Here is a 144179-nt window from a genome sequence, read left to right as displayed (position 1 = left end):
TGCGGGTAAATACAGTGTTAATGGGACACTAAAATACATTCGTTTGCATCAGAGCTGAGTGTGGGCATTTTGCTTTTGTTTTCTTTCAAATCAGATACCTTCTTGAAAAACAGGTTATTAAAAGGGAGAAAGACGATAAAAGAAAGAGCACTCTGGACTCTAAAGAAAACGGAGTGGTCAAACCATTTCACAAAGCTCCAAGGCGAGGCTGGCTAGTATTAATGACAAACGACAAGGAAATCTCAAGCAAGAGCATGCCTGGCCCCTTCCCTTCCCTTGGGCCTTTAAGGAGCCATCCACACGTAGGCCAGGGGCCAGCACCCAGCGCAATGTGCACACACTGTTCTGGAGGCAGCACAAGTGGTTTTAAGATACTGCCAGCGGCTCTGCAAATCCATTAGGGAGATGATTGGTCCCTCCTTCGATTTGAAGTTCCAGATGAACGGGCCTGAAAATTGAATGAGCTCGGGGACTGCTCAGAGACCCATGGTGAAATGAAAACAAGCCAGAACCAAAACAAACCTGTAGCTCAGTTGCTGCAGGAGCTTTTCAGCTTGTATTGTTTTCAGGCTTAAAGTAAATCTGAAATGGTCAGACCATATGGGAAAATCAAAGCTGGGGGTATAGCTAACATGTTAAAAAATATTTCTAAGGGTCAAAATGTCATACAATGAACAGCCATTACATAGGCATATTTTTTCCCACCCAAGTCATAAATCCTTTGCTTTTCTTTGCCTAGATACTCCTCGTTTTTCAAAGCAACAAGGCTGGTCAAAGAAAATAACTAAATGGAAAGCAGGGTGGAGGTAGTCTTTGTAAGGAATTAACGTATCCTTTTCAATTGCTTGAGAATCCCAGAAATGTTTTCTTCCCTATAAACAAAAATGGAGGCATCCGATTAAATTGGCTCCCTGCTATTGCTTTGGGATGCGTCTCTCCACCGCTGGATTTCCTGTGAGGCTGACCAAGCCGACGCTTCCGGCCTCTCACGTGCACTAGCCCAACCTCAGGTCCTGGGAGGAGGGGCCTTGTAAGGAGTACAAAGGATCATTTGTTTCATAAAATTTGAAAAAAATATGATATACTTTGACAGCGATCAGTGAAGACCACCTTCTCCGCTCCAGATTTTCCTTTGATATACTTCCTCTCGTGCTGTGTGGTGGTGGAGGGACTGCATGCATTTTTGGGATCTGGCTAAGGGATTTATGAGATCACTTGTGTAGCCTGCAGTCTCTTCAGCATATACCTAGGTTATCGCTAGTTATTCTAATGTATATGTAGCTTACAGGAACACGCCTTTGCTCACTATATGCTCATCCAGAATCTTCACCCAAAGGTGCAGAATCATGATCTTGTAGGGGAGAAAATTTGCCACCCCAAGACATGTTACTTTGGCATATTTACTCTTTTGAATTAAAGTTGCTTGAGAAGTAGCCTATACAAAAAGGATACTGTAGGCTTCCTCTCTGTCTCCCTCAAAGCAGGAAACACATCTCTCATGAGAAAGGAATCCTCCCTGCATAGGAGGTAGAGAGACATCCTTATCGCCAGAGACAGAGAATTCAGGGCCCAGAGGCTGGGTAAACAAACTCTACTTAGTTTCTTCACTAATTACGCCCAGGGCTAAGTTTCTTTGTCTTGTCAGTTCTTCACAGATTTATTGTTTGTTTGTCTAAAAAGTATAAAAGGTCCCATAGCTATGCAACCTCTGTTTGTACAAATTAAATTTTTTTTTCTTTCCTGTTAATGTGTCTCATGTCAATGGAATTATTAGACCGGCCAAAAGAACCTAGAGGGTTATAGAAAAATATTTTTCTCCCCAGCAATATAAACCAGCTCCAGAAGTATGTTGGTAGGAAAAGGGATGGAACAAAGCTTGAAATGTAAGGAGCCAGAAACTCGTCTGTGGAAAATTCTCCCAATGTCAGACACGTAAAATTATAAGTGGAAGGTTCAGCTCATACTGATACCTATTGCAAGCAGATAGTCTTACTAGTCAGCAACACTGCATAATGACATAAAATAGAATTAATCAGAATTCCTGTGTGTATAGGACACAAGTCTATAGCAATAGGACAAGTTGGTGAAGTTGCCTATTTTATGCATTCAAGTAGAGCAGATGGCGCCTTCGAGTATCTAGTATACCCTGCCTTGCTGAAGTGTGGCAGCTCCAAACCAACTGGCAGGTAAAATAGCCTTCAATAAAGTGAAGCAATCAACTATGACAAAGACTTACTCTGCTAGTGTCTGCATTTGGAAAATATTTCAAAATTATTATATGAAGAGGTGATAAAAATGTAGGAAAAAATTATTATAGAGATTTGTCATATAGTTGATTCATACATATTATATTAATTTTCTGGATTTTGTAATGTTTTCATTTTTAGTCCGCTGTTTAAAAAGTTATAACTGGTGATTTCTCTCATTCTAAATAAATAGCACTTTTATACCTAATCTTGTATTTTCAATTTGGTGTTATTTTCTTAAAGAGGGACCTTTCAAATTGTACAAACGTCAGGCTGCCCCAAACTCGAATCTGCCTCTATGTCTGTGTGGGAGAAAATTTTACATTATGGCATAACCATAAAGATTAAGGATGGAGGGGAATTGTGGTCCCTGAACATATACTTTTCCACTTGGTTAGGTTAGGAAATTGGGTTCTCTTCTGAACTCTGCCATTTATTGGCTGAGTGGTCAGACCAAGATCTCTGAGAGAGAGAGAAAAGGCATATAAAAGCTATTTATTGGAGATCTAGTAGTAAAATGCCAGGATCATACCAGCATTTTTTATATACATTATCTCATTTAAGCCTCATAACTGATTTTGGAGATTGGAGGAAGCAAGATGAATAGATAAAGAACCTACATCAAGTGACTTTAAGGACTATGACTTTTTCTATGACTTACAGATTTAAGATTCTAAGATTTTTTCAGCTGTAAAATGAGGATAATTATGTTTTATTTATCTGCTTCCCAGGATTTTGTCAGCTATCAAATGAGGGAGCCTGTGAGAAAGCGTTTTAAATCTTACTCTATAAATACAAAATAACACTTTTGGTCTATAGCTCTGTATGCAGCCATGTGATTTGGGGGAATTAAATTATTGAACCGTAACAGCTCTGAGATCTTGCAGCACATGGAGCTACTTAAATATATTTCATAGAGAGTGACATTGCAGTTTTTTTGTGCTCATGGGAGTGAATTGTTTCCTGCTTGGACCTCCAATCTTTATGTCCCTTCTTACCATAGAAGTTCTTTTTTTTTTCCCCTACCTGCACTATAAGCACTTTACCATAGAAGTTCTTGACTCCATCCAGAGCAGAGCACAGGGGTGTGGAAGGATAACCACAATGGTAAGAGCTTAGAGCTGCATTTGGAGAAGGAAATGACCCTAAATATACAATATATTGGAGAAAGTCAGCATCCACCAAAGGAAATTAATACAGATTTGGTCATTTCCATGAACCTTATGCTTTTGTGGAGTCTCATAATAATATGTTAAAAGTATCGCAGGCTCAAATAACAAGGTTCCTGGCAAGACTTGAAAGAAGATAAATCAAAACTAAACCAAAACAGAGTATATTCTTTTTGCCAGACTGGGTAAGGAAGATTAATTTTTTGTTGAGAAGGAACTTTTGGTTAATATCAGGATGAAATTGGAGAATTATTTAGAGAAAGTTGTTTATGTTAATGTTCAAGTTAACTGTATATTAATATGTAATAGATTTTTCATTTCAACTATGTGATTAATAATTCTCAAATTATTTTTTCTTTAAATTACATGAATTAAAAATGATTATAGATTTTTCAGAGCTAGGTACTTGAACTAGGCACGTTATACATAATTATTATAGTCAGGATCTGGTTTCTGGTAAGGTGAAAGTGGGTTACAAGAACTGCTTTAACAAGGCTTATTGCTGAATGTGCTGCATGTAAGGCCAGACTGAGATGTAGTACTTGATAGGCAGGTTAAGTAACTTGGTGCTTTTTCGGATGGAAATTTTAAAAATATATTTTAAAAACTTCTGTAAAGTGGAGGTGGGGAGATGTATTTTTCTAAGACGTTAGAAGTTATAGCAGACAGAATCACATCCACTCAATATTTTCCCAAATATTTGTCAAATGTTTTCCTGTTTTAGCTAGTTCTCATCTTTCTGTGTTTCTTTTATAACTTTCTAACTTATAGACATTATAGAATTATAGAGTCCCAAGACAACTTCTTTGAAGACATGAACCAGGTTTAAAATTTAGTGAACTATATTCCTCATGCTTCATAAGTAGACCTATCTCTGGCTTAATTTGGCTTTAGAACCTCAGCTCACTTTACTGACACCTAACTCACTAAGTTTACGTATGAATGGGGGGAAATATTCAAAAGATAAAGTAGTACAGTAAGGGTTTTTTTCAATTTTGACTTCATTTTACCTACTTCATTGGGAAAGGGACCAATTTACATTGTGTGACTGTACCCTAATGATGCTTTATTATTCACCAGAAATCTGTGTCCCAGCAACTGCCCATTAATCCAGCTCTAGATAAAAGTAACTTATTTTTCTTTCTTGGTAGGATCTCCTCTCCTAAATTATGTTTTGTTTGGTTCTTATTTTTAATCTCTGTTTACATTTTGCTGTTTTATTGCATGTGCTCTGCTGTAAGTCATATTAAATCTTTTGTGGAAAGTGATAAGGCATAAAACAAATAATATGGGCTGTTTCAATCTGTCTTGCCTGGTTCCCTTTGCTTTTATCTTTGCCATCTCCTCAACGTTAGCAGAATTCTGATGAGACGGTGGCCTGACATATCCCCACTGCCCTGAAATCCACTCCCAACTCTAATCCAACCAGCAGCTGTTTTTCCATAGACATGCTGGGGCTAGAGGGTGTCAGGGGTGGGCAAACTTTTTGACTCGAGGGCCACAATGGGTTCTTAAACTGGACCGGAGGGCGGAACAAAAGCATGGATGGAGTGTTTGTGTGAACTAATATAAATTCAAAGTAAACATCATTACATAAAAGGGTACGGTCTTTTTTTTTTTTTTTTTTTTTTTTAGTTTTATTCATTTCAAAGGGGGCCGGCCACCTGCGGGCCGTAGTTTGCCCACAGCTGGGTGAAGACTCGGACCCTGCCCCGGGCTGGGGGTTTAGGATGACTCTCAATGCTCAGACTGGCAGTTAATCTGGGCTCAGAATCTGAACTCTTGTTCCTAAAGAGAGATTGTACCTCCGGGATCTGTGCATCCCCAAGAGGAAAAAAGCCTTGTCATTCCTTGCAGGTTGTTCCAAGAGGACCTGCTCACTGTGAAGGCTTCCGAGGGTCACTGTGATCTTCCTCCCCCCTCCCCCCCCCCCCGCCCTTATTTAAACTGCTTTAGCATCCTGTATGTATTCTCTTTCTTTTTTAAATTAAATCTTTATTGTTTAAAGTATTACATATGGCCCCCCTTTCCCCCCATTGACCCCTTCTAGCCCACCCCAGGACTTCACCACTCTATTATCTGTGTCCATGGATTATGCATATAGGCATACAAGTTCTTTTGTTGATCTCTTCCCACCCACCCATCTTCCCCTAACTTCTCTCTGAGATTCGACAGTCTTTTACATGCTCTATGTCTCTGGATGTGATCCTCCTTTGATCTAAGAGAGCATCCATCAAAATTTTTCCTGCTGTTTGCAGAAGAGACTGAAGTGTTCCCAGTTTTCACATCATGTCTGTGAACAGCAGTACTTCCTACCACTTGTAGGCTTCTGTCACTCCCTGGTATGCTTTTAGTTTGGTATGGGAATAAACTCATTAGTATGCAAAAAGAATAATTATAATCTAAGGGGACCCAATAGTCACCTTGAAATCGAACAAGAAGAGAGTGAGAGAGGGAGGGAGGGAAAAAGAGAATTACAGAGAAAGAGAGGAAGAGGGAAAGAGTGAGAGAGGATAGAAAAGCTTCTAGTGTAGTAATAAAACTGTTATGGAGACAGTTGACTATTAAAGTAACCACCACAAAACATTTTTAAAAGAGAGTCAAAGAAGTTCTATTATAGATTTACAAAGACTTCCTGAAACTTAAAATCTTATACTTTATAAATTTAAAAACGGAGTAAATGAATTAAGGAGACATTAGTAGCCTGGAGGGTCAAGTGGAAGACACATTTCAAAACGCAGAGAGAATGAAATCATAAGGAAAAAGAGAAGAAACTTGGAGGGTAGCAGCAGGTGTTCTAAGATGTGGAGAGTAGGGATATTCCAAAAAGAAGAAAAAAGATTAGCTAGAAGGAAACAATAATCAAAATAACAATAGGGAAAAATAGCATTGGGTTGAATTTAAGACTCGTATAATCTGATCAAAAGTACCAAGCAGGACTGATTTCTGTATTTGAAGCTTGGAGGTGAGGGGGAGAGAGGGAAAGCTGGCTGGTGGTACCGGCTTTTCATTCCACTCCTAGCAATCCCCCTTTGGGAAGTATGTAGCGCTTTTGTGAGTGAGGATAACACCATGATGGTCACTCCTTAAACTTCTCATGTGATATGTCAGCCCTTGTTTTACTGGCTTTCATACCAACTATTATTATCTAATGGATGAAACATCTTGCATAAGAGAGTCGTTCTTGTTATGTGAATTATTTTGAGCTGCTCTGCACTCTGGTGGATTTGGATACACAAAATTGGCCTGGGAACTAGGTTCAGGGTTGGAAAATGAGGAAAGTGAATTTCTGTGCAATTTAGGGGCAATTTGGCAAGTCAGAAATAATCTTGAAAGAAGGGATAAAATTGCATGTAGCTGGGATTTACTGTGATGTAAAGTATCTGGTGAAAACTCTCAAGAGAAATTGATCTAAAGACAATAATAAAGACGCCTAAGGTCCCATGCTGTTTGAAATTGTGTTTCCGTGCCATAAACTCTTCATGTTCTGTTCTGCCCCTCCCTCATATTATGTTAAATCTGCTATGAATATCGTTGTATGTATTTGAGGCAGAAAAGAGGTTTAACCACACGAAAATAGGTGTTTAGAAGATAATTGTAGAGGCCGAAGGAAGAGGTCTGGGTTGGGTTTCCTGAAACATCTTTAGGAAGAATGCATCACTGTCCCACTAGGTGAGCCATTGTCTTGAGGCCTTCATTGCAGCTTTCCTTGAAAGCAAGAAGCCTCCTTTCATCAAACCCAAGGAACTGAAGATAACCCTGGGATGCTGATGTAGGGAGATTTTATATTGTTATGACCTTTCTTAACAGCAGCCACAGCCAAGAGTGGCAGGAATATAGAAGTAACTCTATTAGGCCTTTGGAATCTTATGAAAGGTGTTTGATTAGCAGAACCTAATTTGTTTCCAGATGATAGCACCTGGAAGATACTTGGTGTGAAAGTCAAGAGTGGCAATCCAGTATAGCACTGACTTTTCACACAGCCAGTGAAAAGGGGCAGAGAGATAACTAGTATCCATGGTCCATTAGATAGCGTATGGGCATGGAGGATAATTCTTAAAGAATCATGGGGAAGCAGGATCTGGGGAACACAGTATGATCATGATGCCTCAGTTTAGGTTACAATTGTCTTTGGGTGACTTAGATAGTCTTAAGGTGGCTTAATATGACCTCGGGCTAGGATGGTAAGTCTTGGAATGACTAAACCACCTCCTATATCCCAACTAATGGCAAACATTAAGAATGTACAATGACCTGCTGTTCCTTGGGCCTTAGAATCTTCAATAAGCTCTTTAGAAATTCAATTTACCAATTGACCAGAGGTGACATAGAGAGAGAAATGGACCTATTTGCTACCCTGCTTGTCAGTACTTTTGAAATAAACTTGCCACAATACCACAGAGCTATTGTTGTTTAAAACTTGACCAAAATCTTGTGGGCTGCACACAGAGCTACAGGCCACAAATGTTATTTCCTATGATTAAGAGGCAGTAGCTATCTATGTATTGCTATAGTTAGAAAACAGCAAGCAGACAATGAAAGACAATAGGAAGGGAGGCTGTGTGTATACTTCCCATGTTTCATAGTGGTTAGGCAGTGTCTAGTCCAATAGGCAAATTGTCCATAAAAATGAATAGAATCATTAGCCCATTGATGTAACCTAAACTTAGCAATTCTGTCTAATTATTATATTGTTCCATATTGCTGATGGTCTTAAGAAACTTATTTTCACCTTATGAAAAAAAAAAAGCATGAAGAAAGCTACTATGAGTCTCCTGATGATGTGCTAAACATTTCCCATGTAGTATTACGTATGTGTATATGTATGGTATGGGTCGAATTGTTTTCCCCCCAAATTCATATGACTTATCTCCAGTAGCTGAGAATGTGACTTTATTTAGAAATAGGGTCATTGCAGATGTAATTACTTAAGATGAGGCATCAGGGTGGGTGTTAATCTAATATGACTGATGTCCTTATTAAAAGGGGAAATGTGGACACAGATGTACACACAGGAAAGCACATCACGTGATGATGAAGGCAGAGAGTGGGGTGGTTCTTATACAAGTCAAGGATGCTCCAAGATTACTAGTAAGTCACCAGAAGCTAGAGGGGAGGCATGGAACGGACAGTCCTTCACAGCCCCAACCTGCTGACTTCTTGATTTGGACTTCCAGCTTCCAGGACTCTGTGGTAATAAATATCTGTGGTTTATGCCACCTAGTTTGTGGTACTTTGTTAACACAGCCTTAGCAAACAAATACAACTATAAACATTTTTTAAAAGCACATAAAGAATATGGTCAATTAAAAATTCAGAAAAATGATCCTGATTTTATGTATACTATGCATATCACCTTTCCAGAGGATGAAAACGTTGGCTACACATTTACATGTGACTGAAGCAGCTGTAAGAAAACTCTACACTATTATACATCCATGAAGAATTAAAACATAGGTTTGGCCTCTTGGAAGTTATCTGAAAAATTCTGATTACAGATGGAATGTTTGGAAGCAATCTTTACCAAAAGAATTTGAGTCAGTAAAGGAATATGAATCAGAAATAGGTGGTTAGTGTCTTTTCAAAAATTAGGTCATTTCTGACCTATAAAATGTCCCATGTGGTGTTATCATAAAAAAGAGTTGACTTTAGGGGAGTAGCTAGAATGAAAATTACCTGGACTTTTGACAGATTTTCATGGGAAACTGGGCCTGCTTCCAAGTAGATATCAAACGCAGGCTGGTAAATAGATCAGCTGGTGGATGTCGTCCCATCGGTGGTGTCTGCCAGAGATGATAAAAAGAGGCCACACCCCTAATTCCGCGCCCAGGGAACAGTGCAGCCATGTCTCTTTCCATCCATAACCAAATCTCCCAGGCAGCACTGAGAGTATGTTGTAGCAAATCTAGGGGACTTGATCCCCAATACAGGGGAAGCATTTCTTATTAATCTAACAATTTTGCTGACAAGTTAATTTTTTTTCCTTCTGAAGTCCCCACATTTCTGAGTACTTTCTGTGTATACTTTTTTCTACCAGTGTGAATGCGTTCTAAGAAACAGCCCATTTCAGAGATGAGAAGCTATTTCAACTTTTCTTATTGCATAGGAAAATCATGACTATATTTTTACCCTCTTGGGAGACTTTACAAAAATGACCACTTCAGTGCAGTCAATAAAGACTTCGAAGTAGGCTAGTATTTATATACAGGACAATCAGGATTATTTTGCTATACGTCCAAGAAAGAAATAAAAACTTCTTGTTGTTAACTTGAACTAGGATGTTAAAAACAATCTTTTGAAAAGTTAAGCGTTTGTATAAAAATAGCGCATGGTAGCTATCATTTATGAAATGTTTACCATGGGCCAACCCGGAATTAATACCTTACTCACTTATCATTCATGCAAGATTTTTGCAAGGACCAAGTTCTGTATGTGAAAAACGTTGGGCACTTGAAAGTTACTGAGCTGGATGGAGCTCAAATGCATGGTAGAGTCCCTTGTGCACGGAATCACATACCACAGGCTGTGTCCACATATTTGAATGTTATTAAGAAAGCCCCAATGGCTTTTATCTATTACAATTGAGTAATGATAGCAAACAATGACAATTGGAATGTTCTGCTTCTTTGGGATGTCAACGAGTGTAATGTAGTTATTACTGACATTGAGGAAGGTGGGGTCCTCAGCTCCATGATACCATAATTATGACTTAATCATCCTGCAGGCATATTTATCTAGATGTGTTGGTTCAAAACCTCAGGAGCTTCCTGTGTGAAATCTGAAACTGGTCCCTGTGCACAGAGGACAAGGAAAGGCCAAAGAAGGAGGCAGACAGCTCCAGATTGGGAGGTGGCAGTTATAATAAGCAAGGGGACTTAGTGTGAGGCTTGTCTTGGTTAGCTGCAAGACTGTAGATCTTTGCACTCACCCTCCAGAATCCTAAAAGTGTAGACACCTTTATGAGGTTCAGTCATGTTTACCATCCAGGTGGCCTTAAGTCCACATAATTATTTTGAGACTCATCCAAGTTGTTGCCTGTATCAGTCAGTAGTCTATTCCTTTGCTATTGCTGAGCAGTATTTCACTGTATGGGTGAACTACAATCTCTCTACCCATAGACCTGCTGATGGGTATTTGGCTTCTTTCTACTTTGGGGCTATTACAAATAATGCTGCTGTAAACATCCATATACCCGTATTTTTATGTACATATGCTTTTCTTTCTTTTGGGTAAATACCTAGGATTGGACTGGCTGGATTAGATAGTAGGTGTGTGTTTAAGAAACTGTCAGTTTTTCAGAGCAGTGGTACCCATTTGTTTCTATCCCAGTGAGCAGCATATGAGAGTTCCAGTTGCTCCATGTCCCCCAAATACTTGGTATGGCCAGTCCTTTTAACTTTAGACATTCTAGAAGGTGTGTAGTAGTATCACATTATGGTTTAATTTCCCTAATTATGGGTGATGTAGAGTTACTGCCATTAGTAAATCTTTAGCAAAGTGTTTAAATCATTTACTTTTTTAATTGTTTTTTTTTTTTCTTATCATGCTCTAATAGTTCTTTATGTATTTGGATAAGAGTCCTTTATCAGAGATGAGATTTTCAAATATTTTCTCCCAGCCTGTGGTTTGGTTTCTATTGTCCCTTTAACAGATTGTTTTTGGAGAGCAGAATTTCTTCATTTTGCTATAGTTCAATTTATTTTTTATTTATGGATTGTGCATATGATATATTATTTAAGAAATCTTGGCCTAACACAAGGCACAGAGATTTTCTCATGTTTCGTTTTAGAAATTTTATAGTTTTAAATTTTACATTTATATCCATGATTCATTTCTGAATTAATATTTATATTTGGGAAAAAGTATAGATTGAAGTTCATTTTACATATATGAATAGCTTTTTATGAAAAAGGCTATCCACTGAATTATGTTTAAAGCTTTATGGAAAATCAATTGACTATATGTGTATTGGTCTATTTCTATTCTGTTTCATGGATTAATTTTTTAAAATCTTGGAGCTGATACTGTGTCTTGATTACTGTAGATTTATGACAAATTTTGAAGTAAGGTGGAAGGACTTCCTTCTTCTTTTGTAATGTTACTTTGGAAATCTTAGCTCCTTTGCATTTCCCAATGAATTTTAGAATCATTTGTCAACTTCTAAAAAAAATGCTGCTGGGATTTTTATCGCAACTGATTTGAATCTATACATCCATTTTGGAAAAATTCCACCTTCACAGAATTGTCTTCTAATCCATGAACATATATCTTCATTTAGTTAGACAGCCTTTAATTTCTCTTTTCAGTGTTAGGTCTTGCACGTATTTAACAGATTTATCTGAAAGTAGTTCATATTTTTATGCTACTATAAATTATATTTTTAATTTTAATTCCCAATGGTTGCTAATATATAGACATGCTGTTGATTTTTAGACACTGAACTGTTATCCTGAAACTTGGAAAGCCCACTTATTAGTCTTAGTTGCTACATAGATTTTCTGCATAAATAGATCATCAGGACCTCTGTGAGTGACTAGATATGTGTATGGGTGGTAAGATAAAGAGGGGTCTTTAGGATGGCCATCATGTGTCTGATTTGGATATCATTAATAAAATAAAAATATGTAATAATAATATGTTTTACAAGAATAAATATGATAAGTTTAATGTTGGATATAGTGAATACTAGGTCCTCATGAATATTCAAATGGAAATGTTTAGCAGGCAATCATATCCATGCTTAGGGGAGCTATCAGGAATGAAACTATCAGGAATGAAATACATTTGGGAGTCACATTATAGATGGTGTTCTGTTTTATAGGAATATATAATGTGAAAGAAAAAGAAGAATGTCAATGATAGAATTATGGGCAGCATCATGTGTAATTTAGGATGCAAAGACTTGAAACTTTTCATGGGCTGAGATCAGAAAGAAGAAGTTAGTTTAAAGAAAGACTCTTTAATTTCCTTTTCTTTGTGCTTTGTTCAGAATTACGAATATCTGCTTAGATCTATGAGAAAGTATGTTGATTCCTACAGGGGGGCATACCTCTGTCTTCAGGGTTCATTAAAATGAATTTGTTTCTCAGCCTGACATTGCATTTCTGAAATTGCAAATCTGATTGTGAGTCCACCTATATGTCATCATTTTTAAAAAACCTCTGTATTAAAATAAGTTTTTTTATAGCTATAGAAATAATACACATGCATTGTAGAAAATTATAACACATATAATATAGTAAAATTAAAAAACAAACATCACATTCCTACTCTCTCGAGGGTCACAACCATTAATACCTTAGTACATAGTAATATTGTGCATCCTGTTTTATAAGCTTCTTTTCTTAATCAATGATCCTCATCTTTCCTATTTGGTAAATTTTTATATCACCTAATACCCAGATCATATGCAAATTTCCACAATTGCCTAGAAAATGTCCTTTACAGTTGGTTTGTCTAAGTCAAGACCACAATTTGCATTTGATTTTTATGTCTTTTAGGTTATTTTATTTGGCACACTTAATTTTTTAATGATCTTACTTATCCTAGAGACTGTTATATATCAAAATCTTAAAGACTTAGTTTCTAAAAAGTAGCCACTATTGTTCATTGACAAATACTGTCATAACAAAACACAGAAATTAAATACTTGTCTGTTAACTAGTGCTACTTGGTACATTGTGAAATCAGGTATTCTATATAATAAAAGCTTAATATGCTAAGTGTCCGGTCATCTGGTTGTTCATTCAACCAATCAAAGCATAATATGCTAATGATATGCTAAGGATGCTCAACCATTCGCTATGATGTGCACTGACCACCAGGGGGCAGACAGTCAACAGGTCGACCAGTTGCTATGACGTGCACTGATCACCAGGGGGTTGATGCTGCGACCGGCAGGTTAGCTTGCTGCTGGGGTCTGGCCAGTTGGGACTGGGACTGAGCAAGACAGGCTGGACACACCCTGGAGTCCTCTTGCAATCCCTCCCCGGCTGGCCAACCTCCCGTGTCCCTCCTTGGCCCTGATCATGCATCGGTGGGGTCCTTTGGCCTGGCCTGCACCCTCTTGCAAGCCGGGACCCCTCAGGGGATGTTGGAGAGCTGGTTTCGGCCAAATCCTGCAGGCCAGGCCGAGGGACCCCATTGGTGCATGAATTTGTGCACTGGGCCTCTAGTATTTATATAAGATGCAGACAACAAGAGCAATGTGTGTGGTGGAAGAGTTAGTACTGTTTTTTGTGGGCTCACTGGGCTTGGGTTGGCAAGACCTGGACTCTCATTTCACCTCTCTGAGTGATTCCAGCACAGCCTCCTCTATTCTGCCAGCAGTGGCCTTTGGGGGGTTCCAACTCCACAGTTCTTGGTTCTTGTAACATCACCTATTTCTATCATCCCAGACTTAAGGATGATAGTTGTTTCCTCTTCCTGATAAGTTTTGAACATGTCTACAAATTCTCTGACATTCCTACCACTAAGAGTTGGAACCTATGTCCCTTTCCTTTCTAGACCAAACTTCCTGACTAATCAACAGAAAGAATATGGCAGAAGTGAGACTAAGTGATGCTGGGTAGATCATAAAGGGAGGTGCGTCTTCTAACTTTTTCTCTTGGATTACTTGCATTTGAAGCCTAACTCACCAGGTAAGAATTCTGAGACTGCTGTATTGTGAGGAACGGAGGCCACATGGAGAAGTTCTGTGTGGGTGTGTTGACCCCTAATAAGGTCCCAGCCAACAGCTAGCATCGACTATCACTCATGTGAGCACGTAGACTTTCAAGGTGACTCCAGCTTCCACCACCGACATATCTGCATGAGAATACCCAAGTGAGAGCCACCTAACCAAGCCCACCCAAGTCTCAGGATTGGGAAAGATAACAATAAAAATAATATTGTTGTTGTGAGCCATAAAAGTTTGAGGTACTTTGTTATGTAAAAGTAGAGAAATGGAACACTCAGTGATTCATTTTTGAGTGACCCCATCACCCCTACTTTTCTCTCTTAGCTCGTTTAACACCTGTGTAACCAATTCCCTCAATTAAGTTTCCTCTCTGAAAAACCCAGCAATGTTCCTGATTTCCTGACTAGAACCTCATGGATAACCCTCCCAGGAAGGGCACGCACAAAACAGCCAAGCAAAAGTGAAAAATTTAAAAAGGAATCCAGATCCCATGTTGATCTCTTTAGTTACATGATTTGTGATGTTTATTATGAACTGGTTTGGTAAAACCAACATTATAAAATGTTTCTGTTCTCTCAGAAGCTACTATACATGTCACCTTTCCAGAATGTGTGGGAAATGGTGCTACATGTGAATAAGCACAAGACAAGGATCTCAGTATTTGTTATTTAACGTTCTTATAATATAAATGCGAGTCCTTAGTGATAGTCCTTTTTCCTTCACTACAACAAACTGTCTTTTGTTTTTTGCTTCCCCACTTAAAGGGGGGATGGTTTACAACAACCCCCCGCCTCCCCCCAGCTGGGTAGCTCAGTTGGTTAGAGCCCAGTACAGAAACATCAAGGTTACGGGTCGGATTCCCAGTTGGGCACAAACAAGAATCAACCAATGAATGCCTGAATAAGTGGAACAACAAATCAATGTTTCTCTCTTTCTCTTCCTTCCTCTAAAATCAACAAACAAAAGAAAGCTTGGTAAAAACACGCCCCTAATTTTATTTTTGTTTAATGTCTTTTCCTTAGGAAAGTTATAATCAGTGAAATATGAGGAAATACAGTGAAAACGATCCTAGAACAGAGTGATTCTTGCTACTTACAAGTTGGCTTTGCTTGTGATCTGCAACGTATGTGTTAAGACGCTTGCTGCTCCCCGAAGCAGCTGTGCATTGTAGGGCACTTACGAGGTACAGATCGGCAGTTACAGAATAGTCCCGGGATGTAAAATACAGCAGAGGGAAAATAGTCAATAATGTTGTAATAACCAAGTATGGTGCCAGGTGGGTCCTGGAAATATCAGGGGGATCACTTTGTGAAGTATATGAGTGTCTAACCCAGCGGTTCTCAACCTGTGGGTCGCGACCACCGGAAAACACATATAGCATATCAGATATTTACAATACGATCCATAACAGTAGCAAAATTACAGTTATGAAGTAGCAACGAAAATAATGTTATGGTTGGGGGTCACCACAACATGAGGAACTGTATTGAAGGGTCGCAGCATTAGGAAGGTTGAGAACCCACAGGAAACACTAAGCTGAACTCCTAAAACCAACACAAAATAATATTGAAAGTAAATTGTAATTGAAAAAACAAACAAACAAAACTTGGGGCTTGGATTTACGTAGATGGAGATGGTAATTGTAAAGTGAATGACATGGGAATATTTCTCTCAGGGTGTCAGGCTCGGCTCTGCTGGGTTCCTCCGAGGGTGATGTTTTACAGCTTTGGAGGGCCTGTTTGAATGAAGATATTCTTTGGCCTTTACCTTTCCCTGGCCTCTATCAGACTCCACTTTCTTTTTTTAAAAACTTTATTTTATTGTTTAAAGTATTGCAAATAGTAGTACATATGTCTCCTTTTTTCCCCATTGACCTTCCCCTGGCCTCCCCTACGCTGCCCCCACTCCCCACCTTAGATCCTCCCCCCACCCCCACCCCAGTGTCTTGTGTCCATTGGTTATGCTTATATGCACACATACAAGTCCTTTCGTTGATCTCTTACCTCCCCACCCCAACCCTCCTCAGCCTTCCCGCTGTAGTTTGACAGTCTGTTCGATGCTTCTCTGCCTCTGTATGTATTTTTGTTCATCAGTTTATAATGTTCTTTATATTCCACAAATGAGTGAGATCATGTGGTATTTTTCTTTCACTGACTGGCCTCCACTTTCATTCTTGTTTCAAATAAAAGCACGAATAAAAGCTTTGCATTGACATTTGAGAGGGGAGGGAGATAAATGCCGAGGTAAATTTGTAAACACAGATGCTGTGGAACCCAACAGGTGCTGAATAGGAGAGAAAATAATGGAGAAGCAGGTGACCAGCATTTAGCGGGAGAAACTAATAGGAAAGAGGATCCATAACAATACGTATAGCCTCAGGTGGCTGTATGGTCAACAATGTCCAGAGCTCAGCAATGAACAATTGAACTTAAAGCTTTACCCAAGAGGGTGAATGTGATCTCTTAGGCATTATGGAGACTTGGTAGCATGGAACAGAGAAACGGACCGATGTCACCACTGGAAGCCAATCTTGGGGTGATGTCCCTAACTATCCATCCATGCCACCAATGAAACTCAATTTTATCTCTCCGTTTCTTTCTAGTTCTGACATTTCATGAGCATCACCCATGGGTCATCCTCACCATTGGGCTTGTAAATTATGGGTTTATGCAATCTTTGTTTTCAGGTTTTTTAGTTACACATGTCCCAGCAATGGAAGAACAACTCTAGTTGTTGGGAGATGATGGTTTATGAAACCAGCTACATAAGCTATGAAACATTTGTCATTGTGCAGTATTTATTTCTGGTTTCATAAAAATCACGACATTTTGACATCTACTCCATGGAAGATCTACCAATATCAAGTGAATTTTCCAGCTCCCTTCTCAATAATTTCCTTTTTTTCCTACATGATGCTTCCAAACAGTGTTTGAGAGCTTTTTGGGTGAAAACTTTTTAATGCACAGAGATTATGGGGAGCACAGGTCATAGAATAAGGAAGCATTAAGGATAAGGAGCCGTTTGCGTTTTTTGGAGATGCAGAAATGTGAGAAAAAGGAGCATCAGTGAGCTGGCCGTTCAGTTCTGATACCAGGGTGTCTATAACCCAGAATGCCGGATTCAGCCAGATTTGCATTTGTATCCCCACGCTGCGTTAATGATTTTGAGTAAGGTATTTAGTGTCTCTGAAACTCAGTTTTTTCATATGTAAAATGGGAAAACATCACACACTTCATCCATTTTAAGGATGAAAAGAAGTAACATAGGGAGCATTTTTTGGCACAAAAAATAAATATTATTTTTATCATTATTACAGGAGATATTGAAGGTTCAGTTCCAAACCACCACAATAAAGTGAGTATCTCAATAAAGTGAATCATAATCTTCTTGCTGGTAGAGGGTCTTACCTTCAATTGTAAAACAATGTGACATCTGTGAAGTACAATAAAGTGAGGTGTGACAAAATAAGACATGCCTGTATTTACTCTTTAGGAAGCATTCAATTTAGGAAGTATACCAATACAGGCTAAAGTGAATTTCTCACCCCAAATTTCACTTTCTAACTATCTAAGTTCTTATCTAAAATTAGACTTCATAATTTAAAATTACAAATTTTGATTTCTGAAAAATTAAGAAAAATGTAATTTAGAAATAAGATGAATATGCAAGAATATTCAAAGCAGCAGTCTAAATTCTCTACATAGGCTATGAAATTGGAATATGCTTTATATCTTTCCAGTATGAAAGGCAACCTCTCAGTTTCATGTTGCTCTTATGATAACACTAGAGGCCTAGTGCAGGATGGTGCACAGATTCATGCACCAGTGGGGTCCCTTGGCTTGGCTTGCGCCCTCTCGCAATCCAGGACTCCTCAGGGGATGTCGGATTGCCAGTTTCGGCCCAATCCCCGCAGGCCAGGCCGAGGGACCCCACTGGTGCACGAATCCATGCACTGGGCCTCTAGTATGCATATAAGATCTTTGGTTAATTTTTCCCACCCTCCCCTTCCCCCTACCCCCTTCCCGCTGAGATTCATCAGTCTGTTCCATGGTTCCATGCCCCCTGGTAGTCAGTGTGCGTCATAGCTACCGGTCAAATGGTCGAACGGTCAGACGGTTGCTTAGGCTTTTATATATATGGATTTGTAAAATAGCAAAAACATTTTTTACAGAATCATTTTTATTTAAAGAACTAATCCTATTTATTGGACAGTAAGTGACCACCACTGGCTTTTTATTTGCCCTCTTCTTTGTTTTATTTGTAAACTAAGTAGACAGTCATTAGAAATGGTAAAAACATGCTTTGGACAAATCATACTTTTGGATATGCATGCTCTGAACTGTAGCTGTAAAAATATTTATCCTTTTTATAAGGAAAGGGATGGGAAACCATGCAGCATCTTCAGAATATTAAGAATTCTTGAGAAGGAATACTTGGGTAGCTTTTCTAACCTACAGCCTACTTTGGGAAAAAGTAATGATAATAGAGACATATTTATTATATGATATTTTTAAGTACTTACAGGAGTTCAATAAACCTGTATTTATAGGTATTCTGAAACCATGTTTTTGAATGAATGGACTACTGTCCAGTTTTCCTTCTACTGAGGATGAAACTCAGAAAAGGAGTAAGTTGTTCTTCTTTAAATGTGCAAGCAAAATCTTGATTTCTGTTTGACTTTATTGGATAAAGTATTTTCTTCAACATTCTTAGGAATTATAATAGCAGCAGTTATTACTTTTTTCATGGAATCTCTCTCTCTAATTTTTATGTCTGAGCCTAAGTAGCACTTCTACTTACCTCCATATCCCTCTATACTTCATTCACCTCTATTATAGCTTGTCAAACTATACTGCGAGTATTTGAGGGCAGGAGCTTAATGAGTTTTGAATCTCTGCTGCTTAACAGGACATGTGCTCAATCAAATAGGCTGAATGAACAGTTGGAAAATGAATGAGATGTGTCTTGTGGAAGGAATAAAGGTGATATGTATGCCCACAGATGGAATATGGGTAGCAGCCACAACATCAGGCCTCCTGTTTAATGAAACTTACTGGGAATGGAGGTATCTGAAAATTTTAGAGTGGCCTCAGTTAGGATTCAGTCCCTACTGAGTCTATTTTCCAAATCCCCCTAAGGCTAGTGCGGGCTGGAAAGAAAGGGAACAGAAATTAGTTTAGTTGTTCTTAGGATGGGAAGTATGCCCCTAAGAGCATTCTGGAAATTGTGAGAGGGTGTTTTTTGGTTGTTAAACTTTTGGGTAGGGGTCTCTATTATCATCTAATGAAGCTGGATCCAGGGATTCTAGATGCCTTGCCATGTATAGGAGCCTCCTGCACAACAAATGTAGATGTAGTCTGTGCACATTGCATATTCTCTTATCCTTGAGATGAGCGCTATCTGACATATGAATACAAGTTACTTTTTATACAGTTTTACTTTATTTTCACAAAACCATACAGGTTTCAAGTGTATATCTGATAAGGGGTTAATTTCCAAAATATATAAAGAACTTATACAACTTAACACCAGGAAGACAAACAACCCAATTAAAAAATGGTCAAAGGGCTCTAACTGGCTTGGCTCAGTGGATAGAGCGTCAGCCTGAGGACTGAAGGGTCCCAGGTTCGATTCCGGTCAAGGGCATGTACCTTGGTTGCAAGCACATCCCCAGTAGGGGGTGCGCAGGAGACAGCTGATCGATGTTTCTCTCTCATCGATATTTCTAACTCTCTATCCCTCTGCCTTCCTCTCTGTAAAAACTTAATAAAATATATTTTTAAAAAAATGGACAAAGGACCTGAATAGACACTTCTCCAAAGAGGGTGTACAGATGGCCAATAGGAAAAACTGCTCAATGTCACTAAACATCAGCGAGATGCAAATTAAAACCACAATGAGATATACAATTTTAATATAGTTCATTTTCCAGGAAATTCAACTGATGTGTAAATAGAGAGGAGTCTAGTATTTTTTTCTTTGGAGTCCAGTATTTTTTTTGGTTTAGAAATCTATCAAAAGTTATTTCAGACAATCATGTCACTATGTTGATCACAGTTGACTTGTTACAGCCTTGTCATTTTGCAGGTGTGCCTGTGATACCCATTGATGGATGGTTCTATGTCTTGCTTCCAGTAGCAAACCACTACAGTACTTCTACTCTGTCAAGTTCAAGGCTTACATCATGAACTGTATAGTTTCTTATGAATTAGTATTCTTTTATTTTTTTTCTTCATGCTAGGGTTAGGCTGCTATATTTAGGTTTTTTTTATGTGAAGGTTTGTTACATAGTTCCACAAGCCCTTTTCTGAATCTCTTAGTTCGAAGTGTTTTCAGTCTTGTTCAGATTTTAAGAAAGCCAATGGTGTATATATAACTAATAAAATATAACAATCTCAGTGGAATACAGAAGCACCCAGTAACCAAACACATTGATCTTGTTTCAGCAAATACTCATAATAGGTGCGATAAATAGAATAAATCACTTCCATCAGTTCAGATCAGGGGATGTAGCCATGTGAGGTTTGGTGCCAAACTTTGATAAAAGTTGTCAGATTTCAGTTTATTGGGCTTTATGTTATCTCTTCATAGATGGACTATAGTGTCTGTGCATTTCATTTCAAGGTAGTAGGAGGGGGTATTAAAATATTTGGAGATCTGAGATGTGTTATAGTTAGAGACCATTGACCTAGTTGAAGAAATTCAGACTTTTACCAGTAAGTAACTATATGGAGTGAAATCATTGACTGAGTTATGACCCAGATTCGAAATCTGAAATAGTTCCCTGAGGCTAGAGTCCATTCATAAAATATGGATATGTACAAGCCAGGTTATTTATCTTCATCTGCTTCACAACAAGGGATTGCACTCAGGGCCATAGGTGCTTTGTTGATCTGAGGATGTTATTTAGTCCTCTACAAAAATGAAACATACAAGCAACAGTCAAAAAAACCAGATGAACTCTCTAGGTTGTTAAAAAGAGGTTTTGTCCCTTTCCATTTCCCATTAATTCCCAGATGTACCATGTTCTAGAACTGGGAATTATCCATGCGCTCACCAGGTACCAGGGCTTAAAAATGAAAAGTGGAGAGAGCTGAAACAAGATATTTCAAAAATAGGAAGTAGGAATAGGGATAGAGATAAATGAAAAGGTAGAATTGAAAGAAACAGTAGCCATATGGAAACACTTCGGTGGGATAAAGCGCACAGAGCATTTTATTAAACAGAGTGAATTGACTGGAGAAGAAATTGCCATTAATCCACCTAATTGTTTTAGTTGGGTTGGCTGCTACTGGTTCACCCATTCACATTCTCTGGCTTACATTTTTACATTTAAAAACAGAGGGGGATAAATGGTAATGGAAAAAATTAAATTAAATTTTTAAAAAACCTCACATACCACATAGGACCCAAAAGCCAGTTCAGAGGGGAGTTTGGAATAAACCCAGACTACTAATTCTGAGTGCAGTTTCCTTTCACACAGAGTAACTGGGCTTCAGTGGAGACTCCGAGAAGGAGGAGAGAGGACATACCTGGGGCATGTTTAGAAGGGAGTACAAATAGTACTTGTGGATTTGGTAACCACGTAGAGGTAGACACAGGCAGGTGTTGGAGAGCCAAAGTTTTACATCTGTTCAAAAGAAGAGTGCTATTGCAAATGTGGAGATGATTAGAAAGAGGAGAAGAGGAGTAATGAGGTTCTAGTTCAGATATATGCTTAGGTAACAGAATCACACCTTGTTGGCAGAGGGATGTGTAGAGCCTATGAAATGCCCTGACCCTGTAGAGCACCGACCCAGTGCAGGGACATTTGAACCAGAGGGTAAGACCCTATTATCCTGTGAACAGTAAGAAGGTACTGCAGGGTTGGAAATTAAAATGGAAATGGGCAAAATAATCAACTCACAGGGAGTCCAGAGAAGAGGACCTGAGAGGACATTGCTGTGGTCCAGATGTGTAACAGGCCTGCCGGAAGCAGGAAGCTGGCACCATTTCCCAATAGGTTTCCTGAAATCCCAAGTCCCCCAAGAGAGGTCTGCAGCAAATAGGCTAGAAAACTGCATTCTCCTGAATCAAGACCAGAACCAGTGATAGGAAGGAACTAGGAACCAAGGAATGTCTCTCGGTTCTGCGGTGCCCCTCTCACCCCAAAACTCTGCTGTGTTTCCTTCGGGGTATCTGTATCTCCTCTTTCCCTCACTTTACAAACAGTTTCTTAATTTCTCTGTGAATGGAGTGAAAAATTATCAGAATGCTCCTGAATGCTGGGGCTCACAAAGTCTGATGAGAATCACTACATCGGGTTATAAATTGCCCAAGACAAGCCGATTGATCAAGGTTAGGGTCGAGGTCCCATGGACCCAGGGGTGGGTCTGTGCACACTCTTTAAGGAGGGGACAGTGTACTTGGCTGTAATTAAACTGAGCAGCTAGAGAAGTTTGTTTTCCTGTCCCCCCTCCCCTTCCTTGTGTGTTGATTCTCACTCAGGAATCCCTTCATAGCCTCTCCCAATAGTGAGGTCTGCCTTCCCTCTTCTCAAGCTGTCCCCCGCCACCAGAGGCTGTGATGTCCTGTTTCCATGCTCCTCTGGGCTCCAATAAATCCAATACATAGTGGTGTTGGTTTCAGAATAAGACTTGGTCTGATCTTTGGTAACTGTCCTCATTTCTGTCCTAAAGCCCTTGGTCCCAGGACCACCCCTTCCCCCCCGCTGCCCTGGTAAACTGGGACTATTGGTGACCCTGAAAGTCCAATGAACACCTTGTTTGTCTCTCTGGACTAGTTATAGGGGTAGAGAAGCCTATTTTCTGGTCCTCATTGGGCTAATCCATGTTGTTTATCCCTACAAATCTATACTAGCTTCAAAAAATGTGTATTTCTTTGAGCTGAAGTTCAATAAATACCCAAGTTTAGCAGTTATGCATTTATTACATCATGCACAGCTATAAGGAATATTCCACATAAATATTTTAAAAATTCTGTCTTACTTATTCTAAAATAGCACTTCCCAAACCTTGATGTTCACAGGAATCCCTGGGGATCTTGTTAAAAGTCAGATTCTAACTCACTAACTCTGGTTGGGGTCTGAGTGTCTGCATTTGTGACATGTTCCCAAGTGGGATGATACTAATCGTCTGAGGACCGCATGTTGTCTAGAAAGATTCCAAATCAATTAGAATACTGTATGGGGGTATGCCTCTCTACGATCACAGTTTCCCGAAGCAGTGAGAGCCAAAGAGAGGTTGATAACTTTATATAATTTCTGCAACACAAATAGATCCTTTGTACATCAAATTTCAAACTTGTTCACTTGTTTTAATTTTTAAAGCTTGGATGTGCTTTGCCGTACAATGCATATGCAGAACTAGCTATGCTTCAGTTTCTAAATGTCTGAGTGCACAAATAATTCCTGATTGAATATTCAACCTGTTTGGCTGCCAGCATCATCATCTGATGGAATATTAATTTTTCTCTCACTAAGAAGCTATTTGGATGATCATTTTGCAAAATCAGCTTCTTCAGATCCCACTTTCATGGCTTGATGTGAGAACCACTGGCCCTGAAACGAAGGCCCTGAGAAAAATGCGGAATCCTACTATCATACCGCCATGAGCTGAGCGCCACCTGGACAGCTCAGGAGCAAATACGCCTCAAGGGTCCAGTCTCAGTTGCCCTTGGCCGTCCTCCAGATTACAGAACATCACTTGGTGATCTTTGCATCTTTCTATTCGAAATGAGAACCCGGAGAAGGGATCCACCTAAAGGTGCCGGTCCATTTGCTATGTCCCCTCATTGATACCCCTTTGGCGTGTGTGTACTGTGCTGGCTGAGCAGACGTTGATCTGTTGAACAGATGTCCATGACAAAAAGTTAGATGGGCTTCAGGGACGGCTAATGTCTCCGCGGGCTGCAGACTGTTATTAAGGCTTGATTGCAATCTCCTGACATGATAAAACTGAATGAAAGAACAGGAACAGCCTGCTTGGCAGGGCCAAGTGCAGTTGGAAAGCTCAGAGAAGGCCCAGGCATTAGGAAGAAAGAATGTTGACAGGAGCTGGGCAGGCAGACAGGGCTATTTAATTCAGAGGGGAGGTATTAATTAATTGATTTGGGGTGAGGGAGATCTGATTTCTAAGCTAGACTACAAGCTGTTGCCAGTCTAGTTGGGGACAATGCCCTCACAGCTGTAGGAATATCATCCGTCGTCTGGGTGGCTGACCTCATATCATATCCATCTTCCTGGGTCCAGACTCGCCAAGTTGTGCCATTTGGATGCCAGTAGCTCATTTTTCTTACCCTTCAATGTGTCTCTTAATGTACCTGCTTGTCTAGTGGCTTGTCTCTGCTCCTAATTTCTCCTCCTACTCCCCTGGACCACAGAAAAAAAATCCAGGCAGGTGGAAAAGAGGAAACTGGGAGTGAGTTGGAAATTATTGCTCCTGAAATTATTGCATAATTTTAAATGTATGAAGTCTTGGTTTCCTATATTTTTAAGATAGGTCAAATGCTAGCCACAGAAAAAAAAAAAGTCAAGTCATTTAACATTTACTAAAGCAAATTTCAGACTCATGGTGTCCTGATTTCCTGTCTAGTCTCTGCTTTTTTCACTGCCCCAAATTATTTTCACTCAATTCAATTGTTTCACAGAACAAAGGACATGCCTAATGATGTCCTCCCACAGTAGTTCTGTGGAGGCTTTATTATAGTAATTAATGTTTCAAGGCAAACAAATGCCATGATGTATTCTGAAATACAAGGCGAAATGAATGAGTTTTGAGGTAACTTTTAAAAGTATTTTGATGGAGTGGAAAAAGCATTGGATTTTGGTACGGAAGATCTGGTTTAAGCAAGTGACTTAAAAATCTAAGGATTCCTGTACATATTTGTCAAAGCTCATCCATCTATAGCATTAAAACAGTAATTTTTTGTATTTAAATTAAACCCACATAAATATAACTGAAAAATGTGAGTAAAACTATGCTTTATTTATTAAATATGAAGCTAACACATATTCATCTGAAACTACATAAAAGCATAGAATAAGTAAAAAAAACAACTAGCCGCAACATTGCAACTATCAGATAATCACACATCCATTATCTGGTTACAGTGGGGTAAATTAATCATAAGCTGTTGATCGTGGTTCTCTATCACCATTGGTCCATGCAAATTGCCTCTTTCCCCCATAGTCCCCTATTCCCATTCCCATTCCCCTCCTCTGTTTTATGTCTGAGCTTTATGTAGCTTTTATGTAGAGGATGAGGAAAACTTCTGAAAAAGATGAAATAACCTTCCATGAAAACACTCTCTTTTGATATCACTTGCTCTGCACTCTGCTTTGTACCAGAACAGTCAGATTGAAGTTATTTATGAAGGGCGAATATATTCCTTAATAAGGGAGCTCAAGGCAGATTGTACACTAGGAAATGTCTAATGTTTTTCTTGTGTACTTACTTGAAACAAAGATTTTTTTCCATGAATAACACTATTTTTAGAATACTACCATTTTAAACCTGAGTGATTACTTGGGAACTTTTGGAGGTTAAACTATTCATGTTCAAATTGTTCTCTGTTGGTACTGGAACTGGCTAATGACTGGAAGAAAAGCAGAGCAGGCCACTTTCTATGTGGGTGAGGATTAGCTTTGCCCATCAATGTGTGGGCAGGGCCAAGGGCAATGCTGAATACATGAGAAGTACTAAGAAGTACTTGCTGAATAAATGAATGGGTTGGGAAATTGAGCAATTGGATATCTAAGGGGAAAAGTGAAAGTCTAAAAATGAGTGTTGATTTTCTGACTTACTGAAAGATTACTGGCATTCAACTTCAACTCAAACATTTCATTTATATAGGAATTAAATGGGGATAAACAGTGAACTTGGAATAATTTTATCTCATTGTGCCTCACTTTCTTAAATCTGCAGATTGGACATGGTAATTTTTACCTCCTTTTTAATTTTTTCTATGCCTCCCTTTTTCTAATTGCTTTAAATTTATGTTGCTATATGGTATGCATTTTTGTAAACTTCTTGTACTTCCTATAAGAATTGGGTGGAGTAAACATAAATTAAAAATAATGATTGTTATTTTATTTTAAATCAAGTTACACCCTCTGTAACTAAGCCATCATAAATTCTCCATAAATAAACATCTGTAAACATATATGAGGAGTCATTATTAACACACACTTTGCTTATTACTATTATAATTAAATAAAATATTATTTCCCCCCAAAGTAAGTCACAGCTAATGTGCTGCTCTACATGCTCATTCTATTGGTCCATGTTAGAGTTCATCTGTGACTCACCATTTAGTCTCACTTTTCCTATTTGTCAAATGGGTGTTTCACATCCCCTAGTCTCAGGAATGTTATAAGATTAAATAAGGTAACAGGGAGTGTTCTCTGCTGGTTTCACCCTGTTCATTCCTTCTCATTCTCACCTTTCCAGAAGGTACTCCCCTCCCCACCCACCGCGGTAGCATTAACATATTGCATTTGTGCCATGAGGTGTGATTAATATTGATGAGAGAACATGGTTTCAGAGGTGCTCCATTCTGAAAGCCCTGAGCCTGTTCCCACAGTGGAGTGAGAAGAGCCCAATTCAGTGGCTGTTACCACATGGAGGGACAAATACATGGAGCACTGGGGCCCTGGGAAGAGAACAGAGAGGAAGAAAAGGAAGAGGGTAGTGGGCAAGATGTGCATGGGGAGAGGAAAATCTTGGAAGACCCTCTGAGGCTGACTGTATTAGATAGAAAGGTGACCCTGTGGAGACAGCAGATAGCGAATGGCCTATCTGAGTTTTCCTGACTAGTAAAGATGCCTCTTTCCTGGGAATGAAGGTCTTGTCTTGGGATCTTGCACAGCTTTAAATAAAGGTTAAAGGTTATGTGTATGTGAATATTGTAGCATATGCCCATATTTCATTGACTCTAAGACGCTATCAGCTGGAAGATACATCCTTATTTTATGAACCATTGAGAACGGATGAAGAAGCCCTGCTAATTTAATCACGGCGCAATATTTTAATGTCACGAACTTTTTATTTAAACACATCGAAAAAACTCTTATTCTTCTTATTTTTCTTTATTTTTTCTTTATTGATTAAGGTATTACATATGTGTCCTTATCGCCCATTACCCCCTTCTCACCCCCTCGGTGCCTGTGTCCATTGGTTAAGCGTATATGCATGCATACAAGTCCTTCGGTTAGTCTCCCCCCTTTACCCCCACCCTCCCTCAAAAAAGCTCTTGTAGATGTATTTACACACAGCGTGCTCTTCTACATCACTCTTAAGTATACACATAAAGGCAAATGAATGTAAAATAAATTGATTAGGATATTCCTAACTGTGTGCCCAGAGTTTATTCTTGTGACTCATTTCCCACCAGCTTCTTCGATGTGTGTGCTTTTGCACACAGTGCAGCCGGCCCTTCCTGCAGTCAAGGCCACTGATGATGCAGCGTTATTTAGGTGTGTGCTTTGCTATTGCTCTGATTTTCCTCCAAGGTGTTCATATGCAGGTGCTGCCAGCTATGTCATGACTGTCACCGAGTGATCTGCACACCAGTTTCAGAGACGTGAACATTTGAAGAAACATGTCCTAGAGTTTATGAAATATGGTAGGGAGCACCCGAAGGACCCCCATGTCTCCCTTTTAACTCCCCAAACAGCGTTCAGGCTGAGTCTTTCGCACGTATTCACGGGCGAATACATGTTGTGGGCTCCCACGGCCTGAAAGAACAAATGATGCCTGAGTTACTGTGGCTCTGAATCTTTAACTGATGGCGGGCTGGCCTTAGGGTCCCCAATTCTAAAGCCTCCAGAATTATTTCTGGAAGAGGGGGTTCAGTGAGTCTCACGTGGAAAACTGCACAGCCCTGTGTGGAGTGCTTTCCGCCCTTTGCTTGTGCTTATCAATGCCCACTGCCCCAATGTGAAGCCACAATGTCCTCACCACAATGACTGTTAATCTCCAGGGAGTCAGAGATGTAGGAAGTTTTCCTGCAGAGGTAGGGACAATGGATTCCCCTCAATTCTTATTCTCATTTTATTCCCCAGGCCCCAAAGCAGCAAGGTTCACTCCTGGAGTCAATTGCATCTTCCAAGAGACTCCCAGCTTTTACATACTGGTACAGAGAACATTTTGATGGTTACCAGGTGGGAGGGGGATTGGGGAAAGAGGAGAAAAAGGTGAAGGGATTAAGAAGTACAAACTGGTTGTTACAGAATAGTCACGGGGATATAAAGTACAGCATAGGGGATATTTATAATAATAAAAGGGTAATATGCTAAATAGACCAGACATCATCTGAGACATCATTCCAGATGTCCTTCTGGACAAAGCCACAGCCAGAGGGAAGCCTGGGTCCCGGGTGCCAGACAGAAGCTGGTGCCAACAGCTGGGGGAAGGAAGGCCTACTCTTGCACGATTTAGTGCACTGGGCCTCTAGTAGTCAATAATCTACACTCATAAAAAACAAAGATGCTAATTGACCGTACCTTTGCTATGCCCCAAGCCACGCCCATCAGCCAATCAGAGTGACTATATGCAAATTAACCCAACCAAGATGGCAGCTGGCAGCCACAGAGCTGGAGCAAGCAGGAGGCTTGGTTGCCCTGGTGATGGAGGAAGCCAAGCTTCCCACCTGCCATGAGCCGGCTGTGGCCTCTGCTCATGGCAACAAAGTTTCAATTATAGAAGACAAATAAATCCCAGATACCTGATTCCAGCCAGCCTCCACTGGGAGCTTGGGTGGCTGGAGGCCATGGCCAGCCTGCAAACAGCCATCAGCCCCTCACCCAAGCTGGCCAGGCACCTCAGGGGGGACCCCCATCCTGAAGGGGCTGTGGCCAGCCTGCAAACAGCCATCAGCCCTTCACCCAGGCTGGCCAGGCACTCCTATATAATAAAAGGGTAATATGCAAATTGACCCTAACAGCAGAATGACTGGGAATGACTGGTCATCATGACACACACTGACCACCAGGGGGCAGATGCTCAATGCAGGAGCTTCCCCCTGGTGGTCAGTGTGCTCCCACAGGGGGAGCTCTGCTCAGCCACAAGCCAGGCTGATGGCTGCCAGTACAGCGGTGGTGGTGGGAGCCTCTCCCGCCTCCTCAACAGCACTAAGGATGTCTGACTTCAGCTTAGGCCTGCTCCCCGCTGGCAAGTGGACATCCCCTGAGGGTTCCCGGGCTGCCAGAGGGATGTCTGACTGCCAGTTTAGGCCCAATCCCCCAGGAAGCGGGCCTAAGCCAGCAGGTGGTCATCCCCCAAGGGGTCCCAGACTACAAGAGGGCACAGGCCAGGTTGAGGGGACCCCCCGGAGTGCACAAATTTTTGTGCACCGGGCCTCTAGTCCTATATAATAAAAGCCTAATATACTAAGTGTCCGGACAACTGGTCGACTGTTCAACCAATCAAAGCATAATATGCTAATGATGCGCTAAGGCTGCTCAACAACTCAGTATGACATGCACTGACCACCAGGGGGCAGACAGTTGTCCAGTAGACCAGTCACTATGATGTGCACTGGCCACCAGGGAGCAGATGCTCCGACCGGTAGGTTAGCGTGCTGCTGGGCTCCATCCAATCGGGACTGAGCAAGACAGGCTGGACATATCCTGGAGCCCTCCCGCAGTCCCTCCCTGGCTGACCAACCTCCTGCATCTCTCCTTGGCCCCGATCGTGCACTGATGGGGTCCCTCAGCCTGGCCTAAACCCTCTCACAATCTGGGGCCCCGCAAGGGATGTCAGAGAGCCAGTTTTGGCCTGATCCCACAAGCCAGGCCGAGGGACCCTCTGGTGCATGAATTTGTGCACTGGGCCTCTAGTATTCTAGTAACTATGTATGTGTGAGATGAGTATGAGATTTATCAGGATGATCACTTAGTGATATTTCTAATCACTGGGGTGTACATCTGAAATGAATATAATATTGTATGTCAACTGTAACGAATTTAATTTTAATCATAATTTGTTTCCCTAAAGATGACAAACTCCTTGAGAGCAAGGGTTATCTCAAATACCCTTTTTGTAAATCTTCTAATGGTGGACAGCCAGTATAAGTGATTAAATAATTTTTATTTAGCTTCTAATATGACTTCTATAGTCATACAGAAAAAAATATTCTATTTGTAAGTAGAGCTGACCTAAGCCAAATCACTCAAATTACCATCGAGTTCCAAATGCTTTGGAAACTGCATTAACTCACTTTGCAAAAATGATGCAAAAATTATATATCTACAAAAGCCCTCTCTACAATGTATAATTGGACTCTGGGAGAGGGGGCTGAGCTTCTGGGGTGATGTGCTTTTTCAGCCACAGAGCTCACAATTCGTATTCTATCATGCCTCTCTTTAGGGGAAATTTGGCCTCTTCTTGATAACCCTCAAGTGCTCTTAAATAATTTTCTAGTTTATTTGTGGACTCAGGACTACAATCCCACCAGAAAGCCAAAAACATCTCTAGATCTCTAATTTAACTCAGGGTTTTTTTCGTATCTTGCTGTCTCCCCAGTTTTCCTCTCCCTGCCAGCTTTAACCTTCATCTCAGACACTAGAATCAACAGTCCTCTGTAACCTTGGCAACGATGATGATAGGATAATAGAATTAGAATTTCCCAGGGGTTCGTTCTATCATCATGCTCTTGGAAGAAAAAAAAATACAACACAAATCAAATTATAATTTGTGATACTTTAAAGTGGCAGTGTCCAATCATTTTAAACGTATGGCATTTATTGATAAAACATAATGTGTGTTAAAATTTCATTGATTTAAAAAAGTTCAACCACAAGAATAAGACAGGAAGTCTGTCTCATTTCTTTTCTTGTTCATTTTTTAAACATATATATTTTTAGCCAGACTTGTATGTTTCTCTTGACATCCTGCTTTTTCATTAATTTAAAATGAATAAGAAAAATTTATCACAGGGTAGGCTCTGAGAGGATTGTCATTTTATTTCAATGGATTTGAAATCCTGAAGGATCTTTTTATACTTTCCACCAGAACATTCTCACTATGGAAAAATAAATTGCCACTCTAGGGATTTACACTCCCAGGCTGCCACGGGAAGCACTGACATTCTATTGTGCTGTTGATTTGAAGAACTGCATTTACGTTCTAGGCTGATGTTTCTAAGTCTGTGACTTAACGTCTCTGTTCTCTTATTTCTGTCCTGATTTTGGAAAAAATCTCAAGGATAAACACTGGTCTTTTTTATATTTAGTAGGCTGTCTTGAGTATCCCTGGGTCTGAGTCAGTAATTTTGATGGTTTATTCATCAATCTTTATTCTTGAGTGCCATGTTCATACAGACCTTTTCCCCACCCCACAGCAGTTGGATTTGCTTTGGGTATGGTTTCAAGCAGAAATTTAAGAAGTAAACTCCCCATGTATAGGATAAGAATAGACATAATTCCATTCATTGATTATCTCATTTCTTTAGGAATTAAAATATATCAAATCCATATGCCAATATCTTAGAGTAATAATGCAGTTAGTTTAAAAATCTTTTTTTTTTTTTACCATAAGGCATATTTATAATTATTCTATATACAGTGACAATCTGATTGAAGAAGTACATAAAAGTGATTTTTTTTCTGTATTGCAGTTTGAAGAATCTTACCCACATGATACATAAGAAACTCATTATTCAAGATGAAATTGAAAAATCCTTGTTTCGTGCTTGAGAATGAAGCGTAAGCTTATTAAGTGTGAAGTGGACTGGATGTTTGAGTCACTTGGCTTTTGTAAGTTGAAGGCAGCTAAGTCAAGTTTTTAACACCATTTAACAGGTAAGCTTGATTCATGACGCTTTCATTTCCTCTGGGACTTGGATTCTGTAGGCAGAGTATATTATGTGTTGTCCAGCATTCAACAATTTCTTATGTAGTGTAGATGGTCCTTTTATGATACCAATAGCATTGACTGAGATATTTTGCCCGAAAATTTAATACATTATTTCTTGCCTTGCATTTGGACTGGAAGCAGGACAAGAAGAGATGGAAGTAATCATATTAGTTGTTATTTACCTCTCTCCTAATGTCAGTTTGTTTTGACTTTAAAATCTAACTTATCTAATTTCAATTCAGCAAACATTTATCTAAGCATTGTTATGCAAAATCCTTTACAAGATCCATTGGGGAATCAAAGATGAAAATTGAACTGTAAAAATTTATTTTGGGAAGTTGTTGCTCTGTGGACTCTATGTACCCTCCTTGTGTTAATTTTAGAGATTGGGTATAACTATAAAATGGAAATGCTAGATTCCACAGCTGAGCAGCCCCAGGAGTCTGAGACAGCTATGCCCCCTCAGGATCCATAGTGAAAGGATGTATGCCAGCCCCAAGGCTCCCTGCCCCAGCACAGCTCTTAGATACACTAAACTCTCAGTCCAGAGACATACAGCATGCTGGAAACCGGAGCCCTTCTCCAGAATCTACGTAGTGGCAGGCTGGTTTAATCTGGAAGCCCTAGAACAGCAATGGCGAACCTATGACATGCGTGTCAGAGGTGATACGTAAACTCATTTTTTTGGTTGATTTTTCTTTGTTAAATGGCATTTAAATATATAAAATATCAAAAATATAAGTTTTTGTTTTACTATGGCTGCAAATATCAAAAAATTTCTATATGTGACACAGCACCAGAATTAAGTTAGGGTTTTTCAAAATGCTGACATGCCGAGCTCGAAAGGTTCACCGTCACTGTCCTAGAATCAGACCCAAAACAGAATGGGTTGCCTTTATTCCCTGTCAGTTACTTACGCTTTTCCAGTTCCATTCTTCTCACTGTCCCCAAACAGTATGTATATTAGCTAGTTTAAGTAACCAAATAAGAATTCATAGCTACCGCCCTAACTGGTTTGGCCCAGTGGATAGAGTGTCAGCCTGCGAACTGTAGGGTCCCAGGTTTGATTCCGGTCAAGGGCATGTACCTTGGTTGCGGGCACATCCCCAGTGGGGAATGTGCAGGAGGAAGCTGATCAATATTTCTCTCTCATCGATGTTTCTAACTCTCTATCTCTCTCCCCTCCTCTCTGTAAAAAGTCAATAAAATATATTTTAAAAAAAAGAAAAAAAAGAATTCATAGCTATCATTTGTTGAGCAGCGTGCTAACCATTTCATATACATCACTCTATTTAATCTTTGAGACCACTCTATGAAATAGAAACTGTTTGACAGATGAGGAAACAAAATGATGAACATCTCTTGTGAGATTATTTGTGACTTTCCAGCTTTGTGCTATTATTTTCTGCGTTTTCTAACATAGGTATCAATTGAGATCATCATCAGTTAAAACTGTAAACATGAAAAAACTTGAGGGGTGGTGGGCGGGCCAGCTGCTTAATTTCTCTCTGGAGACGCAGGCAGGCCAGGCCCTCACTGCAGTGGGAGTTTCAGTATGGCTCTCTGCTGCTCGCGGTTCTTCAGGTGCCTGCCAACCTGACAGAAAATACACTGAGCACAGCATAAGGCGGACTCTTCTCTATGCATGGGTGATTTGGATATAATATTTATCAATGCCGATCACCTGGATTGCTTTGGCTGATCTGGCTGGCTTCGGGGATTTTCCATTCTTCCTTCATTGCTCCATATGTTTCCTTTCCAAAACTTCCCTCTGTCCAAGAGAACGTTTCTCTACTAGCAGAAGTGGGAAAGTTCTCTCTTTTCACAGCCTGTTAAAAAATTATTCCTTAGAAAAGCCCCTTGTGCATAACGATGTAGGTTGCAAATTCACTGTATACAAAGCTGGTAGTGATCAATGATTTAAGAACTAGCAATGAGAGCTCTATGCAGAAATAGCATGTCCACTGCCCTTTTTAAAGACTGCTGGTTGAGAGTGAAATACAGAGGAAACTAGCCCTGTGAGAAGACTGTGACATCTCTGATGCAACACATTTGATTGCCTATTTTATCTCTGGCCTCCACTCTGGACCATGAACTGTAGAGATACTTCTGTCACTAAGATCCTTTTCAACAGTCCCTATTGGCTTCGAAATTCAAGTCTTTCATTTCTTTGCCCTTACTTATTTTCTGTTCCATTGCATGCCGCTTTCTTGCACTTGTCCTGTTAAAGAGCCCACCATAGCTATTTAATATTTAACGGCTGGGATCGTTTTGCAGGTTTTAGTTTAAAGGTAACCATAGCACACACACACACATACACACACACACATTCATTATTAATAGCCGAGATGCACTGTAAGTTCTTGGGAATCTTCTTTCCTTTCGATGTTAGTTTCATATGAGTGCTGCTGTCACCAGAATTACGTCCTGATATCGTTATGTGGCAGGTGGACTCATGCAGTGACGGGGGATCGGGAATGATGTGACCTGTTGTGTGGGTGGCTGTTGATCATGCTCAAAAGGGAGATGAAGCCGGAGAGTGACAGGCCACGGAAAGTCCGGTTTCGGATCGCATCGTCCCACAGCGGGCGAGTTCTGAAGGAGGTGTATGAAGATGGGCAGCCGTCAGGCTCCCTGGACTCCGAATGTGCCAGTCTCTGCGGCATCGATGGACTCAGTGAGCCTGATGGGCAGCACAACGGCCACATAGGATCGGAGAGTGACGAGCACGAGAACGACCAGGATAACTTGCTGGTGTTAGCGAGGGCCGCCAGCGAGAAGAGTTTTGGTACCAGAAGGGTCAACATTTTAAGCAAAAATGGCACAGTCAGAGGCGTCAAATACAAAGTGAGTGCCGGCCAAGCTCTGTTTAACAATTTGACCAAAGTATTGCAGGTAAGTCGTTGCCCTTCGCTCCTCCTGAACTTGCTCCCGGCTCACCATCTCCACACCCCTCTGCGCTCCAGTTTAAAGCCTCCCTTATTCACGGCTCCTACATACTTCATGAGCCACTTTCCATCTAAGATATTGTCTCCATAGCCACTGATGAAAAACGGGGTTATTGCGTTAGCGAGCTAGATTGACTTCTCAAAGCCAAGTTTCTACCAGTGAAGGGGTCTTGTCTTCCAGTGTGTAATGACTAAAACAACATATTTATTTCTTAACCAAGAGAGAAAATGACACACGATAGTGTTCAAAGCATCTGAGCAAAACTTAGAAGTTAATTTCTGGTTTATCATCCTTAAGACACCGGCTTGGTGTTTATCATTACTTGTGTAGGTATTTAAACCAGAAAAAGACTGAGTGCTGCACTCAGGGGGGATGGATTCAGTCGGCTGTTGTAAAGAGAGGAAGGCTAACTCTTCCTCTCTCATTCCTGGGGAGGTTGCAGGCTCATCGGAGTTGCATTTCTCCATTAATTCGCTCTCTAGAACTCTGGGAACGGCACTTCCAGAATTTATTCTTCTATAAAAGTACAGACTGAGATCCAGATTTTATAGTAAAGAATCTCCCTTAAAACGTGATAGATTCTGCACAGTGATGTAGGACTGTGGTATTCAGGTCCTGGGCCCGTGGCAATGATCTAATGTTAAGATAGTTTTTGGAATTGCCTGGAAACATTGGTAAAAATGATTTTCGGTTAAAAATAGGGATCAGATTCAGGAATGAAATTCATTGTCACTATCATTAAGGTAGCAAACCAATATTTTTCATTGTAATACCATTTTATATTATTCTCAGTATTTAAATAAAATGATATCTTATGAATTATTTAATGCCTGACATTATATAAAGCTGCTAGAGAAAGGATTTTTAAAAAGGTACTTGACTATTTTTTTTTATTTCAAAGGAAGTATTTAGAAAGATTACAAATAAGTACCTTAAATCTTCAAAACCTACAAGAGAACAAATATTCCTCCTATGGCTTTATTTTGATGGTGCTATAAATTTGCAAATAGGAAATGGGAAAAAAATTCCAAGTAAATTTTAGTACTAGATTAGCTTATAATATTTACAAATATATTTTTCTATGCATAATTCCATTGCCCTTTTGGGGGGAGAAAGAAATGAAACTGTCAGTTATTAATACTTTAACCCCATTCCAATATACTTTAAGAAGAAAGTAGTGGTTACTAGCAGAGGTCTCTCAAAGTCTTTGATATTGAATCAGTCCCTCTTCCCTCCCCCCCCCCCCCAGCCTAGTCCTTCTTTCTTTATAATGTGGGTAATCAGCATATTGTAGGTATTCACAAATGTTGGCCATCAGCATCAGTTTCACCATCATCACTATCATCATCGCCACAGAATATTCTCTGGTCTCTCCAGGACAAAACATAAGTTAAAGGCGTTCCTACCTTGAATCAGGGCTGCCAGTTGCACTATTTCAAGGGCTGCATTCACCTAAGTGTCTGGGTGAACAGCACCCCCTGGAGTTGTGCAATAGAACCTATACAGCATTAGGTAGAGAGCTGACTTGGATACTTGCTGCTTGCTAAGGGATGTGTCATAGGTGGTGATAAATGTCTTAGGCATATGTCTTAGAATGATTGTTTCCACATGCATTCCACAATGCAATAGCAGAGAAGTTCTAGGGGCTAAAAGCAGAGGTTACATTTCAATTTTTCCCATACTTGGGTTATGGGACCAGATGTGACTCTTCCTTGGATCTCTTTATATTTTCCATATCCCGTGGAAAGTAAGGAGCAAACTTAGCTACATGCAATTGTAACAGCAATTTCGTAGCAAAGAAAAAGTGAGGACTTGTATCTTGGATATTTGATTGAGGTTCCAGTGCACAGGCAGTCTTACTGAAGCAAGGAACTGTGATTGGAGAAACAGTCAGCTCTTTCTTCCTGTTTTCACTTATGAACTCTTGAAGCACTCAACTTGAAACCTGAGAGGAAACTCTAAATATAACTAAAATCTTTCAAAAACCCTATAAATCACTTTGCTTCCTCTCTATTAGTTTACCATTCTGTTATTCCTATCTCATTAAATACTGGCATGTGCTGTGTAAAAATTTTAACTGTGCAGAGACTAGTCATTGAAATCATTTGCTTAAAACATGTTTACTTCTTAGCAGCACTTACTTAAAAAGTCATCTATGAAAGAGTTATTAGAACAAATTTCCATTTGATTTATCAATTAGTTTTCCTTATAGGATTCTGAGCAATTGAGGATGTACAATCTTAAACAGGGTTGCTACAGGTAGTGATGGATCAGAAGGCGTAGAGAAAAAAGGTCACGTGGATTCTCAGGGGAGTCTTATAGCAGGTGAATTTTTGGTTCCTTGGTGACTTGCTCAAGGACCTCCAGCCGGTCTAGATTGTAGCTCTTCAGATCCAGATGTTTGACTTTTCTAGCTCTCATAGAGATGCCAAAAATTTAATGCTCAGGGGAGATCAGTTTGGAAATCTGAAAACCTAGAATCTAATAGAGGCCTGGAAGTATGCATTTATTGGAAGCTCTTCAGGTTGTTCTTACATACATTAAAGCTTGAGAATCATTGACCTAGACTGTAAAAGGGAAATTCATCCAGTTTCCTAAAGTTAAACATATTCCATAATGTTTTTTATGTCTTCAATATTTAATGAGGAGAACAAAGAAAATATAGATTGATCTATGATTTGTTAGACTATAAGGGGGGTCTTTCCCGAGTCAAAGATGAATAAAGATATCCTGACAGACATGTTTCCTATGAGTATGCTAACATATCAATTAGTTGGTTCAGGAGCAGGCCCAGAAATCCTAACAGTACACTCTGATATAGGCCTAATGTTTTGGTTATTTTTAAGACATTCTGCTATAAGGATATTTTTACCTAGATAAATGATTTTATTCCTCATTAATGGAATATTTTAGAAAGAAATTATTATTTTTAATTTTTAAAAGAAGTCACTGTGTTACGCTAATGCAACATAAATTACAGAACCACTGTATAGATCATAGCTCTCATCACTCAGTTTGCATGATTGGATTTGAATTATACCTTGTTCTTAGCAGCAACATATTTTCAAAATCTCTTAGGATGGGTCAGCGATTCAGATAATTAAGGTAATTAATTTTTCTAACTTATGCTTACAGGATTAAATTTCAGACAGTAATTAAATTTCAGACAGTAAGCTTATCTTGACCTTATCCTCAAACTTGTATACTTCATTGGATACTCCATTAGAATCTTCTATTGTAATTTTCATAATATCACTTCCCTCTTTTTCTACAAATTTAAAGTTGTTGTATAGAGAAAAATAGATACAAAGAAGGCAAATCATTACACCACATATTATAATTTGGCGGCTCCTTCTAAGAACTCAACTATGTATATACATGCACATCTGTGGTTAGTGTGCTTATATTTATGAGTACTCTAATAATATTTCAAGACAAATAAAATAAGAGTACTATTGAATTTCCTGAATGAGTTGCATTTTGCAGAAGGTTTCCACATACATAATTTTGCTTCAGTATACCCAAAATTTTGTGAAATAAGCAAGAAAATTATTATTATTATAATGCAATTTTTAGATAATTGAGTGTCAGAGAAATCAAGCATCTGGCCCAAAGCTAGTAACATAAGAACTATGCCTTTCTCTGTTTTAGCTATGTACATTTTATAAAATATAATGACATGTGCAAAAACTCCCAACTTTACCTTTTGAAGTGTTATAATTACAAATATGAAGATTTATAAGACTAAGTCATGCTATGGTTTAATCTGGTCTTTTGAAAGGTCAAGATTTGGTTAGAAGATTTTAAAATCTATTACTTAATTATATTCAGTCTTCAGCCAGGAAAGGTTTTTCTGTAAAATTAAATCACCTCCATTCATTTTAAAATTGTATTTTTTAAATGTTTCAAAACTTACCGTGTCTATCACATCATTTGATTAAATTACCATGAAGTTACAAGGGTCACCTTTGGAACAGGATGCCTTAATTATTTCAGTAAGGACTGTGTTCAGTGTTGTTCACTGACTTTAGGATGGATAATATTAACAGAGCCATACTTATTATCTGTCTCTGGCTCACTGACTCTAGCTTTGTTAATAGAATATCGCTCCAGTGAAAACAAGGTGATACTCTTGATGACTCCTTGGTCTCAGTGGTTTATTTGGGCCACTTTGGAAAAGCAACAACAACAAAATTAATATTGAGTAAGTGTTTACTGAATGTCAGGCACTGTTCTTATTACGTATGAGCATTGACATCTTTATTTTTCACAACTTTATGACATAGTGTTATCACTAATCTATTAATAATTTTAGCTTCTTCTCTGTGTATGAAACATTAAATTGTAGGATTAAAAGATTATTTTTTGAAAGCATAATATAATAAATAAGTACCTACTATCAAAATAAGCACCCACTAATGGAAATATTGCCTTTTAGCTATCAGGGAGTAGAAAGAGACTCTAGAACTTTTAATACAATTCCAAACAGTACAAGAAGCTACATTAAGCATTCAGGTGACTTATAATTCAAGAAACAGGAAAAAAAAGAAGCCCCCATATGCGTTGGTACTACTGATATATTTTTATGTGCAATTAAAGACTTGCAAACCAATATTCTTTAAAATCCTGTGACCACCTTCCACATACTGTCTCTTTGCTATTCTTAGTCACAACATTTGACACTGATACTGATTAGGACCTCAATAAATTCTTTCTTTGAATTATGAATTAAGTGAAATTCTCTAAGACAGTGGTTATTTTGTTCTTTTCCATCTCTTTTGGCTTTGGAAATTTCCCATCTTGGATAAGAATACAGTTGGCATCATGAAGCATTAGTAGCTTGCTCCATTCAATCCTTTCTGCTTCAATATTTTTTTTCAGTCATTCATTTAACAGCCATTTACTGCTGATCTATTATGGAGCAAGCACTATGCTACATAACTTGAGGGATGAAAACCAATTCTCGCCTTCATGGAATATTCAGTAGTGTATTGTGAGTGGGTGTGTAAAGCGATTCAGGGAAGAATTCAGGCGTGAAACTCACTTTTGTTTCTTATTGCCACAGGGCTCTCCTCTGTTTCCGTGTTGGCTTAACATAGCCTCTGCGTTTCTCCAATGCTTATATTTTTCTCCTTTTAGCCTTTCTCTGATTAGACTATAATTTTATTGCACCCCTTTCTTCAGCTTCTCTTGCTTTCTAATCTAGTTGTCTCCAGGCCCAATAACTGTAATTAGTGACTCTTATCTTGATCCTACAAGTCTCCAGAAGTCTGTAATGATGACTGACCATGAGCACTGATGTATCCATGTTCTATGAATCTTACTCAAACTTTCTCTCTTTAGTTCATTGAATATCTTGTTGGAATATCTCTTATTCTCCTCTGTTCATTAGAACCCTTGTGTCATCATGACATTTTAATTTATGGGAGCTTGGTTTTAATTGTTTGACGCTATGAATCTATCTGAATTCTGTCTTTAGACTAACATGCTGAGCAAAACTACAGGTTCCACAGATAACTTGGAACTGCTTAATGAACTCATGCTGGCAACCCGTGGGTACCACATAATTAGGGAATTATCTTTAAAAGCCATATAACTGCAGAACTATACAGACATCCTTTGGGTGGCCTGGTCATGCTTGCAGAGTTTCTGATATTTTCTCTAAAATTCAATATTGTGAATGTTGTATAAACACAACATAAACATTTAATAGTCTTGAATTGACACACTATGTAACTATATCAGTCCCTCAACCATTATTGCCTGGGAGGAATTTAAAAATTATAATCAGAATAAAATATCATAAAGAACTTTTTGGTTATGGAAATTATATTTATGATCTCTTTGCTCAATTTCATTTTTCTAACAATTCATTATCTTAGCTAATTGCTGGAAAATTATTTGTGTCTTAGAATATTTCATTAAGAGGGAAGAAATAGATGTACATTTATTCATAAAACTCTCCCACGCCGTTAATATATCAAATTGTGGAAGTAGTCCTTATTTTATTGATTCCTAAACAATAAAATTACGTCATGAAAGAAGTTGCTCTTTTTCTGAATCTTTTATGTAACTAGTGGTATGGAATTAAAGATCTCTTTTATTATTTCTTGCTTGTAGATAGACAGCAGGCTGAAAGCTGGATGTGGGGGGGGGGGCATTGGGGTGGAGGTATTGAGCAAAAAAGAAAAAAAGAGAAAGAACTCAGGAAACAGACAATAGCATGGTGATTGCTGGAGGGAAATGGGTTGGGTGGAGGTGGAGGAGGGTATGGGGGAATAAATGGTGATGGACGGTGAACACACAAGACAGTGTGCAGATAATGTGTGATGGAATTGTGCACCTAAAACCTGGTGAATCCATCATCATTGCTGCCCTTTCAGCCCTGTGATACTGCAGGCAGCCCCTGAGGCCTGTCACACAAGTCCTTTCCCAGGATGCCCAACTTCTACTTCTTCTGACTCTTGGAATTACCCAACCTCATTGCTTTATGCCCAGCTCTTTAAAGCATAGCTATATTGATTACTCCCAGGGGCAAAAGAACACCCATGTTTCTAGGAACCCAAACCCACTTTCTATGTGAGAGAAAGAAGAGACAAGTGTCATAATCCTCTACTAGTCTCTTAAAAGATTTTGGTGCTTATTTTCTCTCCACTAATGGGTCAGGGTACTGCTCTCTGGGGGCAGATGACCTGGTTTCAGAAGCAGAGTCTGCTGTGTCCTAGTTGGGCATTCTGGGAAAATCTACTTCTGTAAATGCCAGTTTTCTTCATCGGGAAAGTGGGGATAATGATAGTGACTATTTCCTATGAACTAAATGAACTGTCATGGATAAAGCATTTTGCACAGTGCCTGGAACATCGTAAGGGCTCAGTGAATACTGTTACTAGTTTTATTACCTATCCCTCAAACAAATTTTGAATTAATTCTTGCTAAGAACTCTGCTAGGCAATGCCTATGAAAATATGAATAAGGCATCATTCCTGTCCTCAGAGAAACTAAATTCCTTCTTATGAGAGAAACAAACACACAGTTACTGTAAAATGTAAGTACTCAGGAGCTTCCTGGGGGACAGAGGCGGGACTCATGTCCCAATTCTGTACATCTTATAGAGATTCTGCTCCCTTTACTCACCCCATCTCCCTTCTCACATCTTTTAAAACCAGGGCTACGTGGGAAGCAAGTCTAGGGCCACTCCTGAAAAGCCATTCTGGTGCTTCACGCTTTATTGGTGGAACTCACTTCCCTTTGGGAAATCCCAGCTGCTGCCTCTACACTTGGCTTAGCCTCTGTCACACAACCTGCTTCCCCAAGGCTAATTCCTCTGTTCAAGACCCTGTCTTAGAGGCAGCCCCTACCTGGTTTGCTTTGTCTTGGATTCTTAGTTCTAACCTCCCATAGCTACTTGGCCACGTTGGTCAGCCTGGCTCTGCCTGTGAGCTCTGCCAGCCGGGCACCCATGCACTTGTGTCTGAGCATTCCTCTGCAATCCCTGTCATCCTGAAAGCTCGGCCTGCTCCTTCTGCGTAGACCTGGACTCTTTCTCTTCTTTAACAATAGCCTGGGTTGATTTCTGATGTCTTCCAACACTAATCCGGGTAATTGTTTGCACCTATATGGGATGTGCTGTGCTACAAGCCACATTGTGTAAGAAGCTCAGGGGAGGCCTCTGGGGTTGTTTGCTGGCTTCATAATGTGATAAACAAGCCAGTTCCTGCTCTGCTCTTTCCTCTTTAGCTTATGTGTGATGTTCCTGCACAGATTCCAGATGGCTGCTATAGCTTACAGCCAGGCCAGAATCAAAAACAGAAAGGGAGGAGTGACAAAAGAGAAGAAGATTCTTTGTAGGTGTGCCTTTTCTATCAGAAAAGAAAAGAAAATTCCAGAAACTTCCTAGACGCTTTTTCATACAGTTCATTGGCAGAATAGAGTGTTCTGGCCACTCCTTGTTATAACAGGAGGCTGGGAATGTGAAGTCATTTATGGCAGTGCCTCTATGGCAGAAGAGAGCATGGGGCATGGGGTTGGGAACGTACTTATCCAGGGAGCTCGTGGGTAAGTAAGCAATGGTGCCTGCCACCTCATCATCCAAGAACTTTGATGAGACCATTTTGATTTTATGCGATTTAACTCACTTTGGGTTATGCTACTTGAATTACAAAACCATTTTAACAGTGATCGTATTTCACAACCTGCCCACATTAATTTTGCCTGTCCATGTTTTTCTGTCTTTCCAGTTCGTTTTTTTCTTAATTATTTTCAGTTTCTATTCCTTTCGATTTCTGACTGTTATCTATTTTTTTTCCTCAGGCCTAGAGCTTTTTTTGTTTGTTTGTTTTGTTTTTTACTTGATGGCTTTAATTATTCTAACATGGAAACTTCAGAACCTCGAAGTGACTTTAGGGGTGCTAAACCATTTATTTTCAACTAACAGCAGTTAAAAGTCTTAAGTATATTAGTTATTTATTATATCTGTCGTGGGTGTTAATTGTGCAATTTTATTTTATTTTATTTTAAATATATTTTATTGATTTTTTACAGAGAGGAAGGGAGAGGGATAGAGAGTTAGAAGCATCGATGAGAGAGAAACATCGATCAGCTGCCTCCTGCACACGCCCCACTGGGGATGTGCCCGCAACCAAGGTACATGCCCTTGACTGGAATCGAACCTGGGACCCTTGCATCCGTAGGCCGATGCTCTATCCACTGAGCCAAACCGGTTAGGGTAAATTGTGCAATTTTAAAGAGGTGTAAGCCACATTAGACCTAAGCTGAGCAATCCAAAACAGAAAGGCACTTCCCCCAAACGGTACATATTGCTTTATTTTTCCCTCCTTATCTGCCTCCTTTAAATCAAAACTAAAATACAAAACAAAAACACAATGACTGCAGAGTCAAGGCGATCATTCCCACAGCTCCTTCCTTCCCTCTGGCTTCCCAAGCCAGGCACCTGGGGGCTCGGGAGTCAGTGGGCTGGAACTCTTTCACACTTGAGAACAATGATAGGAAAGCTCTCTGCAGATGGAGTAGGGCAGACCCTTCCTCAGAACGCCGTTCAGCAGTGCTGCCCCAGCTCTCCTGCTTCTGCTGGTCGTAAACAAGCTTTCACAAAATTAAAAAACAAAACACAAAACCCCGAAGAGTATTATGCTAAGCAAAATAAGCCAACCAGCCAGAGAAAGACAAGTATCACATGATCTCACTCATATGTGGAATCTAATGAATAAAATAAACTGATGAACAAAATAGGTCCAGAGACATTGAAGCATGGAACAGAGTGATGAATTTCAGAGGGAAGGTGGGATTGGGTGGGTGGATGGGGAGAAGTTAACCTGGGCAACTTGTATGCATATATGCACAGCCCATGGACACAGACAATAGTGTGGTGGAGGCCTGGGAGGGGCAGGTGTGGGGTGGAGGGGGTAAGTGGGGGAAAAAACAAAGAAGATATCTGTAATACTTTCAACAATAAAGATAAAAAATTTTTAAAATTATTTAAAAGAATACTACTATAGGGTGTCCCAAAATTCACTCAAGATTTGCAGTTCAATTCAACTGAAAATCTTGTGTGAATTTTTGGACACTCTATAGTATTCATAATAAGGACAACTCTTTATTGAATGCCTACATGTGACAAATTATTTTAGGTCCCTTTCTTATAATAGTTTCTTTAATCCTCAGGGAAATTTGAAAAGTTGATATTAACTTGTTTTACTTGATAGGAGCTGACAAAACCCCAATATGATTTAAAGGACCATGAAAAAACATGGTCCCCAAATATTTTGGCCTTAAGTGTTGATTTGCTATTTGAAAATTGTTCTGCTGTTTTTTCTACTTCTCTACTCTAATCTCCTTTGTCCTAAGTTGAGTTCCCTAGAAACAGAACCTGAAATTGGCTTCCTATGGAAAGTGATTTATTAAGAGAGCATTATCTGAAGAAGGGGGGAGAAGGGAGCCGATTAGGACAGGGGAAGCAAGCTAAGCCGGGCAGTGATCTTGGCTGGAAACCAGCTTCAGCCTGGACATTCACAATAGAAATTTCACCATGCATTTGGTCCCACTTACAGCGAAGAGCTGGCATTTTGTATGCCTGTGTCAGTCTGTCATTGGCCATTGGCTTTGCCTGTGCATGTCGCTGTGCGTGAGTGTGTGTGTGTGTGTGTGTGTGTGTGTGTGTGCATGTGCACACACACGTGCCTCATAAGTTCTGCTGAGACATTTTGAAACATTCATCTAGGGAAGGGGGAATTTCACCTTTTAGCAGCCAGTATTTACAGTACCCACTATAGTCTGCCTTTTGCACCCACTTTAGCCTGCCCTTTGCACTATTCAGAATTAGTTGTGCCTTCCGTTAAGTTTATTCCATCTGCACACAGCCTTGCCACAGTTAGTGAGAAAATTAGGGAGGTAAATTATAGCCCCAACACTGTTGCTGGTCTTAAAGTTGTAACTAATATTTACTCTCCCTCTTTTATTATCCATGTTAGGCACGCTTCCTCTCAGCTAGCACTTCTGCTCATCCAGGCAAATTGCGAGGTTGGGTTAGTCCCCGTGGAACCTGAGCCTCTGGTCACTGTGCCCTCACTAGGCAGTGGTTGCTGTACTTGCCTATTTACATTGAAAACCACGGGAGGTACCCAAGCACCAGGCATATTTTTACCTGCCCCTAATATGTAGCAGCAGTTCTTCCTCCTTGAGACAATCAAGCTCTATTACCCCTGCCGGTTATGTAACTCCTTTTCATGTCAGCTGGATTACTGTCGTGATGAGTCCAAGGTTACCAGGTGTCAAGTGTAGCTTTAAGTTTAGTGGGCCCCTTTCTGCATTGCTTGGTGGAAGTACTCCCTTCTGGGACCAAGGACATAGACTAACCAGGCCTGAAGTTGCAGGGATGGACAGCACAATTGTCCAGGTGGGTGGCTGGGAGTGATGGTGAATGGGATCATTCCTACATCTACCCATTGGTTCCTGGACCCATGAATTCTAGCTATTTGGCAATATAGCTCCCTATAATGACTATTGGCTTAAAGTGTTGACTTTAAACAAACAGCCAGATATTTCTTTAAAAAAATGGATTTATTCAGGAACAACAAAGGACTGCAATTTGGGACCTGCAGTCTAAGGCCAAACCACTTTGTGCAAGCGCAGGGAACAAAGGAGAGAATGTTCTTCTGTAGAGGAAAGGGTTATTATATATTCAGAAAGTATGCGAGCTGTTATGAAACCCTTGGCAGTTGAAATTGGCCATGGTGTGAGTATTCCCAGGAAATACTACAAAGTAGTATTTGTGCTTTTTTCTTCCCCTTGAAAGTAACTTACCAGCATACCACTGCTACTAAAGAGGCCGAAAAGAACATCATCAGAATAGGAAAAGGTGAAGGCTCCTTAATAATTTATCCTGGAGCCAGAGCTAGTCCCTGCACATTTTTCCCCCCTCTAAAATGCACTCAGAACATGCCATCTGGTTAGTTATTTTCTCATTAAAAAATTGATCTACCTCCTGGATTTTGTCAGTAAGTCTATGTTGCTGTAGACATGAAGACATTCTTCCTATTTAATTTTCCGGCCTCCAGGTGTGCCTTCGGAGATCCTTTCCTCCTGCAACCGAAAAGCTAATCATATTGCTCCCCTGCTGAAAACAAACCAATGGTTCTCTTCCAGTCTCTCCCTGGGCTTTTCTCCCTGACAGCCTACACATACCAGCGCAGTTATCCTAACCATATTTTGCCATTTTATATAACCCTTTTTTTTTGGAGGGAGGGGGTATATGCTTACTTGCTGATCTCTCTTCTCAAAATGCAGCCACTTGCTTCTCTTAGTTAACTAACCTCAGATGTGACTCTTTCTTGGAAGCTTCCATGTTTCCCACAGTCAGTGTTCAATGTGCAATTGCTCTTGCAACCTCCTTATTGTAGCTCTACCAAAGCCCTCATTACCACATGCTGTAACTCTAACAGAGCATCTACTTATACTCTGCACAAGGCTGTGAGGATCTGAATTCCAAATCCCCATGTTCTGAGGGCCTAGCATAGTACATAACAACATAGCTACATAATAAATGTTCTAGAAATACTGTGGACTGGATGAATGAGAACATTTTGATTTTGCAGTGCATTTCTTTTACAATTTTTAAAAAAATCCAATCTAGGACCATTCCAAAGCAATTGAAGCATAGATCTATTTTGAAAGAAGTCTACTAGGTGCCCAAGTATGTCACTCATTATGTATATAACTAAATAAGTAAATAAAACTATATAACTATATGTGTAAATAACAAAGCAATAACAATGACACTGTAAGAAAATCAAGCAATAAGTCAATAATAATGAGTGTATGACTTCTGCTTAGAAGAATTAAACGAATAAGACTCAAACATAGAACAAGATGACTAATGATAAAGGAGGAGGAAATAACACGCTGAGCTATGAAATAGTGTGATGTGCTAGGGGGGTAGGGGAATGAGTAGCAGGAAATATATTTGCTATGGTAGGGGGAACTCTGTTGTAATTCGGCATTTTATTGGAAGCTTGTGCTATTCTCTCCCTCCTAGTGATTCTGAAAGCATGGGACATGCGTAATTTTATTTCTCTTCCTTATTGACCTTATTTTGGGGGGAGGGATGACTGGAGTGATTTGGCTTCAGGCAGCCAGTGTTATCTGAGGGCTGACCAGACCTCTGAGATCTGGTCTTTTGGTGTCTTCCTTATCTATGGCACTCTCGGTCCCCGGGGTAATTAACATTTAAAGGAAGATTTCTGATGAACTAATGTATGTGTTGATGAAAACGTTGAGAACAGAAATGCATGCTCTATTTTCCCACAGTCTTCCATTTTAACAGCGTGTGGTTGCTTTCCTGTCAAAGCTTGAGAGGAAACAAAGCCAAGAATTACCCCCTTAAAATGAACACTAATCGGAGGGTGGTTTCTGCAATTTGTTTGTATACATTGCCTTCAGAGGCTGCTGTTGTTTACCCAATACACTTGGCATTTTTTCTGTAGATAGGCATCTATATAACCCAAAGTGCAATCCTTGGCATTATGAAAATCTAATGTGATTTTATTGCTGAAAGCAGAAGTTTATGGAGGAGGAAAAAAGTGTCCCATTTCCTCCAGTATTGGTAGCACAAATGAGAGTTTAGTGTTTCATTCCAATGAGACTGTGGCTTTCATTAATCTCACACTCACAGCTGATGAATGAAAATTGCTTTGTCGCGCTAGGCAGGCCGCTCCCGCAGAGTAATTAATCCCCAATGAAGGGCTGGAACAACTGCCAGTGAAAATGCTGCATGTTTGCAGCTCAGCTGAGCCCCACCAGTGAGGGCTTTACTGCACTGACTCATGACTTTACATTTCCTCTCTCCGGCATGGGGAGAGGGACAGATGGAGCTGCCGACCCTGAAACAGGTGGCCAGTCAGTCAGGATGAAGAAGGTGCAGGAGAGCATTATGCTAAGTGAAATAAGCCAGTCAATGACAGAAAAATACTACATGATCTCACTCATCTATGGATAATAAAGACCATTATAAACTGGTGAACAAAAATAGATACAGAGGCAGAGCAGCATCGAACAGGCTGCCAAACTACAGCAGAAAGACCGGGGAGGGTTGGAGGGGTGACAAGAGAACTTGTATGCATACATATAAGCATAACCAATGGACACAAGACACTAGGCATAGGGGAGGCCGGGGGAAGGTCAAGGGGGAAAAAAAGGAGACATATGTACTACTCTTTGTAATATTTTAAGCAAAAAAACAAAATTTTAAAAAAGAAGGTGCAGGGGGCTTCTTAGGGAAGAGCTTCTGAGGGTGAATGTATTTCACTGGGAAAGATGCTGCCCTGGGCAGAAAGGCTCCTTAGTGCTTCTGTGTGGAACTGGAATGATTTGGGTTGTGAAGCACAAACCTTGAATAGGGAAACAAGATAGGTATCAGACACATGGCTAGGAAGGAAGGATGTCCATGAAATATTCACGTTCATATATAGCTTTTCAGTATTAGGAGGTCTGATATAGAACCTAACTCGTGAGTATACGTTTTAGGATTCCAGCACCACCAGCACTTACTTATATTTGAGTGTGGAATGGTTTGAAGTCAGTTTTATATGCCCATAATGTTTCTCCAAAACTCACCCTGGTGAGTGGCTCCCTTGCCACAACAGCCTCACCTTCATGAAGGAGTAAAACTAGGATCACAGTTAAAAAGCAAAAGAATTATTAAGTCAAAGACAGGGTATGGCAAAAGGGGTATACAAAACACAATTTATTTTTGTATTATTATTTACTAGAGACTGGTGCATGGATTCGTGCACTGGTGGCATCCCTCAGCTTGGCCTGCATCCTCTCACAATCTGGGACCCCTCGGGGGATGTCAGACTGCCTGTTTCGGCCAGATCCCCGCATGCCAGGCTGTATGCATATAAGATCTTTGGTTAATCTCTTCCCGCCCTACCTCCTCCCCGCTTCCCTCTGAGATTCATCAGTCTGTTCCATGTTTCCATGCCTGTGCATTGAGCGTCTTCCCCTGGTGGCCAGTGAGCATCATAGCAAACAGTTAAATGGTTGGCTGGTTGCTTAGGCTTTTATATGTAAAGATTAATCATTGTACTTTTTTTCAATATGAATAGTTGTATACCTACTTTTGTCCCGTCCTGTATGTATCTTGATCTTTGCTTTTTGTGTATAGAAACTTTCTTTCACTTCACAGTTATGCAAATAGCATAATTGTAATTTGGCTTAAAAATGTGTTCTGGGCAACATACAAATTGCCAATTTTATCCCTTCTCATCTTAGCCTTGCCCATGCTTCTGTGTCCCCACCAGTCTAGGAGATGCACATGCACATTATTCCCACAAATACCAAATACTTTAAAATTTCCTAAGATACTCCAACATTTTTTCCCCTTAAGAAACATAGACATAGGTAATTGATATTGTTCACTAACCAGACACCATCTTGTGGGCAACAGTGAAGGTGATACACAGCTTCTTATATGATACCTTCACTCCTGTCTCTGTCTTTCAGGAGAACCTTTCAGAATGTTACTGAGTGAGCATGATGTTATTATGGGGATAATAGTAGTTTATTCTATTCTATATTAAAAGTTAGATAACGTAGATCCAGGCTGCTGTGGCTCAGTGGTTGAGCATCAAATTATGAATCAGAAGGTCATGGTTCTATTCCTGGTCAGGGCAAATGCCTGGGTTGCAGGCTCGATCCCCATAGGGGGCATGTAGGAGGCAGCTGATTAATGATTCTCTCTCATCATTGATGTTTCTTTCACTTTCTCCCTCTCCCTTCCTCTCTCTGAAATCAATAAAAACAAAAAACTTATAAAAAGGGAAATCACTTACACACATCATTGCTATTACCAGTAGTACATTACCTGGCACAAATTGCACAACTGATGATGACACTAAAGTTGACAAGTAGTTCCCTAGATTTAGCAGAAAAAGCAATAGAGAATAAGGTGCTTGAACAAAGATAGAGGATCTGATTCCTGAGAGGGGCTCCAATTTATGGAAAACCTTAGACAAATGGATCAGGTCCTATAATTCATTTTCAAATTCAGCAAGCACTCATTAACAACTGACATGCTCTTAACAGTACTGTACTTTTAGAAAAAGATGTATAATAAGCGTGTGTGTATGTGTAATATACCAGCAATAATGTTTAATGGATTTATTATTTTAGGTATATTATCACATTTAATATTTAAAATAATTCTGTGGGAGAGATGAAGTTGATTTCATTTCATAGGTAAGGAAACAGAGGCTTAGAGAACTTCCATAATCTGCCTAAATTTATTTATTTAAGACAGGATGCACTAGCATAGTCATTATGGAAAGTATTATGGATATTCCTCAAGAAATTAAAAATAGAACTACCATATCATCCAGCAAACCCACAATGACAAACTTCTGCCTTTCTGGAGCTTATAATTTATTTGGAAAGGCAGATAGTCATCTAGTAAATAAATAACTAAACAAATAGTGTGCCTTCAGTTGTTGGTAAATGCTGTGAAGGAAATCTCCAAAAGGTAAGGAGATTTAGAATGAGGGTGGGTAACAGGTGGGGGCAAGAGTAAGACGGTCTTTCATAGACGGAAGTCAGGCAAACCTAAAAACGGATGTGCTTCACAAGCCCTTGGCTACTTTACTGAAGCATTCAAGTCCCCCCATGGCCCTGTGAACAACAGGAATTTGTTAGTAGAAACCTTTACTTGCTTTCTGCAATTTGTTTGTAGCTCATGAGCTGTTATGAAGCAACAAACACATTTGCTCTGAGCATCCCCCATGAGAGAGAGAAGTTTGTGAGATGTTTCTAAATGCGTGGGACAATGTCTGAGTATATTTAAGAAGATGTTAAGTTCTTACATGGCAAGCAGGTACAGATCCTATATTTAGTTTAGATGCCCTTTAACCAAGACCAATATTATATGTTTGGAAGGAGTAAGAAAATGACAGTGAGAGGGTCAGTGAGGAATTTGGGAGGGCATTAGTAAAGGCAACTTGCTCATGAGAGCAGAATATGAAAACTATAGATTCCCCTCCATGGGAACTTCTAGTTTGTTTCACTCAGGAATGTATAAAACTAGGAATAATTCAATTCCAGGAGCAAATAAAAAGTGAGTCATTTTACAAAGTGTATCAGCCCCCTAATTAGAGGTTCTTTTTTCAAAATAAATTGCAGCAGGCCAATTAACTGAATTTTTCTAATTTCAGTTGCCTATTATTTTTCCAGCAACTTGATTATCGTTGTAATGTATTTAAGCATTTTCCTAATAACCTTCTCAGAATGACATTTTCAGATATAACTGTCTTCAAAAATATGCTGAATCTATGCATGTAAAAATTTTACAGTCTATTTCCTTTTCTGCAGTTATAATTAAAATGGAATCATTTGGACTCAAGCCCTTCCACCATCTTTGCAGGGGATTTAATGGGGTGGAGAGAGAATGAAAGATGGAGAGAAAGTGATTACTTTGATAGAGACAAAAGGTGGAGGAGAAGCGGGTTGTACTGAAAGGTAGCTGATTCAGTTAATCCCGCCAACCAACCATTTTTACCATCTCCAAAGATAAGACCCTGACGCTGTTGAACACGTCTAGAAGTGAATGAGCAAGAAGTTCAATGTAGGATGCCTCTGGGTGGGAGAAGATCAGATAGCTCTGACTCATTAATTACTCGGTGAAATTTCAGCTGCTGTTGGAGAAATGGCTTTGACTGTACATTTCAAATCTCCTCAAGTAAAAGGTTTCTTTCAAATGGGTTCTAATCTTAACTCTTTTTATCCAAAGACGCTCAATCGATATTTGTTTAGTTCTTCCAGCTAATGCTGCTGTTTGCGAGTGAGGAGTGACGCAGAATGTCAGAGGTCTATTCTAGGTTATAATAAACTGAAAAGAAAAATGTGCAATGAGTTCTAGTAGAGAGTTAAATTTATTTGTATGTTCTCTTCATTTTGAGTTTCTTTGAGCCCAAGTCTGGGCAAATATGGTAAAAATACTCCAAGTGTCTATTAGAATGTTAGCTCCGTATGGACTGAAATTATGTTTTAGTCTTTTTTTATTCCCTACTGTATCATCAGTTCACAGAACCATGCTTGGCATATAGCAGATGCACAATAAATATTTTTAAGTAAATAAACAATTGATGTAGTATCACCCAATCTAGTGAATTTTTCAAATTCACCATTCCTAGATTTTGTGATTCTGATTTTTAAAATTATTTTTCTTTTGGGAAGCAATCCATTGAATGAAAAGTAACACTGACTTTTCTGTTAGATTCTAAGGCTTCAGTGTATTGTGCTGTGGATTTTATTATTCAAAACCAATGTTACACATATTTCACATTGGGTTGTTTTGCAAAATTGTAAGTCATTCATGATGCTTTGTTAGTTGAAGATCTTTTTAACACTGAAAACTTTGGCTGATTATTCTTTAATTGAGGCTGATAGCTAAGTTTGTGGTTTAAGATGTTCTTAATTGCCCAACTTTTAAATTGTGGTTGAAGATTTTTTCAGCCAGGTTTATTGAGGTATAACTGACCAATGAAATTGTTTGTATTTGAAGTGCACAACATGATGATTTTATATTTATATAAATTGTGAAATGATTACCACAATAAACCCACCATCAGCTCAAGATCTATATTCTTAGCAAATTTTAGGTATACAATGCAAAATTAATAACTATAGTCACCATGCTATACATTAAAGCTTCAGAACTTATTTATCTTTACTAGAGGCCCGGTGCACAAAATTCATCCATTGTGGGTGGCAAGGGGGGGTGGGGTGGAGGGGTGGGGAGGAGGCTTCCATCAGCCTGGCCTGCGCCCTCTCACAGTCCAGGAGTCCTGTGGCGGATTGTCCCACAGAGGGAGACCCTGCCCACCTGCCGTAGCCCACCGGTCAATGGCCTGGGCCTCCCTCTGCAGGGCGATTGTGGGGTGATGGCGGGGGGCCCCCCAACCAATCTCATGACACCTGCCTTGGCTGGCCTGGCACAGTGCGAGTCATACATAGCATGGTCATCCAGATGGTCATTCTGCTGCTCAGCTGTTTGGTTGATTTGCATATTATGCTTTTATTATTATAGATAATTGAAACTTTGCACCCTTTGACCAACATCTTTCCATTTCCCTCATCCCCCATCACCTAGAAACCACCAATCTACTCTCTATTTCTATGAATTTGACTTTTTTTGTAGATTTTACTTAGCATGATGTACTTCAGTTTTGTACATGTCACAAATGACAGAATTTCCTTTTTTTATTTGGTAGAGTAATGTAGCATTGTATAAATATATAGTGCATTTTCTTTACTCACTTATTCATCAATGACCCTTAGATTGTTTCCATAACTCAGCTATTATGAATAATGCTGCAATGTGCATGGGAGTGTATACATCACTTTGACATAACATAGCTATATATGTTATGGTGATAGTTTTATAAGTTTTGTCAGTAGGATCTCTCTCACACTTACCATTTGTAAAGAACCTATTATTTGTTTGATAACCTTACATGTTGACAAGGATCTTATTGATCTTCATATAAGAGGTCACTGTGTGAAATCACAGATTTCTACTTGATCATTAACATCACATATATTAAACTCTGTATTTACCCATTATAAATTTTTAATAAACAATGAACCAAAAAAGAATTATAAATCATCACCAATAGAGCAAATCAGGCTTAATCAATTTCATAATTGACTAAATATTCAACTTATAAACTTTAATAAAGAGAATTAATGAATGATAAAAATAATATTTAAAAGTTAGGAACTATTTTATATGGCAACATTAGTTAATGTTCCACTCCATTAAAAGTAATAAATCATCAGTTATTTTTATGTCTCTATATCACTGAAACAGCATTGTGTGCTTAGAGGACAAGTGGTTATCAGAAGCTAGAGAGTAAGAATAGGTATACATTTTTATTAAAAGTTAATTGTGTAAAGTGTTGGTAATTTTTTAAAAATATATTTTATTGATTTTTTACAGAGAGGAAGGGAGAGGGATAGAGAGTTAGAAACATCGATGAGAGAGAAACATCGATCAGCTGCCTCCTGCACATTCCCTACTGGGGATGTGCCCGCAACCAAGGTACATGCCCTTGACCGGAATTGAACCTGGGACCCTTGAGTCTGCAGGCTGACGCTCTATCCACTGAGCCAAACCGGTTAGGGCATAATTTTTAAAATCAAAGAAAAATTATTTTGTCAATGTCATTGAAAGGTAATATAGTCATTTAATTGAAATAATAAAACTAGAAGAGATTTCTAGAAACGCATAAGGCACTGTTCCTTGACTCATTTATTGGGCTATACTAGAGTTACAATCTGATCATAGAAATTAACCATTTATTTTAGTTCAAAATACCCAATGAGATAATCATTAAAATGTAATAGTTTAGATTTCTGGCTTCAGCTCCAACATGTAAAAAGCTTAGAAGCGGTCACTTTCATCCTTATAAGAAAAGCTGAACAAAACCAAAATCACTGACTTTTCTTGGTCCCTCAAAAAACTCGGGTTGCAGGGAAAACTGCCATCCTGAAACCTGGAGAGACATGCATTCCTGGGCACTGCTTACCTGACGCTGAGAAGAAAGGAAAATAAGTATTAACTTTGGAGCCAGGAGCAAGAGAGTGGTAGTTGAAGACAATCATATAGATTAGTCTTCATGGGAGGGAATTTATACAAAAGATATTGAGATTTGAAAGACTAAGCCTTGGGAAATACTAGTAATTAACAGCAGTAACTTACTCACGGTTGTACAAAGTATAGGCATGTCATTCATTTTATTTAATCCTTATAAGAGCTCAGTGACATGGAGCAGGTGGGTTTTACCTATGTTATGAAAGTGGGAATACATTTATTATAGGTTATTTTATTACAGAGTAGCAGAGATTAAATTCACAATTTAGGTTTTATATCTCCCAATTCAGAATTCTTAATGCCAAGAAGTCAAGAAGAAGGAGATCAGCCAGGCATGCCGGAGATCAGCAGCCACTAATTGCATCAAGCCTAGTGATACATGAGCATAGGAATGGGTCCCACGCCCATGAAAACTGAAAGGCTAGTTTCCCTACAAAAAAAAAAAAAATTATTTCTGAAAAGGATTTTATTTCTGTAAAGCAAAAATGTCATCATAAAGTTCATTGAATCTGCTGGAATCCTGGGTATTATAACAGTATCTTTGGTTGGTCATGACAGAAACAAGACCAACTCAAACAAACAAACAAAAACACAGAAAGAGAAATTTATTTATTGACTCATGTAAATAAACCATGACCATGACAAGGATGGAGATGAAAATGAAAGTGGAAATACTGTCAAGACCCTTTCTTTCGTTTCTGCTTCTTTCCTCCTTTTCCATTTTGGGGGGTGAGGCCGCCATGTCTGACCTCTTCTACACTTACCTTCTCCTAGGCTGGGAACCAGAGAGAAGATGCTTTCTCTTCCCCAGGGCTGGCTGAGGGTGTGACTGTGGCGTGCAGTTTAGAGGGCGGTTGTTTTCTGATGGACTTTACATACCGTGTCAGCAGATGCTACCAGGAAAACAGTGGATGATGATGAAATCCATCAGGCTTTCCTCCGGCATGACTCGCATCTGCACAAGCATTTCACCACATCCTGATGGAGAGCCGTGGAGAAGCACGATGCTCTCCATTGTGGTTTAGAGGTGGTGAGCCAGCTTCTGTCGCACCTCCCACCTCACAGATGCATATCTTAGAGCCCCACGTCACCGCCTCAGCCTCCAGTGTTTGTGGAGTGGTACCTCCTTTCATTTTAATTGTAACACAACTCTTTCCCCTTTTCATATGTTGTTTAAAATGATGCAATGAAGACAAGTGAGGGTCCTTAGGTGATTTGAGTGCATCATGTTGGTTGCTGGGCAACACTCAGCTGTAGCTTTTGGCCTGGCGAGGGGGTTTCAGTGCAAATCAGAGACAAGCATTCCACATGATCCCACTCAGAATTCTATACACCGACCGGAATGGCTGGGCAACAGCAAAACCTGCAGTTTCACGCTGGGTATTTTGGAAAAGGTACATTAGTCATTGTTGTTATGTCAAAAATGTGTAAATGAGGTAGAAAATATATCCAGTGTACATGTTTCCCTAAGTGACAAATTATGTTGATTTATACTCTTGACATTCTGTTGGTTTGCTTATTTTGGATTAAAAACATCACTATGGAGATTTTTCTTTTTTCTTGATTTTCTCCTAAACCACACCATATTGTGTTATTATATTATCATGGAGAAAGCACAAAAACTTTAGGTTCTCACAACCTTAAGTTTAAATTTTAGTTTATTTTTCATTCGGCAAACATCTGCTTAGTGCCTCTGATTTTGCTCTAGACATTTGTTAAGTGTGGTGGACACAAAATCAAATAACACAAACCCTTCGTTTGATCTAGGAAGTCCATAGGAGGAGAGGGTGGTGCAGAGTGAGTGTGAAGTGCAGAAGATGGGCAGCACACATCCCACTGCAGAGAGGGCTGGGAGAGACGCCCTAAGACAGTGGTCGGCAAACTGCGGCTCGTGAGCCACATGCGGCTCTTTGGCCCCTTGAGTGTGGCTCTTCCACAAAATACCATGTGCGGGCGTGCACGTACAGTGCGATTGAAACTTTGTGGCCCATCTGAAGAAGTCGGTGTTTTGTGGAAGAGCCACACTCAAGGGGCCAAAGAGCCGCATGTGGCTCGCAAGCCGCAGTTTGCCAACCACTGCCCTAAAAGGTGCTGCTTGACCTGAATAGTGTCAGTTGAGAAAGAACAGGGAAAAGTGTGTTCCAGGCACAAGGACTACATAAGAGAAAGGCAGAGACACTGGAAGATGTGGTGTGATTTGGAGAACATATTTTGGTGTTCTGGAGAAGTTGGCACATAGTTGGAACCTATAAATATTAGTTAAATAATCAGTACATGACAGGAGTGCTGTGGAAAACAGGCTAGGGAAGGAAGTAAGAACCACATCACAGAGGGTTTTGGGGGGTATTTTTGACATTTATCCTGAAAGCTGTGTGAAAAAATTATTTATTATTTTTATTATTTTATGTCAAGAAATGACATGATCAGATTCTTACATGCACTCTGGAGAAGGGATAGAAAAGGCCTACGTTAGAGGAATGGAGGCCAGTTTAGAAGCTGGTGAGAAATTGTGGGGACCTGAGTTAAAGCTGTAGGAGTGGGGACAGCGAGAAGGAGGCAGGCTTGAAGCATATAAGAAAAAAATTGGTAGGGCTACTTGATGTACAGAACATGGGGAGTGGAGAGGGAAGGCTCTGGAGGAATCTGTTCCCATATTTGAAGCAACTAGTTGAGTAGGTCTAGTGACAAATATGAGGTTAGCTTCGGGCATTCTGAATTCCAGGTCTGGAGGGTATATCCAAGAGGAGATGCTACATAGAGAGTTGGTCATCCAACCTGGATTGTTGGAGCAGAGTCTGAACTAAAGATGTAGTCTTGGAGCTCACCAATCTTTCATTAGCTATTGAAATTTCTGATGAGGTCCTCCAGAGCAATGGGGGCCTGCGGACCAAACTGAGAGTCCATGGGAACCAGCATGTTTCGGGGAAGAGTGACCATAGGTGAACATGAAAAAGGACTAGCCAGACATGTAAGAGAAAATATGAGAAGAAGGATGTTATATACAACAATAGAAACATATTTTTATATATTATGACCTTGAGCAAGTTTGCAATATCCTTATTTACGTTGACAGTGAGAGTAGAAAAATAGTAACTATTGCATTATATTTTGTCAGCATTATAGTGACAATAAATGCATTCATTTGACATAATGCCTATAACATAGAATTCATTAGTGAATATTTTTTCTATTTCCAATGTTGTTAACATTGCTAATAAAATCCTTCATGATAAAAATCTTCCACTTAATGGGACTTACTTTTTAGTTCAATAATTTAGTTAGATCTCTTGCCTAATGTCTGAATCTCCAAAATCTAATAATCAGCTCCAGTAAGGAGCTCTGTTATCAAAGCAAGCAGTGTCTGATGAAGAACATTTCCAGAATTAATTTTATTTTCTTCCTTTTGATAATACTGTGATCAATCTTGTTTAAAAAAGAACAGCGCTGGCATCTGTTTCTTATTCGAATATAAATCAATATCAAGTGTTAGACTTCCTTTACAGAATTACATCAATCATCTCGAACAACACAGCATATACTTGAAAACATAACTCCTAAGGTTTTGAGCATTATTTTTCACATCTGTTTCTGTTGGCTTCCTTTCTCACAATTTAATTGCTTTTATTAAAGCAACCTAATTTTGGGGAATTTCAGAGGAGATGGGAAAGGCAACATTTTCTTACTTTTGACATGATTATTTATTCTCTTTGAAGCTGAAAAATTAGCTAGATTCCTTTGTGGAGCTCACAGACAAATTGAACCTCTGAGTTTATGCAGTCATTTCAAGCGTTTTCATTTGTATTTTCCTTTTCATGTAATACAAAGTACCTTATTCATTTGGTTATACTTATTGTTTGATTTTCAAAACAATTTCTAAGGCTTGTTTGACAATGGGAGGCAAAGCATATTGAAAGGTAAGAGACAGAAATGAGTAGAAAAGAGATGGGACACAGTCAATTGATAAAGAGCAGGCAAATCTTTTTTAATGCACTTCTTTTTTATTATTTGTTCAGGACCAACTTAGAGAATAGGCCTATTTGCAAGTAATTGTGTCAAATGCCTTGGAAGAACAATGTGTTTTATACTTACTTTACTAGAATTTACCCTCATTTTTTTTTATTACAAAGCAAGTAGATAAACACAATGAGGAAGATCTAACCTGATAATCAGAGGTTTACATATTCTTCACATCTCATACATTTGTTCAAGTTGGGCTATCTCCAAGTTTCCTTTCTGTTTTAAGATTGTGTACCTTTCTTTTCTTTTTTTAAATAAATCTTTATTGTTCAGATTATTATAGTTGTTCCCCTTTTTCCCCCATAGCTCCCCTCCACCCAGTTCCCACCCTACCCTCTGCCCTTACCCCCGCCCCCCACTGTCCTCATCCATAGGTGTAGGCTTTTTGTTGCCAGATCAAAAGTCATACACCTAGAAAATGTAGCTATTTCCATCTGCGACGTGTCCCTGTGTTCGGAAAGGTCTCTCATGACTTGTTCACGCTCTACTCAGAAAGGCTTTTTAAAATAATGTATCCTCTTAGGTTTAAAATGAGAATTTCGCTACCAAAAGTGAGGAGAAAGCAACACTACAGCTGCTCTTGCCCCTCTCGCCCTTCCGGTGATAGTTGTGCTTGGGGCTGCGCGCTGGTTCGCGGGCTGTGGATGAAGCCATCTGGGTAGCTTGTGCGGTTCTGCCGGCTTCCCAGGGGGCTGCCACAGCCTCGCAGGGGCCATAGGAGCTTTGCAGGGGCTGTCTCAGCCTCACAGGGGCCATCGCAGCCTCGCAGGGGGCGCCGCATCCCACGTTGGGGGTGAAGGTGTGAGTCAGAAGCTCCTCTCACTGTCTCTCCTGCTGCTCCCTTGTGTATCGCCGATGCTGGAAGTTTCTGAGAGCAGTCTGCAGGTGCTGGACATCATACTTTAACTGGTCAACACGAAGTTTGGCATTCTGTCTTTTGTTGGGCGGTTCCTTGCTGGACAGAATCTCCAGGCGTTCTAGCTGGCTGAATATCTGGTATGCTTGCTTGGACTTCGTTTTCTACTAAGGGCACAAACTGCTTGTCTGCAGTCTCCCGGCGTCCCATGTGAGACTGGATCTGGTGGACCTGCTTCTGCGTTTGCTGGTACAGCGGTTCTGTGTCGCCGGCCGAGCCAGGTCCGGCTCCGGCTTCCTCCAAACCTGATTCTGCTTCTTGAGTGTGTACCTTATGGATGCGAGGAGTTGAAATCTGCAGTTTGTTGGGTTAGGCTGCACAAGCACAGGTGGTTCCCTTTGTGCCACTGGCACAGCTTGGGTGGGGATGTAAATTGAATAGGGCGGGGTCTCCTGGAATCACCAGGGCAGAGCAAACAGCAATGGCGTCTCCGCAACTCCTCGCCTCTCCTAGACTCCGCATCTCGCATCTCCATGTCCCCGAGTGCCGGCGAGCAGCTCCGTGAGAAAGCCACCCTCGCTCTCTGACCCGCTGCAAGGCCATCCTGCCTCTCCCCGTAGGGGTCTGGGACCTGAGAATCCCACCCCAAACAAGCTTAGTGGATTCGGGAGTTTGTGACCCCTTCCGATTGAAAAAATCTGTGCATCCAGTTGCAGCCCGCCTGGCGCACGACTCCGTACCTCTGTTCTTGGCGCCTCTGCACATCCTACTCAGTCTCAATGCTCTTCTTTCTTTCCTTCCAGTTGTAGAGCTTCCGCTGGGCCAGCTTTCCCATGGTTCTGAATGATAGCTGTTTATCTTATAGTTCGTAGTTTCAATGCTGTTGTGGGAGGCAGCGCGCACAGGTCTATACCTTACGCCGCCATCTTGGTTCTCCCAAGATTGTGTACCTTTCATTCCTATACCTAAGATCCAGTATCTAAACATCTATCTGGCTATCTATCTGGCTATCTGGCTATCTATCTATCTATCTATCTATCTATCTATCTGTCTATCTATCTCATCTATCTACCTATGGTAGGCTAAATAATCTAATGATCTATCTCCACCGCCAAATGTGTCCATGTTCTAATTTCCAGTGAATATGTTACCTTACAGCCAAAAGGACTATGCAGATATAATTAAGTTAGGGATATTGAGATGGAAAAATTATCCTGGATTATTTGATGGGCCCAATGTAATCACAAGGGTTCTTATAAGAAGGAGGCATGACAGTCAGAGTCAGAAAGGGGGTGTCATGGAAGCAGAGGTTGTTACAGTACACTTTGAAAGTGGAGGAAGGGACCACCATCCAAGGAGTGTAGGCAATTTCTAGAGCTGGAAAGGCAGGGTAATGGAGTCTCCTCTTGATCCGTTGAAGGCAGTGTGGTCCTGCTAAGATTTTATTTTCTGCCCAGTGAAACCCATTTGGAACTTCTGACCTCAAGAACTGCAGCACAACACAATGTTGTTTTAAGCCACTAAATGTAGTAATTCATTATAGGAGCTGTAGAAAACTAATATACTATCTATCTCAAATCCCTACATATTTATGAAAATTGGGGATTCATAAATTTGGTATATATCCCTCTAACTTCTTGTTCTGTATCAGATGAGATAGGGTATAGATGGACTCAAAGAGAGTCAGTACATGACCAAAAGGGTCATATAAAGAGGCCATTCTGTGACTTACTTGGATCAAATACTAGCTCCATCATTTGATAGGTGTCTGACTTTAGGCTGGTCACATACTTCTCTGGGCTTTACTTTTCTCATGTGAAAAGTTAAGACACTGATAGTGCCTACTTTCCTTACAGAATGGAAAGACTCAGTACTCATAAAATACTTTTTTTGGCCTGAATACAGTGTTTGGAATCTGGAGAAGAACCTATTTAGGTGAGGTCGGGACCATGGCAATCAGTACAGTCAGAGGGACATTAGCTTTAAACCTGTAAACCTGAGGAGGAGGCAGGAATGAGGGATTTGCCTGAGGCAACTTCTAAGTTTCCACCGGCTCTGCTGCTCTCAGTCTTCAGTCTATTCTGGGAATTCCCCAGAGACAGACGACGTCTCTTCATCAGACTGGCATTTATGAAAACATCAGGTTGAGAAGAGATGCAGCTATTTCAACCCCACGAAGAGAGAGATTGGCTCCATGAGGCTTATAAGGCATTTTCTTTGATGTAGAAATTCAAGGAAGGTTTTCATGTTTTGTTTCATTTTTATGTATGATATGTATGTATTTGGGAGAGCTGAAGAAAAAGAACACCATTCCCTTTTAGAAAGAGCACCAGGATCCCTAGCCAGGGAGCTCAGTTGGTTAGAGTGTTGTTCCGATATGCCAAGGTTGCAAGTTCAGTCTCCAGTCAGGATACATACAAGAATCAACTAATGAATGTATAAATAAGTGAAACAACAAATTGATCTCTCTCTTTCTCTCTCTTTCTTTTTCTCTAAAATCAATTTAAAAAAGAAAAAGAGCATCAGGATTTTTTGTAAAGTAAAATGGTCAAGGAAGGACTATCTAAGCACTTATTACTTTGATGCTATTGTTTAATAATTTTAGTTCCTCTTCTTTGGTTTTGCAACTTGAATCTCTCAAAAGATGAGAGGGAAAAATAATTTTTCAGTGTATCCATTTTCAGAATGTTCCTAATTCATTTGATACCTACCTTTTCACTGTTGTTGTATGCACATTACTTTGGGATTGGATGTTCCTAAATATGGTGATTTTGGTATTTGTTTTTTTATTAATATATTTTATTGATTTATTGATATTTTATAAATATCAATAAATTTATAAATATCAATATTTTATTGATATTTTTTTTTACAGAGAGGAAGGGAGAGGGATAGAGAGTTGGAAACATCGATGAGAGAGAAACATCGATCAGCTGCCTCCTGCACACCCCCCACTGGGGATGTGCCTGCAACCAAGGTACATGCCCTTGACCGGAATCGAACCCGGGACCCCTCAGTCCGCAGGCCAATGCTCTATCCGCTGAGCCAAACCGGTCAGGGCTGGTATTTGTTTTGATATCACTTTTATCTGCTAAAATGAGCATAATCTCAATTGCCAATAAATAATTCTTGTGACAATTTCTATAGAAATCAAAGTATTCATATTTGAAGAGAGTTACTTTTGTCTGGTAGGAAGGTGGTTTTTATTAGATCCTTGTTCCTCTTCTCCCAGCCGTGTGACTTAGGGTGATTGATGATAGCTAGTGTGTTTGTAAAGTTTTATAATTTACAGTGTATCTTCAGTTGCATTGTACCTGTGATCCTGCAACTCCCTTAGAGGCTAGATTATAGCTACTCCTATGTTAGAGAAGAGAAAACATAGTTCCAGGAAAGTTGACTTATTTTCCCAGCTTATGCAGGAACGTGCCAGAGCAATGGCTCAAGATACAACATGTTGCTTATCCAAAAAAGTTTTGAGTCAGGTAATTAAACTGTGACTCTCAGTTTCTTCGCATATGAGCAGACACATTAGACCAGATGTGATATCGCAAATTCAGCTAAAAAGGAGTAATATAGGCAATGTTAATGTAAGAAATTGTCCAGACATAAGGGACGGGTATTAAATGTGGCATCAAGAGACAGGTGCCACTAACTGGGGTGCCTGCCACCAAGTTTCAGTTACTGTTTTTGTGCAGGAATGCAATAATACTAGTGTTGTCATATTTTCTGCTTTTTCAGGAAAAGACAAAGTCTAGCTCTGGAGGAAACCTCCCTGTGTTTGATGAATGCTAAATGGCAAAACTGTGACCCCTTTACCAGGTCTCCATGGTGGGAGATGGTGGGCATCCTCATTCTCAGTAACTCTGATGTATTGTTAAATCAGCATTTTCTTTTGCTTGGAGGATTTATTAGGTTCATTGACTTTTCAGTTAATGTCTAGACCAATTTAGTAATAGATTTGGACACAAAAGATAATTCCTAAGGAAATAACTGAAATTCATCTATTTATATGATTTTTGAGCATTATGAAAACTGAAAACATTTGCATATTTGCATGCATTGCTCAGGCATTTCTTGGTGCCACCAAAGAAACAAACTTTTCTGAACTTAGAAAAGGAGGGATTTTATGATGTCTGGTGTGTGCACACCACTCTACCGCTTTCACTCAGAATTGATGGCACATGCAAACGAATGTGAAATGGTGATTCAACTCATTAAAGAGATTTTTTTTGATCACTGTGTAATTATGAAGTTAACCTTTGTCATTCAAATTTATGTCCTGTGAATTTGGATTTGTTGGTTATAATGATAGTGGTGATAGTGCTGGGGCTGGTGTGTGTCAGTAATATTTTATTATAATGACTAGAGGCCTGGTGCACAAAAATTTGTGCACTCGGCGGGGAGGGGGGTCCCTCAGCCCGGCCTGTGCCCTCTTGCAGTCTGGGACCCCTCAGGAGATAACGACCTGCTGGCTTAGGCCTGCTCCTGGGTGGCAGAGGGCAGGCCCAATCCCTAGGTGCAGCCCCTGGTTGGGCTCAGAGCAGGGCCGATTGGGGAGTTGGGGTGCTGCCCCCTGTCATGCACAGAGCAGGGCAGATTGGGAGGTTGTGATGACACCCTCAGTCACGCTCAGGGTAGGGCCGATTGGGGGGTTGGGGCACCGTCCCCTGTCACACTCAAGGCAGGGTCGATGGGGAGGTTGAGGCGCCACCCCCTCTCACGCACAGAATAGGGCCAATCAGGGGGTTGGGGCACCGCCCTCTATCACCCACAGAGCAGGGCCAATCAGGGGGTTGGGGCGCTGCCACTCTCACACTCAGGGCAGGGCCGATGGGGAGGTTATGGCTCTACCCCATCACACACAGAGCAGGGCCCATGGGGGCGGGGGAGTTGGGGAGCTCTCCCCTATCAGGCACAGAGCAGGGCTGCTCAGGGGGTTGGGGCCCTGCCCCCTGTCACACACAGAGCCGCAGGGCGATCAGGGGGTTTGGGCGCTGCCCCCTGTCACGCTGATCCCGGTGCTGGGAGGCATATTACCCTTTTACTATATAGGGTAGAGGCCTGGTGCATGGGTGGGACCAGCTGGTTTGCCCTGAAGGGTTTTCTGGATCAGGGTGGGGGTCCCCACTGGGGTGCCTGGCCAGTCTGGGTGAGGGGCTGAGGGCTGTTTTCAGGCTGGGAGTGACTGAAGTTCCCAACCGCTCCTTTTTTTCTTTTTTTTTTTTTTATTCTGGGCCAGCTTTACCTTGAGGCTTGGCTCCAGCTCTTAGGCCTGCCTCCGCGGCTGAAAGTAGGTTTCTGGCCTTTGCTTACAATGTTGCGAATCTGCTGGCTGAAGTCCGGCGGTATTTGTTACAATGTTTTTTAAACTGCCCGCTCAGAGGCCTCAGGCAGGGAATGTTGGTTTCCTCCATCACTGAGGCAAGCAAGCCTCATGTTAGTTTCAAGCTGCCTGGCTGCCGGCCACCATCTTGGCTGACAATTAATTTGCATATCTCGCTGATTAGCCAATGAAAAGTGTAGTGGTCATATGCCAATTACCATGTTTCTCTTTTATTAGTGTAGATGATATTAATAATAAAGAGATATCATTTTACTGAGTGCTTATTATGCATCAGGCTTTATGCCGAAGGTCTTTCTGTTCATGAAATCATTTAATCCCTACAAATCCCCATGAAGTAAGCATTAATGTCCCTATATTTCAGCTAAGAAAACTGAGATATAAAGAGATTAAGTAAATGGTCCAAGATTATCCAGTTACTAAGAGGCAGATTCAAACCAATGTGAGGAAAGAGGCCAGAAGATATATATTGAGCATGTACTAGGTACCAGGTTATTTCCTGGGTTCTTAGTTCTAGAGAACAAAACGAAGTTCCTGCTATATTGGGGCTATATTTTATTTGTGGAGATTGACAGTAAACCATTAAACATATACAATATAATGCCCAGCAATGCTAGGTACAAAGGGACAGAACTGGGTCAGAAGATACAAGGCCTATTTCCCATGGGATGCTGAGGGCAGGTCTGTCTGAGGGGTGACCTCTAGGCAGAGATATTAAAATGAAGTTGAGAGATAAATAGTGTGCATTTCTAGGACTGTCCTGTGACAGTCCCTTCATACAACCCAGATTTCATTTCTAGAATGGTATGACCCATTGCTTGTTTGTGTTTAAGAGGGATATGTGGTATATCTTACAATAAGAGCAAGGATTTAGGAGGCAGACCCAAGTCAAAATTCTAGTTCTGTTCTTTTTTATTCTGAGCTATTTGGGCACCTTAAATTTTATTCAACTTTAGGGTCTCCATCTGTAAAATCTATATATATATAAAAGCCTAAGCGACCGAACAACTGGTCAACCGGTTGCTATGATGCACACTGACCACCAGGTGGCAGACGCTCAATGCAGTAGCTGTCCTCTTGTGGTCAGTGCACTCCCTCAGCGGGAGCACCACTCAGCTGACTGATGGGCGCCAGACGCTGGGCTCACGGCTGGTGAGCACAGCTGTGGGGGAACAAGCCTCTCCCGCCTCAGCAACAGTGGCAGGTGCAGCAGTTCCAGGATGAGCAGGAGCGGCCTGGCACCTGGCCCCACTACTACATCCCTTGGGGGATGTGGGACTGCTGGTTTCGGCCTGATCCCTGCAGGCCAGCCTGCAGAGATTGGGCCAAAACCTGCTTTTCAACATCCCCCGAGGGATCCCAGATTGTGAGGGAGCAGGCCAGGCTGAGGGACCCCACCAGTGCACTAATTCATGTACCAGGCCTCTAGTTTATATAATAATCCTTCTCTCTTACGATCAGTGAAAATTGCACATCTAAAGTTCTAGGGACTTCCAATTGTATTTTTGAAGTCCCTAGAACTGCATATATATGCAGGAGTCATACAATAAATAATAGCTATTATACTTATTTTTATATTCTGTGCCTTACAGAGGGACAGAGAGAAGTTCCCTGGGTTTTCTGTGGTCAAAGTGTGGCAAGGGGATATGGCATAGATCGCTTTTCACTTTCAGGGCTGAATAGGGAATAATTGATGGAATGGAAACAGATCCAGGAAATAGGCTGAGGTACCTGGTGTGGATCAAGTGGGTTTTGAAATCACATTAGTTAAGAGCAAGAATGAGATTTCAAGAGGTGATTTGAGAGCAAGGTGAGCAGGGGGTTACTTATTTTAATTCAGTATTAGAAGCATCCCATAATACACATATAGCTAGCTACAGGGGCTCACAGAGTTGCATGGAGGAGAGAGGGAGAGAGAGAGAGAGAGAGAGGAGAGAGAGAGAGAGAGAGAGAGAGAGAGAGAGAGAGAGAGAGAGAGATTTGTAAAATTCCCTTCCCTTTGTAGGCATGTGGCTGTTATTGAAAATGACAGTTTCTGCAGCCAGGTTGGCCCATTTCCTGATAATCAAGAAATCTGGATCTAGTCCCCATTTGTCTCTGGTATGCTGACCCTGAGCTGGTCACTTCGCCTCTTTGCCTTTGGCTGGAGGAGACAAGGCCCCTGCACTTGGCCCATCTCAAGGGAGTTTGTTTAGACAGAAAAAAGTAGCTTAAAATGTCCCCTCTGTGATGTTACTTACTGTTAGATGTGGGAGCATACGTTAGTAAACAGGCAAACCTCCTCAAATTGCGGGCAATATGTCCCAGGCAATGAGTTAGATCTACAGCTGCCTCTGGTTTGGCAACAACTTTATATCCAGGGGACGGGGCAGCGTAACAACAGTGGCTCCCTGGGTCGATGTGGCTCAGTGGGAAGCACGCAGACTTTGGAAGAATGCGCATCTGGGGCCAGGCTTCTAACTTGGATGAATTTTAACTCTGTCACCTTGTCTAGGACACTGATCTCCTCTGAGCTTAGGTTTCTAGGTCTATAAATAATGACAGTGACACCACGGAAGCTATTGTGAGGATTAAATGAATGTAGAGCATGATGTCTGCCACTGACATTTTTAAAATGTTACTTTGCGGGTGGGGGGGGAGGGCCTATGTTTTTTTAAAATCTTTACTGTTGAGAGTATTACAGATGTCTCCCCCTTCCCCCCAACTCCTCCACTTGGTTCCCGCCCTGCCCCAGGCCTTCACCACTCTATTGCCTGTGTCCACAGGTAATGCATCTATACATGTAAGATCTTTGGTTTATCTCTTCCCACCCCCCACCCCCCCACCCAGCCCCTTGCCTCTCAGATTCATCCATCTGTTCATGGCAATAAATACATATCTATCAACAACTGAATCTAAAAATCAAAACAAATGAACAAGGCATCTAATGAACAAAACAAACTGACGAGTAAAATAGAACCAGAGGCATGGAAACATGGAACAGACTGACAAAAAAAATGTTGATTTTAATTTTTGTTTAAGACCTGAATTCCTGAAGTTGTCTGGAGGCCATAACTTTTCAGTGATTGGGGGCAGACTGGGATAAGACCAGGAGGCCTTGTCGAACAGGGCCAGGCTGGGCAGGCAAGGGTCAAGTTGAAATGACGCATTGGATGGGCTGCAGCTGAGGAGCTGGGTCTGCTCCAAGTTCACCCTCTGACAGGAGGGCGGGGGTCTAATCGTTGTCCTGGGTTCCAGGAGCAGCTCCAGTGGGTGTGGGGCTCCAGAATGGTCCCAAGATGACCCGGTGACTAAAGTGCCTACTGTCCCGCAATGACTAGTGCCGAACGAAGAGCAGTCTGAGGACGTGCGCTGGCCAGTTAGTGACCTCTGGGTCTCATTCACAGCAGTGTGCCCAACCCTTGCCCACACCCTTGTCTAAGTTTGCTGTGGATTGTTGTGAGGCTTCGGGGCACTGCTAAGATTCGTATTTCTAAAATAAATTTTGTATTTAAAATTTTTAAATTATAGTTTGTATTCAATATTATTTTGCACGCGTTTCACTTGTGCAGCAATAGTGGATAGCCAGTCACACACCTTACAAAGTGATGCCCGTGATATTCCCAGGGCCTCGCGGGCACCAAGATTCATCTTTTTAATCAATGGAAAGGAGGAAATGGCCTGCTTTTATTAGCATCTAGGTCGGCTCTCGGAACAAGCAGGCTACAAATCCTGCTGTCTCAGACGCTTCCTTCTTCGTTACTCTATTCCCATGGTAACCCTCAGCAAGGGAGAAGAGGGACAGCTAACCACGGAGACGCTATTTTTAGAATCAGGCAGATGCTTGATGAGTCTGTTGAAGGAAAGAAAATGAAACAAATGTAGGAGAGGATTTTTTATTTTTGGACCAAAGACAATATCATTGAAAATTCATATTATAAAACTGGAAAAGACCTTGAGAAATCATTCAGCCTACCTTTACCTTTAAGAAGATCTACTTCCAAAAGTTGTGCCATAAGATGATGTCAGAACATTTTACTCAATAGCCCATTCTAATGGGTACCCATATCTCTTACCGTGAATTTACCCTGGATTCAATCTCAGCTCCAAGACCAAGGGAATTAGGAATGAGACTATGCATTGTATAGGCTCAAGCGGTGGACTATACAGCCCTGAAGGCATAACTCATTGAGCCTCTGCTACCAGCGACGCTCCCGAGGTCTGTGCAGTGCATGGCCGGTGCAAGTCTCCGCACTGGCCTCGCCTCACTTCCCTTTTAAAAATGTAAGTGCCTCCCAGCCTCCTTAAAAGCCTCAGGGACTTCTCATTGCTCTTAGATTACAGGCCCTGCGTCTTTACGGTGGCTATAAAGTACAACATGATATTGATCTTGTGCACCTGTCCAGAATCATTGAGTACTGTTTCAACTCTCTCTGTTTCAGCAAAAGACCTTATTTCAGAGTCTCAACATGCCATCTGCCTCCCATTCAAGATCTTTGCACTCACATATAATACCTTCCCCCATGCTCTCTACCTAGGTAATTTCTCTGTCAAATCCTTCTTATATTTCCAATCAGTATTCAAATATCAGGAGACACTTTCTCAACCTGTAAGATAAGGCACTCCTGCAATAGCGTCTCCTAACATTTTGTGCATTTCCTTACCAACATTTAACAGTTGTAATTTTTTATGTAACTTTTTGGCTTCCTTTTTATTGCTTTAGTTCTATGTTGTTAGGGAATTATATTCTTTGGTCACCATTATGTATCTAGCACCCAGCACCATGTTTGACAAATGAATTGCTCTAATAACTGAAAGAATGACTAGCAGTTATTTTAAAGGGATATAATCCCTGATTCCCTGCCAAATCAAAGTGCCTAGGTGATTGCACTGGAGCTCCTCAAAATGTCATGTGGATCTAAATTTCCAGAAAACTTGTTAAAATGCAGATTCAGATCCAGTAGATCTGGGAGCGGACTATGATTCTGTATTTCCACTGGTAACTAGCTCTAGAATATGGTTCTCCATTAGAATCAACACAGGAGCTTTAAAAAAAATCTCGGCTCTGCAGTCCCAACCCTGGAGATTCTGATTTGATTGGCGTGTGCTTGGCGTGGGCTTTGGGGATTTGTAAAAGCTCCCAGTTTATTCCAATATCTAATATCACTCTAGGCGATCCACTCATTCTAGACAGAGCTCATCCTCAACAGCAGGTAAAGGGATATTTTTGTTATCCTTTGCATTAAACAGCATCCAACCTAACCACTGGATAGGGATGTATCTCATTACTAGTTTTCAAATGCACGACTCACAGAGACACACAGAGGAGTGGTACCTATTGTTTAATGTGTGAGTAGAGAGCATCCTATGTGAGTTGGTTAATGTGGCAGCAGAGAGATCCAATCTCAAACTTCCCCACTTCTACACATGGGGCAAATGCATTTCTGATCAAATATTTTTAAAAAATACATGTAGCTGTTGGAAAAAAGTGGAACATTTTGGGAAGACCACATGCAGTTAAATGCAGTCTTTGCACCCAGAAGAACAGTGCATGATTACTCAGATAATAACAGGAAAAAGAGAACGTTGCTCTCCTAAAAGCTGTAGCATTTGCAGTGAGTTCCCTCATTCCAGGCTTCCCCCTAATGGTGAACGTGAACAGGAGCAATAGGTTCACGGGCATTTGGTTGCTCTCTTTGAAGATCAGTCCTTGATCATCTAAAGCAGCGGTTCTCAAACTGGGTCGCGATCCCTTTGGGGGTCAAATGACCCTTTCACAGGGGTCGCCTAAGACCATCGGAAAACACATATATAATTACATATTGTTTTTGTGATTAATCACTGTGCTTTAATTATGTTCAATTTGTAACAATGAAATTGGGGGTCACCACAACATGAGGAACTGTATTAAAGGGTTGCAGCATTAGGAAGGTTGAGAACCACTGGTCTAAAGCATAGTAGTCATCTCCTTGTCTTCTCATGTATTGCCCTGATTTTTCCACTGACTTATTTTTTGTGTGGTTTTAATCTTAAAGATTTCACAATGTATAATAACATTTTTGCACTTAGCACAGTACTATATTTCAAGCCCCATACTAATTGTTTTCCTATTCTTGCTTACTTTATCTTCTCAGCAAATCTGTTAGGTAGCTGTTGCTATTATAACATTGTACAGATTAAAAAAAACAACAGCTAAGACTTATTAGTTCATTAGCTTCTAAAAGACACACAGATGGTCAGTGGCAGAGTCCAGGTATAGCAGATGCTGTTTCTACCCCAGTGTTAAGATATTAGCAGTTTTTAGGCCAAATTCAGCCTTCAGATATATGGGTCTACATGGGCTCAAGTTTTAATGAGGTGCTAAAATTTAGAAAGAACATTTACTATAAAAATCCATGTTTCAAGCATATATTTAAAATAACCATGTCTGACAACAGTGAATAACATGCCTGCAAGCCTGAAGCTTGCCTGAAGCTGAGTAACATTTTTCTCTTTCATATGACACTTCCCTTGCCTCTCACTAGGATCTCTTTTAGTCCTGAACTGTCTGAGAATTTATGACACTGGTTTGTCCACTCCAATTCTCTGGGGTTTCAACTTAGCCTCTAACCTCTTATTGAGGGAAGAAATGGTTCTTTCATCTTTAATCAACTTGATCATCAGGAAAGAAAGATGTCCTCTCTTATGGTAAGGTGGAGAACATTACGTTGCCGCCTTCATAACTTTGGGCCTTTTTAGAACTATCTGTACATATGCATCCAGCAGAGTGTTCTGATTTCTTTGAAGACAAAGTGGTGGAGCTTAGTATCCGACCTTCTGATTCTGGTGCTTAGCTGGCTGGAGCAGTTTCCATTCAAAGTTTGGACTTCACCTGGGTTTACAAATTGTGTGGTTGTGTTTCAACAAATGGAGCCCTGTGAAGACTCCCATGTCCCTTGTCTCATGGTGTAGTCGTATTCTGTTCAGTCTCCTGCAAGCAGCCCTTGATAAGGAGGAAAAGGATCTTTCCTGATGATGTCAGGACCGACCTGGTGTAGTCTGAGCAATGCTGGGCAGGGTTTCCCAGGAATACAGTCCCTGGCTTCTGATGTAGCAGATCTATTGAAAAAACAGTTCTCACAGGAGACTTCTTCTTTGTTGTGAGAGTTGCTTGCCTCCGTTGCAGTGTACCTGTTGTTGTGGGGTTTTTAAAAAAATATGATTTCAGAGAGAGGACGTGAGAGAAACATTGATTGGCTGCCCCCTGAATACCCCCCACTGGAGATTAAGCCCGCAACTCAGCCATGTGCCCTAAGAATCGAACCAGTGACCTCCTAGTACATGGGACAAAGCTCAACCAACTGAGCCACCCTGGCGAGGCGCAGTGTACCTGTGTCTTAGTTTCCTTGTCATGCCTGGCTTTGACCCACTCCCCACTTGGCTGTCGATTTCTATGCTCTCCCCCTGAGTTACTCAGTCTTTCATTCCTTGTGGCAAAGCCTTCCCACTGCACACTGGAGATCTGTTGCTCAACAGAGCGCATGCCCAAGTGTTGTGCTGTTTAAACCTCAGAAAACTCCTATGACATAGGTCTTGTTATTCCTAGGAAATTGTGGTGCAAAAGACTATGAAATTTGGTAAATTGATTAGTAAAAGAATTTTCAAATGGTTAAATGCTAACCTATTTTGTTCCATATTTTACTTTGGGTTTAAGAGGCAGATATCATAATTTAACAATGTCTACAAAACATGAGAAAAATAATTCAACCAGTCCTTATTTCACCACATGGTATGCCAAGTGAGACATCATCAGTTTTAAGATATGCCATCATTCGACATGCCACGGAGAACAGCAAAAATACTGTCCATTAGGTTATGTCATTTAAATTTTGATGATTGCTATCTCTATCTCAATTACAGATGTTTTAACTTAAAAAGTCATGTCTGAGGATACAGCATTTATTCAACTTGTATTGCATGCCCTTCTTATATAAGACACTTGCTAAAACTTAATTGTCTTAAAATAAGACGTAAGAAAGTAAATGCAAACATATTTATTTACACTACAATGTTTTCCCTTTAGCAACCATCAACGGAGCTAGAATTTGACCGTGTGGTGATTTATACCACTTGCCTTCGGGTGGTTCGGACAACCTTTGAAAGATGTGAACTGGTTAGAAAGATCTTCCAAAACCATCGAGTAAAATTTGAAGAGAAAAACATCGCTCTGAATGGTGACTATGGAAAAGAGCTAGATGAACGCTGCCGACGGGTTTCCGAAGCCCCCTCCCTCCCTGTCGTGTTCATCGATGGCCATTATCTTGGGGTAAGGAAAATCTTATTTTTATCAAACCCAACGAATATTGATAGAGATCTGCAAGCCAATAGCAAGGTCACTTGCAACATAATCACCAGGACACTGCTTTTTTTCTTTTTTTAAAAAAAAAAATATTTTATTGATTTTTTTACAGAGAGGAAGGGAGAGGGATAGAGAGTTAGAAACATTGATGAGAGAGAAACATTGATCAGCTGCCTCCTGCACACTCCCTACTAGGGATGTGCCTGCAACCAAGGTATATGGCCTTGACTGGAATCGAACCTGGGACTCTTCAGTCTGCGGGCCAATGCTCTATCCACTGAGCCAAACCGGTTAGGGCAACACTTGATATTTTTCAAGTTCAAACCAAAGGTAATCAAAACACGTATTTCTGTCTCAAACAATGTATGTATTCAACAGTGTTCATCCCTACAGAAGCACGGTGAGATAAAATCAGCATGAAATGGCCTTTTTTAATAGGACACATTTTTTAAATGTTTAGTAGACTTGAATTTTGCGTTATGAAGCTCGACATGAGGTATTAAAAGCTAATTTTTTGTAGAGGCAAGAAAAATGGATTATTTGTAAGATATACATATATATATATATATATATATATATATATATATATATATATATACACATATACATACTAGAGGCCCGGTGCACAAAAATTTGTGCACTCGGCGGGGAGGGAGGGTCCCTCAGCCCGGCCTGTGCCCTCTCACAGTCTGGGACCCCTCAGGAGATAACGACTTGCTGGCTTAGGCCTGCTCCCGGGTGGCAGAGGGCAGGCCCAATCCCTAGGTGCAGCCCCTGGTCGGGCTCAGAGCAGGGCCAATTGGGGAGTTGGGGTGCTGCCCCCTGTCATGCACAGAGCAGGGCAGATTGGGAGGTTGTGATGCCACCCTCAGTCATGCTCAGGGTAGGGCCGATTGGGGGGTTGGGGCACCGCCCCCTGTCACGCACAGAGCAGGGCCCATCAGGGGGGTTGGGGCGCCTTCCCCTGTCACGAACAGAGCAGGGCCGATAGGGAGGTTGTGGCCCCGTGCCCTGTCACACACTGAGCAGGGCCCGTGGGTGTGGGGGTGGGGAGTTCCCCCTATCAGGCACAGAGCAGGGCTGATCAGGGGGTTGGGGCGCTTTCCCCTGTCACGAACAGAGCAGGGCCGATAGGGAGGTTGTGGCCCCGCCCCCTGTCACATACAGAGCCTCTGGGCGATCAGGGGGTTTGGGCACTGCCCCCTGTCACACTGATCCCGGTGCTGGGAGGCATATTATCCTTTTACTATAGAGGATAGAGGCCTGGTGCATGGGTGGGTGCTGGCTGGTTTGCCCTGAAGGGTGTCCTGGATCAGGGTGAGGGTCCCCACTGGGGTGCCTGGCCAGCCTGGGTGAGGGGATGATGGCTGTTTGCAACTGGTCACACCCCCTTCAGGGTATGGGTTCCCACTGGGGTGCCTGGCCAGTCTGGGTGATGGGCTGAGGTCTGTTTTCAGGCTGGCGGGTGACTAAAGCTCCCAACTGCTCCTTTTTTTCTTTTCTTTTTCTTTTTTTTTAATTCTGGGCCAGCTTTAGCTTTGAGGCTTGGCTCCAGCTCTTAGGCCTCCGCTGCTGAAAGCAGGTTTCTGGCCTTTGTTTACCTTCTGTATTTGAAACAATGTTGCGATCCTGCTGGCTGAAGCCCAGCGACTAAAGCAGGTTTCTGGGGTTTTGTTAAGCTTCTATATTTGTAACATAGTTCATTAGAGTTGCAGCTCAGAGGCTGGCAGCGGCAGGCGGGGAATGTTGGAGTCCTGCATCACTGAAGCAAGCAAGCTTCATGTTAGTTTCAAGCTGCCTGGCTTCCGGCCGCCATCTTGGCTGGCAGTTAATTTGCATATCGCCCTGATTAGCCAATGGGAAGGGTAGCGGATGTACACTAATTACCATGTTTCTCTTTTATTAGATAGGATATATGAATTCTCTATACCCCATTCATTACTCAGCATTCAGTTTCCTACCTAACGAACCTAAGATGACAGCCCTGAAATGAAATCAATAAAAATGGGGCCTGGAGCCAGAATTTTATCTGCTTGTTTTAAATTATTCTTGATTTTGGTCACAAGTTCAGGTTTACAACAAGCAGAGAGAACTCCCTGAGCAACAAGAAAGCATGCCGCTTCATTTAATAACTCCCATTGATCTATGGGCACGCTTAATCTGTGAGAAGGCCAGGAGAGGGCTCTAGAGAGCAAACTTTGGAAAGACTGGGAGCAAAGAGAGGGGGAGGAGGGCTGACTACAGGATCTCTCAGAGAACAAAGAGGGACTGTCGAAGGACAAATACTTGGATTTAGGTTTTGTTTTGCATCTGGTCTTAATCTTCAACTTTCAGGGAAGTTTAGAAAAAACAACAAAACACAACAACACAGAGCAGAAAATACTTATGTTTTGTTCCAGGGAATCTCATATTCTTGTCATATTCTAATAGGGAACCTGTGTTCTGGTCTCCTGTCTGGAGACATAGTTATTCGAGGCAGCCTGTCATCTTATGGGAAGATAAACGCAGGGAGCCATGACTCAATAGCTATGACATTATGCCACCTGACTTTCAGAGCTGGGGACGGACTGCATTCCCAAGCGGAGGAATTTTGATTTGAAATATTGAGCCTCATGTTTGCTATTTCAGTATAGACCCTTAGGTCTCAAAAGCCATAACAATGGTGGTGATAATCATGATATATCACAACGATAATACTAAGAATAATCCTAAACTGCGCTGTCAGCTTTACACATGCCTTCTGGTCCAGTCCTCCCCACAGCCTTGGAAATCAACGCTCTGGCATACTGGTTACGAGGCCCCGGAATCAGCCAGCCTTGTTTCAAAGTCCTGCTCCGAGGCTTCCACGTCATTCTGGGCAATTTGTAAATCACTTTGTGCCTCGATTTCCTCAATTATCAAATGAGAATGAGAATTAGAACTACTCCCATTGGCTAATTGTGGAGATTTTATGATATACAGTGGGGCCTTGACTTACGAGTTTAATTCGTTCCGTGACGGAGCTCGTAACTCAAATTAGTCATATGGCAAATCAATTGTGAACGAGTGAGACACGTGATGCTGGGCTGATGTTGTGGCGTTCACTGTGACGTTCGCTGCACCAACTAGCGGTGGGGTATCTGAAGCTGGCTCGTAACCCGAATTTTAGCTCGCAACTCAAAGCAAAAAATCAGCCGAGAGATGGCTCATATCTCGAAAAACTCGTTAGTCGGGACACTCGTAAGTCAAGGCCCCACTGTATGTATGTATATATACATATATATATAGTTCCTGTGCCTGGAACAAAGTTATATTTTCAATAAATATTAACAGTTATTATTTCTGTTTTGCAAAAGAGAACATTAAGTCCTTTGTACCAAGTCACATACAGAGCTGGTAAATGGCAGGGCCAGACCCAAGGTTAGGTCTGCCCAACTCCTTAGAACCCTGCTTTTTGGTCCATGACCTCAAGGAGAGGATCTTTAACTGGTTGCTGATGTCTTAGCACCAACTACAGGGCTTGGCACAAAGTCTCAAAAACAGATGTTAAATGGATGTGTCCATGATGCTCTCTCATCTCCTCAAAATCTTCCCTTCTCTCCTGAAGACATTCTTCCATAAGGAAATAATCTGATAAACTCACCCACACCAGGGAGCAACTCACTGACAAGGGCTGTGGGCGTTTGCCTTTTAACGCAGGGAAAACTCCTCTGACAATGTGAGATATTTCTCATTGTGGAACTTAAGTTTCTGTGGAACTGCACAAGGAACTTAGTGGGCGGCCGCCTGCTTTCACAGGTACAAGGTCGGCCACGCCTGTCGCCTGCGCTGGCCCATTGCTTCTCCTCTTCCTGCCTCTGGGACAATCTAACAGGCTGCGGCGCCTTTTCTGCTTTTCTCTTGTAGTTTGGGGAATCGAAAGAGAGTGCCACAAAGGAGGTGGGGTGCTTTGGCTCGGCCATCACTTCATTTTCACACTTAGAAGCCTGGAGGAGGAAGGATCTCACAGGTGCTACCTGGTTGCTTCTGAAATTTGAAGCTTAAGGCTCCAAACTTGGAGAGAGGCCAGAGACAGCGATTTTTTCTCCCCTCACAAGAGGAGAATTATTTCTAAATCCATAATTCAACATGGAGGTAGACACTCGAGAGTAACTTATATAACAAAACCCCACCTTCCACAAGAGCCTCTTTACTTGAGTCACAGTGCACAGTTGTCAATGGAAGACACTGCTGGCATTGCGGAGCCTTTTTGCTGCATCTGAGATGGAAGGATGCCCTCTGCTGGGTGTTGGCACGTGGAGAAGCATAATTTTTTAGGGAGAAAAAGAAGCCGATGTTGGTAATTTCCTTATAACTGTGATGTTTTAAATAGTCACATGAAACCATTGGTTTCGTTTAAATTTAGGTGAGTGATAAAAATTAAGATGTGTGAATCATCGGCATAATACTTCCTGTAAGGAGGGAGAGAGAGAAATAGAGTGACAGAAGGAGCCAGGGAATGAGTTAGACTGAGGCAGAGGCACCTGGAGGCAGACTGCGTGACAATGAGATGGGTAGCAGAGAGAATGAGAACATTTTGCAGCTCCCTTTTTTCCTGTCCTCATAGCCACCCAACCCAAGTGGGTGGCGCCAAAGGAAGTCAGTTACCTTCACTGAAGAGAAGACAACAGAGTTCAATGGGCAGGAGCAGGAGAAATGATAAGGATGCCGAGTTCTTTTCTCCTGAGGACTCTTTCCCACCAAACTAAAAACTAAAGGTAAAAGTAGTGCAATCATCTAGGGAAAGAAACCACTTTAGAAAGCAAATTAATACTGCCCTAGGATGCTCCATTGCTTGGGAGTGGAGTCTGGGAGTAGGACATAGGGAGTGGGAGCAAGTTCAACTTGAAACTTACTTAGGGCAGCTGTCCTCTTCTTTTGGCACCAGAAAATCTTTACACAAGATTATGTTCCAATAGTTTAGAAAGAAATTACCTTAGAAATTGCAGTAAGAAATAGGTTAGTTTTTAAACCTGGGCCAACCATAAAACTCTACAGTGGAAATCTACAAAACACACACTGGAACTGAGCTATAAAACAAATAGAATGAACCTACGTGGGGGCTTTGGTAAGAGAGAGAAGAATAGAAGGCCTGGTGATTTAAGTAGGTCCCTCAAACTAGCTGATATTGAGGTGTGACTGTTTGATAATTCTATGCCTGGAATTGAAGTACTGTTTATTCCATTAAGAATGCAGGAATCCTTACTAACTATAGCTAGTTTACAGACTTACAGACACTTAATACGTTTCTAGGGACCACTTGCAAACCTTCTCTCAGGCCTGTTTACTCAACTCAGGGAGTCCACCAGGCTCTGCTTGGATTCCCCCTTCCTACAGAATTTGGTAAAGTTGTCATGACAATAAGTTTAAGAAACCATAGATCTTACCTCATGTATTTCCTGCCACTCAGACATCATAGTTCATTGCTAACTAAGGTCCAAATTCATGAAAACAATCCTCTGAAAATCATTATTTATTGAAATGAATCATCATTTAGTCTACCTCCAGGCAGTATCTATAATAATAAAAGCATATATGCTAATTAGACCAGCTGAATGACCTTCTGGGCATCATTCCAGATGTCCTTCCAGACTAAGCCGGGGCTATGGGAGCTGAGGCAGAGGTGGTTAGAGGCAATCAGGCAGGTAGGCGAGCAGTTAGGGGTTATCAGGCAGGCAGGCAGAGGTAGTTAGGGGCAATCAAGCAGGTAGAGTGGTTAGGGGCGATCAGGCAGGCAAGTGAGTGGTTAAAAGTGATTAGGCAGGTAGGCAGAGTAGTTAGGGATGATTAGGCAGGCAGGCAGGCAAGCAGTTAGGAGCCAGCATTCCCAGATTGCAAGAGGGATGTCTGACTGCCAGTGAGGTCCTGGATTGTGAGAGGATGCAGGCCAGGCTGTCCCTTCCTTCCTCCTTCCTCCTCCCTCCCCCCACCAAAAGAATTTTGTGTACCGGACCTCTAGTAACAAAATAAAGTGAAATTGGCTGGATGTCTGTAGCAGTTATGAATTACATTTTTTTTTGGAATAAGAGTGATCCTTTTCCACAAAAAAAATCCTAAACAAACAACAGCAAACCCCAAAGCATGAAAAACCAGGGGTTTACCTCCCTCCCCCTATACACACACATTAAAAATACAGTACAGGAAGATGCTCCAGAGAGGTTTAAAGTTGCATGGCATCACCCAGGGCCACTTTCTCTTTGACAGCTCTGCCATTGTTAGCACATGCCTTCCATCTCTAAGGTCTCCTGAGTTCAGGATAGTGGCTGAGACTCTTGGCCTCATGCCTGCATTCCTGGCAGGAAGGGAATGAGAAGAAAAAGTGCTAAAGGAGCTCCCTTTTAAAGAACTCTTTCAGCAATCCCACTCAACTGCATTTGCATCGTATTGTTCACTTATAGTTGCAAAGGAGGCTGGGAATTCTGGTCTTGATATGTTGAAAAAAGTCAGGTTTTTCTTAGATGAGAAGAGGGATCATGGCTATTGGGAAGGCAGTCAGTTAGTTTTGATATTTTAGCATTTAATAATGGAATCAATGAATTTAGATTTGTATCTTCCTTTTTCTTTGGAAGCCATCTTCATCCCTTTTTGGTCATTTCCTGATCGTTAGCAATTTCATCAGAGGTCTGGATGGGAGAAGGATCCAATGAACATTAAAATCTACCCCTATTGTCTTGCATTCTGTCTGTAATAGACAAGGTAAGTGATTAATCTTCAAGCCTCTTTGTTCAAAGTCATCAAGTATTTTTCCCTGGTCTGTTCACTCCACTTCAGACAGTGCAGGGATAGAGAAATTTGTATCTTAAGCCTTAAATCAGGCACTGGGAATTGAAAGTAAGCAATGGCTTTCTTGAGTGATTGCTTTTTTTCTTTTTCCTGAATAACTGAGGAGAGTTTTTAATATCAACCACAATGACAATGACAGTAAAAACTAACTTGAATGATAATGCTATTATCATCTCTCCCACTGCAAATTTGTACCTGGAGAAAAGCAAGGCTTAGTGATGGTAAGAAGTGTTTACATACCTTCAGATCACAAGTGATCCTTAAAATTTAGTTGTGTCTGCTTTTAGAATTTAACCATTCAAAATCGAGGCCACACAGTTCCTTAACCCTCATCTCCAATATCTTTCCATTTCATTTTTTAGCAGCATTTACACATCTTGAGTTACTTCATCATTTGAAACCACTCCACATTCAAAATCTTGAACTTTGAAATGTCCTGCACTGGCCATAATTTTCTATCCTTTAATCTCTCTCCTTTGTCTCTCTATTAAAGTTACTATATCATCATCAGTATTGTTTATCCCATCCCCCTTTCCATTTCTCTCAGCTGATAGTCACAATTTTGGTTTCACTTGCTTCCCTACCATCTTGCACTCAGGAATATAACACCTAGTCTGTTGTCACTTGCTGGATAAGCTCTCTTGACTTTCCAAGGTTTTTAGTTCTCAATCCTTTGAAACCCTCTCTTTCTGTTTCCTCCTCTTTTACTCCGAGGGAATTATTGGAGAAAAATCACAAAATCATAGCAAAGACGTCTACACCAGAGTTGTAATATCAAGGTCCATTATCTAACATTCCAATTAATATTGTCTTGGTTTTCGATTGTGAGCCACATAACCAGTGCTCTTAATGTTTTCTAATTTCCCAAACAAGAATCCCATTGTCATCTCCTGCTCCCTCTTTTTCACATTTATTATTATCTGTATCTTTTTCCAGCCTTCAAATCTATTTACAGTTCCTATCTTGTAGGGTATTTTAAATTTTTGCAGATATTTTATCTCAACACTAAAATAATACCATAGGATGATTCTTCATTATTAGTTTCTTATTCCAAATCTCTGGTTTTGATTAACAACCCCCAATTCTCCTTGTCACTCAGACTCAAAATCTCACTTTTCTTGGACTCCATCATTCTCTTCCTCTTATGTAGTCAATTGCCAAGATTTACATTGTATCCTGTGGAGTCCCCCATCTTAGGGGCTCCTCCCGGAAGATGGAGTAGCAGAGCAAAGTGGAAGCAGGTGTCTGGAAGCAAGAGTAAGTTCTTTGTCTAACTGGTATGTATGTTGGACAAGTTATTTAATCTCTCCAAGATGAACATAATAAAATACCTATGCCTGGATATTTTAGGAATTAAATGAGATCAAGAATAAATACAGTTCCTGGAACATGGTACACACTAAGTACACTTTTGCTAATATTATTAAGGCAAGAGCTTTAGAGAAAGCTTACATATAAGGTCTATAGGTGGAAAGAGATGGAGAGAGAAAAAAAAACAACAGCATTAGGAGAGTGCTGGATCAATGAGTCATTCATGAGAGGAGAAATGTGTAGGCTATTATTATGAGACTATGCTCAGACATCAATGTCCAAGTGGTCTAATCCATGGGGACAGGATGCTTCACAGCATCTGATCTTCTGGATAGAGGTCTTGTTCTTAATAGAAAGCGGGTATCAAGGTCAAATAGCATTAAGTTTCATGTGAGCTAATATGTGGGATGTTAGAGATACTCCATCTCCATTCATGACACTTTTCTATGAATAGAAAATATAATTATTTAAATAGTGTTATATTTGTTTGTTTTAATACCAGATAAGTTATTATTTTAATTAAAAGTGCTATTTAAAACATATTAATGAAAATCTATAACATAAGAGATTTAAAAATTAACAATATATTTCTTTTCTTTTAAAATGAAACAGAACTTATGCACAAGAAACTCTATACCTTGTCCACTTTTTCCTTATAATATAAACTTTGATTTCTGTCTCCTTTTAATAGTAAATTCACTTTTACTTTATTCAACTCAGAAAGCATTTCACTATGGCAGTAGTTGACATCTGATTTGCTACTTATTTTTAGAACAAAGCTAATAAATTTAACATGTGTGCCCAAGTCGGGGAATTAGGGTGAAGGAGTTAATTTCTTACACTCTTTAGTTAACATCTCCCCTTAGTCTCAGATCAAGACTAAGTTGAGAGGCAGGTGGGACAACCCTGGAGATAAGATTGCAGAAGACTTCCTTTATTAGGTTTTGTAAAGACAAATGTAGATAGATGCACATAGAAGTTTCACACAGAAGCATAGACTATTGGATTTGAAAGGAAACTTCGTGGCCATCTTATCTAATGTTCCTCTCAGCACAAGAATCCTTTCTACCACATTCCTGGGCAAAGATGAGCAGTCTTTGAACACAGCTAGTGACAGTATCCTCACTACTGTTCAAGCCAATCTATTTTATGGTTCTACCCCTTTGAATATTAGAAAGTTCTTTTTAGGTTGAGCACAAGCCTGCTCTGACTTTCTTTACCTGTTGGTCTTAGTACTTCTACCTAGAGCAATGCAAATTAAAACTAGTTCCTCATACTCATAACTAAAACTTCATATACAAAATGATGGCACGTTTTCTCCATGATTCCCTTGATTCGTACTCTTATCACAAGGTTTTCTGAACTTCCACATCCTAATTACACTCCTTAGGACACACTCCAGCCTTTAAGTGCAGCACCCAAAGCTAGAGCCACCCTTCTAGATGATTATCTCCCTGAACAGGGTCTCTATCCCTCTCATAATGGACCTTAGATTTCCTCTACGCATCATTACCATACAATTGGTCATGCTGAGTCTGAGGCCATGAACACTCTGGTCTGCTTGTGGGTTGGCTAGAGCTGGGTGGTCCGGGATGGCTTACATAGCTGGAAAGGGCTCCTCAGATTTCCTCCACCTGGCTTCTCAGGGAGATTATCTGGGATGTGTTAAATGGCGGCAAAGGAGTTTCTAGCAGTGAAAGAGGATGAGCCCAACGCTCAAGCGCTTTTCAAGTTTCTGCTTGTGTCATGTTTGTTTTTGTCCCATGGACTAGAGCAGGTCACATGGTCAGATCCAAATACAAGGCGGAGAGAACAGACTCCAGTCTTGATGGGAGGACCACCAAAGTCATATGGTAGAGAGTGTCCATACAATGAGACATGGACAAGTCAGGGGCAATTACCACATAGTCTTCCAAAATGCAGAACTTTGACATCATCTAATCATGGCTTTTTGCCCGAGACAGGTGTGCTCACTGACATTTTCATATTTTCACGGAGCACTGGATGCTTTTACTAAAGTCAGTCCAGATAATTATGTTTTAACATCCCACGTGCCCATGCAATTTGTCTGTGGAACAGTTTGGCATTCAAGGAACAGCTGTCTGGAACTAATCAAAGTGCCAAATCTCCCTGAAATTTCCAGAGTCGCACACCATTACCTTGTTCCTTGAGTAATACTGTATGTAGCATTATTAGTCACACCTTGTGACATTTTTGGTCCATGGACCAAACCATTGCCTTCAGCTTTACAGATATGTTTGGCTATCACCTTATTCTCACAGAAGAAATGAAGCAGCAATAGTTTCTTCATCTCATATTTCAGGTGCTGGAGTTAATTCCATGACATGAAAAACCGTAGAGCAGTGGTTCTCAACCTGTGGGTCGCGATCCCTTTGGCGGTCGAACGGCCCTTTCAGAGGGGTCGCCTGAGACCATCCTGCATATCAGATATTTACATTGCGATTCATAACAGTAGCAATGTTACAGTAATGCAGTAGCAACGAAAATAATTTTATGGTTGGGTCCCAACATGAGGAACTGTATTTAAAGGGCCAGACGGTTGAGAACCACTGCCCTCGAGTATTAAGTACCTTGAAACCTGTTTATGCACAATTCAACTTTCACTCCAAAAACTCAGAGTCTGTTAAAGAGAGGGAACTTTTGGGGCATGCAGACATTACATTTTTCTAAATTGTAGGCCCAAGGAACAACTTCACCCACATAGGATTTTCTCAATATACTAGAGGCCTGGTGCACAAAAATTTGTGCACTTGGGGAGGAGGGGGTCCCTCAGCCCGGCCTGTGCCCTCTCGCAGTCTGGGACCCCTCAGGAGAGAACGACCTGCTGACTTAGGCCTGCTCGCGGGTGGCAGAGGGCAGGCCCAATCCCTAGGTGCAGCCCCTGGTCGGGCTCAGAGCAGGGCTGATTGGGGAATTGGGGCGCTGCCCCCTGTCACGCACAGAGCAGGGCCCATCAGGGGGGTTGGGGCTCCTTACCCTGTCACGCACAGAGCAGGGCCCATCAGGGGGTTGGGGAGCTCCCCCCTGTCACTCCCAGAGTAGGGTTCATCAGGGGGTTGAGGAGCTCCCCCCTGTCACTCCCAGAGTAGGGCCGATAGGGGAGTTGGGGCACCGCCCCCTGTCACACACAGAGCAGGGCGATCAGGGGGTTGGGGCGCCGCCTCTCTCACACTCAAGGCAGGGCCGATGGGGAGGTTATGGCTCTACCCCATCACACACAGAGCAGGGCCCGTGGGGGGGGGGGGGGGTTGGGGCGCTGCACCCTGTCACACACAGAGCCGCAGGGCAATCAGAGGGTTGGGGAGCTCCCCCCTATCAGGCACAGAGCAGGCCTGATCAGGGGGTTGGGGCGCCTTCCCCTGTCAGAAACAGAGCAGGGTGGATAGGGAGGTTGTGGCCCTGCCCCCTGTCACATACAAAGCCACAGGGCAATCAGAAGGTTTGGGCGCTGCCCCCTGTCACGCTGATCCCGATGCCGGGAGGCCTCGCGGCTCCGCTGATCCCGGTGCTGGGAAGTATATTACCCTTTTACTATATAGAATAGAGGCCTGGTGCATGGGTGGGGGCTGGCTGGTTTGCCCTGAAGGGTGTTCTGGATCAGGGTAGGGGTCCCCACTGGGGTGCCTGGCCAGCCTGGATGAGGTGATGAGGGCTGTTTGCAGCTGGTCACACACCCTTCAGGTTGGGGGTCCCCACTGGGGTGCCTGGCCAGCCTGGGTGAGGGGCTGAGGGCTGTTTTCAGGCTGACGGGTGACTGAAGCTCCCAACTGCTCCTTTTTTTTTTTTTTTTTTTTTTTTTTTTTTTTATTCTGGGCCAGCTTTAGCTCTGGCTCCAGCTCTGAGGCCTCAGCAGCAGGTATCTGGTTTGTTTAGGTTCTATAATCGAAACTCTGTATCAACTCCAGCTCTGAGATCCCAGCCAGCTGAAAGTAGGTTTCTGGGGTTTTGTTTAGCTTCTATATTTGTTACAATGTTTCAAACTGCAAGCTCAGAGGCCAGCAAGGCAGGCGGGGAATCTTGCAGACCTCCGTCACTGAAGCAAGCAAGCCTCATGTTCGCTTCCAGCTTCCTGGCTGCCGGCCGCCATCTTGGCTGGCAGTTAATTTGCATATTGCCCTGATTAGCCAATGGGAAGGGTAGCAGTCGTATGACAATTACCATGTTTCTCTTTTATTAGATAGGATATCTGGAACCTGGCTTCATCCTTTCACAAATGTAAATCTGCTGTCCCATTTGCCCAAGGCTTTGGTACCACTAGTTTGTCTGCTGTATTTCTCTGTAGGGCAGGATACCTTAAAGTGTCTGGGACGTCCATTGTTTACTGATTTGTATACTATGTCAAAAACTGAGTCTTAAATTTTGTGCTTTGGACCTGGGCATGTAAAGTATAAATCAGTTGTGTCTATTTGTAACTTGGCCACAGTTAAAAGAAGCTATAGAGCCCTAACTGGTTTGGCTCAGTGGATAGAGCGTTGGCCTGCGGACTGAAGGGTCCCAGGTTCGATTCTGGTCAAGGGCATGTACCTTGGTTGCGGGTACATACCCAGTGCGGGGTGTGCAGGAGGCAGCTGATCGATGTTTCTCTCTCATTAATGTTTCTAACTCTCTATCCCTCTCCCTTCCTCTCTGTAAAAAAACAATAATAAAAAAAAGAGGCTCTACGTGCCACTTAATAAAGGGCTCCAGGAGCCAATTTGCCTATATTTCAATTTAGTTGTAAATTGGTAATTATGCTCAATCTGATTGAGAAGAAAATGTACTTGCACATAATCAGTGTTTTCTTATTAGGATTTAAAGACAAAATATAAGTAAGCATTTGAGATCTTTTTTTAAAAAACCTAGAAAATGCATAAAAATAAATTGAATTACAGTGCTATGAATAGTGAAAATTAATAGAAATTTTAATAAGCATACCCATTTCTTTTTTTTTAATTAAATCTTTATTGTTCAGATTATTACATTTGTTCCTCTTTTTTCCCCCCCATAACTCCCCTCCTCCCAGTTCCCGCCCCACCCTCCGCCCTCACTCCCCACCCACTGTCCTCATCCATAGGTGCACGATTTTTGTCCAGTCTCTTCCCGCATCTCCCACACCCCTTTCCCCCCCAAGAATAGTCAGTCCATTCCCTTTCTATGTCCCTGATTCAAGACACATCATAATTAAAATGCCAAGAGCAAAAGATAAAGAGAGAATCTTAAAAACAGCAAGAGAAAGAAACTCAGTTACCTACAAGGGAATACCCATACGACTGTCAGCTGATTTCTCAACAGAAACTTTGCAGGCCAGAAGGGAGTGGCAAGCATACCCATTTCTAATTGAACTTGAAGTCAGTATCTCAGTTAAAGAAACCACGGGGGCAAGGGCATGGGTGGGGGCGGCAATGGGGGAATAAGGACACATATGTATTACCTTATCAATAAAGAAAAGAAAGAAAATAGAATATGGGCAGTGAACCACTTTTATACCAAACTGTTAAGATGAATACATTTAAAAGAAAAAACTGGGAAACAGTTGCTGACTGCATAGAAGAGGAAATTTCACTACTGATTCTTAAAGTTTTTTTGTTACGAAAGCAATGATTTTGCCAAGTTTTATAGTTCAGGAATCAGAACTTTCTACTGTTCCAAAAAATAAACATAAATAATAACTAGTTAAAAAAAGGGGGGTGGGGTGGGGGAGAAAGCTCTGGTTTGTAATGAACTCTATTTCTGTTCTTGTGAGTATACAGGTTTAGTATCCTTTCCACCGCCAGAGGGCGCTCACAATCTAAGAAAATACATTAAATAGGAGAATAAAGGAAAATGGATGAACTCATTTATGATATACTTTAGCGCTCAATTTAAGTTAAATGTCTTAAATAGATTATAAACAATTTCCAATATATATTTCCTTTTAGGAAAATAAAAAAGATCAGGGGAATGATTTTATTTTTTATTTATTTATTTTTTTTTAAATATATTTTATTGATTTTTTACAGAGAGGAAGGGAGAGAGATATCGATGAGTTAGAAACATCGATGAGAGAGAAACATCGATCAGCTGCCTCCTGCACATCTCCCACTGGGGATATGCCCGCAACCCAGGTTCATGCCCTTGACCGGAATCGAACCTGGGACCTTTCAGTCCGCAGGCCGACGCTCTATCCACTGAGCCAAACTGGTTTCGGCCAGGGGAATGATTTTAAATGGACTACTCAAGAACCTTAAACAAATATAATAAATATTTTATTATGCGGAGGCTTAATCCTGAATAAAAAGCATATACCATTTATATTTTGACTGGGGGAAAATATAAAAGGAAAGTGCGTATATATTCTCTGAGAGTTTCTGGCCCATAGGACCTATTTTTCTATAAACATCTAGTTTGTTACCATGATATTATATATAATTACAACTGAGCAAACATCTCACAGGGGGATTTGACAAAGTAAATAGCTCAGAAGCCAAGTGGCAGGCTGCCTTCTGCCAGGTGGAATTATGATACATTATGTTGTGGTTTTGTTTTGTTTTTAATCACTCCTTGGACTCCCAGTTCGGTTAAACTCATCCCAAGATGCCCGTCTCTCCAAAAACAAAAAATTAAGCTAAAGACCTGACCATATGTTTTTGTCCTGATGGTGTTTATTCTCTGGATTATATTCAGAGAATGAATAGAATGAATACAATGAAACAAACAACCTATCCATCAACAAGCCCTAAAATGCTGATGCGGGGGGGGGGGGGGGGCGGGGGAGGGGGGGAGGAGAGGGGGGGCCTCCTCTTCTTTGGGTGGAACAGAGGTCAGTCTTGCAGAAAATCAATAACATTCAGTTCCCAGGAGCCAGTGCTCAGCTTTTTTGTGTGAATTTCAGAGCCTCTCTAAGACTCATGTGGTTCATTTGAGGGACTGAGGAGGCTGAATCAGAACTAGTGCTTTTCAAATAGCTCTCTGTGGTCCCCTAGAGGTTCCTTCGACCTTTCCTTAGGGGACACCTGGTGGGTAGTGTGAACAGGAGGGATGTCAGTCAATCTATTCTCCAAATGCCAAACAACACTGTCGATCCACACACTTTCTTGTATTCCACATATGGTTTCCCTTGAATGACCTGAATTAAACCAAAAAGTTCAGTTAAAAGACTTGGGAAACACAGAAATAAATAAAAGTTCTTTTCAGCTATTTTATGTCATTTGAATTTCTTTGGAACTTGGGCCATATTGCTAAAATACAGTGTGGATGGTGATCTACAATCAGAAGGCACAGGACTGTACATGTGTCTTTGCACAGCCTCCAGACCTTTGTAAAAATAGTCACCTTGGAGGGCCCAGAAGGAACAAACATTGAGCACCCTCTGTGTTCAAAGTATCAGAAAATAGTCTAGGAACGCAAAGATTTTAAATCTCTAGAATCCGAATCTAGGCTCAAAATTCAAAAGGTGTGTGGGGTGAGGAGGTGGGGTGAGTATGGATACGAACTATATCACTCTGAACTACTTGCGCTTTGTACTAAGTTGATGGTAAACCGAAGTTTATTTAGAAGAAAGAGTCATTTCAATCAGGGCAAGGGCAGCAGGTCCTACAAAGGAGGCAGCCTGTGAGCTGTGCTGTGTGAAATGAGTTAGACTCCATTCAGAAGTGGAGGGAATGAGCCCTTAATGCCATGCCACATGTGTCCCCAGCATAAGAGGTTTCTAGAGAGAAATCTGGCGCTGCGCCTATCTGGTGGACATCTCTGAGTCTTTCTCATGAGGTGGGGTTCAGTTCAGTTCTGAGAAAGAGTTAGCTGATGAAATGCAGGGTGAAGAACTCTAGGGAATAACTGAGTTTCTTTCTGAAAGAAGGACGGGCCAACTTAGATCTCTTTGAAACGTTAGCACCAAAGGAGAAAGTTATGAGCCTGGTCTGACATTCAGCTTCGCTCCTAGCCGATTGTGTCCGCGTCCCTGCTGCCTGTCTTTCATCGTGGCTGCCAAATGAAAGGCCCCAAAGGACCTTCGGGTCCTCTGAGGGTCCCAGGGGCCATGAGTTCCTCCTTGTTCTTCCCATTGGGGTCCTCAGGTGTCACATTTTTGGAGTATGCTGTGCTTTGGAGCTTGAAATGACTTGAACTTGAGCTTGAGTCCTTTGTTTTTCCCTTGAGTGAGTCAAGAGAGTTCAAACATGTGGGTGAGGGTAGGAGAAGGGGGTTTCAAGGGCGTGGGTGTTGGAAAGTGCTCTCCGAGCCATGGGAATGCTTGCTGAGAATCCTGGCTCCACTCTGCCTACTGTGTTTTGTCTCTGGAGTAAAAAGGGCAAGATCGACATTTTCAGATTTTTTATTCTTTTCATTTTCAGATTTGTATAAGTCAAAATGAGAAATCAATTTCATGCTGTCACTGGCTGAGAGCGCTGATGCAGAATGACACCAAATCTCAGTTCTTTCTCAAGCAGAGGATACAATAAAAATAACAACATGATTTTTCCTGAAGACTGCTAACTCCAGGCCACTCATTCACTTTGATAGTGCAGAACTCAGGTTAAAGAGAGATTATTCACAATAAATATTCTTTCAAGGTCACTTGTATCCCATGTTCAAAATCATCCTATCTAATAAAAGAGAAACATGGTAATTAGCATACGACTGCTACACTTCCCATTGGCTAATCAGGGCGATATGCAAATTAACTGCCAGCCAAGATGGCGGCCAGCAGCCAGGCAGCATAAACTGAACATGAGGCTTGCTTGCTTCAGTGACGGAGGACTGCAACGTTGCCCGCCTGCCTTGCCGGCCTCTAAGCTTGCAGTTTGAAACATAGTAACAACTATAGAAGCTAAACAAAACCCCAGAAACCAGCTTTCAGCCGTCCAGGATCTCAGAGCTGGAGTTGATACAGAGTTTCGATTATGGAACCTAAACAAACCAGATACCTGCTTTCAGCAGCTGAGTCCTCAGAGCTGGAGCCAGAGCTAAAGCTGGCCCAGAATAAAAAAAAGAAAAAGAAAAAAAGGAGCAGTTGGAAGCTTCAGTCACCCGTCAGCCTGAAAACAGCCCTCAGCCCCTCACCCAGACTGGCCAGGCACCCCAGTGGGGACCCCCACCCTGAAGGGTGTGTGACCAGCTGCAAACAGCCCTCATCCCCTCACTCAGGCTGGCCAGGCACCCCAGTGGGGACCCCCACCCTGAAGGGTGTGTGACCAGCTGCAAACAGCCATCATCCCCTCATCCAGGCTGGCCAGGCACACCAGTGGGGACCCCCACCCTGATCCAGGACACCCTTCAGGGCAAACCAGCCAGCCCCCACCCATGCAGCAGGCCTCTATTCTATATAGTAAAAGGGTAATATGCCTCCCGGCACCGGGATCAGCGTGATGGGGGGCAGCGCCCAAAGCCCCTGATTGCCCTGCGGCTCTGTGTGTGACAGGGTGCGTCGCCCCAACCCCCTGATCGGCCCTGCTCTGTGTGTGACAGGGTGTGGCACCCCAAGCCCCCCCTACCCCACGGGCCCTGCTCTGTGTGTGACAGGGTAGAGCCATAACCTCCCCACTGGCCCTGCCCTGAGTGTGACAGTGGCGGTGCCCCAACCCCCTGATCCGCCCTGCTCTGTGCATGACAAGGGGCGGTGCCCCAACTCCCCAATCGGCCCTGCTCTGAGCCCGACCAGGGGCTGCACCTAGAGATTGGGCCTGCCCTCTGCCACCTGGGAGCAGGCCTAAGCCAGCAGGTCATTATCTCCCGAGGGGTCCCAGACTGTAAGAGGGCACAGGCCGGGCTGAGGAACCCCCCCCCCCCCGAGTGCACAAATTTTTGTGCACCAGGCCTCTAGTATATTATAAAAAGTCTTACAATTCATAGTTTAATAAATTATTAGGACATTGGAATTGAAAATAAAATTGAATAATCAGCTATATTTTTATTTTTTAGGAAAAGGTGCATTTTCCTGAATGTCTCCTCATCATTCACTAGTTTAATATTTTTTAAAAGATTTTTAAAAATTGATGTTAGCATGAGGAATAGAGGGGGGAGGGGAGAGAGAGGGAGAGAGAGGGAGAAAGAGAGAGAGAGAGAGAGAGAGAGAGAGAAAGAAACAGATGCAGAGAAAGAAACATCTATCAGTTAGTTGCCTCCCGTTTTGCCATCCCTCTTACCAGGGTCAAACACACAACCTGGGCATGTGCCCTGACCTGAAATCAAACTCGCCATGGGCCAATGCTCTAACCAATTCAGCCAAACCAGCCACACACTACTAGTTTAATATTTTTGAAATGACCAATTAATTAATGAATGGGAATCTATTATGCACTGTGTCCTTTTGGAGGATTTAACAGCAATATAAGCTATGAGGTTTGCATGCCAGGAACTTGCAGTAAGACTGAAAAGACAAGAGTATATATGGAGTCCTGTGTGCCATATAGTTTTTTTCCCAGATTGTTAGTACTATAGAATATCAGCTGAGAAAAAGATCACTGAAAACTGGAGTTATCCTAAAAGACTTCTTGAGCTCATAGAGTTTCATTATTTCATAATCCTTTCCACCACCAGTGAGCTCTCACAATATAACAAAGTATATTAAATAAGAAAAGGGCCACTCATGAGTTCTAGAATATAATTTCTCACACTGCCTATTGATCAAGACAAGTCAGAAGCCCAGATACAAAGTAAGGGGATTGACCCCACCTCTTGATCAGTGATGTGACATATGTCTACAGGGAGAGGAGGAAGTGATGGTGGCCATCATTGGAGATCATCTATAAAATGTACATAGAAACTGTGGGAAATGAAACTGGAAAGGTTGCTAGATCCAGTTAATGGGATAATTCATGGGCTGTGCTCTGATATATGGAGCTGATTGGTTTTATTTATGGGCTTCTAGAGCCAGACTAAACTGATTTTAGAGTGTCCATTATGATAAAATTGTTTTTAATGGTTTTATACATTTTTTTGACATGTACCACACTTTTTTCCTTCTTTTCCCTACTCTTGACTATTTAGGCCCACTGTTTTAGAAAGTACTGCAATAAGCATCTTTGTGAATGTAATTTTTATATTGTTAGACTATCTTCTTAGAGAAGTTTCCCAATATGAGATAATTGAGGCCAAGGTCACAAACATTTTCACTTTTTTGGAGACATTATTGTCCTTATTGAGAATATGTGCTCAACAGAGGGGTCTTCTGGCCACCACTCACCTCTGAATGAGCAAGCATAGGTCATGTATTTGCAAATATTTTCTTCAGGCAGGCAACTCCCTTGATGGTAGAGTTCATGGAACATTCAGTCCTGTCTGCCCTTCTTTTTGCAACATAACCAGGCCAGCAAAGGGGGGCAGTTGGGGGAGACCAGGATAGCAGGGGGGCAGTAAGGGGTGACCAGGCAGGCAGACAGGTGAGCGATTAGGAGCCAGCAGTCCAGGATTGTGAGAGGGATTGTGAGAGGGATGTCCCTGGGATCGGGCCTAAACCAGACATCCCCCAAGGGTTCCCAGATTGGAGAGGGTGCAGGCTGGGCTGAGGGGACCCACCGCCCCTCCCTGTACACTAGGCATCTAGTAAAATATAATCGAAATGGGTTTCTTAAAAAGGATTTTAAAATATTTTCTTTAATTTCTTTATTATTTCTCAATTTGGGGAGAAAATAGTAAACATGTAGTTTTTAAAAATATATATTTTTATTGTTGATAGTATTACTTATATTTCCCATGTAAAAATTTAGTGTTTAAAAAAGGTCTTTTCCTTCCCCCTCTTTCCCCATCTTAGCAAACATCACACACACTACATTTCAACATAGAAAATACAAATGTGATTCTAATCAATGGTGGGGTTTCCTCCCTTCCTCCCTTCCTCCCTCCCTCCCTTCTTCTCTCCTTTCCTCCCTTGTCTTTCCTTTCTTTCTTCCAACTAGAGTATGTTTTATCTTTCACAGGCAAAACATGCGGGAAATTAAAAGAACAGCTGAAAATGTGCTCCAGCCAGATTGGAGCAATTCACTTCAGTGACATCTCAGAAACACTCCCTTTATCTTCTTTGTTATCTGTCTCCTTCTTGCTTTTCCTGAACTCTGGGTTATTTATTTCTTGGTGCATCTCTGAGCTAAAAAGCCTATTGTATCAACTTCTCAGCAATAAGCTCTGGTTTTCAATTACTTACTTTCAACTGGGAAACATCATTAGGTTCCAAGTAGGTATCAGCAAGTTTGCTGGAGGCTGTGTGTATTTTGAAGAGTGGAGCAGACACATTGTCTCTTTGTTTCTTTCATAAATAATCAAGCGTGGAAGAAATCCAGTAGAGCTCTGTGAGCATAAGGCTCCATTTGCTAATGCTGACCGTGAATGGGCCTGGAAGGAACTTTCTGATTTGGGAAAGGAGGGTGAAATACTTGATAGGGCTATAGCCGTGGTTGGCAAACTGCAGCTCGTGAGCTACATGCGGCTCTTTGGCCCCTTGAGTGTGGCTCTTCCTAAGCCTTAGGAGTACCCTAATTACGTTAATAACAATGTACCTACCTATATAGTTTAAGTTTAAAAAATTTGGCTCTCAAAAGAAATTTCAATCGTTGTACTGTTGATATTTGGCTCTGTTGACTAATGAGTTTCCCAACCACTGGATAGCAATAGTACGTCAGCAGAAGTTCACCAGATCCAGGGAATAATTGGCCAAAGATGATTCTTGAAATAGGCAGTATTATTCTTAGAGATTAGCAACAACTGTTGATCAATTTGGATAATGTCAAGAAGGATGAGAGGGCAAGTTAAGGGCTGAAGTCATGCACAGGCAACTATGGGGAGAATCAGCTTAGGTCACAAAGACAGAGTGCAAAAGTGAAAAATCCCTAGTGCTTCAATGTCTCTTCTGAAGGTAATATGAGTGGTTGATAAACAGGAAGAAATGAAGAGATAGATTCCTATTAACACTACCAAGGGAACTAGATAATTTTAGTATCATCGAAGTTCTTATGTGGATTGATAGAAATGGCCAAAAAGAATGAGGAACCAGAAACTAAGATGGCAGCATAGGTAAACACCGGAGTTTGCTGCCTCGAACAACCACTTCAAAAATACAACTAAAAGACGGAACAGACATCATCCAGAACCACAGGAAGGCTGGCTGAGTGGAAGTTCTACAACTAGGAGGAAAGAGAAAAACATACCGAGACTCAGAGGAGGCGCAGTGCTGAAGTAAAATACTAAGGTGCGGAGTGCATGCAGAGCGGGCTGGCGGCTGAGGGCATGCTTGTTGTTTTCAATCGGGAGGGAGTCTCAGGCTCTGAGCTCCAGCTCCGGGTGAGTCTCTAGGGACCCAGACTCATACGGGAGAAGCGGGACTGTCTGGCATCGCTCAGAACCCTAGGGCAGCTTTCTCTCCATGGGGCTTGCAGCGATTACTGGGACACTGAGAAGCAGAGCCTCTGAGGGCAAGACTGAGAGCAGCCATAATTGCTAACCCCGCTCTGTTGATCCCATGGGACCCGCCCTGCCCAAGCCCTGCAGGGAGACTTTTGCTGGATAGCCTCAGGCAAAGGCTGGATTAGCACCTTCCTAGAGATCCAGGAGCCAGGAAGCCCAGAGGTCAGAGTGGGACCATCCAGTTTGCAGCTCCGTGGAACCATAATAGACACACTCAGGGGGCAGACTCAGTGAGCACCAAAGCCCCATCAGGCAAGTCTACCCCTAGAGGGGTGTCTCCAGCACAGAAGTTCTCCCACTGCAGACACAGCTGATTCTCACAGCCAATTGGCCTGGAGGTCAATTCCTCACAGTGATAACTACAACAATCAAGGCTTAATTACAACAAGACTGTGCACAAAGCCCACAAGGGGGTGCACCAAGAGTGTCTACCTCAGGTAATTGGGACACTTAGCACAGAAAGGCACTCTATCAACACAACGAAGCATAAAAAAAGCCGAGACAAACAGGACACAAACGACAGAATTGGAGGAAAGCAAACTGCTGGATATAGAGTTCAAAACTACACTTTTAAGGTCTTTAAAGAACTGTCTAGAAGCCGCCGATAAACTTAATAAGGCCCTCGAAAAGACTGGTGAGACCGCCGATAAATGTAGTGAGATCTTCAAGAAGACTGGTGAGACCGCCGATAAATGTAGTGAGATCCTCAAGAAATCTAATGAGATCCTCGATGTTGTGATAAAGGACCAACTAGAAATTAAGCATACACTGACTGAAATAAAGATTATTATACAGACTCCCAACAGCAGACCAGAGGATCGCAAGAATCAAGTCAAAGATTTGAAATACGAAGAAACAAAAAACACCCAACCGGAAAAGAAAAAAGAAAAAAGATTCCAAAAATACGAAGATAGTGTAAGGAGCCTCTGGGACAGCTTCAAGCGTACCAACATCAGAATTATAGGGGTGCCAGAAGAAGAGAGAGAGCAAGATATTGAAAACCTCTTTGAAGAAATAATGACAGAAAACTTCCCCTACCTGGTGAAAGAAATAGACTTACAAGTCCAGGAAGAGCAGAGAACCCCAAACAAAAGGAATCCAAAGAGGACCACACCAAGACACATCATAATTAAAATGCCAAGAGCAAAAGACAAAGAGAGAATCTTAAAAGCAGCAAGAGAAAGAAACTCAGTTACCTACAAGGGAGTACCCATACGACTGTCAGCTGATTTCTCAACAGAAACTTTGCAGGCTAGAAGGGAGTGGCAAGAAATATTCAAAGTGATGAATGCCAAGAACCTACAACCAAGATTGCTTTATCCAGCAAAGCTATCATTCAGAATTGAAGGTCAGATAAAGAGCTTCACAGATAAGGAAAAGCTAAAGGAGTTCATCACCCCCAAAGCAGTATTACATGAAATGCTGAAAGGTATCCTTTAAGAAGAGGAAGAAGAAGAAAAAGGTAAAGATACAAATTATGAACAACAAATACACATCTATTAACAAGTGAATCTAAAAATCAAGGGAATAAATAACCTGATGAACAGTATGAACTGGCGATTGTAATAGAATCAGGGACATAGAAAGGGAATGGACTGACTATTCTTGGGGGGTGGGAAAGGGGTGTGGGGTGAGGGAAGAGACTGGACAAACATCGTGCACCTATGGATGAGGACAGTGGGTGGGGAGTGAGGGCGGAGGGTGGGGTGGGAACTGGGTGGAGGGGAGTTATGGTGGGAAAAAAGAGTAACTAATGTAATATCTGAACAATAAAGATTTAATTTTAAAAAAATAAAATAAAGCTCCCCCCCCCCCAAAAAAAAAAGAATGAAGAACCACCCCTACACCTTGCTCTGCTCCAGATCTTATGATAGTGGGGACACGTTGTGCAAGTTAAAATCTCATTGAGTATGTGCTGATATTCAATTCATTCCACCATTTTTTAGTATTTCCTATGTACACAGTCTTCTCTCATAAACTAGTAGAAAAAACAAACTTTAATAATCACCATAATGAGGGTATAATCACAAAGTGAGAGAGACATTCTGAAGGAACAGAATAAGGTCTTTGAGAACACTTGATAGGGTAGTTTCACTCAAAGGGGTAGGGTTAGAGGAGACTTTCCTGTGGAAGCGAGACGAGATGAACTACTGAGGTGAGTAGAAGTTGAAGAGAAAGCTGATTAAATCTGAGTTTTGACAAGTTTATTATTGGCTTATCCTTATATATTACTCTGAAATAATTTGCAATCTAGATATGTTTTATTCTTTAACTTTTTGGGGAAAGATTAAGGATTTTTAAAATATGAATATACAATACACAGTATCTCTAGGGAAAGTACTTTATATGATAACATAATGATGACTACATGCCATACATTTGTCCAAACTCATAGAATGTGCAAACACCCTCATGTAAACTATGGACTTTGGGTGATAACGAAGTATCAGTGTAAGTTCAAATTGTAACAAACATCACTCTGGTGGGGGCTGTTGATAATGACCTATACATTGTAGGGGTCGAGGTATATTGGACTTCTCTGTGCCTTCCTCAAGTTTGCTGTGAACCTAAAAATGCTCTAGAAAAATAGTACTTGATAAAAACATATATAATACCACTACAATCATGTTAATTTTTCATATGGTCTTCCAGTATGTGAATATATATATGGTGACATTCAAAATAAATGGACCATTTTTTTTTACTCTATTTGTTAAGCCTAATATATTAGCAAAAACATTTCTTATTTTTTCCATATATTTAAAATTAAATTTTGAGAATGATTTTATTTTACACCATCATGATGACACAGTGGGATTGTTAAAACATTTCCCTCATGTTGGAAATTAATATTTCTAGTTTTGTGGTTTGTTTTATGATAATGTTGGATAGAAATTTTTGTTCATGTTGAATTATGTTTTAGGACAAAATCCCAGAGAGGGGAGTATGGAGCCCTGGTCATATTGTAGCAATATACATCAATAAATTTTAGTTTTCTTGCTGTGGATACTTTACAATATGCTTTTTATTATAAAGACTTTTAAAAACTTTATTTATACAGTGTATTTTGTTTTCATATGTAGAAATGATGCATTTAAAAATATTTCTGGTAGCAGTAATTTTTTTGGAAGGGATGAAGCAGTATATATTATTTTTCTAATTTGTTTTAACTCTCCTGGAAATAGTTGCACAATTATATAACCACCACCAGGAGTCACTACACTACCACATCTTGGCTGTAAGGAGCTCATACTTAGCAAGCCTACGCACACAGCTGAATTGGGTGGTGCTGAGGAAAGCTACATATGGTGCAAATCTTACTAAAATGCCAATACATTTACTGCCTTAAAACAACAACAACAAAACTCAAAGTATATGTGTGCCACACTTAAGGCCGATGTAATGAATTGGTAAGTTACAGAATGATATTTTAATTTTTTCATGATTCTTTCCTTCTAAGGTGATGTACAGAGTAAGCAGTTTTATTTTTATAGAATTGGAGGGCCCACTCAGCCAGCTCAGGACAAAGTCTCACGGAGTCTGAAGTCTTAGAAGTTGTTTAAAGCAAAACTATGGTTTATTTACTCAGGAATGATGCCAGGCAAAACCAGGCATTACCTACTACTGTTTAATCTTACGGGGGAACACCTCAAATACAAATAACTGAAGCATTCCGATTTCTTCATTATGCCACTACTATATCATAGGCTGCACTTAATCAATAAAGAGTAGATCGTTTTTTAAGAATGCTGTTGTTTCTCTAGAAACATGGAGAGAAATATATATATTTTTTCAAGTATGTTTTTAAAGATGAAATTTAGGATCAAACTGTATTCATCAGAGGCAAATTTATTATGGAAGTGAAGTGGATTTGATTTATAAATCCTGCTTTATATGCAATGTCACAGAAACCGATCTCTAACATAAATAGAGTTACTATCATCTGTCCCCATGACTTGTGGTTTGCTCTGCTGTGGTTAATACTGTCTGATTAAAAATACACAGGATGGCCGGGTAGAAATAGCTTTGGTTACAAAATGACCGCGAACAAAGAAAAGACATAAATTTCCTATACCCAGTGCTATTTTATGATGCTGATAAGTCATCTTTCACTTGGACTTGAAGTGACTTGGAGACTAAATCATTTTAGTTTTTATAACTTGCACGTACTGATATGTGGGCCCTTTCGTTCACAAAATGAAGACATCTTGATTAATAATCTATGTATTTGGGAGATATATTTGTAATTCTAGTAAAATAACAGATTTTCCCGTGACTAATTTTATTTTTGCTTTAAAATTGTCAAATATCAATTTTTTTGTGAATTTATACAGCACAAACATAAGTCCCACAAGTTTGAATTTATTGTGGAGAGCTGTCATCCTCAATTATAGTGTTTTGAAGATAACTCTGTAATTTCCCCCCGAAAATTGCAATTATATATATATATAAGATGGTAAAATAACATACTGACTTATAAAGATATAAATTCTAGTAAGTACGGTACATTTTATAAGTTAATATTTTATATTAGTAAAATAGACATAATAAAATATGAATATCTTATCATATGGATGTTTGCTCCTCTATCTTTTTTCTCACAGTGATCACCCTTTGTTACAATCCCTTGACCACCACCAAGTATTCTGAGTTCTACTTTCTGAATATTGTTTACTTCTGTTCTTTTTCCTTAATTTTCATTACATTAATTCCCTATCTTATCATGTTTAGTCTTTAGCCATTTTGATATTTTGTTGATCAATTGAATGGCACATAAACTCCTTTTTATTTGGTTTGTAGGTATTTTCATTGATAAATATATAAAATAGTCTATATTATTAGGACATTATTACTCACAGGTGTGGTACATTTGGGTAGATGATGTCTTAAAGCAGACCGCTGAAAGTTGCAATTTGGATTGCCTATAGGCTATGTTTTCCTTGCCGTCTGTGGAAAAATTCAAATATTTGGTACTCATCACTTTAAAATTGTTTAAAAATTATATTTGACACAGAACATTGCGTAAATTTAAAATATACAGCATGTCGTCATGATATATTTATGGCGAAGGTTATTACTGATCACAGAGCAGTCAGCAAACCGCCATTTTTGTGAGCAGAAGCATTGTATGTCGGTTTACATGGACAGTTTTCTGGCTAATGTGCAAACTCCAGGCAAAATTTATGGCAGAAGAGAATCATAAAATATCTTTTATTGTCCATATTCTCAGATGCCGTGACATCTGGGGCCTTGCTGACATCGGAGGGCCTCCCCTCCCGGAGTCAGCTAATTCCTACAGACAACTGGCTGTGAAGTGTGCCTTCCTTTGACACGCAGACCAGCCAACCCAGAGCCCACTCCTCAACCGTCCTCTCTACCACTCAGGGCCACCCCGCTGCCCCAGGGTCTGGTACTGGGCCACTAGAGATAATCCCTATCCCCTCAGGCCCACTGAAACTACTCAAGCCAGCCAATTATTAGGCTGTTTAGCCTGTCTTTCCTTGTCCTGCCTGTGGAAACCACAATGTGGCTCTTGCCCATATTCCCTCCCTACCACCCCTGCCTCCTGACCAAAACTGCTACTTCTCTGTGTGGTGCTTCCGTGGCCTGGCATCCTCATCGTGGGGACGAACAGCTAAATTTTCAATCGCAATTGTCTTCTGATTTGTTGGCTTCACCATATTTGATCAATAATTAAACCTACATTTTAAAATAAAAGATAATGTAATACCTTTGCAAAAGCTTACATGTATTGAGTAGTCTGTGACCGTCACAATGGTAAATGCTTTACAAGTGGGATCTCACTAAATCCTCTCAGCTTTATGAGGTAGATGCTGTTACCATTTGACAAACAAAAGGACAGAGGCTGTGAGAGATTAAGAATTTCACCCGAAGTTCCACAGCCAGGAAGTGGTGGAGGGAAGTCTGGAATTGGGCTTTCTGATGCTAGAATCTACGCTCTCAGCTCGGATACACTTTCTATCACTTGGTGCACTCTGCTTGGTATCACTTGCTAAAAAATTAGCAAGTTCATTTCCTTCAATTCCGTTTCTCCATTTCCTCAATTAGCTGATTCCTTTCTTTTCTTAACATAGATATGACCTTGAAAATACTAAAAATTCTATTTCAGATAGTTCTATATTTTTATGTATATTTCAGTATGCCCCATGTGCATGTAATTAAGCAGAGCACAGACTACTTCAACGTACCTCAAACTATGTAGCACAGGGACATCACAATTTCTGAAGACAATACCACAGAAATACAAGTTATTATTTATGTTTTAAAAATGTAAATAAGTGAATGAAAGGTACCAGAAGTGGTCAGGTTTTATAAGGGAAAAAAAAAGTCTGTTCATGGCCTTTCTAAAGCAACAAACAAAGGGAGGAAAAAAGAGAAAATACAGCAGGCTTCACACTGGGGCAAGCATACTTGAATTTCACATTTTTAGCATGTCCCGACAGAGAATCATCCATTATAAACATTTCATGTGTGTCCTGACTTCATATTTGCCGGAAGCCGGTCCATCCTTGCTGCTTGACACAGTCGCTGCAGGGAAGAAACATCTGCACAGCATATGTTTCAAGGGACCTGGCGTATATGGCATACTGTTCTTACTATGTTTGCTCACCTTCTGGTGCTATGTGTTTTAACCAAGGTCACTCTTCGAGAAAGGTTGTTTCCCCAGGTAGGGATTTTTCCCTGAAGTTAGGGAGGGAATAAAACCTCTTAACTAAATGCCAGGCGAGTAGTTAATCACTTTAACTACGAACAATCACCCTTAAGCTACATAATCTTTACTCCCTAAAATGGAGATAAGAAACGCCCTAACCTTTGGAATAGAAATTGACAGGATTAAAATCAACTGGTATAAATACAGATGTAACAAGACAATAAAAGACAGAACTTGGCTAGAGATCCTGGCTAGGCTGCTGATCAACTGAATGCTGTTTCCCTGTTCTGTACTATCCACTTTCTTTCTCAGAGAGGTGACCTTGGTTAAAACACATAGCACCAGAAGGTGAGCAAACATAGTAAGAACAGTATGCCATATACGTCAGGTCCCTTGAAACATATGCTGTGCAGATGTTTCTTCCCTGCAGCGACTGTGTCAAGCAGCAAGGATGGACCGGCTTCCGGCACATAAGAAAGAAAGTCTTGTTTCAAGGAATAATCACCTCTGACAAGAAGAATTTAAGCAGAAGAAATGTTTTGCACTTTTTTTTTTCATCATTCTTCTTGCCTATAGTCATTGGTTCAAATTTTTCACAGGTAGATTTTGAGAACTGGCTTAAGAAATGATTAGAAAATTAGTTGATTTGGCTTTCCTGGCATTGAAATATGACTGGTGTTGTTAACTTGATATCTGGTACCTATGTTAGATCCTACTGGGCTATCAAAAAGTATTTTAAAATCAACAGGCAACCTAGGAACAAAACGGCATTTTCGGTGCCTGTCCAAAATCCTCACCAAGATTTTCATGAATTCTTGAGGATGAAGGGGAGGGGAGGGGAGAGAAGCTTCAATCTAGGATTGCTTCTGCCTCCGGTATATTCTTCTTTGTGCAGTTTCTCTTCTGCACCATATTGAGCCTTCGTGTGAGATTCAGACCTTTTGTGTGTGTGCCTACAGGATACTTGCTAAACATGCGGGGCAGAATTTACTCAAGACGCAGAGGGATGAGCGAGGAGAGGTAGCCGAGGGACCTGCAGTGCACTAAACAAACTTGCTTTGCAGAGACAGCTTCTAATGAAGCAGGAGTTTCTTCAGCGTCCTTAGGCTGCACGGCTCCCGCAGGCATCTTCACCACAGCCTTAGGTTGCCCAGTTTGTCACCTCACAGCCTCTCCCCTTGCCCCTCCACCGCCTCCAATCTGCCCTCTCCCTTTCCTGTGAAAGTGAAAACCAAGAATCCTTGTCTCCTACCGAGCAGCCAGGGCATTCTCCTTTGCTGCCTCTGGGCTCCTCTTCCTCTCATCCTCAGGCCTACTTTTTCTCCCTCCAGATACCCTCAAATTAGGGCATTTGCCCCAAACAGCCTTTTCCCTTAAAGGTATCTGGCCTGGGCAATTATTAGGACTTTCTAAAAACTCACATAAAGTTCATCATATACTGAATTAAGAAAATAGCTTTAGTTCACTAACAGCTCCCTAAAAGTATACAAAGCATTCAACCAACCCAGAGCATACAGTTGGCTCAAAAGTTTGTAAGCTCCAGTAAGTGCACTCCAAGCCCACGAAAGTCCTAAGATGGTTTGATATTAGATGGTTGTCAGAGTTTAATTTCTGCTTAATGTTCCATTTGTTACCTGCTGTGGTATCTGAGCCAACGGTGATTGGGTGACTGTGTGATTACCAAAACATAGGGTGTAGGTGGTGAGGACTGTGTTACCAATTCATGTATAGCTCTAAGTACTTCCCTCCTTCTTGAATTCCCTCTTCCTCAGAGATTATTGGGTGCCATTGTGCTACAAACTTTTCTTCCTTAGTCACAATGTGCCATTTGCAGACAGTCTCTGCTTTCTTTCTTTTGCTTGTCCTCAATATAGTTGTCTTAGTTCAGTGGTTCTCAACCTTCTGGCCCTTTAAATACAGTTCCTCATGTTGTGACCCAACCATAAAATTATTTTCGTTGCTACTTCATAACTGTAATGTTGCTACTGTTATGAATCGTAATGTAAATATCTGATATGCAGGATGGTCTTAGGCGACCCCTGTGAAAGGGTCATTCGACCGCCAAAGGGGTTGCGACCCACAGGTTGAGAACCGCTGCCTTCGTTAGTTAGTTAATTGGTTTGGGATTCACTTTGAGCTGGGGAGGAGGTTCAATGGACGATGGCTTGGCATGGGGCTTAATGCTGCTAGACTTTGCAAAGGGTCAAGCTCACTCTCTTAACTGAGGTTTTGACTCTTGGGAAGTATCCATTTTTAAACACTGGAATCAGGAATCAGTGGCAGGTATTTGTTCTGCATTGTGAGGTAAAGCACCTGGATTTATGTGGAGTTTCCTGGAGGAAAATCTGTGTAAGTCCTCTTCAAAATTTAAGTCCTCAGCAGGGTATATACGTCACTGAAAGCTTCCGAATGGCTTGCTAGTGATTGTTTGGACATTGTATGACAGCCTTCTTATACTTCCGTGTATTTGTTCCCTAATGCCAGCTTAAATCATCCATTGCTGTATTTCTCCTGCTTCTTGTCCTCTTTTGCTCTGCTTGAAAATCCCAGAAGAAAGAGATGATGGTTTATTTTGGTCTCCTAGAAAAATGAGGTGCTGATACTTAAGGGCTGATGTAGACAAGACCTGTAGGAACCAGGGTTTAGTTTCTGAGGTGTTTTCTCACATCTTTCATTTAAGAATAGACCTGTAAGCTGCAGTTGTCTTTGAGAGACTGGTCGAATGCATTTTATTATTTGTAGCACACCCTTTAGTTAATTATTTTTTTTTTTGTATAATGATGTGTATTTATTAAGTTGAACTATAACAAATTTCTAGTATTGCATCATTTTTGACAATGATGGTAATGTCACATTGTTCAACCTTATATTATTCAAGAACAAAGAGCCACCACAGGAAGGGAGACTGTGATCAGGTTGCAAACTATCGGCATCAAGGAGCCAAGCCACAGAACTCCATCTTACTGTACTGAGTTATCCTAACACTAATATCTAAGGTAGACAGTACACCTGGCCGAGTGAGATGCCAGACGTGGGGATGGGCTTGGAAACCAAGCATCCTGCTTCCTGTTCCTTGGTTTTGAGACTTGAGGATTCGTGTCCATTAGGAAAGCCAAGGCTTTGGAAAGATGCCATTAGTGTGGTTGTTCATTCAGCAAGTATTTATTGGCATTATGAGTCTGGTTCCATGCTAGGTGACAGTTTTGAATTAAATGATGTTGAATTAAATAGCTGTTGTCTCTGCTCTCATGGAGCCTACACTCTATGAGCAGGTGGGGGGTGAGCAGGCAAATAAATAAGCACTAAAGTACAGATTGAAACTGTTAGGAAGTGAACAGGATCTAGGATTGAGAGTAATTAGGCGAAGAGGTTAATTAACTGGGGTGATGGGAGAAAGCCTGCTTAAGAATCTCAGACTTGCCCTAACCGGTTTGGCTCAGTGAATAGAGTGTCAGCCTGCAGACTGAAAGGTCCCAGGTTTGATTCCGGTCAAGGGCATGTACCTTGGTTGCGGGCACATCCCCAGTTGGGGGTGTGCAGGAGGCAACTGATCGATGTTTCTCTCTCATTGATGTTTCTAACTCTCTATCCCTCTCCCTTCCTCTCTGCAAAAAATCAATAAAATATATATTAAAAATAAAAAAGAATCTCAGACTTGAGCTAAGACATGGAGCATTACAATGAGGCCGCCAGAAAGACATCCTCGAGGTTGGGGATTCTGAATGGAGAGATTTTGCACGTTCAAACATGAGCTGATGCTCTAAGGCAGGAGGAACTGGAATGTTCTAGGAGCTGAAAGGAAATGGAGAGAAAGCTCCAGGAGAAGTCCATGAGCTCAGACAGAGGTGAGGCTGTGAGGTAGGTTAGAGTGTTAGGCAGGGCCATGCTTCACAGAATCCTATAAATCATGGGTAGAGGTCTGGCTCTTGTTATAAATGGAAGGAAAAGGTGTTCAGTGTTTTCCGAAGGGGAATGGCAAGCAACGTGACCATTTTGACTATGTAAAAGATATAGTATCAATGGTATCTTTTTTCCTGGTTTTTATTTGCTTAATCTGGTTTTCATTAATTATAATAAACATCTTTTTATTCTCAGGATCTACTTTTTTAGTTTACTTTTTACTGCTTCTAGCATGTTTTCCTTTCTCATAGTTTATTTCACCTTTTAAAATGTTTAGTTTGTTATCTTTTATCTATGACCATGCTTTGCCTTATTAAATGGTTGGTAAGATAAATGGTCATTTCATGGATAACTGTTGTATTAGCCCATCCTCTGAACAAAAAGACTATGTATTACTCTTTGGATGCCCTGAAACAGATGTGCCTCTGTCCTTTAACCAATGACCTATATTTCTATCCATTTGTTTCTGTGCTTCACAGGTAGGAACATAGGAGACACACAGATCATAAGCTTGCCTATATCGATGGCATAAATGAAATGTTGAAATGGGCTATGAGTGATAAGAAATGACAAGATCTAAAATCTATGTTTTGTCATCTACCATCACTGAATATTAAACAGAAAAAGTTTGCCTATACTGATGGTATAAATGAAATGTTGAAATAGTATATAAGTGATAATAAATGCCAAAATCTAAAATCTATCTTCTGTGTCATCTACCATCACTGAACATTAGACAGAATCCTATATAATAAAAGCCCAGTGACTGAACGGCAGAACAAGAACAACTGGTCGACCAGTCGCTATGACTGGTCCCAGGGAGAGGCGAGTGCTCTGGCCCGACAGAAGATGCCGGACCAGGGAGCAGCTGCTCAGAGGGCAGGTCCACAGCTGCTTGGCTGACCCAGATGAGCAGTGCTCCCACAGTAGGCCGATCCCCGCAGGCCATGCCCCCCATCAGTGCACGAATCCTGTGCACCAGGTCTCTAGTTTATAATATATTACTATCATGGTGTTTGAGTATAATAATAAAAGTGATTTTAATAGTAGTAACAGATATCATTTATTACTATGTTCTATATTAAACCATAGCTTAACATGCTTCATTCTCCTAATATCTCTTAGAGGTAAATGCTGTTTCAAATTATGTATTTATTTATTTATAAATGGGAAAAGTGAAATTCGGTGAAGAAAAGCATAGACTATGGAGATAGGTAGATCTCAATTTGGACCTTGACCCTGCCAAATGTTAGCTGTGTGAGATGATCTTGAACAAGCACTCTTATAACACCTGTGCTTTTATAATCTCTTTGAGTCTCAGTTTCCATATTTTAAAACTGATGGTTTTAAAAGACAGGTTTCAGGGATGCCATGAAGGTTAGTTAAATGAGTGATACTTATAGAGTACATGGTTAATGGTAGCTGCTCACTAAACTTCTTATAGTTTGCTACTTTCTCATTGCACACACTCTGTCCTCTTTACATCAGAAATTGTACAGCATTCCATTTTCAACTTGAACTTTATATTATCCCTTCCCCTCTCCAAGAATTATCTCCTGTTCTTATAAGCTTGCATCTGAAAATCTTTTGTTGATCACTCTAGCATACTTTTCTGAAACAATAATAAATGTGTACACATAATTTAAAAAAAATAGGACGTTCCTCCTGGCACTGTCCTACTCACTAAAAAGCCAATGTCCTCAGGAGATGAATCACGGAAGCCCTGTAACTTTGAGAAAATCCCAAGCTCCCTTTCTTTGGAGGCTGAAAAGGCCAGGACAAAGGGAGATGACACATGAGTACCGGGCTTTGTTCTCATTCTATTTTTAGAGACTCAAGTTTATTCATCCTCCCTGAACTTGCCTACACAATTATTCCTTAATTTGCTTCTTCAAATTGGAGACAGTTCTAATAGGGGGAGTCCTTGGAGGAATGGAGGGAAGAGTCCTGAAATTTCTACAATAAATTTCACTGGATAGGGTTTTGTTGCCATGTTGTTTTTCTTCTTTTCCTAAATACTGTAGCAAAAATAAATAAATAAATAAATAAATAAATAAATAAATAACCAACCCCCAAAATGGAAGAACCTTTCATTTGGGCAGTACATAAGAGTTTGTGCTGGCCTCCAACTCATTCTAGCTAATGTCATCCTCACCCTCTCTCTCTCTCTCCCTCTCTCTCTATCTCTCTCTCTCTCTCTCTCTTTCCATCTCTATCTCTACCTCTATCTCTGTCTCTATCATCTTTATCCATCTCATCTCTATCTTCCTCTCTATCTTCCTCTCTATCTCTATCTCTATCTCTATCTCTATCTCTATCTCTATCACCTATCTCCATATCTATATACATTTATCTATCTAGCTAGAAGCCCATTGCACAAAGATTCACGCAATAGGCCTTCTTTCCCCTGGCTGCTGGCACCGATTTTCCTCTGGCACCTGGGACCCAGGCCTTTGGTCCGGCCGCAGCGGAGAAGCCAAGCCTCTTCAGTCTTCAGTCTTCAGTCTTCACTCCGTGCCTGCATATGCAAAATAACCGCCATCTTTGTTGGGTTAATTTTCATAGTCACTCTGATTGGCTGGTGGGCGTAGCGGAGTGACACCAATTTGCATGTTTCTCTTTTATTAGTGTAGATTATCCATCCATCCATACATATGAACATGTCTATTTATCTGTATCTGTCTCTGTATCTATCTATCTATATATATCTATACCTACCTTCTCTGGACCATAGCCTATGATTTATATATCGATAGATAGATAGATAGGCAGGTAGATAGATAGATGATAGATAGATAGATAGATAGATAGATAGATAGATAGATAGATCATAAGCTACTGGTCCAGAGAAGGTAGTTATTTGTCTCTTAAATAAGTTGGTGTGGTGCAGAGGTATAGATATCTCTGTTTCATGAATGATTCTTTCATCTTGTTGTGCCTCCCTTTCACAGTGAGTCCTCACTTCATGGTTAAAAATGGCTCAACTCCATCATATTTTTTTCAGCTTGTTAAAGGTAAAAAGAGTAAATATGAAATTATCAGTTTGCTTTTAAGAGGATGGCCTGGAAGCTATATGCATTACTCTGTTCATATTTCACTGGCAAGGACTTAGTCGTGTGGCTACATCTAACCATAAAGAGGTTGGGAAAACAGTCTTTCACTATATGCTCTGCCCAAATCAACTGCAGAGGATCTTCTAACTAAAATGGAGAATGGAGAGTGGGTAGTGACAATGGGGCAGGGGTAATTAGAATTCTCTATACACTATTAACAGAAGTAGGATAGTCCTAATAAGAGGTCACTGTAGCTAATTTAAAAAACACACACACACACACAACATTTGACAATAAATCCTTCAAAAAGGATCTTTGAAATTGGGGTCAATGGAAAATCCATTACTTCTACTAGTCTGCTGAAAAGAAAAAGAATAAACAAATGTTATTCTTGTTACTAAAGCTCTATGTGTGTCTGGCACAATGTATTATCTCATTTAGTTCTTACAACACTATATGCAAGAGTTATTTTCTTCACATTTTATAGCTGAGAAAACAGGCCTTGAGATGTTCAGTAACTAGCTCAAGTTCATACACTAAATAAGCAGCAGAGAAAGGATTTTAATGCATGACTGAGCCCACCAATTTTAACTCCAATGCTACAGCCTTCCCAACATATCTTGTTATCCACACAATTCACTTTCTTTCATCCTAGGATTATGGGAAGACTCTCACCCTTATTCTCTTGTTCTGAAGACACATAAGGAATGGATTCAAACAAGGATCTACCCTGACAGAATGAAAGCAGTCCTCTGATTTATTGCTGGCTGGGCAGGTTACTTTCTGTTCTTCCTTCCAGATCCACTCTCTCCCAGGCTGTGGCCCGTCCTGAGCTTCGAGAAGGCAAACTTACAATGGAAGCACTAGTGGTTACTGGTTCCTTCCCCCGACTTCCAGTCACAGGGAGGCTGGTGTAGGAAATCTGAGTAAGGCAGGACAGAAAGGTTGAGGTAATCATTTTCCCTGCCCCCATCATACAGAGGTGCTTTCTTGTCAGGCCCCATGTTCCTCTCAGCCCATTCCATGGCTACATTTTTTTTATTTTTTATTTTGTTAAGGTCTGGAATACAATACCTTCCCTATGAACATGGTACCTCTAGATAGCAACAGCTTCCTATTGTTTAAAAAGAACCATGTTAGACAGTCACAATTCTTTAGCATTATAATACTTTATAATACTTTATAAAAATGGGGTCTCTGCTTTATTTCACGGTCATGAACTTTAGAACACTGCAGAGCAGTCTTTCCAGGTGGCAATGGGGTGGCATCTTCCATCTTTTGATAGTTTTAGTAAGATGGCCATATAAGCCCTGGCCGGTTTGGCTCAGTGGGTAGAGCATCGGCCTGCGGACTGAAGGGTCCCAGGTTCGATTCCAGTCAAGGGCATGTACCTTGGTTGCGGGCACATCCCCAGTGGAGGGTGTACAGGAGGCAGCTGATCAATATTTCTCTCTCATTGATGTTTCTAACTCTCTATCCATTTTGATCAACTAATTATATTTCTCAATGACTCTGGTCATTTTATTCTTACTCAAATATTTTTCCTGCTCAGTGATAAAATATTAATATTCTCCCAGAAAAACAAATCAACTCGATTTTTGTCAGCAATATTGGTCACTAACTATCCTCAGTTTTTTCACTCTTCACAGAGCCCTAGCTGAGGGCTAGTTAAATATCCTATAATAAAAAATACCTTAGCCACTCCACAACTTAGCTGAGAAGTTTTATGGTCTACAAAGTCCTCACATTTTATATCAATTATTCTTTTTAAAAAGTCACAAAATTGAGTATTTCATTCTAATATATTGCTTTACCTCCGCTCCTTTTCACTTTATGGTGATATCATCCAACAACAATGTAAACTCTTGTAGATAACCTTTTATTTTTTATAAATTATTGACTCTACATAGAAAATGTTTGTGGACTAAATTGTGTGTACTCAACATTGATTCTAAGTTATAAATGCTCTCAGGGAGTTTGATAATAGTAACAATAATGCAATGGCTATTTATTGAATTCCTATTATGTATATTGCCATGATTTTTGAAACACTATAAACATTATTATGCTAAATTTACAAATGAGGAAACTGAGTGTCAGAGTTTACATTGTTTGTCCAAGATAAATTAATTTGTAAGTGGAGGTGTTAGAATTTAATCCAGAGTCTTATTCAAAAAGCCTTTGCTAAGCTTAGTCACTGCATTCCAAAATTCGGATAATGCAAAGAGAATTTTATGACATAGGAGACAGCAATCTTAAATCTATTAAATAGACTAGTCTTCTGGCTTCTTCTAGCTCAATCCCCAATACTATATTATTGTTCTAGCCTGATGACTTGATATCACTTTTGTGTGATTTTTATATTAACTTTAAAGAAACAAACGAGATGGCCTTCTGCCATAGAGAAGGGAATAATACATCCCCATGATCATTAATTTTGATGATACAGTATTTATTTTTATTATTAAAAAATCAAGTTTGGCCTCTATTGGAAATTGTTCTTTGCTGCTACACTGAAAAACGTGGCTCAGCACTAACTGTATACGACTAAAATCGCTTTCTTCAGCAGGCATTTTCTAACTCCCGAAGGTCTGCATTACATAATCACACACAACAAGTCAACCCGTTTGCAGTTAATTCTTCCTGCCAGGGAAGCAAGAAAGCTATACTCTTTAGAATGGGATTATCCACGAAGCTTGTGCTGTGCGTTTGAAGACACTGGTGGGATACTGCTACACCTGCTTTGAGCATTTTTCCAGACTCGTGTCTGATGTAGAACTTCAGGGTCTTCACGGAGTTGCTTTACATCCTAGAAAAGACCCAGAGCTGATTCCCGAAGCAAATTCTGACTTTGTCAACAGGGCTCAGGTGGCCGGTCTCCAGGGTGGATGTAACCTCCCTCTCTGGTGGGCACGGCAGCCAGAGTGACACACATTTAGGGAGCACATCCTTCGGCAGGCGCCATGCTGAGTGCTGGTTGAGCTCCTTGAACGCCAGCCCTGCCATCTGCTCTCTGATTACACAGCAGAAGGCTTCCCCTGCAGCCAGCACCAGACAGTCCTGCTGCCTGGTTGCACCAGAGAGTGCGGCCTCCAGTGGTTTGCTCTGCACTTCCCATTGGGAGCCTGGCTGAGAGAAGGGATGGTGAGGGGAGATCCTTTCACACCGTGCTCATCCCTTTCACTCCTCTACTGTGTGGCCTTCTATCATCAAATCACATCAGCTTGGACCTTTCGCCAATTTACCTCCACCAAGGTGCACTTGATTCACACCTTGGCTTGTCTTTCCTTTTTAAATCATCCGTCTTTATAAGACACGGCTATTTGGAATTTAATGCTGCATCTATTACAAAATGGCTGAAGATACAAATATAGCAGATACGTACTGAGTGTCTATGGTGCACCACAACGAAGTGCTGGATCCTTGAAAGTGCAGCCCCTGTCATCACCGCTGTGCTCACTGAGCAGAGGGGCAAAGTGTGATCGGAGGGAACATCTGATTTTTGTTCTGGGAAAATCAAAGAAGCTCCATTGAGACGGAACACGTCCATTGGGGTTGAAAGTGTGTATAGGAGTTTCCGGGAGAAGGTGGTGGAGAGGATAGAGGAAACTTTGGCCAAAGGATGGCGCATGTATGTGCAGAGGCATATTATCTCATGGAAGGACCAGGAGAAGGGGAGGAATTCAGAGGATCAGGAACATAAGGTATTAAAGGACAGGGCTGGAAGGATTGATGTAGCCAGAAAGTGGAGGCCTTTGTAGACCATGCTAAGAACTTTGGGTTTTATCCCAGTTACTAGAAGACGTTCCAGTGAGCAGTGTACTGTAGGATATACAATAAAATAGGAAGAAATAAACGGCAGGAAGGTAATTAAATGAGAGAGAAAAGGAGCCTTGTTTAACCCAGCAGGAGGGATGAAAGCTTACTGTTTGATTCAAGAGCCAGTTCTGTGATGGCATTTATCTGGAGACTATGTTTTTATGCTTAATTAAAAAGCAAGACCGTTATTTATCGTATCAGCCAGTTCCTCTAAAGCCTTATGTAAGGCGTTGCTTTGTTGGACTACTGTGCTAAGAAAAACTTTGTTTTCACTGGGGAGCTGGCTCGGAATTAAATGTAAGCCTCAGTTAGCTATCATTTTGAGATTTATTTAGGGCATTTCCTATGTCCTGAATTCCTATTCAAATTTTATTTTGTTGTATCATTATATGGATCTTTTGTTGCAAGCTGCTTTCTGAGTAACATGAAGTGTGTATGAATAGATGCAAGTAAAAAATAAAATAGATAATCTATATATGCACAAAGTTTATGTTTGGTTTTGGTTACTGAGAACATTTTTCTACTTCTTATGGACCTCGCAGAAATGTCAGTTGAATAGCTTTCAAATATTGGTGTTCCATGTAGAAGCCAGAGCCTGGGTATCAACATGGAGATGCATCAGCCTGGAGAAGTATCAGCATGATGACAACTAACGTCTGTGTTTGTGATTTTAAACAGTGTTTGAAAAAAATATCCTTAAGTGTTTATATTGTTTATCTTATTTTGTTTTCAAAATATGCTTTTATAAATTGATTTTAGAGAAAGAGAAAGGGGGAGAGAGAGAGAGAGAGAGAGAGAGAGAGAGAGAGAGAGAGAGAGAGAGAAACACTGATGTGAGAGAGAAACATTGATTGGCTGCCTCCCGCATGCATGCACCACAACTGGGGATCAAGTCAACTACCTGGACTTGTGCCCTGACCGGGAATCGAACCAGCAACTTCTCAGTGCTTGGGGCAATGCTCAACCAACTGAGTCACACAGGCCAGGGCTATTATATGTTTTTGATAATGGTGTCCAGAAACTCTTGAATTAGTAACTCTTCACGGAAAGCTAGAATAGTGCTAGATACAAGCTGGTTTATACCAATCTGTTATTTTCTTCAGCTTACTGTTGAAGTAGATTGCTTACACTGGCCTATCTTACCTCTGTTTCCTCCAGGACACCGATGCAAAATAATATGCAGAATATTGTCGAGTGTGTTTCCTTCCACATCCTGCATGGATTAGGGTTCGGGATCTGAAAAGAGGAGCCGCACACAAATGAGAGAGAAATGACATGAGATAATTTTGAAATATTGGGGGATCAGGCAGGCAAGTCCAGAAGGACTTCCACCGATGCTCAGGCCGCTCCAACCTTTTATTGATCTGGAGTAGCCCTTAGGGTAAGGAGGTTTCAATGACACACAGATTAGCTCATCAGCAGACAATTTCCAGAAATAGGCAGAATACCTAATCAACAATAATCAACAAGGATTTACATAAGTATCTAAGAAATTAAGTGAACTAAGGTGGGGATGATGCTTCAACTATTATTACCTAAATTAACTGGGTGGTTCCTAGATTAACTGGGTGGCGCACAGCCCTGACCTTTGCTAGGACTTCAAAGGTTACTAGCTTTTGGGGGTCTCTGTCTATACTCAGCTAGTGAAGACAATAAATGGACTCTGGCAGAATATCACAGAAAGTTTCATGAAACATAGATTTTCTCATTTTGAATGAAAGGATATGGTGACTACAAAGGGTGATGTACATATAATATTTGGTAACCCTATTGCCATAATTAATTTCTTTCCCTTTTTCTTTGTGCTCAGTGAACTATTATTCTTCCTAAAGATATGTAACCATTACATCATTTTTTAAAAAAATTTATTTTTATTGATTTCAGAGAGGAAGGGAGAGGGAGACAGAGATAGAAACATCAATGATGAAAGAGAATCATTGATCGGCTGCCTCCTGCTCCCCCCCCCCCCCCCCGCCTCCATTGGGATCAAGCTCACAGTCCAGGCATGTGCCCTTGACCAGAATAGAAGCCCGGATCCTTCAGTCCACAGGCCATCGCTCTATCCACTGAGCCAAACTGGCTAGGGCATCATTACCTTATGAAGAAAACGTTTACTGATCTTTTTAATTAGGTTAAATTCACCATGTTATATGCTTTTGTAGCATCTTGTACCAATGGCTCTTTTGTAGCGTTGATGATAGTGGTAAGTTTATACTTATTTATGTGATCTTTTGCTTAACATCTGTCTCCTCCAAAAGACTACATTTCCTCAGCAACAGGGAGCCATTTATTTTCTTATTGTGGTATCTCTTACGCTTAGCATAGCGCCTAGCCCATAATAGGAGCTCAAAATAGTGTTGACTGTGGAAATGAGTGAATGGACACACATATAACTGAGTACACGTTGCCCATTCGTGCACCAGAAATGGTGGGCATGCCCCCTGGCAGGCCTAGTCAGCAGGGGGCTGGTTTCTTCTCGCAGCCTTTTCTTATTCCTTGAAGGTGTGCGTCTCTTCGTGGGGGCCCACACATGAGGGAAGGTTATGTAAACTGTCTTATCTTCCTCTGAGACATTTGTTACACGTAAAACAAAATGGCTTGTTCACAAGTCACAGCTCACCACTCAGGATTTTAAGGCGGCAACTAATTGAGAATAAAGCTAATTTTGTGTATGGAAGGGTAATGAAACAGATCCCTTCCTGGCATATGCAATGTATTAAAAATAACTAGGGGATTGATAGTCTGATCGCTGTTTCTCTGTCTTTGGATCTGTCCCTGTTCATCAGTCTATGTTGTTCTCTATATTCCACAAATGGTGAGGTCATGTGGTATTTATCTTTCTCTGACTGGCTCATTTCACTTAGCATAATGCTCTCCAGTTCCAACCATGCTGTTTGTTGCAAATGGCAAGAGTTCCTTCTTTTTTACCACAGCGTAGTATTCCATCGTGTAGATGTACCACAGTTGTGTGTTTTCTTTACTGCATTTCTGTGAAATGTCCCCCCACCCACCCCCCCATAGGCATATCCCTGGAGGCATCTCCCCACAGAAAGCACATCAGTGACTGCCTGGGTCTAGGGCAGGAGGACAGGGCGGGGCACTGGGAAAGGGAGGCGACTGTTAATGGGTATGGGTTTAAAGTCCTACAATTGGCTCCTCTCTGAGGGGGCATGGCTGGAGTCTAAGGCAGACCCAGCCAGCTTAAAACCCTGCGGAGGGCTGGAGGCCCACTCTGTGGTGGCTGTTAAGTGTGGAAGCATGGAGGAGTGTGCTTGCCTCTGCCGCGTGGGCTCTTCACGGGGATGTCGGTGTTGTCAATAGTGCCAGGGCCCAGCTGAGACAGCAGCGGCCGAGGGCAAGCGGTGTCAGGAGTGCCAGGGCCCAGCTGAGAGGGCAGCGGCTGAGGGCAAGCCGGCCCCGGCCCCGGCAGAAAAGCACGTGGAGGCGCACCCGGCAGCGCGGTGCTGTGCGGGGAGGGGAGGAATCGCGAGCCCCATGCCGCCCCGCACTGCTCGCTGCAGGACCTGCCTCCCGAGCTGCTGGTGGAGGTCTTCGCCTCGCTCCCCGGCACGGATCTGCGCAGCCTGGCCCAGGCCTGCACCCAATTCCACCACACCCTGCACATGGACAGCATCTGGAGGCGGCGCTGCCGGGAGGAGTATGGCGTTCCTGAAACCTTGCCGAACCAGGAGAGGAGGGGTATGTCTTATCGAGAAGTCTCTGCGAGGCTGTTCCACCCACACAGACACATTTTGGGATTGTGGCAGCTATCATAGCTATCGAACACTGCTGAATGTCGTGGTGGACGGCTTAGGCATTACTGGTTCGAGTGCTGGCCTCCCGTTATCACCGATATGGACGGCCCACGGCAATTCCCGCCGTTGTTCAGAATTCGCCTGACGGAGAGGAAATCAGCCACGTGGAGTGCGTGGACGGCTTCTACAGCTTGTCCCACCGCCGCCACATGCAGGTTCAGAAGGACAGGCTCAGCGTCCAGTGGATCAAGAGAGACCAGCGAAAGGACTCACCAGCGCGGCTCAGGGGAGGACGCGGGCGGGTGCTGTTGCGGGAGGACAGACTGCCCTATTACTCCCTGACCTACGCCGCGTCTACCTCCCGCCCAGCCACCCGGACGACCTCATCAGGCCAGGCCTCTTCCAAGGCGGATGCTGTGACGTCCGGCCAGTGCTTGCCATGCTCAGCTTCCATGGGAAGGACGCCAGGGCCACGAGCGTCACGGCGGACTTCATCTGGACCTTGGAGATCCACCTCCTGCGCCGCATCCAGCCGGATGGCGAGATCTTCCGCAACTTCAACGAGCTCTCCCGCGGGGTCCAGGAGATCGACGAGCAGGTGACCCGGAGCAGCAGCGGCAGCAGCAAGAAGACGGGGCTGAGGAAAGCGAGGGCCATGCCTGGCAGAGCCCTGCCCAGCCCAGCGGTGGAGAGTCCAGGGCTGCAGCTTCGGAGGAGCAGCCTGTCCCGTTTGTTCTGCCTGTGGGCGTGCGCTCAAGAGACGAGAACTTCCCCCGAACCTGCAGGATGTGTTTCTATGGCGTGAAGATTGTTACCTCTGATGGCTTGGCCTACCCCAGTCGCTGCCCTGGCGTCTTCATCCTGTTCGATGAGAACCACTTCGGGTTCATCTGGCTGGAGCTGAAATACGTATTCCTGTCCTGCAGAGTCCAGAACACCTTCCAGAATGTGGAGGCACCATCCCCGCAGGCCTTCCTGGGGATGCTCAAGGACATTCAGTCCAGACCCCCTGAGAGGAGCAGCTTCTAGCCACTTTGAAGATTTGACCTTCTGACCAGGTTACCCACCTTGGTTTGTTTTTTTAATCCTCACCCGAGGATATTTTCCCATTGATGGTTAGAGAGAGAGGGGGAGAGAGGGAAAGACAGAAATAATCCATGTGAGAGAAACACATCAGTTGTTTGCCTCCTGCCCAAGCCCGGACCGGGGCCAGCAATTGAGGTAGAAATAAACCTTAGGCCAGTGGTCTCAACCTTCCTAATGCTGAGACCCTTTAATGCAGTTCCTCATGTTGTGGTGACCCCCAATTTCCTTGTTACAAATTGAACATAATTAAAGCATAGTGATTAATCACACAAAAAAATAAAGACATCTTAGTTAATATCTATTGTTTATTTATTAACATTGAATTCATGGCCAATAGCAATAGAGCTCAGTCCTTATGAAAGCTTACCTAACAGATACATTATCTCCATAAAGCATAGCTAGTGCTTTGGCACTAAGGCTGTGGGCTATTTTAAACAGCCGGGGCCACAGGCTCCTGGGATGGCGTCTTCAGAGACAAATGGAGACTGTTCTCATTCCTCACGGGGATCTGAAGAAACGAAGGAACATGGGGGAAAGGCAGAAAGCAGCAGCTCCTCAGACTCCAGCAGTAGCGATGAAGATGCCAGCAGCTCCAGCTCATCTTCCTCCGGGGACGCCTCTGACTCAGACTCCAACTGAGCTTTGTTCATTCCTAGGTGGCGGGACAGAGAACTTCCCAACAGAAGTCTTTGGCATCTATGTACATTGCAGGGCTCTTCTCCCTGTCCCTGTTTATTGCTTTACTTCCTTCCTTTGCCCTCCTCCTCCTCAATACAGAGTAGGATGGGTTGGGAAAGCCGGGAATTGGGACAGAACTCTCAGTATCAGGTCCACACACCTGGGAAGAGAGGTTCCTGCTGGGAGAAGAAATATATCTGAGCCTGTTTTGGGTCCCCCTACACCAGTGATGGTGAACCTTTTGAGCTCGGCGTGCCAGCATTTTGAAAAACCCTAACTTAACTCTGGTGCCCTGTCACATATAGAAATGTTTTGATATTTGCAACTATAGTAAAACAAAGACTTATATTTTGATATTTATTTTATATATTTAAATGCCATTTAACAAAGAAAAATCAACCAAAAAATGAGTTCGTGTCACCTCTGACACGCATGTCATAGGTTCGCCATCACTGCCCTACACCATCAGTACCACTCCCTTTAGGAGCCCCAAGCAATGAAGGATCTTGAAACAAACAGAGATGATTGGGCAGCTGTGAGGAGCACACTGCACTGGACTGCGTATTTGTGAAGAAATAAGTTTTGCTTTCCTTATTTTCTGTCTGCCAGAGGTGGTCGGGGGCCACCATGAGCCTGCGACTCCTACATTCTCTGCAATTCTGGACTCTTACACTACATCTGGTGTGAGAAAGGAGTTGCCATTCTTTATATGACAGTGGTCATGTAGCAGGCAATATTTATACCTGTATATTTAACTCTGACATCTCTATGAGACTTTATTACTAATTTCAAATAAAATTATATTTCCTAAAAAAAAAACAACTAAAAAAGGCATGATAATGAGATATAAAAGGGCAAGAGCTAGGATGTTCTGTGGCTTCTTTGACACATTCGCTCTGTTTGGAGTCGTTGTGAAAGCTTCCATTCACTTCACAACCTTGGGCTCCTACCCAGCAGTGATTCAAAGTACAGACTGAAATGTCCCCTGTGAGCTGTACCACTTTTTTGGAGGGCACTAATACAATCATATCAGTAAGCAGTTAGCATGCATGGCGCAATGAAAAGAGTGTAGGTTATGGAGTCAGCAAGACCTGAATTCGAGATCTGACCAGGCCTTGTGTTGATTAACTGAACTCCCTGGGAATGTCCTTCATTCTCTTTAAGTTTCAGTTTCTTCATTTAAAAAATTGAGATAATATCGCTTCTTGGCCTTTTGGCTAAGATCAAGTGTAGTATCTGTTCTTATCAGTTTAATAAAAAATTGAGATAATAATGCTTACTTTGCACTGATGATAAAAAGAGCTACTGTCTATAATGCTCTTAATACATTGCTTTTATCACTATTTTCAGGATTGAATTAATTTTTTAGGGGAAAAAAAAGATTCTGAATCAACTGAACAATACACTAGTAATATTTATACAGGTCTATTGGAAGTCTTGGTAAACTTTGCCAGGTAGTAGAATGATTAATTGAATGTGGAGTTATATTTAAAAACTATCAAACTCACCTATGACATTCTTAGCCAAATGCCATCCAGGAAAAGATTATTTCCTAAGAATATCAGTCTGAAAGGAAATACACTCTTTTGTGGACACAAGAGTCTCTTTTTAGGCCAAGCAATAATTGAGATACTTGTGATGGAGAACTGTGGGGAAGGAGACCTTTGGAATATATAGATGCGGTGCCGAGCAGGAGAGCTTGAGAACCATCCTAACAAAAGCCCCAAGGGTGAGGATGGCAGGGGTCTGAACTTGCCCTGGAACTTGCCGATGAGGCTGAGATCCCCTCCTGCCGCTGCTCAGGAGCAGAGCGGGCACCGTCTGATCTCCTTGTCTGCCTGTGGGATATTGTACTTCAGTTCTGCAAGGATGTGGGACCCCGTGGAGATACAGGAGGGTTTTAGCTACTGTTTCTGCTCAGCGCGTACACAAGGACCAGAAGGCTCCTTCTAAGGAAACAATTTGAAGCCTGGCCAGATGGAGTTGTGGGTGGAGGCCATGTTGAGTAGCAACCTTTGAGAGAGAGAGACCATCAGGTCTCTGTTCCAGGGCAAAGTTTTTCCCACCGTAAGCACTTGGTGCATCACCTGCACACTAGACACCGAGTGTCTTGAAGAGCAAGTATTAGCGTGCCTTTAGTTAGGTACATTGCTCGGAGTGCGCAAAACCCTCATCTCATCTGAAACGTGGAATCTACTTCCATAATAGTGATGGTGCTGGCATTATTTGACTGAGGCTGAGCATATCCCAGGCATTTAATGGTAAGAGCCAGTCCTTTCCTGGCCTATGCACTCTGTGCTAAACAACTGACTGAAGCACACTGACCGCTGAGCTCAGCGCTGGGAAGCAGATGTGTGATAGCTTCTCTGGTCCATTCATTTTGCTTGGAGTGATTGCGATGCATTTTCTTTTGTTGATGGAAAATGACTCACATATTGTTTCCTTACTGCTTTGGCTCCTGTGCCCAATTCCCCAGAGGCGTTTCCCATCATAGCTTCGCTAACTCCTAAAGGAAATAGAATGTAGCAGTGGTAAAATATTACCGGATATTACTACGTTTTAGACTTTAATGTTTTATTTTGGTGCTTTTGTTACCTTTGTTCTCACGTTAGGGGTTGTCACATCTATATTCCTAGCAGAACTACCCACAAATAAAAGCATATAACCTGCCCGTACAGCTACATATATTCTCTGTAGCCCTGTGTATGTTTTCATGGTGCTTTTTAATATATCAAGCTGACATCTCTGATGGTGATTAAGATGTCATGAATTATGTAAGATAAACTGAAGTGAAGTGAAATGCAGAACCAAAGGCTCCTTTACATCACTATGGGAGTGGCCGAGCCTGCCGCAGAAACCTCACCTATAACCTTCAAGGCCACATCAATTGCCAGCAACTTCAGACATCCTTCTCTGCCCTCGATAAGCAGATCCTTTGTTCCCCCTGCTGAGATTCCCTAGCTCGCCCCTTGTCTGCAGCATTCATTTGGCTCTAATTTTCCATTCTACCCTGTGCATTCCTCTGCCTTGTGTTTACATAAAAGTGTATTGTAACCTCCTTCAGAACTAGGACCTTTCTTTTTTGAAGTGAGCCTGTGTTTTCTACCCTGCCCTGCAAAAAGGAATCCAAAAAGCATGTATTGTGTGATGATATTTTTCCCTGTCTTGTTGATGAATAGACAGTGAATCCAACATTCTGTGCCGGGGATATGGTGTGAACAAGGCAGATGGGGACTCTGCCTTTGATTAGAAATAACTACCCCAAGTTTTCCTTCTTCCCACTCTATGTGTACATGCTGGGGAGTTGAGTGGGAGACTGTAAGAAGAGACTGGAAAGGAAAGGAAAGGAAAGTGGGTAGTTAGAAGAAACACGGTGAGTTTTTGGAAAGTGTGGAAAGGGAAGACATTGCCCCAATTCTCATTTTCACAGAACATTTGAGAAGTTGAAAACATGGGTTCTGGAGTCAATCCCCTGCTTGTGTTCAAATTCCCACTCTGCTTCCTTTTTGGGTGACCTTGGACTTATTTAATCTCACGAAGGCTCGATTTCTGCTATGAGTAGAGTCAGACGCATCAGATTAGATGATGTTGGGTGCCTCCCTCGCAGTATGTGCTCAGTGGCAGTGGTTATTAACTCCTTTATTATTTTAGCTACTGTTATTTTTACATGCATGACTCTAAGGAAGACCGTGCCCAGGACGCCTGGAATAGGGCAGAGACAGCCCAGGCTGGGCATGTGCTCAGAGGTGTCCTTTCCCAGATGGTAGAGCAGCTCCAGGCTCCCTGCACACCTCTGAAGGGAGTGCTGGAGCCTTTCACATCTGGGCTTACTCTGACAGCGGTGGGCTCTCTAGCGCTCCCCTCTTGCTGGCCGCCCCCCTCTTGCCCGCAGTAAGCCTTACTAGATGGGAACATGTGAAAGGAAAGATACATTTCTTCTCCTCTTTGGCCTCCTGGTTGTAAATTTACTGAGATCTGATGGGAAGAATCATGTTCAGTATTTTGTAGCTTAAAACTTTCCTGGCTAGAACTTTATTTTCTCCAATACTAACAAAATGGATTTTCTTTCCCCCCCTACCTTCTCTTGTTAATAGGGTGCTGAGAAAATTTTGTCAATGAATGAATCAGGAGAACTGCAAGACCTCTTAACCAAAATTGAGGTAATTGTGCTTTTAGCAACTTATTTTTAGTAACCCAAATGTTAAACACATTCTGATTGTAACTGAGTTTTCCTACTTGAATTTTCCCATGTTCTTACACATATGTAACTGGATACATGTGGCAGTTTTAATTTGATGTCACCTGTCATTAAATTTTCTCTAGTTAGAGTGGCTTTAGTGTTTGTTTCTAACAACCTCATAGTATTAGGTGAAAATTCCAGTCTGCTTTAGTAGAGCCTAATTCTCTAATAGAGGTGATGTTGATGAGGTGTTTCAAATCAAATACTTGTCTTAAAGCATATTTAACATTTTTCATGTAAATTATTTTATTTTTCTCATGGATCATTTTTAAATATTACAAAAATTTATTTCTATAAAGTGCACATTTAAATTTTGTTCTTATACTGATTATTACAGCATCAGAGAAATACTTATTCAAATATGCAATGTATCAAATCAGTATGCAACCAGAAAGTCCCTAATCCTTCTCTGCTAAGCTTGCTTTTCTCTATATGTAGAAAAACCATGTATTTTACCATGGAAACTGGGAGACTTTGAGAGTGCAAAGGGGGCTTTATAATTTTCTGGGATAGCAAACATGAGCCTAGGTGTTCCCAGGTGAACTAGGCTGTCTGCTTACCTGGATCTAGTGTGTATGCCCTTACCAGCTCGTCCTGGTCTAGTCTCCTTTGCTGACCTTGTTTTTCATTGTCTACCATTCCTTCCACTTCAGTTAAAACAAAGAACTCTTTGTGCTTTATTACTGCCATTCCTTTGTGCAAGCTGTTCTGTCTGCCTGTAATGCTCTTGTTCCAATTCCTCCTTTCCCTCCACAGTCCTTGAGGCCATCTGCAACATCACTTCTTCTCCAAATTATTCCCCATCTCTCCCACCTCTGAATTCCTCTGACCCTCTTTTTGTTGGGTGCTTTTCAAAGTATTTTGATTTTTGTATGGCTTTTCTTTGAGTATTTGATTCATGTCCCAAATGAACTCTGTGCCCCTTGGTTTTATTCATATCATGTTTCATATTGTGACCTTCTCAGAAGGACAAACAATGTGGGTATGCACTTGATAGTTTAAAACTCCTTTTGAAAACCTCTATGGGAGGAGCTAATTTCTTTCCCTTGGTACCTATATCCTACTCCACTTGCATGGAACCATTAATTTGGGTGAATACGTATTTTTTTATTTATGTGAATTAAGTTGGTTAATGTATTATTTTCTGTGCACTTTTTAAACTTATGTAAATTTAATGAGATATATGTTATGAAATATATGTAATTTTGTGCCATATTATTTTATCTAGGCACTATGTTTTTCAGTACCATCTATATTGCTGTGTGAACATTTAGCCTGTTTCTTCTAAGTGCTGTGTAGTTCTGCAGGACAACAGTGCTCCATAGAACTTTCTTCGGTGATGGAAATGTTTATATCTGTGGCATCTAAAATAGTGGCCATTGCTGCATGTGGTTATCTAACACTCAAAGTGTGGCTAGTGTGACTGAGGACTTAAATTTTTAATTTTATTTAATTATTCTTGATTTAAATTTAAGTTTAAATGCCACATGTGGCTCATAGCTACTGTTTTGGATTGTGTAACTCTATGAAGCCCACCTACTATTTTCTTATCTACCCTCTTGTCCACTGATGGGCACCCCGATAGCCCCCAACTCCTTCCATCAAACAAACAGTGCTTCAAGGAACAGTCCTGAGCATGTTCCCTATGGGTTTCCCTGAAGTAGAAATTGCTGCTTCTGAGCTGATGCATAGACTTAGTTTTCCAGGAAGTGCCAGATGGCTTTCTGGAATGGCTGCACCATTCAACACCTCCTCCTGTAGAGAAAGAGGTTTTGTATGTTCCTGCTTCTTGACAATTAAGTTACATTGTTCGCTAACTTACAGTTGTCTAATTTTTTTCCAGGGTAATAGGCAAATTGTTTTATTGAGCTTTATTGATTTATTTTTTTTAATTTATGTTTTTCTGATTACCACTGAGTTTGGACATGTCATTGTATACTTGTTAGATTTTTTAAATTTTTTTTTACCATTTCTTCTTCTGTAAATTGTGCATTCTTATACCTTGCTTATTAAACGTCTTGGACTTGCTTTTTGGGGTTGATTTTTGGAAGGTGCTTCTATATTCTAGATCAGCTGTGGGCAAACTACAGCCCGCGGGCCGGATCTGGCCCATTTGAAATGAATAAAACTACTGAAAAAAAAGACCGTACCCTTTTATGTAATGATGTTTACTTTGAATTTATATTAGTTCACACAAACACTCCATCCATGCTTTTGTTCCGGCCCTCCGGTCCAGTTTAAGAACCCATTGTGGCCCTCGAGCCAAAAAGTTTGCCCACCCCTGTTCTAGATGTTAAATTTTTGTTGGTTTTAGTCATTGCAATGTTTCCTTCCCTTTGTTCAGCTTCTTTCGTGGTATTGTTCATGCAACAGAAATTCTCTAATATAATCAAAACCATAATTTTTCCTTATCTTTTGTGCTTTTGAATTTTTACTTATGAATCACCCTTCCACCTTAAGGTCAGAAAAATATTGTCTCATGTTTTCTTATATTAACTTTATTATTCACATATAGGTCTTTAATTCATATAAAATGCAATTCCCTTTTCTTAACATATGATGATGCAGGGTCCGAATTCATCTACTAAATTATTGCTCTGTTGTGTTGATTTTATCCTATCTAATAAAAGAGAAATATGGTAATTAGCCGTACCTCTGCTACCCTTCCCATTGGCTAATCAGGGTGATATGCAAATTAACTGCCAGCCAAGATGGCGGCCGGCAGCCAGACGGCTTGAAGCGAACATGAGGCTTGCTTGCTTCAGTGACGGAGGAAGCCAACGTTCCCCGCCTGCCGCTGCCGGCCTCTGAGCTTGCAGTTTGAAACTTTGTTACAAATATAGAATCTAAACAAAACCCCAGAAACCTGCTTTTAGCGAGCCGCGATCTCAGAGCTGGAGTTGAAACAGTGTTTCGATTATAGAACCCAAACAAACCAGATACCTGCTTTCAGCAACCGAGGCCTCAGAGCTGGAGCTAAGCGTCAGAGCTAAAGCTGGCCCAGAATTAAAAAAAAAAAAAGAAAAAAAGGAGCGGTTGGGAGCTTCAGTCACCCGCCAGCCTGAAAACAGCCCTCAGCCCCTCACCCAGACTGGCCAGGCACCCCAGTGGGGACCCCCACCCTGAAGGGGGTGTGACCAACTGCAAACAGCCATCAGCCCCTCACCCAGGCTGGCCAGGCACCCAAGCGGGACCCCCACCCTGATCCAGGACACCCTTCAGGGAAAACCAGCCAGCCCCCACCCATGCACCAGGCCTCTATCCTATATAGTAAAAGGGTAATATGCCTCCCAGCACCGGGATCAGCGGAGCCGCGAGGCCTCCCGGCACCAGGATCAGCGTGACAGGGGGCAGCGCCCAAACCCCCTGATCGCCCTGCGACTCTGTGTGTGACGGGGCGGGGCCACAGCCTCCTTATCCACCCTGCTCTGTTCGTGACAGGGGAAGGTACCCCAACCCCCTGATCGCCCTGTGGCTCTGTGTGTGACAGGGTGCGGTGCCCCAACTTCCCTATCGGCCCTACCCTGTGTCTGACAGGGGGGAGCTCCCCAACCCCCTGATTGACCCTGCTCTGTGCATAACAGGGTACGGAGCCCCAACCCCCCTGATGGCCCTGATCTGTGAGTGACAGGGGGCAGCGCCCCAACCTCCTGATTGACCCTGCTCTGTGCGTGATGGGGTGGCGCCGCAACCTCCCCATCGAACCTGCCTTGAGTGTGACAGGGGGTGGTGCCCCAACCCCCCAATCGGCTCTACCCTGAGCGTGACTGAGGGTGGCATTGCAACCTCCCGATCCGCCCTGCTCTGTGCATGACAGGGGGTGGCACCCCCAACTCCCCAATCAGCCCTGCTCTGAGCCCAACCAGGGGCTGCACCTAGGGATTGGACCTGCCCTCTGCCACCCGGGAGCAGGCCTAAGCCAGCAGGTCGTTATCTCCTGAGGGGTCCCAGACTGTGAGAGAGCACAGGCCGGGCTGTGGGACCCCCCTCTCTCCCCTGAGTGCACAAATTTTTGTGCACCGGGCCTCTAGTATTATAATAAACCCCCATTTATACTTGGGTCTTTGAGCTCTATAGTAACTTCCACTGATATGTTGTTTCTTACACCAAATCATACTGTCTTTCTTTTTGTGGTTTAATAAAAACTTTCAGGTTCTTACAAGGTGAATCTCCCTCATTACTCTTCTTAAAGATTGATGATTGACTTAGCTATTCATGGGCTTTTATTTCTTTGAGTCTGCAATTCTTCAATTCTACAACTGTATTAATAGCACCAAGCTATATTAATGTAACATCGCTCTCAGCTCAAAATATTTTGGAAAGAAGATTTTGTTATCTTCATTAAGCGTGTCTCCATTCTACGGATGACATAAACAAGGCACAGATATTTAAGACTGTTTTTGATGTTAAAAAGAATGGGATGGTACTGGCTTCTAATGTTATAGGAGTTTTAAGGTGCTATAGCTCTGTTGGGCTGCTCTGCCCATATAACCAAACTGGTAGAGAATTTGAAGCCATTTGAGAAAGCCCTGGTGGGCTCTGTCTATGAAAGGGGCTGAGGTTTAAGACAAACTAACCCCAAAAAAGAGACTGGCTCTGGAGAATCATTTGGAGAAGCCAAACAAAGTGAATAAGAGTTGCAAGATTCAGATCCAAACCCATTGCATTCTTCTGGTTGGCTTTTGGCAATGGAGCAGGAGTTAAATGTTCATGAGGTAGGCAGCGTTGGAGTCTTTACTCTGTAGCAAGTAATATTCTTGGTATTTTATATATTAAGTCTCTGAAACCTCACAACAACTCTGCAAGGTGGATTCTAATATTATCCCTATTTTGCCAGCAAAGTAACTGAGTCACCGAAGGTTGAATCACTTGCTTAAGACCTTAGACAAGGTTCAATTTATGATTCCACTCAGCCTGACTCCAAAGCCCATGATATTAACCATGAATCTATGCTCTCATCACTCTTGAATTAAGTGTCATGTAGGTTTCTGAGAAACATGACCATAGGGGTAGGACCCAAGGCCCAGGTGTGAAGTTTACTGGGAGGTAGATACAGTATTAAGTCCTGGGAACATATGGTTTTAACACTGGGTTCTGAGACTTGTGGTGCATCATGGAAGATATGTAAATTGGTGGTAACTTTAGAGAGAAATCAGACAGATTCTGTTCAGTTTTAATTTGCTGATACTTGTGTGCTACATAGCAGACTTGACTGTCCTGGTCCTGGTAATTCAGGCCCCGCTAATCCCAGGTGATGATGAGGAAGGATGCTAGCAGTTGCAGCTGGGCCATCAGAAAGTGTTAGCAAATAATTTCAAGTTTTCTGGTCCCAAAATCTTAGCATCCATCTCTCCTGAGTGAAAATTGCTCTGGAAAGATGAGTGGGTCTGATTCATTAACAAAAATTGTCAGTGGCCTCTAACATAAAGAGCTGGCCAAAGGCAACAGAAGCAAGTGAAATATGGTGACAGCTGGTATGAGACTTGGGTTCAATAAGGCTAGCTGTACCAATACAAGGTCTGCGCCTCAGAAACGGGGTCCTCCCCACAGACTATGAGCCCCACGTGGACACAGATTCTTGTCTACGTTGTTTTGTTCTTCACTGTTAGTGCCTAGAACAGGGCTTGCAAATAACGGGCACCCAGTAAATATTTTTGAGTTGCATCCTTTTGCATCCAAGGTGGGGTTTGTTTTTTTGAGAAGGCAAAGCAGTTCATTGATGAAAAAGATGAAAAAAAACATTATTTTAATGTAGGAGAATCCTTGGGGGAAAAAAAAAAGATGAATAAAAACACCATTTTTAAGGTAAAATTGATTTATTACTATATTTATGTATTTATTTATATTAATAAACAGGCTATAGATTAGAAGCAAAGAGGTAAGACTTTCCTTGACCCTGATGGTGTCCACACAGAACGCAAGGGAGCCCGAGGTGTCTCAGCAAACACCTTGTACTGGCAGATACTGGGTTAAAGTTCTCAGTTGGTTGAGAAGATCTAAGTAAGTTTTTGCCTTGCTATTTTTTTTTTTGAAGACGTGAGCAAACATTTTGTTGTCATTTCTAGTAAGATTGCCAACATAATGTCCATTTTCTGTCTGATTCTTCCCTGAAGGCTGGGGACTGCTAATTTGCTGTTCACTTAGAACAGAGGTAAGATGCCCAGCAACACACTGAGGATGCTGGAAAGGCCCAGGCTGTCTGTACAAGACATCTGAGCTGTCAAAGCTTGTCCTCACCTTCCCAGGAGAAGCACCGTTCAATATGATGGCCCCTCCCCGTGGGGAGATGGCCACAGCCTGTTCAGAGACTATGGTCTCAGAGCACCACCTACTCACTGGGGAAATCAGGCCATGTGTTGAGTCTGCTGCTCTCTGAAATCCGAACATCTTTTAAGTAGGTTTACGGCAGTTTATCCCACTGGGTTCAAGAATCAGACTCATACATTCAGGCTTATCCATTGAGTATCATAAGCTACAAATTTCCTGTGTCTGCATTTTGTTCAATGGCTTCTTTCGCAACTCTGCTAATTGATGATGCTTCCATCTCTATTCTGCTAACTATTCATTAGCAGCGTGGTCAGACAGAGAGGTGCTTATTAGCTACTTAATAAGCATTTGCTGAGTTGAAATGTTGAATATAGTTTCAAGCAAAATACAGGGACGAAGCTGAATCATGCAGAGATGATTACACGCCAAGTGTGCACTCTTTGACAATTTGTTGCATGGATTAAGTCTGCTTCATAGACAATCTGAATGATGAGGTTTGTTGTCACAGAGACTCAGATAAGTTGCTTCCTCTTTGGTTGAATGCTTAAGGGACTTTCAAGCTCTTCTGGAATAGGATCAGATGATCTGAAGTTAAGAATAAGAAGTGTACTTATTTCCTGATATTGAAAATTACTGATCTTGGCACCCTATTTCTATAGTAGGTAGCAGCAAAGCCTTTTTATTTTTGAAATTTGAGTTTTGCTCCCAAAAAATCCATTTGATTATCATTTATGAACTTCACACTTGTATTTTGTCCCTTGGACCTTTATGAGAGATTTGGGAGTTCCTGTTGCTTCAACTCAGATGACCGCAGTATGGAGTGGCCCTCTTCAAAGATCTAAGGTTGGGGCTAAGAGCTCTCTTTTATAGAACAGGGAAGTGTCGGTTTCACGACTGCATCCCTAATGCATTGCACAGTGCCTGGCAGTAGACCAGCGGTTCTCAATCTGTGGGTTTCGACCCCTTTGGCCTAAGACCATCCTGCATATCAGATATTTACATTACGATTCACAACAGTAGCAACATTATAGTTATGAAGTATCAACGAAAATAATTTTATGGTTGGGTCACAACATGAGGAACTGTATTTAAAGGGCCAGAAGGTTGAGAACCACTGCAGTAGACACTCAACATATTTGTGGGATGAACAACTAAGTATTTTTTAAAAGCCCTTAAGCAAGAATATGTGAACAGAAAGAGATGAAAAAAAAATACTTTTTCACTTTTTAAAAAATTGAATTGTACTCCAAAGGGGCATGCTTCTACCCGAACCACTGTTCAGAGGAGTGACATTCTATAGATTCTGTGCTCTGAGTGCTATTCTCAACTAAGTCTGCATAGATTCTCACTCTGCTGGGCACCAGGACACTGAAAAGTTACCCTAGATTCTTTAGTTGCTTGAAGGTCAAAGTCCTGAAATAGACCTCTTCATTGAAATGGAAGTCTGTATTGTTGCTAATATTAACTAATGTTAACTTCAGTTATTTCTCCTTCCTCCAAGCTGGAATATTGTCTAAGTTTTGGGAAATTTCTTAGCTCATTTTACATTTTCCCCCGAGGGCAAAACTGTGGAGGTGCTGGATTTAGGACACGGGAGCATCCTATATATTAAAAGCCTAATATGCTAAGTGTCTGGTCGTCCAGTCATCCATTCAACCAATCAAAGCGTAATATGCTAATGATATGCTAAGGCCACTCAACCGCTCACTATGACGTGCACTGACAACCAGAGGACAGACACTCTGGCTAGTAGGTTAGCTTGCTGCTGGGGTCCTGACCATCAGGACTGAGTGAGATGGGCCGGACACGCCCTGGAGCCCTCCTGCAGTCCCTTCCCAGCTGGCCAACCCCCCGCGTTCCTCCCCAGCCCCAATCTTGCACCGGTGGGGTCCCTGGGTCTGGCCTGCACCTTCTCGCAATCCAGGACACCTTGGGGGATGTCAGAGAGCCGGTTTCTACTTGATCCCTCAGGCCAGACCGAGGGACCCCACTGGTGCACTGGGTCTTTAGGCTAATATAAGCCAGCTTATTTTCTTTATAAGAAGCTCTTTGAGATGGAGCCAACGTTCCAGTGCAACAAAAGTGCTCTTTGAAGGAGATGGCTGGGCATGACTGGATTGTTTATCTTTATTAGAAGACCAAGTGGAGGAGAATATACAGGAATGGGATTCCTGGAGGCTAATGGAGTGCTGGGGAAGCTTAGTGAATAGTCTCAAGACCCACCTCCACCCCTCACCCTATTCTGCTTTAGTCATAGCATTTATCCTCTTAACTGTTTTACATTTGGGAATCGTATGTAATATAGTATTTGGGGAAAATGGATGTAAATAAGGTTGAAACTACTGTTAAATAGAAAGAACAATGACTTTTGCTCTTGAAGAGAGTGCTTCAGTTTCTAGTTTTCTGATCCCCTGTACCCTGAACATTTTTTTACTCATTCAGAGGCTTTATTTCCTCATTTATAAAATGAGGTTGTTGTGAGCACTGGGTATAAACTCTGCAGGCTATGTAAGCCATCCTTTCCAAGTTTATGGCTGAAACAACTAATTTTTCTTAGGAATGGAAGTGGTCTTATAATTTTTCCAACACTGTGCTCTGAGACATCAGAATTCACACATGTATAGAAATATATTTATTCTCCCTTAAGATCTGAAACCAAAAGACTAAGTATAGAAGTATTTAAATAAAGTGACTTTAAAAACGATAGACAATGGCTGTATCATGTGACTACAAACAATTTAGATGGAGGCAGCAGTTAATACAAATCCCTTCAAATAAGGATTTATTAATGAAATAACAATGACTAACTTTATTCGGTGGTTACTATGTGCCAGGCAACATCCTATTCATTTTTCATGAATTAACTCATTGAATCCTCTCAACAACCCTTTGAGTAAAAGACAGATCTCAGAATAGCACGGCATGGATTCTGATGACATTATTTTAGGGTGGCCTTTGTCCATCTGTGATTCCCTTTAAAGTGACAATTTAGCTTTTAATATTTATAAATTAATTTTATTTTAGGAAATTTATTTGACCTGACTTATGGAAGAGCTTTGAATCTCTACAAACTCAACAAAGTTCCTTGTTTGTGTCATTCGGGTTGACAGCCATTACTTTCCATCGAAGTAATTCTGTGCTAATAAAAATGAGCTATTACATGGCTTTTCCATCTTGATATAATAGCTAAGTCAAATGGTAATTGCACATGAATCTTGCAGAAAATTCATATCTGAAAACTGGTCTGAGAATATATAAATTTTAAGGCAACCATGTTCTTAATGGTTGTTTCCCAAAGTACCTTCCACAAGGTAGAACATATGAGCAAATTACAGTTGTTTCTTGAAAAAGGGGTTCATATAGTAGTTTGTGCTGGGGAAATGGTGGATTAAACACACTTAGGCAGGCATGTTTTTTCAGTCAGATTTTTTGGTGACTTTTATTGTGCAGTTGTGATGCTCCAGAGAAAAGTTGTATGTATGTGTAAGTATGTCCAGTATGTGTGTGTGTGTGTGTGTGTGTGTGTGTCTGTGTGAGTATCCACATTTCTCAGCATTAGCCATTATTCTTGTTTCAAAGCTTCACGTTCAAACATTGCTGCAGATTCCTATTTTGCAAGTCAGAAGCTTGGTTTTCACTCACTTTTTTCTATATCTTCATTTTATAATGGCTCCTAACCTGTCCCCAGCTGACGGAGGCCACCAGTGAACTCCAGCAAAGGTTACACGTGCAAAACAGCAAATAGAAATGTGTATGGATCATTTTCAAAATGTTATCCTCCACACGCTTGTTGAGTGTTTTTCCTTCCACGACTCGCGTGGAGTAGGGTTCGGTATCTGAAAGAGGAGCCGCACAGCAAATGAGAGAAAAAGACACGAGATAATTTTGCAATATTGGGGGACCAGGCGGCAAGTCCTGAAGGACTTCTCCCTGTGCTCAGGCCTCACCAAGCTTTTATTCATCTGGGATGCACCCATAGCATAGCCCTAGGCAGGTGACCCCCTGCAACAGGCAGACTAGCCCATCAGCAAGGATTTACATAATAATAAATGGGGGAGTAGTTTCAGCTACCACTGTCTGGACAAACAGAGGTGGCGCCTAGCTCAGACCTTTGGGAGGGCTTCAAAGGCACCCAGCCTTGGGGGGGGGGAGGGGGGTTCTCTGTCTATGCTTATCAGATAGTGAAGGCAATAAACAGTTTCCCACAACGCTGGCTAGTTATTTTCATCCTACTGCCAGGGTTCTTTATCTTTCCTTGAGGTAGAAAGGCTGATAGCAACCATGAGAAGTTATACAGACTTGGGGAAACATCCTAACATTTTTATGACTTTTTTAAAATATGAAATGAGGAAAACATTGCTTGAATTATCTGCTTTACGGAGGTGTCTATAGTATATGTGTGAAGGGAGAGGCCAGGGAAGTTTCTATATAATAATGCATTGAAAGTGCTTTTTAAACAAACAAACATATTCAAGTGGGCACTGTAACCTGGGGCCCCCAGGTGGTAGTGGCTCCTCTGCACTTCAGCTTTTAGTTTTCGGAGTTTCCAGACTCAACTGCTATTGATAGTAGTCTATTAACACAACCACAAAACTTCAGAGACACTAGAGAGAAAGTTGCCGTATTTCCCTTTAATGCAAATCACCATCTTCTGCATTGTTTGGTTTGTAAATATGTGGTTTTATATGATGGGTTTCTCTAAGTGTGTGCCCTTTGACCAAAAATGCACCAAGTTTTATCAATTAAGCTCCTGCTATGGATGGCCATCAATGGGGCAGCGAAGGAAACTTCATCTAGCTTTCCCAGTGCATAGCTATATGATGCCAATAGTATTTTTATGAGCATCAACAGTACAGAGGGACAGGGAGGCTGATGAGTTGTCCATGCTAACACATTTTCTGTTCTGTTGTCCTCCTGCCGCCCTGTACAGAGAGTGCAGCATCCACACGAGTGTCCTTCCTGTGGAGGCTTTGGCTTTCATCCGTGCTCCGTGTGCCATGGGAGCAAGATGTCAGTGTTTCGAAACTGCTTCACAGACTCTTTCAAAGCCCTGAAGTGCACGGCGTGCAACGAGAACGGTCTTCAGCGCTGCAAGAGCTGTGCTGCTTAGGCAGCGCTTCCGCCAGGGAGAGCCGCGTTTTACCAACCGAGGCAATCATTTGCTTTCTACTTTTTTTTTAATGGTCACGTTTATGGATTAATCAATAAACTTTGTTTATTATAAGTGCTTTTGTTTTGACTGTTTACTGTGACCGTTTGATTTGATATCAAGTGAATGTTGATTTAACAACATGCCAAGCAAGCCCTGTGCTAGTAGATCCCGGTTTCCATTTGGAAATACCCAGCACCGTTCCAACATGTCCAAAGTTTGACTCCTTAAATGGGTTTGCTTTTCTGAAGAAAAGACACAATGTATCTATCTGATGATGCAATGTCACCCTATGGGTGAATTAATTCAACTTTCTAGGTGTATAGAACACATTTCTATGGGAGAAGAGAGCTCTGGGATAGTGGGAAAGAATATGGTCATATTTATTCTTAGACAGCAACATTTTTACTACATCTTGGAGCAGATGATTTTAATGATAAATCAATGCTGTCAGATGGATTTCATGGTGATGATAAAAAATAAGCTGCCAGAAGACTTATCCAGACTTATTTTTTTTTCAAGCATCTGCTTTGTGTGTCATGGAAAGCAAGCAAAGGCTGCCATTATTGTCCTCTTGAGCTGGACGCAGAGAACTATATAGTTTGAACACATCGTAGGCAATGATAGAAAAGGGGACAGAAGAAATTTTGCTAGAATTATTGGCTGATGCCTAACTGTGCACACATCTGTACTCTGATGAAATCCTTTATCAATGATTTTAATAAATCACCTTCACAATATTTGTAATGTCATCAAAATATTTTATACCTTGGTTTTAGACTAAGTTATGTTTACCAAATACTTCCTAATCATCTAGGCACAGTATTCGGTATAATTTCTGCTTCCATGGCACTTACTCTGTAAGAAGGAAAGAAGTATTAACTAACTATAAGCAGAATAAGTTTTATAAATACTAAATGAAACTGTGCTCTGGGAGTGTATAGCAGAAGGAGCAACCTGGATGAGTTAGGAAATGGTAAGAAGAGACTGTTGAGCAACTGATAGTGAAACAGACATGAAGGGTGATAGGAAACTAGTTAGTCAAAGAGTCTGAGAGATAGTGCTTCAAGGTCAAGGATAGCATATGTGGAGAGTCTGAGGTCAGAGAAAGGTGTATGTTTCTCTCTTGAAGAACTGTTAGAATCCAATATGGGAAGTTTCAGTCTAGTAATAGTGGAACAGTATGGCGGACTAATAATATGCTAATAATATGTTTACATGAACAAGATAGGAAAACGTAAACTGCTCAAGCCATTGGAAAGCAACTAAAATGGAAAGATACAGGGAGGGATTCAATCACTAGACAAAGGGAAACAAAATGAGCCCTACATTTATCCAGCTTATCCTCTGAGAGCACTTCCCAGTTGGCACCGAATAGAGCTCATGAAGAAAGAGCATTGAAACCAGAGACATCTTTAAAATGTTGTCATGCAATCCATAAACATGGTAGATTTCTTCATATATTTGGATTTTCTATAATTTCTTGGCGGAATATGCACTGTAGTTTTCAATGTGAAAATCTTACACATCTTTTGTAAAATGTATTCCATGGACTTGATGTTTTCTGATAGTGTTATACATTGTATTATTTTAGTTTTGTAGTCTAAGTGTCTGTTGCTTGTGTATTGTATTCTAATTTTTGTCTAATGATCTTGAATTCAGCAGTTTTGTTAAGTTCACTTTGAGGTTCAACAGTTTGTGGATTTCTTTGGATATTCTACGTATCAACTGTGTTATTTACAAACTAGTGGCCTGGTGCATGAAATTCATGCACAGAGGTGGGGGTGGTATCCCTCAGCTTCGCCTGCACCCTCTCCAATCTGGGACATCCCTCTCACAATCCGGGACCACTGGCTCCTAACTGCTCACCTGCCTGCTTGCCTGATTGCCCCTAACCACTCTGCCTGCCAGCCTGCTCACACCCAACTGACCCCCCCCTTCCTTGCTGGCCTGATTGCCCCCAATGTCCCCCCCTGCCTACATATGCAAATTAACTGCCATCTTTATTGGAGGTTAATTTGCATATAGCCCTGATTAGCCAATGGGAAGCATAGCAAAGGTATGGTCAATTACCCTTTTTGTCTTTTATTAGATAGGATGTGTCATACTTCCACATTTAAAACTACAGTGCAGATTTTGCCAAGCAGCAATGTTTATGGACTGGGTGACAAAATTATAAAGATGTCTATAGTTTCAATGCAATCTTAAAACCCCACCAGATGTTTTATATAATTGACCAATAATTCTAAATTTATATGAAAAAGCAAACCATCTAGAGCAGTGGTTCTCAACCTGTGGGTCACGACCCCTTTGGGGGTCAGACAACCCTTTCACAGGGCTCACCTAAGACCGTCGGAAAACACATACATAATTACATATTGTTTTTGTGATTAATCACTATGCTTTAATTATGTTCAATTTGTAACAATGAAATTGGGGGTCACCACAACATGAGGAACTGTATTAAAGGGTCGTGGCATTAGGAAGGTTGAGAACCACTGATCTAGAGTATCCAAGAACATTTTGAACAAGTAAAGTAAGTATAGACAAATAGATTAATGGAATCTAATAGAATGTACAGAAGTAGATGCACACAATAAGGTCAAGTGTTTTTCAATAAGGATGACAATTCAAAGCAATGGGCAGTGGAAAGTCTTTGTGACAAATAGTGCTGGAAACCACCAGATTCCCACATAATCAGAAAAATGACTTTGAAAATGATTAGTACTACCATTGCGACCACTACCGCTACTGACATCTAATGGCTAGAGAGGCAAGCAATACTGAAAAACATCCTACAAAACACAGGGAGACTCCTTCCCTCCACAAAGGATTATCAAGTCCAAACTGTTAATAGTGTCAAAATTGAGAACATCTGATGTAAATGTCAAAAGCTAGACCAGGAGAATAACTTCACCATACTGTGGTAGGCAAGATGTTTGAACAAGGCACAAGATGCCTAAATATGTGACTTGTTCAGGTAGAAAATAATAAATTGATCTTAATTAAAGTTAAAATCTCCTCATTAAAAGAAATTATTTATACAAATCAAGAGGGAAGCCAGAACTGGGATGATATATACACAATACAAGTATCTGCCAAAGGACTCATATCTAGGTAATTTATAGAATTCTGAAAAAAATCAGTAATTAAGACAATATAAGTGGGGGTTGGGGGGCAATGGGGAGATAAGGACACATGTGTAATACCTTAATCAATAAAGGAAAAAATGTTCTTAAAAAAATAAAAATAAAAACAGAGAAAAAAAAGAATCTTAGAGATTATAAAATATGAATCTTATTTTATAGATAAAAAAGCAGAGGCACTCAGAAGTAAATTGTGTTTCAGAACTGGTTTCAAACTGAGGCTCCTGACTTCCAATTCTGTGCTCTTTAGGCACATCATGTGGTCAATAATAAACCTCTGATGAAAAATTATTAACCAAAAAAAAGAGAATATAATAAAAAAAATAGGCAACAGACACCTCACAAAAAAGACATATGGATGGCTAAAAACATAGGAAAAAGTACACATCACTAGTCATCACAGAACGCAAATTAAAATCACAAAGTGATATTACTACATCATATTTAAAATGGCTAAAATCTGAAGAGACTTAAAATGTAAAGTGTTGGTGTGGATGGGGAGCAACTGGAACTCTCCTACATTGCTAATGAGACTGTTAACTGGTACAATCACTTAGGAAAACCATTTGATGGATTCAATGGAGGTGAGCATACATAAGTGGTATACTCAACAATTTTGCTCCTAGCTGTTTAGTCAAGAGAAACATATGTCCACATGCTACAAAAGTTTCATGGAAGCTATATCATTAACAGCCAAAATGTGGAAAGATCTCAAATGCCCACTGACAGGAGAACTGATAAGCAAATTGTGATGTATTGACACAAGGGCACACCTCCTAGCCATAAAAAGGAACAGGCTATGGCCACTTGAGAGCAGATTGCTCCTCTGTCAAGAAAAGGGGGAAGAGTTTCTTGCATCAATAAAGTTTCTTATCCAACATGGTTTTAAGATTCTATGAATTAGTAGGGTCTATCTAGAAATTTCCTGACTACCCAGACCCTGGCTATGTTTCTTAAAATCTGGCCATAGTCCCAATGTTTTTGTCTGGAGCAGAATGAGGATGGAGAATTAGAACAGTACAAGGGATTCTAATTTTCAGACCCCATCTTGAACTACAAGCTCAGGGGACAAAAGGTCTCTGACTTGTGTTTGTGTTCACAAGGAATTTGTTTCTGTTTCTATACTTTATTCTTTTTTTAAAAAATCCATTGGCATCGAATTAAAGTGTTAATGTTTTCTGCTGATTATTTGTGAGCTTCTAAAGAAGAACATCATGGAAGAGTAATGAAATAAAAAACATCTCAGAGATCTCATGGAATTGCAGAGGTTAATGAGAGTAATAAGCTCAAAAAATAAGCTTACAATAGGCTTATTTAAGCATAAATTTAAGTTAACTTTCTAGAGAACTGGGTTTAGATACTTCACCTCTGTTTCAGTTCTATAAAATATAAATGAGAGATAATTATCCCTGCTATATTTATCCCATATTGTTCTATGGGATTAATTAGAATCTATAGGGAAGTACTTTTAAAATGCAGAGTAATAAACAGAGGCAGAGGGTAATTTCATAATTACCATGAAAATCATGCATCAGCAATATATCTTTTTACTGACCACATAAAGGAAATGAACTAACATTTATTGGACACTTTCTGCATGCTTGTTTTTTAGAAGGTATCCCATTTATTCTTTATAATACCATGAAGAAACTGTGATTTTTTTTTGTATTATAAATTGTTAATTTTCCTCATCTTGAAATTTGTTAGTTTATTGTATCTTAAGTGTCCACGTGAGCTGCCTTTATTTCTGATATAAAGTGGGAAATCAGTCAAGCAAACAACACACCTGCTCAGAGATGAACACCTACATAAGCCATAGAGTTGGAAGGAAAAGAAAGGCCTTCCCTGTGCTCTTACAACTTCATACAGTCCTCTAGGCAACTCTCCATTTATTTCAAAAGCCAGGCCATGCTGCTTGCTGGCCAAGGATATGTAGGAATATAATCAGGTGGACCATGAATAAATTTTGTAAAAGATTAAAGGAGGGATTTAAAAACATGGCACATACTTTATAAATATAAATGCATATTTAGTTTTTAATCTTTTTGTCAGATCAAGGTCTTTTGAAAAAAGATAAATTGTGAATATACTGATTAGAATTTTGTCTGGTCTTTCAGGTACAAACCTCAGAGGAGCCATTCTGGAATTCTTTGAAGTGGCATGAAAATTTAAAGACTATTTTGGCAAGCAACCTGAATGCAATATCCCTTTTAATTTAGGGGATTGTTTCTCCTGATCTTCTGTAGTTTCCTCACCCATAATAACTTGACAGTAATTTTTTTTCTTAATACTGACTTTATGAAGTTATTTCTAAAGCGTTAAGCTTACTTTCAATAGAATCAACATTTACCTCTCTGTGCTCATATTTAACAAGCCTATGTAATATTTAGTTCTAAAAATTATCTCAATTAAAATTAATATGCCATTTTGGTACACACACATACACATATACTTATAAACACAATTATTAGGCCGATTTGTCAAGAAACAAAACTGACTTTACACTTGTCTGCTGGTAGCAAAAGTATGCAAACAGGTAAGACTTTTTTTCCGAGTTGCAAGCATACAGCGGGCACAGGGCGTCAGAAGGCATGTGTTACAGAGGGCATGGGGAGGGGGTGAAGGTGTGTGTGGAAGCTGGCTAAGAAAGCTTTAGCTAACTGAAGGACCATTTCAGTAGCCAGGGGCATTGTTGATAATATGCTCAAGATTAGTCATCCTCACCTTCCTCACCGCCCTTTGGGGTATCAGCAGCTGGTATTGCTTAGCGGGCTGTTGGACCTGTGGTGAGTGACTGAGGACCGGGAGGAGACAGTCTTAGAAGGAGACAGTCTCTCTTTGGTTCACTTCACTTAGCCTAATGTCCCCTGGATGATCTCCCTTGTATGTGGAATCTACAAAAGTTGGAGACATTGAAGCAGAGAGTAGAATGGTGGTGACCAGATGGGGCTGTAGGAAAAATAGACGTTAATCAAAGGGTACAAAGTTGCAGTTGTGCAGAATGACTTTAGTCTTAGAGATCAAATGTACAGCATGGTGACTACAGTGGATAATAATTCTGCATTGAACCCTGGAAATTTGCTCAGAGATTTCAGGGGCTCTTACCACATATGCAAAAAATGTAGCTATGTGAGGAGATGATATGTTAATGAGCTTGGCTGTAATAATCATTTTGCTGTGTATATGTATACAAAGGTTGTACACCTTAAATATATACACTCTACATTAAAAATGAAATAATGTGCATTTTTAAAAATATATTTTATTGGTTTTTTAAAAAGAGGAAGGGAGAGGGATAGAGAGTTAGAAACATCGATGAGAGAGAAACATCGATCAGCTGCCTCCTGCACACCCCCTACTGGGGATGTGCCCACAACCAAGGTACATGCCCCTGACCTGAATCGAACCCTGGACCCTTCAGTCCACAGGCTGACACTCTATCCACTGAGCTAAACCGGCCAGGGCATAATGTGCATTTTTAAAAAAGAATGAGAGTCTCAATGAGCACACAGCCGCCGCAGACAGGCTTTTCTGGACGTGATGGCGGTGGATTCCTATTGAGAAGCACCCTCCTCCAGAGAAACCCCACTTCCTTGGAAATTCTTTGAAGAGAGACGCATTTTGTCCCACGATGGAGAAGTACTCAGGCCTCAAACAAGTCCTCTAGGAAGAGAAAGTGCACCCATTCTGATGAAAATGTTTTTCCCCAGCTCTATTCTGACCTTTAGGGACTCCTTTTTAAACCTAGCCTGGTGGAGCACACATTGAAAAACTCAAAATGCATGAGTTGGTAGCAAGGTGACTCTGAACAGTAGTTTGCCGGTATTAAGTACCAGTAATACAGCTTTTATAGAAGAACCTAAGATGCCCTAAAATCATTGCTTAAATGTAGCAAAACTGAAGCCTACTCTTAATATTAATCAACACCTAGAAAATCCATATTAATTTCCTCTAAACTACACCTGCCTCTGTTAGCAACCTGTGCTCTTACATTGTTACTTTTGTTTTCTATATGTTTCTGTGATCATAACCCTTTTCTCCCTGCCACCTCGTTAGAGGAATATCTATAAACATGTTATCAGTGCACCCCAAAATTGAGGTACACAGATCAATTAAAAAGCAAAATGTTTGCACAGTCTGGCAAATGGTGTTAGGGGTATGCTCATTTATAACAATAAAAGGACAAGATTAAGAGTGATGGGAAATGGGGATCTTTCCAGTGTTTTTCTTATAAATCGCTGGCTGTTTTGTGTGTGGGACTGTTCTGCGCTTGACGGATGAAGACGTTGTGAGGCTGAAAAGCCCCCAGGAGAAGCTGTAGTACAAAATCGAAGCTGCTTTTTCCTGGAAGACCAGCTGCCACGTCATTGCTCTGAAGTTTCCATATTTGCTTTGACCTTTCGAGGTCTGTTTTGAGTGCTTTTCTGTCTGCTGTAGATTTTACCTGGAGACAAAATTGTCAATATACTTTCCGTCACATTTTTGGTTTCTGGCTGGGAAATATTATAGCATGCTTTATTCTTAGGAAAGAGATATATATCTGCTTTCCAGAACATTGTTCCCCAAGGTAAACGTGTCTGTACTCTTTGTACCTTTTCAGCAGTTGCTATGAATCCTTTGCTGTTATAACTGGGTGAACAGCTGTCAGGAACTGTTACCTCTTCCTAACGGGTTCTCTCCCCATTTTCTTCTCCTTTGATGTTTGTGGAAACGGGGGTAGGGGAAGAAGATTTTTGAGCCTATTTATGAAGTAGGAGCACTTTCATCTCCGAATAAAATATTTAAATTTGTTAATAATGTTACTGTGATAAGTAAGTATAGAAAATTCCTTGAGTTTCTGGAATCAAGACTAATCATGAGGCACTCAGTCAAGAAATGCACCAGGCATTGTGAGGGATACAAAGATGAGTGTAAGGTGGCTTTGTCGGTCTCTACCATGATGGGGAGGTAAGACATGTTCTAGTTAGATAGAGCACAGACTCTGCCCTGCAGGTGATTGGTTGGCGGAGGGTAAAGCACTAAGTGTTTGCATGCTCAAAGGAGCAGAATATTTGAACACAGGAGACTCCTGGGGAGACATAGCTGGAAGTAGTGCCTGTGATACCAGCTAGGATGTCTATGGGCAAAAATATGGGTGGAAAGTTATGCCTGGCTATGGAATCAGGCAGGTGGAAAGCAAAGTGCTTAGCACAGTGCCTAGCAGATGGCAAACAGGCATTACACATTCCAGACGATCCCAATGATGATGATGACAGGCTATGTGTCACTGAGGTCTGGAGCACAGACTGTGGGTTCTGCGATTTGGTTCTGAATCCCAGTTCTGCCATTTGCCAGCTGTGTGACTTCAGGCAAGTTTGTTACATTTTCTGTAGATCAATATTATTATTTGTAAATGGAAGTAATACTAATGCTTACATTATAGGGTTGTGGGGAGGATTAAATTAAAGCATTTAAGTACCAGTCATATAGGATTACAGATAGTGTGGGTATAGATTGAGAAAAGCTTTGTAAGCACAGAATTTTTGCATTCATTCTATAAATGAATGCTTTTTCAGTCAGGTTATTTGTCCAATGAAACATTGGTTTGAAAAAAGAAAGTAATCTATATCTAAAAGCCTAAACAACCATTACGACCAAGCAACTAGATTGACTGGAACGACCGGTGGACCAGTCGCTATGCCACACACTGACCACCAGGGGGCAGACGCTCAATGCAGGAGCTGCCCCCTCGTGGTCAGTGCATTCCCACAGCCAACCTCCCCCGGTTCCTCCCTCATCCCTCCCCCCACACCCATCCAGCAGGCCCTGTCTAGCAGCTGGCAGGCCCCCAGGCCCCGGCCGGCCTGGCCCTGATTGGGACTGGGCGAGACATCCCTGATAGGCCCTGATCATTGGCCGGGCCTAGGGACTTCACCCATGCATGAATTTTGTGCACCAGGTCTCTAGTTATATAATTAAAGAAGTGAGGAATTTGACAAGTAATAAATTAAGAGTTTAGGGTGCAATATATACTCTTAACCAAGACAGTACATAATAATACTGTTTTTTGTTTGTTTGTTCTTTTTGCATTATCAGAATATTTTGGCTCAAAATATTTTTTGTTTTTTCCTATTCCCAGGATATTGGGTTATTAGCATTTTAGTATTCAAAGGAACACTGCTTCCATCAGAAGCCAAAACAATGGTCTGTTGAACTGGAAGTTGAGATTCCCATAGGCCATTTTTAAGCTTTTGATGACACCAGACCCACAGAGAAAAGATTACTGCTTGGAAAGTGATTGATCCTGTTTATCAATGGAAAATAGTATTATTGCTACACAATGTGTACAGGAAGGAGTATAGTGATAATAATACTTCTGGACCCATTACCAAGTGAGTGCAAAGTTTTAGAGGAATCTTTGACACCCAAGCCATACCCATGGAATCACTGGACACAAGCAAGAGCCTGAGTCAAGTGGTAATCTTCTAATCTCTACAAAGCTCTTGGCTAAATTCCATTTTTTTTTTTTTTTGCTCCATAATAGAGAATATGAAATCCTTGCTGATAATATTTGGTATATATTATCTTCCTTGAAACATTACAAATATTTTGTAGACTTGTGAGGAGTTCCAATAACATGAATTAAAAAATGTGTATGTGGAAGTGGTGATTTGTTCCTAAATTTTCCATCACAATTGGCAAAAATTATTGCTTCTCTACATAACGGTAGTTTTGCCCTAGCTGGTTTGGCTCAGTGGATAGAGTGTCGGCCTGTGGACTGAAGGGTCCCGGGTTGAATTCCTGTTAAGGGCACATGCCTGGGTTGCGGGCATGATCCCCAATAGGGAGTATGCAGGAGGCAGCCAATCAATGATTCTCTCTCATCACTGATGTTCTATCTCTCTCTCCCTCTCCTTTCCTCTCTGAAGTCAATACAAATATATTTATAAATAAATAAATAAATACATAAATACATAAATAAACAAAGGTGGTGTTAATGGATGGGAGAGGGGTTCATCTGGAGGTGGTTGCTGCTGGAGGTGGGATTTTTGTGATATCCTGAGAAGAGGAATATTCTGAGACTCCCACAGGAGAATAAATGATTTTTATTTGCATGAAATTCAATCCCTGAGGTTTCAAAGTTCATTTCCTTTAGAGCAGGCAGAGAAGGAGTGTCGCTGGGGCTTCAGTAGAGCTAAAATCAGAGCCAGTGTCCAGGGTTTCCTTTCCATGTTGGAGCTGGGTCCAGGCCAGCACCTGGGAGCTTAGCTTGTTTCCCTATTGCAGTACATCAGTCCATTGTGTGTGTGGGTCTGCAGGGCCGTATGGCTCTGGAAGAAACACAGGTAAATGCCAGGAAAC

General features: G+C 41.2%; 1 protein-coding gene and 1 pseudogene across 2 annotated transcripts; both read left to right on the top strand.

Annotated features, from left to right (window-relative positions):
• Window positions 1-34459: 34459 nt before the first annotated feature.
• GRXCR1 (glutaredoxin and cysteine rich domain containing 1) lies at window positions 34460-133653 on the top strand (the record flags this gene model as incomplete). Its single annotated transcript, XM_081081287.1, has 4 exons — window positions 34460-34843; window positions 73311-73553; window positions 122131-122196; window positions 133474-133653. 4 exons carry the CDS (start codon window positions 34460-34462, stop codon window positions 133651-133653), a joined length of 873 nt encoding a protein of 290 aa, XP_080937413.1.
• Window positions 115776-117301, top strand: LOC308529864 (F-box only protein 31-like; annotated as a pseudogene). Its single transcript has one exon. The product of its transcript is annotated as an F-box only protein 31-like (transcript).
• Window positions 133654-144179: the final 10526 nt, after the last annotated feature.

The sequence above is a fragment of the Myotis nattereri genome, assembly GCF_964212035.1.
Source record: "Myotis nattereri genome assembly, chromosome: 1".
Taxonomy (NCBI): domain Eukaryota; kingdom Metazoa; phylum Chordata; class Mammalia; order Chiroptera; family Vespertilionidae; genus Myotis; species Myotis nattereri.
Note: the sequence above shows the minus strand (reverse complement) of the source record. Positions and strands in the feature narration are given on the sequence as shown.